At 43.3% G+C, this 144179-nt stretch overlaps 1 protein-coding gene across 5 annotated transcripts; it reads left to right on the top strand.

The window, feature by feature from the left end:
- The first annotated feature begins 82353 nt into the window (after positions 1-82353).
- On the top strand, positions 82354-142126 carry XDH (xanthine dehydrogenase). Of its 5 annotated transcripts, none has more exons than XM_082852213.1 (36): positions 82354-82484; positions 87506-87563; positions 90427-90523; positions 91833-91941; positions 95155-95281; positions 96233-96294; positions 99562-99630; positions 99949-100035; positions 101079-101220; positions 103424-103516; positions 104101-104252; positions 105503-105596; positions 107215-107324; positions 109438-109622; positions 111070-111244; positions 112637-112717; positions 114563-114732; positions 116588-116711; positions 118384-118503; positions 118983-119079; positions 120061-120185; positions 121176-121309; positions 121724-121811; positions 123068-123154; positions 128315-128506; positions 128685-128830; positions 129621-129702; positions 130211-130306; positions 130943-131071; positions 131661-131735; positions 133985-134037; positions 135841-135955; positions 136603-136668; positions 138126-138314; positions 139617-139793; positions 141405-142126. In XM_082852213.1, exons 1-36 carry the CDS (start codon positions 82443-82445, stop codon positions 141453-141455), a joined length of 3999 nt encoding a protein of 1332 aa, XP_082708339.1. In that variant the 5' UTR covers positions 82354-82442; the 3' UTR covers positions 141456-142126. The 5 variants fall into 5 exon arrangements, with proteins under 5 accessions (XP_082708339.1, XP_082708337.1, XP_082708338.1 ...); XM_082852211.1 differs by having other exon boundaries at positions 112634-112717; XM_082852212.1 differs by having other exon boundaries at positions 99946-100035.
- Positions 142127-144179: the final 2053 nt, after the last annotated feature.

Below are 144179 nucleotides of genomic sequence, written 5' to 3'. Positions count from 1 at the left end.
CTTATAATTTTCTGCATACAGGTCTTTTGTCTCCTTAGGTAGGTTTATTCCTAGATATTTTATTCTTTTTGTTGCAATGGTAAATGGGAGTGTTTTCTTGATTTCAGTTTCAGATTTTTCATCATTAGTATATAGGAATGCCAGAGATTTCTGTGCATTAATTTTGTATCCTGCTACTTTACGAAATTCATTGATTAGCTCTAGTAGTTTTCTGGTAGCATCTTTAGGATTCTCTATGTATAGTATCATGTCATCTGCAAACAGTGACAGCTTTACTTCTTCTTTTCCAATTCGGATTCCTTTTCTTCTCTGATTGCTGTGGCTAAGACTTCCAAAACTATGTTGAATAAGAGTGGTGAGAGTGGGCAACCTTGTCTTGTTCCTGATCTTAGTGGAAATGCTTTCAGTTTTTCACCATTGAGGACGATGTTGGCTGTGAGCTTTCATATATGGTCTTTATTATGTTGAGGAAAGTTCCCTCTATGCCTGCTTTCTGCAGGGTTTTTATCATAAATGGGTGTTGAATTTTTTTAAAAGCTTTCTCTGCATCTATTGAGATGATCATATGGTTTTTCTCCTTCAATTTGTTAATACGGTTTATCACATTGATAGATTTGCATATACTGAAGAATCCTTGCATTCCTGGAATAAACCCCACTTGATCATGTATGATCCATTTAATGTGCTGCTGGATTCTGTTTGCTAGTATTTTGTTGAGGATTTTTGCATCTATATTCATCAGTGATATTGGCCTGTAGTTTTCTTTCTTTGTGACGTCCTTGTCTGGTTTTCGTATCAAGGTGATGGTGGCCTCGTAGAAGGAATTTGGGAGTGTTCCTCCCTCTGCTATATTTTGGAAGAGTTTGAGAAGGATAGGTGTTAGCTCTTCTCTAAATGTTTGATAGAATTCGCCTGTGAAGCCATCTGGTCCTGGGCTTTTGTTTGTTGGAAGATTTTAAATCACAGTTTCAATTTCAGTGCTTGTGATTGGTCTGTTCATATTTTCTATTTCTTCCTGATTCAGTCTTGGCAGATTGTGCATTTCTAAGAATTTGTCCATTTCTTCCGGGTTGTCCATTTTATTGGCATAGAGTTGCTTGTAGTAATCTCTCATGATCTTTTGTATTTCTGCAGTGTCAGTTGTTACTTCTCCTGTTTCATTTCTAATTCTATTGATTTGAGTCTTCTCCCTTTTTTTCTTGATGAGTCTGGCTAATGGTTTACCAATTTTGTTTATCTTCTCAAAGAACCAGCTTTTGTTTTATTGATCTTTGCTATTGTTTCCTTCATTTCTTTTTCATTTATTTCTGATCTGATTTTTATGATTTCTTTCCTTCTGCTAGCTTTAGGTTTTTTTTGTTCCTCTTTCTCTAATTGCTTGAGGTGCAAGGTTAGGTTTTTTATTCGAGATGTTTCCTGCTTCTTAAGGTGGGCTTTTATTGTTATAAACTTCCCCCTTACAACTGCTTTTGCTGCATCCCATAGGTTTTGGGTGGTTGTGTCTCCATTGTCATTTGTTTCTAGGTATTTTTTAATTTCCTCTTTGATTTCTTCAGTGATCACTTCGTTATTAAGTAGTGTATTGTTTAGCCTCCATGTGTTTGTATTTTTTCCAGATCTTTCCTGTAATTGATATCTAGTCTTATGGCGTTGTGGTCGGAAAAGATACTTGATACAATTTCAATTTTCTTATATTTACCAAGGCTTGATTTGTGACCCAAGGTATGATCTATCCTGGAGAATGTTCCATGAGCACCTGAGAAAAATGTGTATTCTGTTGTTTTTGGATGGAGTGTCCTATAAATATCAATTAAGTCCATCTTGTTTAATGTATCATTTAAAGCTTGTGTTTCCTTATTTATTTTCATTTTGGATGATCTGCCCATTGGTGAAAGTGGGGTGTTAAAGTCCCCTACTATGAATGTGTTGCTGTATATTTCCCCTTTTATGGCTGTTAGTATTTGCCTTATGTATTGAGGTGCTCCTATGTTGGGTGCATAAATATTTACAATTGTTATATCTTCTTCTTGGTTTGATCCCTTGATCATTATGTAGTGTCCTTCTTTGTCTCTTCTAATAGTCTTTATTTTAAAGTCTATTTTGTCTGATATGAGAATTGCTACTCCAGCTTTCTTTTGATTTCCATTTGCATGGAGTATCTTTTTCCATCCCCTTACTTTCAGTCTGTATGTGTCTCTAGGTCTGAAGTGTGTCTCTTGTAGACAGCATATATAAGGGTCTTGTTTCTGTATCCATTCAGCCAATCCGTGTCTTTTGGTGGGAGCATTTATTCCATTTACATTTAAGGTAATTATCGATATGTATGTTCCTATTCCCATTTTCTTAATTGTTTTGGGTTTGTTATTGTAGGTCTTTTCCTTCTCTTGTGTTTCTTGCCTAGAGAAGTTCCTTTAGCAGTTGTTGTAGAGCTGGTTTGGTGGTTCTGAACTCTCTCAGCTTTTGCTTGTCTGTAAAGGTTTTAATGTCTCCATCAAATCTGAATGAGCTCCTTGCTGGGTAGAGTAATCTTGGTTGCAGGTTTTTCTCCTTCATCACTTTAAATATGTCCTGCCAGTCCCTTCTGGCTTGCAGAGTTTCTGCTGCAAGATCAGCTGTTAACCTTATGGGGATTCCCTTGTGTGTTATTTGGTTTTTTTTCCTTGCTGCTTTTAATATGTTTTCTTTGTATTTAATTTTTGACAGTTTGATTAATATGTGTCTTGGCGTGTTTCTCCTTGGATTTATCCTGTATGGGCCTCTCTGTGCTTCCTGGACTTGATTAAATATTTCCTCTCCCATATTAGGGAAGTTTTCAACTATAATCTCCTCAAATATTTTCTCAGTCCCTTTGTTTTTCTCTTTTTCTTCTGGAACCCCTATAATTCGAATGTTGGTGCATTTAATGTTGTCCCAGAGGTCTCTGAGACTGTCCTCAGTTCTTTTCACTCTTTTTTCTTTATTCTGCTCTGCAGTAGTTATTTCCACTATTTTATCTTCCAGTTCACTTATCCGTTCTTCTGCCTCAGTTATTCTGCTATTGATCCCATCTGAGTATTTTTCATTGCATTTATTGTGTTGTTCATCATTGTTTGTTTCATCTTTAGTTCTTCTAGGTCCTTGTTAAATGTTTCTTGCATTTTTTCTATTGTATTTCCAAGATTTTGCATCATTTTACTATCATTATTCTGAATTCTTTTACAAGTAGACTATTTCCTCTTCATTTGTTAGGTCTGGTGGGTTTTTATCTTGCTCCTTCATCTGCTGTGTGTTTTTCTGTCTTCTCATTTTGCTTATCTTACTGTGTTTGGGGTCTCGTTTTTGCAGGCTGCACGTTTGTAGTTCCCGTTGTTTTTGGTGTCTGTCCCCAGTGGGTAAGGTTGGTTCAGTGGGTTGTGTAGGCTTCCTGGTGGAGGGGACTAGTGCCTGTATTCTGGGGGATGAGCTGGATCTTGTCTTTCTGGTGGGCAGGTCCATGTCTGGTGGTGTGTTTTGGGGTGTCTGTGGACTTATTATGATTTTAGGCAGCCTCTCTGCTAATGGGTGGGGTTGTGTTCCTGTCTTGCTAGTTGTTTTGCATAGGATGTCCAGCACTGTAGCTTGCTGGCCGTTGAGTGAAGCTGGGTGCTGGTGTTGAGATGGAGATCTCTGGGAGATTTTCGCCATTTGACATTATGTGGAGGTGGGAGGTCTGTTGTGGACCAGTGTCCTGAAGTTGGCTCTCCCACCTCAGAGGCACAGCACTGACTCCTGGCTGTAGCACCAAGAGCCTTTCATCCACATGGCTCAGAATAAAAGGGAGAAAAAGTAGAAAGAAAAAATTAGTAGAAGTGGAAAGAAAGAAAGAAAGGGAGGGAGGGAGGAAGGAAGGAAGGAAAAAAAGAGAGAAAGAAGATAAAGTAAAATATAAAGTTATTAAAATAAAAAATAATTATTAAGAGAAAAAAAGAAAAACAATTAAAAACAACAACAACAAAAATGTACAGATAGAACCCTAGGACAAATGGTGGAAGCAAAGCTATACGGACAAAATCTCACACAGAAGCATACACATACACACTCACAGAAAAAGGAAAAGGGGAAAAAAATCATAAATCTTGCTCTCAAAGTCCACCTCCTTAATTTGGGATGATTCTTTGTCTATTCATGTATTCCACAGATGCAGGGTACATCAAGTTGATTGTGGAGCTTTAATCCGCTGCTTCTGAGGCTGCTGGGAGAGATTTCCCTTTCTCTTCTTTGTTCTCACAGCTCCCAGGGGCTCAGCTTTGGATTTGGCCCCGCCTCTGCATGTAGGTCGCCGGAGGGCGTCTCTTCTTCGCTCAGACAGGATGGGGTTAAAGGAGCTGCTGGTTGCGAGGAGGGAGGGGCACGGAGTGTGGGGCGAACCTGCGGCGGCAGAGGCCGGCATGACGTTGCACCAGCCGGTGGCGCGCCGCGCGTTCTCCTGTGTAAGTTGTCCGTGATTCCTGGGACCCTGGCAGTGGCGGGCTGCACAGGCTCCCCGGAAGCGGGGTGTGGATAGTGACCTGTGCTCGCTTACACGCTTCTTGGTGGCGGCAGCAGCAGCCTTAGCGTCTCATGCCCGTCTCTGGGGTCCGCGCTTTTAGCCGCGGCTCGCGCCCGTCTCTGGAGCTCCTTTAAGCAGCGCTCTTAATCCCCTCCCCTCGCGCACCAGGAAACAAAGAGGGAAGAAAAAGTCTCTTGCCTCTTTGGCAGCTCCAGACTTTTCCCCGGACTCCCTCCCGGCCAGCCGTGGCGCACTAACCCCCTGCAGACTGTGTTCACGCCGCCAACCCCAGTCCTCTCCCGGCGCTCCGACCAAAGCCCGGGCCTCAGTTCCCAGCCTCCGCCCGCCCTGGCGGGTGAGCAGACAAGACTCTCAGGCTGGTGAGTGCCGGTCGGCCCTGATTTCTGTGCGGGGACCTCTCCGCTTTGCCCTCTGCACCCCTGCTGCTGTGCTCTCCTCCGCGGCTCCGAAGCTTCCCCCCTCCGCCACCCGCAGTCTTCACCCGCGAAGGGGCTTCCTAGTGTGTGGAAACATTTCCTCCTTCACAGCTCCCTCCCACTGGTGCAGGTCCCGTCCCTCTTCTTTTGTTTCTGTTTATTCTTTTTTCTTTTGCCCTACCCAGGTATGTGGGGGGTTTATTGCCTTTTGGGAGGTCTAAGGTCTTCTGCCAGCGTTCAGTAGGTGTTCTGTAGGAGTTGTTCCATGTGTAGATGTATTTCTGGTGTGTCTATGGGGAGGAAGTTGATCTCTGCGTCTTACTCTTCCGCCATCTTCCCGGAACCTCTGCCATGCTGTTTTTGTCCACATGGTGACTTTGTTGTAAAAGTGAGCATGAGTTTGGGGAATGAGAATTAATTCTTAGGTAGCTGTTCGTTTAACTGAGCTGACCGTTTGCCAACTCCCAGGATCCCCCAAGATGAGCCACAGTGGCCAGCACAGGTTCTCCAGGGAGCTACACAGAGGAAAAGCTCCAGGAAATAACACTGTATTATTGCAGTTTTTCCCTCAAATACGTGGTGAGCTGGCTGACTACTCAGCTTCAGAATGGGTTAACACTGACATCAAAAGCAGGTAAGGGGGTCTTTTGATCCCTTGTCCTAGGACATTCCCTATTCTCAGTCTCCCCAGTGAGGAAAGTTTAAGACATGTAAAGTCAAGGAAAAGCCCATTAAAGGCTAAAGGAGGAAGAGGTTTTCCTGCTAAGGTCTGGTTCAGAGGTCACCTAAGTCAGTTTATTTGTGCCTTCTTACTTCGTGTCCAAATTTCCCAGCAGGTCAGAGGACAGAGTAAGGGGTTTCCAAACAAGAGGAAACAACAGAGTGATCTTACCAGCCTAAACCACTCACAAGACAATGAATACTAAACCCAAGAGAGATGCGTAGAAATAGAAGGATGGTATCCAAGACTGGTGAACATGTGACCAACCATTTACACCCTGCTGACACAGATTCGCATAGGATACAGCTATATATGCAGATTCACCTATAGTTTCGTGCGTATCATTAATTTATTATTTTTAATGACTATTATTTTATGGTATGAATATACTGCAATTTATTTTTCTTATTTCACTTATTGATGGACATGGGGGTTGTTTCCATTTTTGGCTATTGTGAAAAAAGCTGCTATTAGGAAAAGACCTTTTGTGGACATATATTTGCATTTCTCCTAGCTATATACATGGAAGTGGAATGTTTGGATAAGATGGGTGTATGTTTATCTTTATTAGAAACTACCAAAGAGTTTGGACCATTTTACACTCACACAATGAGTTTTAATTGTTTAAATTTAATTTAATGGGAGTTTTAATTGCTCCACATCATCATAGCACTACTTTCTCAAATCTTTTTAATAGTAGCCATTCCAGTGGGTTAGAAGTGGTATCTCATAGTATTTAAAAAATAAAAGCTTATGACAGTATATTTACACACAATAAAATATAGTTTTAAGTATACAGCCAATGAGTTTTGAAAATTTATGCACCTATATAACTATCACCACAACCAAGATATATATATGTGTGTGTGTATATATACTGATATACATATACATGTATATGTATGTTTCCATCATTCTAGTACCCCTTTCTAGTCAGTAATGATCCCACTCTTACCTCAACTTCAGATAACCACAGAAGCGTTTTTGTCACTATTGATTAGTTTGTTTTTTCTAAAATTTCATATGAATAGAATCATAAAGTATTTACTCTTTTTCAATCAGCATGATGTTCTTGAGTTATAGCCATACTGTTGTGTATATCAATAGTTTTTTCTTAACTGAGTAACATTTTATTGAATGAATGCACCATAGTGCATTCACTTGTTGATGGACATTTGGATTGTTTCCAGATTTTGGCTACTATAAATAAAGCTGATACTATCTTATTTTGAAGGTACAGATATTAAGGTAAGCATGCAATAGAGTTGGGGAGAAACAACTAGGCTACTGGAATAGAATGTGGACCTTGAAACAAATAAATTCACAATGATGATGATGGTGATGATGATGGTGGTGGTGATGATGAGTGTTTTTTATATATTTATTTATTTACTTATATTTATATATATAAATAAAATCAGAAATGGCAGTTCCTATAAATGGGGGAAAGATGAGCTCTTTATATACTTTTCTGGGATAATTGACTAATTGTTCATTTGGGAGAATAATTAGCTTCCTAACTCACTTCATACAAAAAAAATTACAGATAGATTAAAGGTCTAAATGTGTGAAAAGTACTTTTTAAAAAAATATAAAAGGATATATTTATGAATTTGAAATAGAAAAAAAATTATTTTAAAAAATCACCAAAAAATAGTGCAAGAAAGAAAACAATTGATAACATCTTAACTTTTTAAAAAACCCCCGTAACTTCTGTGGAATAAAGATACCATAGAGAAGGTAAAAAGATAAACCATAGCCTGAAAAAATATTAGCAATAAATAAATCCAATAAGGAACAGTAATCAAGAATGTATACAAAACTTTCACAAATTAATAATCCTCCAATGGCAAAGAACTTGAATAGGCAATTCATGGAGGAAGAAATCTGAAATGACAATTAACATATGATTAGAAGTTCAACTTCATGACTGATCAGGGAAAAACAAACAGAAATGAGATATTTTGTACCCATCAAATTTCCCAAAATTAAAAAATCTTTCAATACTAAATTGTTGGCAGGGATGTGGAGAAACGGAAACTTCCGTACATTCCTGTTGAGAGTGAAACTGGGACAGTTGCTTTGAAGAGCAATTTGCAATACTTGGTAAGGTCACTTTGCTTACATTACAATTCGACAATTCTACTTTTAGGCATGTGCCCTATAGCTGCACTCTGTTACAGTAATCTCTAGCCACATGTAGCTATTTGAGCACTTGAAAAATTAAGATGTAATATAAGTGTAAAATAAGCATCAGACTGAAAAGACTTAGTATAAGAAAAAGAATGTGTAGTATCTGATTCATAATTTTATATTGATTATTTATTGGAATGATAATACTTTGGATATATTGGTTAAATAAAATATAGTATTAAAATTAAAATTCAACCTATTAGTTTTAATTTTTAAAATGTGGCTACTGGAATATTTTAAATTACATGTGTGTGTTGCATTATATTTCTACTAGACAGCGCTGGTCTAGGGAAACTCTCACACATCTACTCAAGAAGACATGTACAAGAACGCTTATAGCAGCATCGTTTGCAGTCACAAATTTAGAAACAACCTCTATGTTAATCAATAGGGCTATGAATAATTTGTCCCCATGAAATGAAATTCTATACAGAATTAAAATAAATAAATTAGAGTTACATATGTAAGCAAGGAGAAAACTCAGAAACATGTGTTATGGAATATTATGCAGAGTACATTAAGCAAAAAATACAGGTTATAGAATATTATATAAACTGTTATACCATTCATTTAATGTTTTAGGAGCTCCACAGAAAAATAACAAATGTTGTTTATGAATATACATATACAGTGAAAGTATAAAAACACAGGAATGATACAAACCAATTTCAGAATAATTATTGCCTCTGGGAATGGAAGGAGGAAAATGAGATTAGGAAGAGTTATATTAGAGACTTCAACTGTATTATTAATGTTTTATTTTCTTAAACAGATTGGGAGGAAAAATGGCAAATTGTTAGAATTTGTTAAAAGTTGTCATTGGGTACATAGATTAATCTTGTGCGTTATTCTCTATGGTTTTCTCTATGTTAAAAATCATGAATCATAAAAAGTAAATGAGAAAACTATATTGTGTGAGACAGTTTTTGAAAAGACTAAATTTCAGAGACTTGGTGAAGATATTGCAAAGTAATAAAAGTACAGGGAAGGGGGTTCTATTTACACCCATGAACTGGAAATACAGTAGCTTCATGTAGTGGCAAATGGTAAACCTTTGGAGAAAGACCACCCAGGTTCAAATCCTAACTGGGCTGTTTTTAAACTATGTAACCTTGGGCAATGTGGTTAAATTTTCATGTTTGTAAAGCAAGGATCACAATATTTGCCCTGCAGGGTTGTTATGAGGGTCAAAGTGACATACACATCAAGAGTCTGGCACGGTAGACAGTCTATAAACTGTAGGCTCGTGTACATTAGTGCAGATTTTCATTCCCTCCCTTTTTGTCTGAGACCTTCCATGTACCTCCTGCTTTTCCCCCAACTTTAAAGCAGGGAGAAGCGGAACTCTGCTCAAATAAGAATAACACCATAAGCACATGTGACTGTGTCCCTGAAAAAAGTGAAAGGCTACTAACATAATGAATATACCTACAGTAAGTCCCATGCATACGGACGAGTTCCATTTGGAGAGCACGTTCTAAGTCCAATTTGTTCTTAAGTCCAACAAAGTTAGCCTAGGTACCCAACTAACACAATCGGCTATATAGTACTGTACTGTAATATATTTATAATACTTTTCACAAATAATACATAAAAAACAAACAAACAAAAAATAAAACATTTTAAATCTTACAGTACAGTACCTTGAAAAGTACAGTGGTACAGTACAACAGCTAGCATACAAGGGCATGTTCGCATCTTTGAAAGCTGGCAACTTGAAGGTTCGTATGTAGAGGACTTACTGTATTTTTGGCAGAATGGAATTTAGTCAAAGCTTTGTTGTGTAATGGGATTAACACTTGCCTAACTGATCTCACACAGTAGCTATGAAAACGAATTGTGATGACCAGGAAAGCCCTCTCTGAATGCTGACAGATTCTTGCCTCTTCTGCAGCAGTCGATTTGTGGGACTTGTTCTCATTTTGACAGGTTTGAAGTGGAAAACACACAGCCATGGGGGCCTCTGAAACCAAGAACTGGAACTGCAGAGATATTAGATGCTTCTTATCAGGATGACCTTCACCTAATTCCCAATGAGTGACAACTAGCTGTCAGGACTGAAAATTATCTTTAATGCCATTGTCTCATGTGTTCCCCACAGATATGCAAAAATGAAGTAAGATAATCCTAAGGGATACATTCTACTTATGGGGGTGCTCCAAGGATAGACAAAATTTCCAGAGTTCCTTTCTGTCAGTCAGTCCACACATACATTTATCCACTCAGAAATTCATCCTTCCATCTGACGCACAGACAAACCTGGCACAGTGTGAGAGGGACCACACGGGGTGTGAATACCAACAGGTGGGGTCAGTGGGTCCATCTTTCAGTCTGTTCACCACATTCACTAAGGTCACCACTAAGGACCTCTTACTGGCCCAGAACAGCAGACATTTAACTATCCTTTTCAAGTACTATGGACTGCATGTTTGTGTCCTTCCAAAATTCATATTTTGAAGCCCCAATCCCCATTGTGATAATATTAGGAGGTGGGACCTTTGGGAGGTAAATATATCGTGAGGATGGCGCCCTCATGATGGAATTAGTGCCCTTATAAGAAGAGACGTGAGAGAGCTTGCTTCCTCTCTCTCTCTCTGCCGTATGAAGACATAATCAGGAAGAGTGTTCTCACCAGGAACTGAATTGGTTGGCACTTTAATCTTGGACTTCCTAGTCTCCAGAACTGTGAGAAATACATTTCTGTTGTTTAAGCCACCAAGACTATGACATTTTTGTTACAGAAGCTCAAACTGAGTAAGATACCAAATAAGGGATTCTACCCCATGTATGATTTCTCTCACCTGACCATTCCCTCCTTAGCCCCCTCTTCTCTCTTGATGTTTGTCCCCTGCCTTGGTTTTCTTTCCACTTCTTGGGTGGTTAATTCTCAGTCTCCATTCCTCCTCCTCCTGCTTCCTAAGTCTTGGTGGGCTCCCAGGAAAATGCCCTCAGGTCCCTAATTTCCTCTCCCAAACTCGGTGGCCCCAAACTCAACCCATAATCTTCCTTTCATACCTTGTCTTCCTGTGGTCACCATCAGTTACTGGTCTGGGACCTCAACTGCTCCCCAACATCAGGGGTCTCTGCAAAGTCAGAGTGATTGGCTGAATCAGAGGTTGCAAATTATGGAGCCTCAGGAATATTTTGTTTGTTTAAACTAAATAGTGTTTACAATAATGTGTTTACAAAAATCCAGATTTTCATTTACCCTTTAAACCTGAATTTCCACATGACAACAATAAGTGGGAGCTGATTGGCAGCTACCCCCTTTATTCTAAGTACACACTGTCCAATATGCTGTGCAGTTTGTCATGGTCCCCACTACTGCCTATTGATCTCCAGCAAGATACCTGACATGTTTTGCTTTTTTAAAATTATTATTACTTGCACAGACCTCGTAGTAAGTTGTGTCATAGATTTGTGTGGAAACATGATGGTGCTTTTGCAGAATTTTTCACTGCATGTGCAAAGAATATAGATACTATTGCAGTAGTATAGGAAATGTGGGGTTTACCATTGCTCCAGCTCAACCTCTAAATGAAGGAAAATGAAGCCAGGTTTCCTATGAATGAAGACTTGTTCCTTTTAGTATCTGTGGTAGCTGCTGTCTGCCCTGTTTTTTTAAATTATGTTGTTCATTAAACATGGCAAATAAGCTGTGTGTTAGAGCATACTTAGTCCAAAGACTGTAGTTAAGATCCCACCTGAGCTCAATGAACGAGCCACTCAAGTTTGCTCAGTGATTTCTGCTCTCTTAGTTGGACCCACTTATTTGAGTTGCTTGGGTTGTTGCTGAATACAGCTCTCCAGGTCATCTGTTTTGATAAGAGCTGTGTCATTTTTTTACACCACAGGTTTATTCCAGTGGGTGTGGAGTCAAGTGCCCAGGAAGTGGGGCAGTCGCTCACACTTTTTGGAGATGTAGCTCCTTCCTGAGCTGTGCTTTCAGGTAAGAGATTGTGCCAGGCTTTGGAAACACTGGGTTAGGGGTTAGTAGCCTCAGCTCCATGTAACAGGGTTTTCCAGGGCCCACACCTGAGCCCGAACAACTGTTTCTTTATAAATGGAACAGAAAATGATGCTTTTGAAAACTCCAAACAATAATTTGTTACATTATTAAATCAGGGATAAGTAACATGTAGGAATAGATTATAAACAAAGAAAACTGCTACTAAGTGGTAGATGGTCTGTTTAATCTGCTTCAGTCCCCTGATAACATTTTGCGGGTGTAATCAGGGTTCTGCTGTGCTAAACTGAGCCACAAATCACCTTATCTGCCTGCAGTTTGCTGTTTGTATTTACAATCGTATTTTTTCCACATATAAAGATCTTCAGGAACCTAATTTTTTCAGGGCCCTCCAGCAGTATATATACTGCTCTCCCATTTCCTGTCATAAAACGGGGGAAACATTTTAGGAATAGGTTTATTTGAGAGGGTGTGCCTATAATAGCTTTTTCTCTTTTTCACTATACTAAGCTATATTATATAAATAAAAATATGGTGTGAGCCAAATACATTCGTATTTCAACAAAATAGAGTTTCTCGGCAGGCATTGAGATTTAAGTATCCTATCAAATGAAATCAACTCCACATTGACTTTCCCTCTCTGAGCCACCATATTTCTGAGATCTTACTACTTTTGGCAACAGAAGAAACTGGTCATTTTTACCGTAATTCAGGTTGAACAGGTTGGGGAGTAAAACCTGGTCTCCTCAAATCAAGTGAAGCCAAAGAATGAAGTGAGTCTCAAATGGCACCATTTGCTGCTTTAACCTGGGAGTCTTACTTCCCATCATTAAAAGTAGGGTTTGAGAATGTGAAAGCAACTTGGCCATCTGCTTCAATTTCCTTTTTATCTTGGCAGATCTCCTCTGGCTGAGTGTATACAAAGTTGACTCAATTCAAGAAGAAAGCAGGATAAAAAAAGAAGAAAGGGAGAGTAAGTAGATATTGGGGGAAGGGAGTGGGAAAGGAAACCTTTATTGAGAACTGACTATAGCCAGGCATTTTGTGTATTTTATCCTATTTAATGTCATAAAACCCTGATAAGTAGGTATTATGTCCATAATATTGATGAAAGATGTGAGATTTGAAAGACTGGCTAACTACCAAACCTGTATTCTTTCTGTTACTACCTGGAGGATAATAAAAAGTGAGAAGGATTATGACCCATTCACTTAGGGGATATGTTGAGAAGATGGTGCAAGAGAGGTGTGGAGCTCAAAAGGCTAATGTGAGGATGAAAGACTAAGAAGTATCATTTTATTTTAAAGGCTGAGAATCAAATACAGGGAGATTTGGCAAACCTCCTGATGCCTAGGCTTACTTTTTGATGGTTTGGGAGTGTTTGGAAGAATTTTATGGTTCCTTGACTTAGCCTCAGGTGAATGGTGAGCAATGGAGAACACAGTATGTTCTATCCATTAAGGTGCTCAAGTGGACAGGTGCCAGACATGAGCAAACTTAAGTGTTAAAAGAATGACTCTGATTGCTTTTTGGAGAATAGACAATAAGGACTCAAATATTAAACAAAACAAACCAGCCAGGGGTTAGGGCAGTTGTCTAGGGGAGATAGGGTGGTGGCAAGAACCAGAGTGGTAGTGATGGAGAGAGTGAGGAGTGCTTGGATTTACATTATATTTTAAAGGTAGAGCCAATATCATGGCTGATGGATTGGATGTAATGTGTGAGACAAATAGAGAAGTTAAGGATAATGCTAAGGTTTATGGTTTTTTTGACCTGAGCAACTGATTGAAACTGTGATGGGGGACTATCTGAGGAGAAACATTTTTAAAAAGGTGGAAGAGGAATTGAGTCCAGTTTAGGGTAGAATAACTTTGATATATCTAGTAGTTATTCAAGTGAAATTATTGGGAAGACAGTTGGATGCACACTTCTGAAGATACTGTATATGAGTTGGATATCAGGGCTGGAGGTATATACAGAAATATATGGCATTTAAATCCATGAGATTGGGTGTGATCACTATGGGCATGAGTGTAGAGGGGTCAGAGAAGAGGTCTGTGGATCAAGGGCACTCTGGCTTTTGTTGTAAAAATTGCCACTGAGCCATCTTGGAGCTATCCAGAACTTTTCTCTCTTATAAACTCCACATCGAATTCATCAACAAATCCATGTTCTAACCACTGCCACAGCTATCACCCCAATCACAGCTGCCGAGATCACTCCCCTTGATGATTACAGTAGCTTTCTAGCCTTATTATGGCAGCTGGAGCAGACTAATACAGATGGTAGTGACTTTTGTAGTGCCTGATCTCTGGGTGACAGAACCTCTCCCCAACTCTCCCCACTTTGGTTCTCTAGTCCTTTTTAACACTTTTAAGCAATATCTCCTGCATTAAATACCTTTGAGCTGAAAATACCTAAGGTGATTTCCACTTTTTTCTGAATAAATCCTGATGGACACAATATTTGCTACCAAGGATGATGGCATTCATATTGGATCAAACTGCATCTATTGATATAGATACAATTGCCAGAGATTTTGAAAACTCTGTGTTATCGTGAGCCACTGGAGTGATTGCTATCAGCTTGCTTGTTAAGTTGACTGAAACCTGGACTCAACAGTGGCCTAATTCAATGAATCTGAGGTGCTATAACTTCTTTGGTGAAACAGAAAGGAAGAAATCCTAAAGCTTAGGGAGAAGAAAGCTGGAATACATTTTTCAGGTGTGAACCTCCTATATTCCACTGTGTCTCTAGGAAGACCCAAAGCATTTAGAAACGCATTGATGAGGGAAACACCATAATTTTGTAAAGCTCTGTACTGTCTGTCTCTTGCTACCTGGGCATGAAAGTGATAGATGCCACTTTACAATACACCCCCAGAGTGGCTGAGACCAAGTGCCAGCACTTAACTGCCTGAGACAACATGGGCCTAGGTCCTGAAATGGTCAGTAGGGATGGGACAGCAATGTGAATATTGTGACCCATTGTGACAATTCGATCTGTGTCCTTAGGACTGATAGATGGGCATTCAACGAAAGTAATAAATATAATCAGAAACATTTGAGACCTGGACACAGATCTTGTAGAACTGTGTGCTCTCACCCTGATCCCATACTCAAGCCAGTTCAGTGACTTGTAGCCTCTTGAATGAAGAAGGGACTGAGTGTCCTTGAGGAAGGAGCCCGTGACAGGACCAGAGTTATAGAGTGTAAATATTCCTCCAAGATTTCCCCCAAAGGACCTGCATCCATATAGCATGATGATAGTGAATTGAGGAAAGAAAAATAACAATATCTTTAGGAATTGTAGACAATAATTTGGAATGAATGTTAATCCCTGGGGACCTGAAATGCATCCGTAGTCTGCCAGAGTGGGGGCCTGTGGAGGTTGGGTGATAAGCAGAGTTTTAGTCTAAATTGACCTCACAGTGGGTCTAGAAAGTCTGAATTTACCTCAGGTTATTTCCTAAGTTCCCAAATGCATGATTGGAATAGACACACTGGTAAGTGGCAGAATCACCAAGTTCATTCCCTCACTTATGGGCTGAGGGTTATTAAAGTAGGGAGATCCAAGCAGAAGATGCTAGGGCTTCCTCTCCCTACTAATCCCTGGGTGAACTGCAGTTGTTGGTACTACCATTAAAGGCTGGAAAGATGCAGAAATGATGATTCCTTCCATATCCTTACTTAATTTTCCTGTTGGTCTGGCCATAAGGCAGATGCATCTTGGAGAATGACTGTACATTTTTGGAAAGTTAATCAGATGTAATTCCAATTGTAGCAGCAATACAGCTGGAGTAGGTGCCATGGAAGACTGAGCCACCCATCATCAAACTTGCTTATGTTTTAGAACCATTTCTACTCAGTTACAGCTTGGTGTCATGCATGCCCAATGCTATAAACTGGGATTCAGATAATACCCAGCTCACATGTAAAAGAATGAAATTAGAACACTCCCTAAAACCATACACAAAAATAAACTCAAAATGGATTAAAGACCTAAATGTAAGGCCACAAACTATAAAACTCTTAGAGGAAAACATAGGCAGAACAGTCTATGACATAAATCACAGCAAGATCCTTTTTGACCCACCTCCTAGAGAAATGGAAATAAGAGCAAAAAAATAAACAAATGGGACCTAATGAGACTTAAAAGCTTTTTCACATCAAAGGAAACCATAAACAAGATGAAAGATAATTCTTCCTGAGAGGTTGAACCAAGATGGTGGCGTAGAAGGATGTGATTTCACTCCCTCTTGTGAGAACACCAGAATCACAACTAGCTGCTGGACAATCATCAACAGGAAGACACTGGAACTCCCCAAAAATATACCCCACATCCAAAGACAAAGGGGAAGCCACAATGAGATGGTAGGAAGGGTGCAACACAGCAAAAACAAATCCCATAACTGCTGGGTGGGTGACTCACAGACTGGAGAACACTTATACCACAGAAATCAACCCATTAGAGTGAAGGTTCTGAGCCCCACATCAGGCTTCCCAACCTGGGGGTCTGGCAACAGGAGAAGGAATTCCTAGAGAATCAGACTTTGAAGACTAGAGTGGTTTGATTGCAGGACTTCAACAGGACTGGGGGAAACGGAGACTCCGCTCCTGGAGGGCACACACAAAGTAGTGTGTGCATCGGGACCCAGGGGAAAGAGCAGTGAACCCAGGGGAGACTGAACCAGACCTACCTGCTAGTGTTGGAGGGTCTCCTGCAGAGGCAGGGGGTGGCTGTGGCTCACCGTGGGGACAAGGGCACTGGCAGCAGAAGTTCTGGGAAGTACTCCTTGGCATGAGCCCTCCCAGAGTCTGCCATTAGCCCCAACAAAGAGCCCAGGTAGGCTCCAGTGTTGGGTTGCCTCAGGCCAAACAACCAACAGGGAGGGAACCCAGCCCCACCCATCAGCAGTCAAGCAGATTAAAGTTTTCCTGAGCTCTGCCCACCAGAGCAACAGTCAGCTCTACCCACCACCAGTCCCACCCATCAGGAAACCTGCACAAGCCTCTTAGATAGCCTCATCCACCAGAGGACAGACAGAAGAAGCAAGAAGAACTACAAACCTGCAGCCTGTGGAACAAAAACAACATTCACAGAAATATAGACAAGATGAAAATGCAGAGGGCTATATACCAGATGAAGGAACAAGCTAAAACCCCAGAAAAACAACTAAATAAAGTAGAGATAGGCAACCTTCCAGAAAGGAATTCAGAATAATGATAGTGACGATGATCCAAGACCTCGGAAAAACAATAGAAGAAAAGATGGAGAAGATGCAAGAAATGTTTAACAAAGACCTAGAAGAATTAAAAAACAAACAAACAGAGATGAACAATAAAATACCTGAAATGAAAACTACACTAGAAGGAATCAATAGCAGAATAACTGAGGTAGAAGAACAGATAAGTGACCTGGAAGACAGAATGGTGGCATTCACTGCTGCAGAACAGAATAAAGAAAAAAGAATGAAAAGAAATGAAGACAGCCTAAGAGAATTCTGGGACAACATTAAATGCAACAACATTAGCATTATAGGGGAGCCAGAAGGAGAAGAGTGAGTGAAAGGACCTGAGAAAATATTTGAAGAGATTATAGTCGAAAACTTCCCTAACATGGGAAGGGAAATAGGCACCCAAGTACAGGAAGCACAGCGAGTTCCATACAGGATAAACCCGAGGAGAAATACACTGAGACACATAGTAATCAAATTGGTAAAAATTAAAGACAAAGAAAAATTATTGAAAGCAGCAAGGGAAAAATAACAAATAACATACAAGGGAACTCCCATAAGGTTAAAAGCTGATTTCTCAGCAGAACTCTACAAGCCAGAGGGAGTGGCATGATACACTTAAAGTGATGAAAGAGAAGAACCTACAAACCAAGATTACTCTACCGGGCAAGCATCTCATTCCGATTCGATGGAGAAATCAAAAGCTTTACAGGCAAGCAAAAACTAAGAGAATTCACCACCACCAAACCAGCTCTACAACAAGTGGTAAAGGAACTTCTCTAAGTGAGAAACACAAGAGAAGAAAAGGACCTACAAAAACAAACCCAAAACAATTAAGAAAATGGTCATAGGAGCATACATATTGATAATTACCTTAAACGTGAATGGAATAGTGCTCCAACCAAAAGACACAGGCTTGCTGAATGGATACAAAAACAAGACCCATATATAATCTGTCTACAAAAGACCCACTTCAGACCTAGGAATACATATAGACTGAAAGTGAGGGGATGGAAAAAGATATTCCATGCAAATGCAAATCAAAAGAAAGCTGGAGTAGCAATACTCATAACAGATAAAATAGACTTTAAAATAAAGAATGTTACAAGAGACAAGGAAGGACACTACATAATGATCAAGGGGTCAATCCAGGGGGAAGATATAACAATTATAAATATAGATGCACCCAACATAGGAGCACCTCAATGCATAAGGCAACTGCTAACAGCTGTAAAAGAGGAAATCGACAGTAACACAATAATAGTGGAGGACTTTTAACACCTCACTTACACCAATGGACAGATCATCCAAAATGAAAATAAATAAGGAAACAGAAGCTTTAAGTGACACAATAGACCAGATAGATTTAATTGATATTTATAGGACATTCTATCCAAAAACAGCAGATTACACTTTCTTCTAACTGCGCCCAGAACATTCTCTAGGATTGATCACATCTTCAGTCACAAAATAGCCTCAGTAAATTTAAGAAAAGTGAAATCATATCAAGCATCTTTTCTGACCACAATGCTATGAGATTAGAAATGAATTACAGGGGAAAAAAACGTAAAAAACACAAACACATGGAGGCTAAACACTACGTTACTAAATAATCAAGAGATCACTACAGAAATCAAAGAGGAAATCAAAAAATACCTAGAGACAAATGACAATGAAAGCATGACAATCCAAAACCTATGGGATGCAGCAAAAGCACTTCTAACGGGAAGTTTATAGCTGTACAAGACTATCTCAAGAAACAAGAAACATCTCAAATAAATAATCTAACCTTACACCTAAAGGAACTAGAGAAAGAAGAACAAACAAAAACCAAAGTTAGCAGAAGGAAAGAAATCATGAAGATCAGAGCAGAAATAAATGATATAGAAACAAAGAAAACAATAGCAAAGATCAATAAAACTAAAAGCTGGTTCTTTGAGAAGATAAACAAAATTGATAAACAATTAGCCAGGCTTATCAAGAAAAAGAGGGAGAGGACTCAAATCAATAAAATTAGAAATGAAAAAGAAGTTACAACAGACACCACAGAAATACAAAGCATCCTAAGAGACTACTACAAGCAATTCTATGCCAATAAATGGAAAACTTGAAAGGAATGGAGAAATTCTGGGCCTCCCTGGTGGCGCAGTTGTTGAGAGTCCACCTGCTGTTGCAGGGGACATGGGTTTGTGCCCCGGTCCGGGAAGATCCCACATGCCACAGAGTAGCTGGGCCTGTGAGCCATGGCCGCTGAGCCTGTGCATCTGGAGCCTGTGCTCCGCAATATGAGAGGCCACAACAGTGAGAGGCCTGCGTACCGCAAAAACAAAAAAAAAACAAAAAAAAACAAAGGAGAAATTCTTAGAAAGGTATAACCTTCCAAGACTGAATCAAGAAGAAATAGGAAAATATGAACAGACCAATCACAAGTAATGAAATTGAAACTGCGATTAAAAATCTTCCAACAAACAAAAGTCCAGGGCCAGATGGCTTCACAGGTAAATTCTATCATACATTTAGAGAAGCGCTAACACCCAGTCTTCTCAAACTTTTACAAAAAATTGGGGAGGAAGGAATACTCCCAAACTCATTCTATGAGGCCACCATCACCCTGACACCAAAACCAGACAAAGCTACTATAAAAAAAGAAAATTACAGACCAATATCATTGATGAATATGGATGCAAAAATCCTCAACAAAATACTAGCAAACAGAATCCAACAACACATTAAAAGGATCATACACCATGATCAAGTGGGAATTATCCCAGGGATGCAAGGATTCTTCAATATATACAAATCAATCAATGTGATACACCATATTAACAAATTGAAGAAGAAAACCCATATGATCATCTCAATAGATGCAGAAAAAGCTTTTGACAAAATTCAACACCCATTTATGATTAAAAACTCTCCAGAAAGTGGGCAGAGAGGAACCTACCTCAACGTAATAAAGACCATATACGACAAACCCACAGGCAACATCATTCTCAATGGTGAAAAACTGAAAGCATTTCCTCTAAGATCAGGAACAAGACAAGGATGTCCACTCTCACCGCTATTATTCAACATAGTTTTGGAAGTCGTAGCCACGGCAATAAGAGAAGAAAAAGATATAAAAGGAATACAAATTGGAAAAGAAGAAGTAAAACTGTTATTGTTTGCAGATGACATAATACTATGCCTAGAGATTCCTAAAGGTGCCACCAGAAAACTACTAGAGCTAATCAATGAGTTTGGTAAAGTTGCAGGATACAAAATTAATGCACAGAAATCTCTTCCATTCCTATACACTAATGATGAAATATCTGAAAGAGAAATTAAGGAAACACTCCCATTTACCATTGCAACAAAAAGAATAGAATACCTAGGAATAAACCTGCCTAGGGAGACAAAAGACCTGTATGCAGAAAACCATAAAATACTGATGAAAGTAATTAAATATAATACCAACAGATGGAGAGATGTACCATGTTCTTGGATTGGAAGAATCAATATTGTGAAAATGACTATACTACCCAAAGCAATCTACAGATTCAATGCAATCCCTATCAAAATACCAATGGCATTTTTTACAGAACTAGAACAAAAACTCTTAAAATTTGTATGGAGACACAAAACACCCCGAATAGCCAAGACAGTCTTGAGGGAAAAAAACGAAGCTGGAGGAATCAGACTCCCTGACTTCAGACTATACTACGAAGCTACAGTAATCAACACAATATGGTACTGGCACAAAAACAGAAACATAGATCAATGGAACAAGATAGAAAGCCCAGAGATAAACCCACGCACCTATGGTCAACTAATCTATGACAAAGGAGGCAAGAATTTACAATGGAGAAAAGACAGTCTCTTCAATAAGTGGTGCTGGGAAAACTGGACGGCTACATGTAAAAGAGTGAAAATAGAACACTCCCTAACACCATACACAAAAATAAACTCAAAATGGATTAGAGACCTAAATGTAAGACTGGACACTATAAAACTCTTAGAGGAAAACGTAGGAAGAGCACTCTTTGACATAAATCACAGCAAGATCTTTTTTGATCCACCTCCTGGGGTAATGGAAATAAAAACAAAAATAAACACATGCGACCTAATGAAACTTGAAAGCTTTTGCACAGCAAAGGAAGCCATAAAGAAGATGAAAAGACAACCGGCAGAATGGGAGAAAATATTTGCAAACGAATCAACAGACAAAGTATTAATCTCCAAAATATATAAACAGGTCATGCAGCTCAATATTAAAAAAACAAACAACCCAATCCAAAAATGGGCAGAAGACCTAAATAGACATTTCTCCAAAGAAGATATACAGATTGCCAAGAAGTGTGTGAAAAGCTGCTCAACATCACTAATCAGTAGAGAAATGCAAATGAAAACTACCATGAGATATCACCTCACACCAGTCAGAATTGGCTTCATCAGAAAATCTACAAACAACAAATGCTGGAGCGGGTGTGGAGAAAAGGGAACCCTCTTGCACTGGTGGTGGGAATGTAAACTGATACAGCCACTATGGAGAACAGTATGGAGGTTCCTAAAAACAGTAAAAATAGAACTACCATATGACCCAGAAATCCCACTTCTGGGCATATATCCTGAGAAAACCATACTTCAAAAAGAGTCATGCACCACAGTGTTCATTGCTGCTCTATTTACAATAGCCAGGACATGGAAGCAACCTAAGTGTTCATTAACAGATGGATGGATAAAGAAGATGTGGCACATATATACAATGGAATATTACTCGCCATAAAAAGAAACAAAATTGAGTTATTTGTAGTGAGGTGAATGGACCTAGAGACCGTCATACAGAGTGAAGTATGTCAGAAAGAGAAAAACCAATACTGTATACTAACACACACACACACACACACACACACACACACACACATATATGGAATCTAAAAAAAAAATGGTTTGAAGAACCTAGGGGCAGGACAGGAATAAAGATGCAGACATAGAAAATGGACTTGAGGACACAGGGAGGGGGAAGGGTAAGCTGGGACGTAGTTAGAGCGTGGCATGGACATATATACACTACTAAATGTAAAATAGCTAGTGGGAAGCAGCCACATAGCACAGGGCGATCAGCTTGTTGCTTTGTGTCCACCTAGAGGGGTTGGATAGGGAGGGTGGGAGGGAGAGGAAAGAGGGAGGAGCTATGGGGATGTATGTATATGTATAGCTGATTCACTTTGTTATATAGCAGAAACAAACACACCATTGTAAAGCAATTATACTCCAATAAAGATGTTAAAAAAAATAAAAAGCTAATACCCAGCTCATAATGAATAGCCATGATGGAATTGTACCTTGAGCTCCATGGTCAGGCATTCAGTCTCAACTAGGGCTCAGTAGTAAGCCAGAAGCTGTTTCTCAAAGGCGAATAGACATTTGAAGAGGAGGACATGGCTTTGCTTCAAAACCTTAGGGTTCTGTACCTCTACTGGGGCTGGACAGAAATTCCATTCAGTATCCTTACCTGCTGCAGACACTGTGATCATTGCAGGATCTTCTGGGTTACCAGGCCCAAGTGGCCAAGCAACTTTCATTAATCGGACTAATTGCAGAGGCTTCTCTTGCTGTTGGCTGAATTTGAATGAGGCAGCCTTGTGGGTTTCTCAATGAGTCACAGTAACTAATGCAATTAAATGTGGCATATGTGTAGCATGACCTTCCATTCCAATCTGCCCAGGCCAGTCCCAGTTGATTCTAAAAGATAAAATCTCAACCACCACAGCGTCTTTAATGTTTTATTCTCTTGGATGCTTTTACTTTTATATAGATCTTCACCATTTTACTCTGCTGGTAAAATACTTTGACTCTTTTATAGAGCTTCAGTACTTTACTCCCTTGGACAAATGTCATAGACCTTTATAGATGTTTATTATTTATTGGGCAAATACATGTCTTCTTTTGAATGTTTGCTATCAGCACCCATTTCAAATAGCTTATTTGGAAATTATCTAATTTATGATGGCAAAATCTAATCCCACCCTCCTGCTGAGGTCTTATCTCCCCTTTCTGGGGCCTCCTCCTCTGTTGACCTCAAGGAAATTCTCAGAGGATTCTTGGATTATATTTATGTAGGAAGGAACCATGAATGTGTTAAGGGTGTGGTAGTTAATGCCCCAAGCTGGTAAAAACTCACCACCTTTTTTCCTGCAGACAGTTTTTACAAATACGAGTCTTATTTTTTAACATCTTTATTGGAGTATAATTGCTTTACAATGGTGTGTTAGTTTCTGCTTTATAACAAAGTGAGTCAGTTATACACATACATATGTTCCCATATCTCCTCTCTCTTGTGTCTCCCTCCCTCCCACCCTCCCTATCCCACCCATCCAGGTGGTCACAAAGCACAGAGCTGATCTCCCTGTGCTATGCGGCTGCTTCCCACTAGCTATCTATTTTGCGTTTGGTAGTGTATACGAGTCTTATTTTTAAATTTGAAGTCTGAAGATTATCTGTAACAGTTGCTACCTGCCATTCCCATGCAAATGCTTTTCTAAGCCTACATGGAAAGTCTTGGTTAGGAAATTAAATTTTGTTTTTTTTTTTTGCACTTTGCCAAATGATTGTACTTTAGGCCTTGGGAAAAAATGCTTTGCATTTCAGGTTAAATATAAAAGCCTGTAACCATCAGTGACTCAGAACAGTAGAGTAGATCTGTAAATAACAGCCTTTCTGTTTAGGAAAAATAGTGCTTTCTCTCTGCAGGTGTAGAAAAGTCCCATGTCAGATGTGTAAGGCATCATTTTATACATGCATTAAGAATGCTGGTTTATAGTACTTTTAATAAGAAAATGAAAAGAAGTGTTCATAATGTAAAGGTTTATTTAAAGTGTAGCTGAGTTCCTTCATTACAAACATTACTCCTAAAAGCATGCTTACCATATCCTTCAAATTTTACTATATATATGTTTATCCACAAACTTTCAAGAGAATCTTTAAATATTACATTTCCCATTTTTAAGACAGATTATTTTGTGGATTGAAAAACAGTTATCTTTTTCGTAGCTCTGTTCAGAAAGCATTTCCTTTAGTTTTCCCCTCAATTTCTCAGTAAGTCATATTGTCACAGTATCACTGACACTGACATAGACTGATGAGTACTTTCTTTTTTTTTAAATAGTGTCATTCGTTTATTTATATATTTATTTTTTAGCATCTTTATTGGAGTATAATTGCTTCACAATGTTGTGCTAGTTTCTGCTGGTCAACAAAGTGAATCAGACATATGCAAACATATATCCCCATATCCCTTCCCTCTTGCGTCTCCCTCCCACCCTCCCTAGCTCACCCTTCTAGGTGGTCACAAAGCACTGAGCTGATCTCCCTGTGCTATGTGGCTGCTTCCCACTACCTATCTATTTCATATTTGGTAGTGTGTATGTCACTGCTACTCTCTCACTTCATCACAGCTTACCCTTCCCTCTCTCCATGTCCTCAAGTCCACTCTCTACATCTGCATCTATATTCCTGTCCTGCCCATAGGTTCATCAGAACCATTTTTTTTTTTTTTTAGTTTCCATATATATATGTTAGCATACGGTATTTGTTTTCCTCTTTCTGACTTACTTCACTCTGTATGACAGACTCTGGGTCCACCCACCTCACTACAAATAACTCAATTTCGTTTCTTTTTATGGCTGAGTAATATTCCATTGTATATATGGACCACATCTTCTTTATCCATTCACCTGTCGATGGATACTTAGGTTGTTTCCATGTCTTGGCTATTGTAAATAGTGCTGCTATGAACATTGTGGTACATGACTCTTTTTGAATTATGATTTTCCCAGGGTGTATGCCCAGCAGTGGGATTCTGGGTCATATGGTAGTTCTATATTTAGTGTTTTAAGGAACCTCCATACTGTTCTCCATAATGGCTGTATCAGTTTACATTCCCACCACCAGTGCAAGAGGGTTCCCTTTTCTCCACACCCTCTCCAGCATTTGTTGTTTGTAAATTTTCTGATAAAGCCCATTCTAACTGGTGTGAGGTGATATCTCATTGTAGTTTCGATTTGCATTTCTCTAATAATTAGTGATGTTGAGCAGCTGTTCATGTGCTTCTTGGCCATCTATATGTCTTCTCTGGAGAAATGTCTATTTAGGTCTTCTGCCCATTTTTGGATTGGGTTGTTTGTTTTTTTAATATTGAGCTGCATGAGCTGCTTTTAAATTTTGGAGATTAATCCTTTGTCAGTTGCTTCATTTGCAAATATTTTCTCCCATTCTGAGGGTTGTCTTTTGGTCTTGTTTATGGTTTCCTTTGCTGTGCAAAAGCTTTGAAGTTTTATTAGGTCGCATTTGTTTATTTTTGTTTTTATTTCCATTTCTCTAGGAGGTGGGCCAAAAAGGATCTTGCTGTGATGTATGTCATAGAGTGTCCTGCCTATGTTTTCCTCTAAGAGTTTGATAGTTTCTGGCCTTACATTTAGGTCTTTAATCCATTTTGAGCTTATTTTTGTGTATGGTATTAGGGAGTGATCTAATTTCATACTTTTACATGTACCTGTCCAGTTTCCCCAGCACCACTTATTGAAGAGGCTGTCCTTTCTCCACTGTACATTCCTGCCTCCTTTATCAAAGATAAGGTGACCATATGTGCGTGGGTTTATCTCTGGGCTTTCTATCCTGTTCCATTGATCTATATTTCTGTTTTTGTGCCGGTACCATACTGTCTTGATTACTGTAGCTTTGTAGTATAGTCTGAAGTCAGTGAGTCTGATTCCTCCATCTCCGTTTTTCTTTCTCAATATTGTTTTGTCTATTTGGGGTTTTTTATGTTTCCATACAAATTGTGAAATGTTTTTCTAGTTCTGTGAAAAATGCCAGTGGTAGTTTGATAAGGATTGCACTGAATCTGTAGATTGCTTTGGGTAGTATAGTCATTTTCACAATGTTGATTCTTCCAATCTAAGTAGTTGGTATAGCTCTCCATCTGTTTGTATCATCTTTAATTTCTTTCATCAGTGTCTTATAGTTTTCTGCATGCAGGTCTTTTGTCTCCTTAGATAGGATTATTCCTAGGTATTTTATTCTTTTTGTTGCAATGGTAAATGGGAGTGTTTCCCTAATTTCTCTTTCAGATTTTTCATCATTAGTGTATAGGAATGGAAGAGATTTCTGTGCATTAATTTTGTATCCTGCAACTCTACCAAATTCATTGATTAGTTTTCTGGTAGCATCTTTAGGATTCTCTATGTACAGTATCATGTCATCTGTAAACAGTGACAGTTTTAATTCTTCTTTTCTCATTTGGATTCCTTTTATTTCTTTTTCTTCTCTGATTGCTGTGGCTAAAACTTCCAAAACTATGTTGAATAAGAGTGGTGAGAGTGGGCAACCTTGTCTTGTTCTTGATCTTAGAGGAAATGCTTTCAGTTTTTCACCATTGAGAACAATGTTTGCTGTGGGTTTGTCATATATGCCCTTTATTATGTTGAAGTAGTTTCCCTCTGTGCCTACTTTCTAGAGAGTTTTTTATTGTAAATCAGTGTTGAATTTTTTTTTTTTTCGGTAGATGGGCCTCTCACTGCTGTGGCCTCTCCCGTTGCGGAGCACAGGCTCTGGATGCACAGGCTCAGCAGCCATGACTCACAGGCCCAGCCGCTCTGCGTCACGTGGGATCTTCCCAGACTGGGGCACGAACCCGTGTCCCCTGCATCGGCAGGCGGACTCTCAACCACTGCGCCACCAGGGAAGCCCAGAATTTTTTCAAAAGCTTTTTCTGCATCTATCAAGTTTATCATATGTTTTTTATCCTTCAGTTTGTTAATATGGTGTATCACGATTGATTTGCGTATAATGAAGAATCTTGCATTCCTGAGATAAACCCGACTTGATGATGGTTTATGATACTTTTAATGTGCTGTTGGATTCTGTTTGCTAGTATTTTGTTGAGGATTTTGCATCTATGTTCATCAGTGATATTGGCCTGTAGTTTTCTTTCTTTGTGACATCTTTGTCTGGTTTTGGTATCAGGGTGATGGTGGCCTCATAGAATGAGTTTGGGAGTGTTCCTCCCTCTGCTATATTTTGGAAGAGTTTGAGAAGGATAGGTGTTAGCTCTTCTCTAAACGTTTGATTGAATTCACCTGTGAAGCCATCTGGTCCTGGACTTTTGTTTGTTGGAAGATTTTTAATCACAATTTCAATTTCAGTGCTTGTGTTTGGTCTGTTTATATTTTGTTTTTCTTCCTAGTTCAGTCCTGGAAGGTGGCGCTTTTCTAAGAATTTGTCCATTTCTTCCAGCTTGTCCATTTTATTGGTATATAGCTGCTTGTAGTAATCTCTCATGCTCCTTTGTATTTCCAGACTCAGTTGTTACTTCTCCTTTTTCATTTCTAATTCTGTTGATTTGAATCTTCTATTTTCTTTTCTTGTTGAGTCTGGCTAATGGTTTATTAATTTTGTTTATCTTCTCAGAGAACCAGCTTTTAGTTTTATTGATCTTTGCTACTGTTTCTTTCATTTCTTTTTCATTTATTTCTGATCTGATGTTTATGATTTCTTTCCTTCTGCTAACTTTGGGGTTTTTTTGTTCTTCTTTCTCCAGTTGCTTTCGGTGTAAGTTTAGCTAGTTTATTTGAGATTTTTCTTGTTTCTTGAGGTAGGCTTGTATTGCTGTAAACCTCCCTCTTAGGACTGCTTCTGCTGCATCCCATAGGTTTTGGGTTGTTGTGTTTTCATTGCCATTTGTGTCTGGGTATTGTTTGATTTCCTCTGATTTCTTCAGTGATCTCTTGGTTATTTATTAGCGTATATTTTAGTTTCCATGTGTTTGTATTTTTTATAGTTTTTTTCCTGTAATTGATATCTAGTGTCATAGCATTGTGGTCAGAAAAGATACTTGATATGATTTCAATTTTGTTAAATTTACCAAGACGCAGTTTGTGACCCAAGATATGGTCTATCCTGGAGAATGTTCCATGAGCACTTGAGAAGAAAGTGTCTTCTGGTGCTTTTGGATGGAATGTCACATAAATATCAATTAATTCCACCTTGTTTAATATGTCATTTAAAGCTTGTGTTTCTTTATTTTATTTTCATTGTGGATGATCTGTCCATTGGTAAAAGTGTGGTATTAAAGCCCCCTACTATGATTGTGTTACTGTCGATTTCCCCTTTTATGGCTGTTAGCATTTGCCTTATGTATTGAGGTGCTCTATGTTGGGTGCATAAATACTTACAATTGTTATATCTTCTTCTTGGTTTGATCCCTTGATGATTATGTCATGTCCTCTTCGTCTCTTGTAATAGTCTTCATTTTAAAGTCTATTTTGTCTGATATGAGAATTGCTACCCCAGCTTGCTTTTGACTTTAATTTGCATGGAATATCTTTTTCCATCCCCTCACTTTCAGTTTGTATGTGTCCCTAGGTCTGAAGTGGGTCTCTTGTAGACAGCATATATATGGGTTTTGGTTTTGTATCCATTTAGCTAGTCTATGTCTTTTGTTTGTAGCATTTATTCCTTTTACATTTAAGTAATTATCAATATGTATTTTCCTGTTACCATTTTCTAATTGTTTTGGGTTTGTTATTGTAGGTCTTTTCCTTCTCTTGTGTTTCCTGTCCAGAGGAGTTCGTTTAGCATTTGTTGTAAAGCTGGTTTTGTGGTGCTGTATTCTCTTAACTTTTGATTGTCTGTAAAGATTTTAATTTCTCCGTCATATCTGAATGAGATCCTTGCTGAGTAGAGTAATCTTTTTTTTTTTTTTTTTTAGTATGCGGGCCTCTCACTGCTGTGGCCTCTCCCATTGTGGAGCACAGGCTACGGACGCACAGGCTCAGCGGCCATGGCTCACGGGCCCAGCTGCTCCGCGGCATGTGGGATTCTCCTGGACCATGGCACGAACCTGTGTCCCCTGCATTGGCAGGCGGACTGTCAACCACTGTGCCACCAGGGAAGCCGGATAGAGTAATCTTGGTTGTAGGTTTTTCCCTTTCATCACTTTAAATATGTCCTGCCACTCCCTTCTGGCTTGCAGAGTTTCTGCTGAAAGATCAGCTGTTAACCTTATGGGAATTCCCTTGTAATTAGTTGTTGCTTTACCCTTGCTGCTTTTAATATTTTTTTCTTTGTATTTAATTTTTGATAGTTTGATTAATATGTGTCTTGGCATGTTTTTCTTTGGGTCTATCCTATATGGGAGCCTCTGCACTTCTGGACTTGATTGACTGTTTCCTTTCCCATGTTAGGTAAGTTTTCAACTATAATCTCTTTAAATATTTTATCAGACCCTTTCTTTTTCTCCTCTTCTTCTGGAACCCCTGTGATTCGAATGTTGGTGCGTTTAGTGTTGTCCCAGAGTCTCTGAGACTGTCCTCAGTTCTTTTCATTGTTTTTTCTTTATTCTGCTCCCCGGCAGTTATTTCCACCATTTTATCTCCCAGCTCACTTATCCGTTCTTCTGCCTCAGTAATTGTGCTGTTGATTCTTTCTAGAGTACTTTTAATTTCAGTTATTGTGTTGTTCATCACTGTTTGTTTGCTCTTTAGTCCTTCTAGATCCTTATTAAATGTTTCTTTTATTTTCTCCTTTCTGTTTCCAAGATTTTGGATCATCTTTACTATCATTACTCTGAATTCTTTTTGAGGTAGGTTGCCTATTTCATCTTCATTTATTTGGTCTTGTAGGTTTTTACCTTGCTCCTTCATCTGTAACATATTTTTTTGTTTTTTTTTTTTTGTTGTTTGTTTGTTTTGCTGGGTGGGGCTGCATTCCTGTCTTACTGGTTGTTTGGCCTGAGGCGTGCAGCACTGTAGTTTGAAGCTAGTTGGATAGAGCCTGGTGTTGGTGCTGAGGTTAGGACCTCCAGGAGGCTTCACTCCAATTAATATTCCCTGGGGTCTGAGATTCTCTGTTAGTCCAGTGGTTTGGACTCAGAGCTCCCACCACAGGAACTCAGGCCTGACCTCCAGCCTGGGAACCAAGATCCCACAAGTTGGTGGCTTGGGGTTCCTCCTGTCCCTTTTGGTGTCCATGGTCCCTGGTCCCCCACTGGTGCCTGGTAGGTGCCCTAGTTGTGCAGAGACAGGAATTCTGCATCCTCCTAGTCAGCCATCTTGTCTCCGCCCTCTGCCAAGTACTTTCTTCCTTCAGTTTCTGACGTATCAGTTGCCCTGTCTGTATAGAGGCTGCTCTTATGCCATACTGTCTCCTCGAATGTGCATCCACTGTGTGCAAGCAACTACGCTAAGTCCTGTAAGAGCTACCAAATAATGAGATCCTACCAGGTGCTAGGCTTCGAGCCATCAGGCAGGCTGGCTCCTGAATGGTCAGCACACTCTGTGCTGGTAGTTGCCAAGTCCGGAATTCTGCACCTGGAGAAATTTTTCGGTCAATGGGGCAGCCGCAGGGAGGTGAATGGGGGAGGAAGTTAATTTTAAGGATCCAGTTTGAGGGCATTTTTATTAAGGTTAAGTAATGGGAGCATACACTGGCCCCCACTCTATTGCCATTTTCCCCATGGTTAGAATAAAAGATGTAGATGTGGACGCTGGAGAAGAGTTATGATGAAAGAAGAGAAGGAATCTGGGGGTGGTGGACATTTGTAGGCAGAAAAAGTGACAGAGAAAGGGTTGGGAGGAAAAGCAGCTGAGGCTAAACCATCCTGTTCCTTTTCCACCTGCAGAACAGGACACTTCAGAGGATCTCAAATGATCTGTTTTGAGGGTAACACACCACCTACATTTGGCAGGAAACCAGACCCTGGCTAGGTGGTTGTGGGCCTGTCCTACTTGCTGTCCTATGTGGAAAATTGATTCTCCCATCTCTGTGAAACCTGGCATTGCTGGCTCTTGCTCTCATTTCCAACACTGGACTCTCAGCCTCCTGAAAAACACCCTCTCCACCTCTGGTGTCCAGTCCATTCAGTTACCCTGTAATTTTCATCTCTTTCTCCCTCTCCTCTTCTGCTTCTACTCAGTGCTGTATGAAGAGGTAACTGTGACTTTGGGGACCTCTTGAGTGTCTCCCTCTGTCTCTGCTCCAGGGGTCCTGGGGGCCAAAGCTGAGTCACATTCTTCCTCCTTAACCAAAGCCAGCACCATGCTGAGCCACATCAGTGCCTGGGCCCAAAGGAAAAACGTGCACCCCTATAAATAGGTCTTTACCACTCTTTTAATTTTTTTTTTCCTGGAACATTCAAGAAGTTGAACCAATATTGAAAAATTAACCTCTCTGTGCCTCAGTTCACTCATCTGTAAAATGGGAGTTAATTAGAGTCCCTGTCTCATAGCGTTGCTGTGAGGTTAAAGGCCTCTGGCTGACTGAGGCTGCTGCCTTTCTGCAATTCACTCGTAAGGCGCTGGAGAGGCAGTGATGAGCTGACCGGGTGCAGCTCTACTCTCCTGGAGCTGACAGTCTGGGAGGGAAGAGATAATTAAGCAATAACAGAGTAACTCATGGGGTAAATGGCTTCATTTTTCTGACAGAGAACAAGCCTCCACAAGCCCTCTGGGGTCAGAAAACTCAGAAAATCTACTTCACTGTCTTTCTCATCTATCTTTCTTCAGTAGATCCTGATACTGCAGTGAGCAGATCTTTGTAGAAAAGCTTAGGGCTGTGCTGTAAAGTTTTACAGGGTGGGGCTGCTGGTGGTGGTGGCAGGAAACCAGGCACTGTGTCATGGGTTCTGCTCTCTTGCTTCCCTGTTTTATCCTGAGCAAGAGGTTAGTTTCCTTGCCAGGTCTATGATATATTGGGTGGTGGAGTTCCATGTGAGGGGGGTTCTTAACTCTCCTCTTCCCATTTCTTGCTGCCCTTTCCCTTAATCCCTTTTACACGACACTTGCACACACCCTGCATATATACATACCTTTGCCATAAGACATGCCACATTTCCCTAGAGAAGTAGTCAAGCCTAAGTTCTCATCAGCCCCCTCTGGGTCTTGAAAAGTCCTAGTCTCAGGTGGTCCCTGTGTGTTTGCAGCTTTTCCGTTTCCTTCAGTCATGGCTGTTTCAAGGAGGGGGCTTGTAGCTACATCATTCCAACCTCTGCCTCCATCTTCACATGACAGTATTCTCGGTCTCTCTGTCTTTTCTTCGGTCTCTTATAAGAACATTTGTCATTAGATTTAAGGCCCATATGAATAATCCAGGATGATCTCATCTCGAGATTCTTCACTTAATTATGTGTGCAAATATCTTTTTTTTCCCAAATAAGTTCACATTCACAGGTTCCAAGGGTTAGAATGTAGACATATCTTTTGCGGGGGTGGGAGGATGCCATTCAAACCACTATGTACACAATTATTTCTTACCAGGATCAGTGCAATAGCTTTTTTACTGGTCTCCATGTTTTAATTTTTGTATTTCCCTAAACACACACACAGAATTTATTTTAGAATAAAATGTAACTTCTTACCATGGCCCACAGAGTAGGTAAATCTAATCTCTGACCTCATTTATCAGATACTACTGATATTATCCAGGCTAGTAGGTGACCCTCAGACAGAGAAAAACAGGGGCCAATCAGATTCTCATGAGCATGTGAGGTCAGCCATTCTAAGGAGAAGTATGTAAATAACACACACACAAAGCTGAAATCAGTATGTACATTTCACGGAGGAGAGAGGGAACAGGCAGGGAGTGAGATGGCTGGGAACACTTCCAGGGGTTGGGACTCAGAAGGAGGTGGGCAGAGTAGACATCAGAGGGCGAAGTCAGAGACACACGTATGGGGTTTAGCCTTAGGTGGGTGAGTCCATGAAGAGGCACAGCATTGTTACAGCTACTGAGGTCAGTCTATTCATTCCTCCTCTGCATCCCTGGGTCCTGCACAAGTGTAGTACCACCAAGGGGCAAGACACCATTAGAGGGTGGTAACTGAACTGCAGCAGTCATCTTGTGTTCAGGGAATAAAGCCTTCGCAAAAGCGAATTATCCAGATATGTGAATATCACAGTGGTGGAGTAAAAAGAATATGAATTAGACACCTGCTTTTAAGTTCCAGTTCTTCCACTTACTAGACTTGTTTAAGTTACTTTCCCTTTTTGGAAAATTCATCTGTAAAACGGGCATAAAAGCATCTGTGCTGGATGCTGTGGATTGGGTCACCCAGTCTCCATTTTAGCACTTCTCCCTGGAGAGGCTGGAAGACTAAAAACTACATTTCTCAGATTTCTCAGTTCAAAATATGAATTTGATTTTACCAATTTGATACACTTGTATGATTTTTAGAAAGTTAGAGGTAAAAAGAGGCCATTATCTGGGGAAAAAAAATTGTAGAAACACATGACATCCCTACAGATGGTTCCAGGGTCAAGTCTCCAGTTTCCTGGGGATAGAGAAAGAGTGGTAGTGTCCACAGCTTCTTGGTATGACTTCTAATCCTGATCACAGATTGGGCTGTCCATTCTCCAATTCTCTGAGCATGAGAAGTAGTTGGCAGGGCAGTGGCTTTTTGCTTCTATAGCTACAGTGACAGTCTCAGAGGAATAGCTCCCGTGGTGGATCCGTTCTCCATTTCTGGGGATTATTCCAAGAGGACCAGTCTGGAACCTGATCCTTAAGCCCTTCTGATGATTTTGAAAAAGGCCTAATCTTAGGAACCAAATCCTTTCTTGCTTAAAATTCTCAAAGTAGTTTTCTATTTCCTGAATTGGAGAAAGGGACCCTTAGAAAGGCATGAGGGGTGTTGCCTGGGAAAGACCAGTTCAGCATGAAGAAGACTCACAATATACTATGGTATTTACCTTGCAGAGTACACTTGAGGTGCAGGTCTGGCCTTTGGCTTACCGTCTTAGGACCTGATGTATTAGGATTGATGGGGCTTGGACACTGACTCATGCTAACAAATCTCTCAAGATGAGAATTTATGAAATCAGAATGCTGATTTAGTCATTTATAATGAGAAAGGCACTGCCAAGAAGACCAGATGCAAGTTTTAGCCTGACTAGAAGCTCTGTCAATTGTGGTCAAGCCACATGGGAATTTAAATTATCAAAGGCTGCTCAGTGAACAAGCTATAGAAACAAAGAAAGAGCCACACGGAGATGGAGTTGCCTCCTGTGCCAGACTAACCATGGGTCTCGGGCACCTGGACGGTGTGTGGAGGGGACTCTCCAAAATGGTGTCCCTGAGGTCCTCCTTTCCATGCTTTTAAGGCAGACCAGAATTCCTTCCGATTCTAAACATCACAAATCCTAAGACCTAGGAGGAATTCTGCTCCTTAGGTAATGCCTAAGAATATCTCTATTCTGTTTCATAATTAGTGGATTCTCAGTTTTACATCTCATAAGATAAACTTACTTCTCCAATTTCCAAGGTCTTAGAGAAAAACTACCCAAAGCACATACTTGTCAAGGTTGTTGTGAGGATTAAATTAAGTAAAATCAGTGTATGTATTCAAAATACTTACCGTAATATCTGGCATATAGCTGCATATTTAATACAATTAATTTTCTTTTTATGATCCTTTTTTCCTCTCCCAGATTTGAGCATAACTTTAATAATATTAAACATCTTAATATAAATCTTTGGAGAGTACATTGTTTACTTATCTGCCTTCCTAAAGAAAGGATACCAAACTTAACTTGGCTTTTTCTTATTGACTTTTGGTTATCAGTATAAACAGCCATTACTTTTAATGTAATGATACTTTCTGGGGGTTCATTTGGATATAGATTAACTTGTTTCGAAGTCAGATGGCTCTCCTTTCCTTTGTTTTTCTTGTTCCATGTCTCCTACTTAGGATTTATAGTCTCCTCCTTTAGAGATAATTGGTACTTTGTTACTTCTAGGTACTGCCAATTTGCCTGTCTTTATCAACCATGACCTACCTGTAGGTTACACATCAGGTACTAAGCCTTGTCAGAATTGCTTATCAAATAAGAACTGTCAAAGCTCTGAGTGAGCATCTAAGCATTGCCTATGGGTTCTAGGCAGATGAGAGAAATTCTAGGTGGAGAAGAAGCAGTAAGTTTGAGAGCTCTAGACAGGATGAATACAGGGAGGCCAACCAGAAAGTACATGCAGGTGTCATAAGTCAGTCCAAAAGCATCCTGAAATCAAGAGGTCAGTGCTAACAAGTATAGCTGAAGTCCTATTGGAGCAGAGGCTGTTTTCTCTCTGCTGCTGCATACTGCCTGCCAGTCAGGTGGAATTTATCATAAATATGAAAGAACTGCAGAAAGCAGGGAGAGGAGCCCAGATGAGTCAGTAAGAAAAGTCTTTTGGAAATTACCCTGTGGGATTTTAATCCTACAGCTTCCACCAAAAGAATAGAATGTCTCTTTGTAATTTCCAGACTTGGTTTTTGGAACTGCACCTCTTCTTCTTCAAGTCACCCTTATGTATTTTGAAGACATGAATATTAGCACTTCTCCCGGCATCTTAACTTTGCCTTGGGTACAGAGGTGAAGGCCTTCAATCAGCAGCCCTTAGAAGTCCATGCTCAGTGAGAAAATGTAACTGGGCTTCCAAGAGGGGGCTAGGAAGTGTTGACACAGAGACAATGTTAGCTCAAGTCCGTGTGCCTGAAGCACAGTGAGGCCAAACAAACCGAAACGTTGGACTTTGGAGCAGAGAAAGTTTTATTGCAGGGCCACACAAGGAGACAGGTGGCTCATGCCCTAAAAATCCTTGAGCTCCCCGAACGATTTTGGCAAAGCATTTTTAAAAGCCAGGTGAGGGATGGGGGTCACAGGGTACGTGATCAGCTCGTGCACAAGTCTCTGATTGGCTGATGGTGAGGGAACAGGGTAATGTCACAGGGGTTAACATTATTAGTCCTTAGGCTCCAGGAGGTGTGGGGGCTATGTTCTCAGGGTCGTTATGTAGTTAACATCTTCCACTTGGGAGGAGGGTTCACATCTGTAGAACAACTCAGGAAATGTGCATCAAATACTGTTATCTAGGTACTTCAGAGAGGAGCTAAGGCAGAGGATATGGGGGAAGAGCCTGTCCTGGGAAGGCCCCATAGGGTCCTACTCCCTTACAATTGGACTTGGAGGTGCAGGCAGGCAAGGGGGAGATTGCAATGTAAACATAGATTGCACCTCTCTAGGCAATCTGCCAGCAAAAGACTCAACCAGGACTTTGCCTTAATTTCTGTCTAACTCCCAGTATCTTTAGAAAAATATGTAAGATCTGAGCAAAGGTCAGTTATCATCAGGAAGAGTAGGCTTAATATTGATTAATGAAGAGTAAACTCAGACTCTCAGAGAAAGGATTATATTTAGCAAAACATCTTGATAAGCTATGTTTTGACATGAAAGAGTAGCCCTCAAAGAATTTTCTGGACTGGCTGGCATCAATCAAAGAAGACAAAACCATTTCTGCAAAAATCATGAAAGCAGAATTTTGAATGTCCACGGGCAACCTAAGAAGGAAAAAGGTGAGGACAGACCCGTCCCCTTTATTTTCCTCCTTCCACCAAAGGCACAAGGAATAATCAAAGGGAAAGGGAGAGGGGGTATTGGGGAGAGGACTTAGCAAGATGCACACAGCTGAGGAGAGGCATGCAGAGGTTCTGTATCCAACCTTGGGGAATTTGTAGGGGCTGCGACCTCCATGTCTGTGTCCCAAGATCCTTAATAAAACCTTTCTCTTCATAACTGCTTATGTGGTGTTGCTTTGGAAAAACAAGGGAAAGGGACTGAGCTCTAGGTTTGGGTTGCTGCAAGATGGAGACGAAAAAGCACTCCACGAGGGAAGATGGCAGAGAGTACGAGAATTCTGTGAAAGGAGGAGGTGGATTAAGCAGTTGAAGCCAAATCTGGCCTCTGTACCCCAACACCGAATTAAATCTCGGAGACAGAGTTTTGGGTAAAGTAGAAAAGAATAGCTTTGTTGCTTTGCCAGGCCAAGGCGGGACACAGTGGGCAGATGCCCTCAAAACTGTGTGTCTCAACCTGGAGGGGGTAGTGAGGAGTTTTATAGTAATGGTTCAAAGAGGGTGTGATCAGCTCATGGACATTCTTGTGATTGGTTGGTGGTGAGGTAAGTGGGAGTCAACATCATTAACCTTCAGGTTCCAACCGGTCTGGGCAGCATACCATTAATTTCTCCCACATGGTGGGGGTTTCAGTATCTGCAAAACATCTCAAAGATATTGTTATGTGTGTCCCTTGACGGGGGGGAAAAAGGACCCTGCCCCAAGGCTGCACTATTGTTTCTTTTGACTGTTCCTCCCTTGTCTCCACATACCCTCCCTTCCTTAATTAGCAACTGTTTGAACCTGCCCCTTGGAACTCAGGGAAGGTCATGGAAGCTGAATGAAGCCTATTTCCTGTAATCAAGAAATGGGAGAGACAGAAAGGCTTTTGCACCCAGGAGCCCCACAGGGTCCTGCTCAGTATCACAATGACTGGAATATATAACTCACTAAGAATTTCCAGTGATCATGGTGGAAGGAGAGTGCTGTGTGTTCGTACTATGCAGGATCAAGTTCAACCCATTTTTATTTAAATCTCAAAGGACTGGCAATCTGGGTGGGATCGAGAGCACAGGGCACCCAGAGTCAGTGCAGCCAGGAGCTACAAGGTTTGGCTTAAAGAAGAGGAGGGTGTCAAGTACAAGACAGCATAAGTAGACCCTTGTGTCCTGCCTTTGGAACAGATAGTTCAACTTCTTACAGTTCCCCTTGACCTCTTGGAAGATGTTAATAACTTAACTTTCCAGAAGCCAGACAGGGAAGCTTTTCTTCTAGTACTTCCTAGACTTGTTTCCTCCCGCACTATGTTGTCTGACTGGCCAACACGGTTTTCTGCTAATTCCTAAAATAATCCCTGAACTTTCTTCCCATTGTGTTAATACACAGCAGGAGATCATACTGACTCATGCTTCTCAGGCTTTAAAAAGCCCATAGCACCAAATAGTACTTCCTCTTTGTTCTCTAAGTCTTAAAAGACCTTTGATGGAGATCAGTAAAATTCTGTCCCACTAAATATGTTAACTGCAGGGTTTTAACTACTTGATGAAAGGCCCTTTCCCTTGAGAAGAAAATATCTTCTTCCAATTAGAAACAACTGATCCTCAAGGATAAGTCACACAGCTCACTGCCTGGCGCCCACGTGAGGCTTCTCAGGACTCGCGTTTGGGTTTGAAGTCACTTTGTATAAGGGACTTCTCGTCATGGAAGGGGACAAAGCTGAGTGGAGGAGTAGGAACATGAGCTCTCTGGAAGGTTCTATGCTGCTGCCAAATGCTTCCACTGAAAGAGTGGAACAGAGTGTCTGTGAGACATTTTGACACCAGATTACCCAAAGCTTTTAAGAGCCTTAGTCAGGGCCAGAAACCCTTACTCATGAGGAAGGATCTTGTGTGTGAAAGGAATGTTCTGGCCTAAGTTTTTTCAACTTCATAAATAGAACCAGAGTGAAATCTGAGGTAAATAAAACTTAATGAGTTATAGCAGTGTTGTTCACAATAGCCGAAAGGCAGAAGTAGCCTAAGTGCCCATCGACAGATGCATGGATAAACAAATGTAGTATTGTTTGGCCTTAAAAAGGAAGGAGGCTCTGATACAGGCTACAACATGGATGAAACTTGAAGACATTATGCTAAGTGAAATAGCCAGTCACAAACATGCTGCATGATTCCACATGTATGAGGCACCTAGAGTAGTCACATTCACAGATACAGAAAGTAGAGTGGTGGTTGCCAGCATCTCGGGGGAGGGGAGAATGAGAAGCTATTATTTAATGGGTGCAGAGTTTCAGTATGAAAAGATGAAAATAGATCTGGAGATGGAGGTTGGTGATGGTTGCACAACTATGTGAGTATACTTAATGCCACTGAACTATATATTTAAAAATGGTTACAGTGGTAAAAATGATAAAATTTATGTTACGTATATTCTACCACAATAAAAAAAAGTTTAGTGAGAAAGATATTGTGCTGTTTGCAAAATTTTGCATTTCTTTAAATCATATTTTTCCACGTGTGTTCCATGAAAGCACTCATGAGAAAAAGATTCTGTTGTTTGAATCAGCTAGGGAACTCTCCATACACAAAGCACATTAAGTACAGAAAAGTCGCTGACAAGACCTGCATTGAAATTTTTAAAGCTTTGTTTAAGCCAGCTTTTCACATATGTATTTGACCCCAGAACACCTTTTTCTCAGAGATCCCTTAAATACCTGTTAGAACTGGTATTCCATAAAACATCAGCTTGGAAAGCACAATTTATTTATTTTTTAAATATTATTTATTTTTTTCATACAGCAGGTTATTATTAGTTATCCATTTTATACATATTATTGTATACATGTCAATCCCAATCTCCCAAATGATCACACCACCCCCCACCTCCCCACCGCTTTCCCCCTTTGGTGTCCATACGTTTGTCCTCTACATCTGTGTCTCAATTTCTGCCCTGCAAACCAGTCCATCTGTACCATTTTTCTGGATTTCACATATATGCGTTAATGTACGATATTTGTTTTTCTCTATCTGACTTACTTCACTCTGTATGACAGTCTCTGGATTCATCCACATCTCTACAAATGAGCCAATTTCGTTCCTTTTTATGGCTGAGTAATATTCCATTGTATATATGTACCACATCTTCTTTATCCATTTGTCTGTCGATGTGCATTTAGGTTGTTTCCATGACGTGGCTATTGTAAATGGTGCTGCAGTGAATATTGGTGTGCAGGTGTCTTTTTTAATTATGGTTTTCTCTGGGTATATGCCCAGTAGTAGGATTGTGGGGTCATATGGTAATGCTATTTTTAGTGTTTTAAGGAACCTCCATACTGTTCTCCATTAGTGGCTATATCAGTTTACATGCCCACCGACAGTGCAAGAGGGTTCCCTTTTCTCCACACCCTCTCTAGCATTTGTTGTTTGTAAATTTTCTGATGATGCCAATTCTAACTGGTGAGAGGTGATACCTCATTGTAGTTTTGATTTGCATTTCTCTAATAATTAGTGATGGTGAAAAGCTTTTCATGTGCCTCTTGGCCATCTGTATGTCTTCTTTGGAGAAACGTCTATTTAGGTCTTCTGCCCATTTTTGGATTGGCTTGTTTGTTTTTTTAATATTGAGCTGCATGAGCAGTTTATGTATTTTGGAGATTAATCCTTTGTCCGTGAATTCATTTGCAAATATTTTCTCCCATTCTGAGGGTTGTCTTTTCATCTTGTTTGTAGTTTCCTTTGCTTTGCAAAAGATTTTAAGTTTCCTTAGGTCCCATTTTTTAATTTTTTTCCATTTCTCTAGGAGGTGGAACAAAAAGGATCTTGCTGTGATTTATGTCAAAAGGTGTTCTTCCTATGTTTTCCTCTAAGAGTTTTATAGTGTCCAGTCTTATATTTAGGTCTCTAATCCATTTTAGGTTTATTTTTGTGTATGGTGTTAGGAAGTGTTTTAATTTCATTCTTTTAGATGTAGCTGTCTGGTTTTCCCAGCACCACTTGTTGAAGAGACTGTCTTTTCTCCATTGTATATCCTTGCCTCCTTTGCCATAGATTAGTTGACCATAGGTGTGTGGGTTTATCTCTGGGCTTTTATCCTGTTCCACTGATCTTTATTTCTGTTTTTGTGCTAGTACCATACTGTCTTGATTACTGTAGCTTAGTAGTATAGTCTGATGTCAGGGAGCCTGATGCCTCCAGCTCCGTTTTTTGCCCTCAAGACTGCTTTGGAAATTCAGAGTCTTTTGTGTCTCCATGCAAATTTTAAGAATTTTTGTTCTAGTTCTGAAAAAATGCCATTGGCAATTTAATAGAGATTGCATTGAATCTGTAGATGGCTTTGGGTAGTTTAGTTATTTTCAAAATATTGATTCTTCCAATCCAAGAACATGGTATATCTCTCCATCTGTTTGTATCATCTTTAATGTCTTTCGTCAGTGTCTTATACTTTTCTGCATATACTTTTCTGCATCTTTTGTCTCCCTAGGTAGGTTTATTCACAGATATTTTATTCCTTTTGTTGCAATGGTAAATGGGAGTGTTTCCTTAATTTCACTTTCAGATTTTTCATCATTAGTGTATAGGAATGCAAGAGATTTCTGAACATTAATTCTATATCCTGCTACTCTACCAAATTCATTGATTAGCTCTAGTATTTTTCTGGTAGCATCTTTAGGATTCTCTATGTATAATATCATGTCTTATTCAAACAGTGACAGCTTTACTTCTTTTTTTTCCAAATTGGATTCCTTTCATTTATTTTTCTTCTCTGATTGCTGTGGCTAAAACTTCCAAAACTATGTTGAATAATAGTGGTGAGAGTGGGCATCATTGTCTTATTCCTGAACTTGGAGGAAATGCATTCAATTTTTCACCATTGAGAAAAATGTTGCCTGTGGGTTTGTCGTATATGGTCTTTATTATGTTGAGGTAGGTTCCCTCTAGGCCCACTTTCTGGAGAGTTTTAATCATAAATGGGTGTTAAATTTTGTGAAAAGCTTTTTCTGCATCTATTGAGATTATCATACGGTTTTTATCCTTCAGGTTGTTAATATGGTGTATCACACTGATTGATTTGTGTATAATGAAGAATCCTTACATTCCTGGGATAAACCTTACTTGATCATGGTGTATGATCCTTTTAATGTGCTGTTGCATTCTGTTTGTTAGTATTGTGTTGAGGATTTTTACATCTATGTTTATCAGTGGTATTGGTCTGTAGTTTTCTTATTTTGTGACATCTTTGTCTGGTTTTGGTATCAGGGTGATGGAGACGTCATAGAATGAGTTTGGGAGTGTTCCTTCCTCTGCAATCTTTTGGAAGAGTTTGAGAAGGATGGGTGTTAACTCTTCTCTAAACGTACAATAGAATTCACCTGTGAAGCCATCTGATCCTGGACTTTTGTTTGTTGGAAGATTTTTTTTTTTTTTCGGTATGCGGGCCTCTCACTGTTGTGGCCTCTCCCTCTGCAGAGCACAGGCTCCGGATGCGCAGGCTCAGCAGCCATGGCTCACATGCCCAGCCGCTCCGTGGCATGTGGGATCCTCCCAGACCAGGGCACGAACCCATGTCCCCTGAATTGGCAGGCGGGCTCTCAACCACTGCACCACCAGGGAAGCCCTGTTGGAAGATTTTTAATCACAGTTCCAATTTCATTACTTGTGATTGGTCTGTTCATATTTTCTATTTCTTTCTGGTTCAGTGTTGGAAGGTTACACATTTCTAAGAATTTTCCATATCTTCCAGGTTGTCCATTTTATTGGCATAGAGTTGCTTGTAGTAGTCACTTAGAATGCTTTGTATTTCTGCGGTGTCATAACTTCTCCTTTTTCATTTCTAATTTTATTGATTTGAGTCCTCTCTTTTTTTTGATGAGTCTGGCTAATGGTTTATCAATTTTGTTTATCTTCTCAAAGAACCAGCTTTTAGTTTTATTTATCTTTGCTATTGTTTTCATTGTTTCTATTTCATTTATTTCTGCTCTGATCTTATTGTTTCTTTCCTTCTGCTAACTTTGGATTTCATTTGTTCTTCATTCTCTAGTTCCTTTAAGTGTAAGGTTAGATTGTTTATTTGAGATTTTTTTGTTGCTTGAGGTAGGCTTGCATTGCTGTAAACTTCCCTCTTAGAAGTGCTTTTGGTGCATCCCATAGGTTTGGATCATCATGTTTTCATTGTCATTTGTCTCTAGGTATGTTTTTATTTCCTCTATGACTTCTTCAGTGATCTCTTGGTTATTTAGAACGTATTGTTTAGCCTCCATGTGTTTGTGTTTTTTACATTTTTCCCCCTGTAATTCATTTCTAATCTCATAGCATTGTGGTCAGAAACGATACTTGATATGATTTCACTTTTCTTAAATTTACTGAGGCTTGATTTGTGACCCAAGATGTGATCTGTCCTGGAGAATGTTCCATACGCACTTGAGAAGAAAGTGTAATCTGCTGGTTTGGGATGTAATGTCCTATAAATATCAATTAAATCTGTCTGGTCTATTTTGTCATTTAAAGCTTGTGTTTCCGTATTAATTTTTTGTTTGGATCATCTGTCCATTGGTGTAGTGAGTTGTTAATGTCCTCCACTATTTTTGTGTTACTGTTGATTTCCTCTTTTATAACTGTTAGCAGTTGCCTTATGTATTGAGGTGCTCCTATGTTGGGTTCATATGTATTTATAATTGTTATATCTTCTCCTTGGATTGATCCCTTGATCATTATGTAGTGTCCTTCCTTGTCTCTTGTAACATTTTTTATTTTAAAGTCTATTTTATCTGATACGAATATTGCTACTCTAGCTTTCTTTTGATTTGCATTTGCGTGGAATATCTTTTTCCATCCCCTCACTTTCAGTCTGTATGTGTCCCTAGGTCTGAAGTGGGTCTCTTGTTGACAGCATATATATGGGTCTTGTTTTTGTATCCATTCAGTGAGCCTGTGCTTTTTGGTCGTAGCATTTAATCCATTCACGTTTAAGGTAATATCGATATGTATGTTCCTATTACCATTTTCTTAATTGCTTTGGGTTTGTTTTTGTACATCCTTTTCTTCTCTTGTGTTTCCCACTTAGAGAAGTTCCTTTAGTATTTGTTGTAGAGCTGGTTTGGTGGTGCTGAATCCTCTTTGCTTTTGCTTGTCTATAAAGCTTTTGATTTCACCATCAAATCTTAATGAGATTCTTGCTGGCTAAAGTAATCTTGGTTGTAGGTTCTTACCTTTCATCACTTTAAATATATCATGCCACTCCCATCTGGCTTGTAGAGTTTCTGCTGAGAAATCAGCTGTTAACCTTATGGGAGTTTTCTTGTATGTTATTTGTCGTTTTCCCTTGCTGCTTTCAATAATTTTTCTTTGTCTTTAATTTTTGCCAATTTGAGAAGTACGTGTCTCAAATTGTGTATGTATTGTGTAGTATGTATCTCTGCGTGTTTCTCCTTGTGTTTATCCAGTATGGGACTCTCTGGGCTTCCTGGGCTTGGGTGGCTATTTCCTTTCCCATGTTAGGGAAGTTTTCCACTATAATCTCTTCAAATATTTTCTCAGGTCCTTTCACTCTCTCTTCTTCTTCTGGATCTCCTATAATGCTAATATGGTTGCATTGAATGTTGTCCCAGAATTCTCTTAGGCTGTCTTCATTTCTTTTCATTCTTTTTTCTTTATTCTGTTCCACAGCAGTGAATTCCACCATTCTGTCTTCCAGGTCTCTTACCCGTTCTTCTGCCTCAGTTATTCTGCTATTGATTCTTTCTAGTGTAGTTTTCATTTCAGTTATTGTATTGTTCATCTCTGATTGTTTGTTCTTTAATTCTTCTAGGTCTTTGTTAAACATTTCTTGCATCTTCTCGATCTTTGCTTCCATTCTTTCTCTGAGGTCCTGGATCATCTTCACTATCATTATTCTGAATTCTTTTTCTGGAACATTGCCTATCCCCACTTCATTTAGTTGTTTTCCTGTGGTTTTATCTTGTTCCTTCATCTGGTACATAGCGCTCTGCCTTTTCATCTTGTCTATATTTCTGTGAATGTTGTTTTTGTTCCACAGGCTGCAGGATTGTAGTTCTTCTTGCTTCTGTTCTCTACCCTCTGGTGGATGAGGCTATGAAAGAGGCTTGTGTATGCTTCCTGATGGGAGGGACTGGTGGTGGGTAGAGCTGGGTGTTGCTCTGGTGAGCAGAGGTCAGTAACACTTTAATCTGCTTGTCTGCTCATGGGTGGGGCTGGGTTCCCTCCCTGCTGGTTGTTTGGCCTGAGCAACCCAACTCTGGAGCCTACCTGGGCTCTTTGTTGGGGCTAATGGCAAGTCTGGGAGGGCTCACACCAAGGAGTACTTCCCAGAACTTCTGTTGCCAGTGTCCTTGTCCTCACTGTGAGCCACAGCCACCCCAGATCTCTGCAGGAGACCCTCCAACACTAGCATGTAGGTCTGGTTCAGTCTCCTATGGGGTCACTGCTCCTTTCCCTGGGTCCCGATGCACACACTACTTTGTGTGTGCCCTCCAGGAATGGAGTCTCTGTTTCCCCCAGTCCTGTTGAAGTCCTGCAATCAAACCACTCTAGCCTTCAAAGTCTGATTCTCTAGGATTTCCCTCCTCCTGTTGCTGGACCCCCAGGTTGGGAAGCCAGATGTGGGGCTCAGTACCTTCACTCTAGTGAGTGGACTTCTGTGGTATAAGTGTTCTCCAGTTTGTGAGTCACCCACCCAGCCATTATGGGATTTTATTTTATTTTATTTTTATTTATTTATTTATGTATTTTGCATTACGCGGGCCTCTCACTGTTGTGGCCTGTCCTGTTGCAGAGCACAGGCTCCAGACGCACAGGCTCAGCGGCCATGGCCCACAGGCCCAGCTGCTCTGTGGCATGTGGGATCTTCCCGGACCGGGGCACGAACCTGTGTCCCCTGCATCGGCAGGCGGACTCTCAACCACTACGCCACCAGGGAAGCCCCTGATTTTATTTTGTTTGCACCCCTCCTACCCTCTCATTGGGGCCTCTTTGTCTTTGGATGTGGGGTGTCTTTTTTTTGAGTTCCAGTGTCTTCCTGTCGATGATTGTTCAGCAGTTAGTTGTGATTCTGGTGCTCTGACAAGAGGGAGTGAGAGCACGTCCTTCTACTCTTCCATCTTGAACCAATCCCAAAATAAGTTGAGTTTTGGAAAGCACAATTTAAATCTTCCTCCAACCTGTAGAGGGGATGTGTCTGGAAAGTAATGGATTGTTTTCTTTGGAAACTGAGTTCTTTATAAATACATCTGGTGGACTTTGTGATTAGCAGTTAGAGATTAATTTGTTATGTTTTGTTAGTTCAGTAAAGAGACCATAAATAAAAAGCTCTCAGTGGATATGTCCTCTGACCCACCTACTGGAAAACTAGTAGGATTTTTGGATTTTGCCAATAATGGAGGCAACCTCTGTCACTCCGATGGTAGCTACCTGGATTGCAGGCATGTGATTTGCAAATATAATAAAAATCAGTCAGTTGACCGTAACTGTCCCACAACCAACATTTTTTTTTTAATCTGCCAAGGGTTTCCCTTTGCCCTGATTGATGTAAGTGGTCATTAAGCCTGTATGGATGGAGAACCTAATGAAAGACATGATCTTGCTTTTGCAGTTACTATTTTATGCTTGGATTTTGACCTACATCTCCATCCAGGAACATTATTTCACAGTGTATCTCATGCCCACAAATCAACATTTTGGGCAGATTATTTCCACATTCTGGATTTCATATTACCCATCTTTAAAATAAAGAGCTTGGATTAGATTGCAAAAGTTCCTTCCTGTTTAAAAAAATGCCTTTTTTTCCAGATAAAAGGGAGTCATTTTCCCTTTCCTTGCAAGTCAACATTTCTGTCTTTACCTCATGAAGATTTGAGGTCTAGATACATCCTGTTTTATAAGCATTTGCAATTTGCATACAATATATTTTATATTTCATACCTACCAAACGCTTTTCTTAACAGTTCTGTTGTTCTGACACATTTATTGCCATGTTTTTGACTAATTGTTCTTACAAAAGTTGGAAAGTATGAAACTACAGCTATTTTAGAAAAGAACAGAACATTTAAAGTGAAACAAAGCAAAGTTTTAGAAACACCTGCAGACATTCACAGAAAGATAGACAAGATGAAAAGACAGAGGGCTATGTACCAGATGAAGGAACAAGATAAAATCCCAGAAAAACAACTAAATGAAATGGGGATAGGCAACCTTCCAGAAAAAGAATTCAGAATAATGATAGTGAAGATGATCCAGGACCTCGGAAAAAGAATGGAGGCAAAGATCGAGAAGATGCAAGAAATGTTTAACAAAGACCTAAAAGAATTAAAAAACAAACAAACAGAGATGAACAATACAATAACTGAAATGAAAAGTACACTAGAAGGAATCAATAGCAGAATAACTGAGGCAGAAGAACGGGTAAGAGACCTGGAAGACAGAATGGTGGACTTCACTCCTGCGGAACAGAATTAAAAAAAAGAATGAAAAGAAATGAAGACAGCCTAAGAGACCTCTGGGACAACATTAAACGCAAAAACATTCACATTATAGGGGTCCCAGAGGAGAATAGAGAAAGGACCCGAGAAAATATTTGAAGAGATTATAGTCGAAAACTTCCCTAACATGGGAGAGGAAATAGCCACCCAAGTACAGGAAGCACAGTGAGTAACATACAGGATAAACCCAAGGAGAAACACGCTGAGACACATAGTAATCAAATTGGCAAAAATTAAAGACAAAGAAAAATTATTGAAAGCAGCAAGGGAAAAATGACAAATAACATACAAGGGAACTCCCATAAGGTTAACAGCTGATTTCTCAGCAGAAACTCTACAAGCTAGAAGGCAGTGGCATGATATACGTAAAGTGATTAAAGGGAAGGACCTAAAAACATGACTACACTACCCGGAAAGATCTCATTCAGATTCGATGGAGAAATCAAAACTTTACAGAAAAGCAAAAGTGAAGAGAATTCAGCACCACCAAACCAGCTCTACAACAAATACTAAAGGAACTTCTCTAAGTGGGAAACACAAGGGAAGAAAAGGATGTACAAAAACAAACCCAAATCAATTAAGAAAATGGTCATAGGAACATACATATTGATAATTACCTTAAAGGTGAGTGGAATAATGCTCCAACCAAAAGACACAGGCTTGCTGAATGGATACAAAAACAAAACCCATATATATGCTCTCTACAAGAGACCCACTTCAGACCTAGGGACACATACAGACTGAAAGTGAGGGAATGGAAAAAGATATTCCACGCAAATGCAAATCAAAAGAAAGCTGGAGTAGCAATACTCATATCAGATAAAATATACTTTAAAAGAAAGAATGTTACATGAGGCAAGGAAGTACACTACATAATGATCAAGGGATCAATCCAAGGAGAAGATATAACAATTATAAATATAGATGCACCCAACATAGGGGCACCTCAATACATAAGGCAACTGCTAACAGCTGTAAAAGAGGAAATCGACAGTGACACAATAATAATGGGGGACTGTAACACTGCACTTACACCAATGGACAGATGGTCCAAAATGAAAATAAATAAGGCAACAGAAGCTTTAAATGACACAATAGACCAGATAGATTTAATTGATATTTATAGGACATTCCATCCCCAAACAGCAGATTACACTTTCTTCTCAAGTGCGCATGGAACATTCTCCAGGATAGATCACAACTTGTTTCACAAATCAAGCCTCAGTAAATTTAAGAAAAGTGAAATCATATCAAGTATCTTTTCTGACCACAATGCTATGAGTTTAGAAATGAATTACAGGGGAAAAAACGTAAAAAACACAAACACATGGAGGCTAAACAATACGTTACTAAATAACCAAGAGATCACTACAGAAATCAAAGAGGAAATCAAAAAATACCTAGAGACAAATGACAATAAATACACGACAATCCAAAACCTATGGGATGCAGCAAAAGCAGTTCTAAGAGGGAAGTTTATAGCTATACAAGCCTACCTCAGGAAACAAGAAAAATCTCAAATAAACGATCTAACCTTACACCTAAAGGAACTAGAGAAAGAAGAACAAACAACATCCAAAGTTAGCAGAAGGAAAGAACTCATAAAGATCAGAGCAGAAATAAATGAAATAGGAACAAAGAAAAGAATAGCAAAGATCAATAGAACTAAAAGCTGGTTCTTTGAGAAGATAAACAAAATTGATAAACCATTAGCCAGAATCATCAGGAAAAAGAAGGAGAGGACTCAAATCAATAAAATTAGAAATGAAAAAGGAGAAGTTACAACAGACACCACAGAAATACAAAGCATCCTAAGAAACTACTACAAGCAACTGCATGCCAATAAAATGGACAACCTGGAAGAAATGGACAAATTCTTAGAATGGTATAACCTTCCAAGACTGAACCAGGAAGAAATAGAAAATATGAACAGACCAATCACAAGTAATGAAATTGAAACTGTGATTAAAAATCTTCCAACAAATGAAAATCCAGGATTATATGGCTTCACAGGTGAATTCTATCAAACATGTACAGAAGAGCTAACACCCATCCTTCTCAAACTCTTCCAAAAAACTGCAGAGGAAGGAACACTCCCAAACTCATTCTGTGAGGCCACCATCACCCTGACACCAAAACCAGACAAGGATACTACAAAAAAAGAAAATTACAGACCAATATCACTGATGAATATAGATGCAAAAATCCTCAAAAAAATACTAGCAAACAGAATCCAACAACACATTAAAAAGGATCATACATCATGATCAAGTGGGATTTATCCCAAGCATGCAAGCATTCTTCAATATACACAAATTAATCAATGTGATACGCCATATTGAGAAATTGAAGAATAAAAGCATATGATTATCTCAATAGATGTAGAAAAAGCTTTTAACAATATTCAACACCGAATTATGATAAAAACTCTCCAGAAAGTGCGCATAGAGGGAACATACCTCAACATAATAAAGGCCATATATGACAAACCCACAGCAAACATCATTCTCAGTGGTGAAAAACTGAAAGCATTTCCACTAAGATCAGGAAAAAGACAAGGATGTCCACTCTCACCACTATTATTCAACATAGTATTGGAAGTCCTAGCCATGGCAGTCAGAGAAGAAAAAGAAATAAAAGGAATACGAACTTGAAAAGAAGAAGTAAAACTGTCATTGTTTGCAGGTGACATGATAGTATACATAGAGAAACCTAAGAATGCCACCAGAAAACTACTAGAGCTAATCAATGAATTTGGTAAAGTTTCAGGATACAAAATTAATGCACAGAAATCTCTTCCATTCCTATACACTAATGATGAAATATCTGAAAGAGAAATTAAGGAAACACTCCCATTTACTACTGCAACAAAAAGCATAAAATACCTAGGAATAAACCTACCTAGGGAGACAAAAGACCTGTATGCAGAAAACTTTAAGACAGTGATGAAAGCAATTAAAGATGATACCAACAGATGGAGAGATATACCATGTTCTTGGATTGGAAGAATCAATATTGTGAAAATGACTATACTACCCAAAGCAATCTACAGATTCAGTGCAATCCCTATCAAATTGCCAATGGCATTTTCTATGGAACTAGAACAAAAAATCTTAAAATTTGTATGGAGACACAAAAGACCCCGAAGAGCCAAAGCAGTCTTGAGGGAAAAAAACGGAGCTGGAGAAATCAGACTCCCTGACTTCAGACTACACTACGAAGCTACAGTAATCAAGGCAATATGGTACTCACACAAAAACAGAAACATAGATCAATGGAACAAGATGGAAAGCCCAGAGATAAACCCACGCACCTATGGTCAACTAATCTATGACAAAGGAGGCAAGGATATACAATGGACAAAAGACAGTCTCTTCAATAAGTGGTTCAGGGAAAACTGGACAGCGACATGTAAAAGAATGAAATTAGAACACTCCCTAACATCATACACAAAAATAAACTCAAAATGGATTAGAGACCTAAATGTAAGACTGGACACTATAAAATTCTTAGAGGAGAACATAGGAAGAGCACTCTTTGACATAAATCACAGCAAGATCTTTTTTGATCCACCTCCTAGAGTAATGGAAATAAAAATATAAATAAACAGATGGGACCTAATGAAACTCAAAAGCTTTTGCACAGCAAAGGAAACCATAAACAAGACCAAAAGACAACCCTCAGAATGGGAGAAAATATTTGCAAACGAATCAACGGACAAAAGATTATTCTCCAAAATATATAAGCAGCTCACGCAGCTCAATATTAAAGAAACAAACAACCCAATTCAAAAATGGGCAGAAGACCTAATAGTCATTTCTCCAAAGAAAACATACAGAAGGCGAAGAAGCACATGAAAAGCTTTTCACCATCACTAATTATTAGAGAAATGCAAATCAAAACTATGAGATATCACCTCACACCAGTTAGAAGGGCATCATCAGAAAATCTACGAACAACAAATGCTGGAGATGGTGTGGAGAAAAGGGGACCCTCTTGCACTGTTCGTGGGAATGTAAATTGATACAGCCACTATGGAGAACAGTATGGAGTTTCCTTAAAAAACTAAAAATAGAATTACCATATGACCCTGCAATCCCACTAGTGGGTATATACCCAGAGAAAACAATAATTCAAAAAGACACATGTGGGCTTCCCTGTTGGTGCAGTGGTTGGGAGTCCGCCTGCCGATGCAGGGGACGCGGGTTCGTGCCCCGATCCGGGAAGATCCCACATGCCTCGGAGCGGCTAGGCCCGTGAGCCATGGCCGCTGGGCCTGCATGTCTGGAGCCTGTGCTCCACAACAGGAGAGGCCACAACAGTGAGAGGCCTGCGTACCGCAAAAAAAAAAAAAAAAAAAGACACATGCACCCCAATGTTCATTGCAGCACTCATTACAATAGCCAGGTCATGGTAGCAACCTAAATGCCCATCAACAGAGAAATGGATAAAGAAGATGTGGTACATATATACAATGGAATATTACTCAGCCATAAAAAGGAATGAAACTGGGCCATTTGTTGAGACGTGGATGGATCTAGAGACTTTCATACAGAGTGAAGTAAGTCAGAAAGAGAAAAACAAATATCGTATATTAACACATGTATGTGGAATATAGAATAATGGTACAGATGAACCAGTTTGCAGGGCAGAAGTTGAGACACAGATATAGAGAGCAAACGTATGGACACCAAGGGGATAAAGCTGCGGGGCAGTGGGGATGGTGGTGTGATGAATTGAGCAATTTGGGTTGACATGTATACACTGATGTGTATAAAATTGATTACTAATAAGAACCTGCTGTATAAAAATATAAATAAAATAAAATTTAAAAATTAAAAAAATATCACGTGACTGTGGTCACAGGAGAAATGGGAAATCCTCAGATGCTTGAAATGAAGGGGTAACTGGAAAAAAGCAGTGAACTTTGGAAGCTGATGAGCACCTTTCCAGAGAGATTAGTAGTCCTGGAAGCCTTGCTTGGAGATTTTTCTTTTAACACCAAAACGTTGGGCTGGGCCCTTCAGCAACTGAAACTGATACCACTACATAAATTTGAAACCTTTAAAAGATTTGCATGGTGGTCCAGTGGGTAAGACTCTGCAATCCCTGTGCAGGGGGCCCAGGTTCATTACCTGGGCAGGAAACTAGATCCCACATGCCGCAACTAAAGATTCCACATGCCACAACGAAGATCCTGTGTGCTGCAATTAAGACCCAATGCAGCCAAATAAATAAATACTAAAAAAAAATAAAAGATTTGCCTCCTAAGTAAAAGGGCAGAGTACAAAAAGTCAAAAACCCAAACCCATGCATCAGCACTAAGAGAAGATAAGAAAAATAAATAAATAAATAAAAAAAATAACACCTATAAATGGCAACGTTCAAGGACAGCCATTATAAGAACTGAAATGGAGTGTAAATCTTCCAAACCAGAAAAGAGAAAGAAATTGAATAAGAAAATAAATATGTCACAGGGCTTCCCTGGTGGCGTAGTGGTTAAGAATCCGCCTGCCAATGCAGGGGACACGGGTTCAAGCCCTGGTCTGGGAAGATCCCACATGCCGCAGAGCAACTAAGCCCGTGCACCACAACTACTAAGCCTTTGCTCTAGAGCCTGTGAGCCACAACTATTGAGCTCGTGTGATGCAACTACTGAAGCCCACATGTCTAGAGCCCATGCTCTGCAACAAGAGAAGCCACCACAATGAGAAGCCAGCGTACCACAACTAAGAATAGCCCCCTCTCGCCACCATTAGAGAAAGCCCGCGCACAGCAATGAAGAGCCAACACAGCCAAAAATAAATAAATAAAAAGAAAGAAGATAAATATGCCACAAATTCAATATTTTTAAAAAAGAAAAGAGAAAAAAATCCTACAAAAGATAACACAAAGTAAAATGGTAGGAAGAAGCCCAAACATTTAATCAACAAAATGTAAATGACGTAACTATGTTAGTTGAAGTAGGCTTAGAAGGATTTTGAGAACAGTAATACAGAATTCAGCCATGTGCTTTTACAAAAGAGGTACCGAAACCTTACAGACCTGGGAAGGCTAAAAGTAAAAAGAATAGAAAAAGATGAAACACATAACTCCTAAACAAAAGAAAGCTGGTGAAAAGGTATTAATTTCAGATAAAATGGACTTTAAGAAAACATCTTTAGGAGCAATGTAGTTTCTACATAATATTTTGAAACCTTTAACACTAGAAAGATGCTTCAACATAGTTTCAAAAACAAAGTAAAAACTGATAAAATTACCTAGAATTACCAAGAGGAATAGGAGAATTCAGCATCAGAATGAACTATTTCAATAAAAAATGTGCAATTATTGGGAGGTGAAACAGACAGATGTTAGGGTTGTGGTGAGGGTTAACCCATAAGGTGTATCATTTCACATATAAAATTTTGGCTGAGCGCCTGTTTAGTGTGAGGGCACTATTCTAGACTTTGGGTTAGAGGCATGACACACAGATGTGGTCCCTGATCTTGAGTCAGAGTCCAGGACCTGGGGGAGTGCGGAGAAGGTGGCCAGGACACCCCCTCTCCACGGTATGAGATTTGGAGGTATAGTTCACATACTTGGGACTTAGGTCTTCTTTGGGTCTCGTCTGTAGCACTTAGGAACCACACGTATTGGGACAGTAGTTTAATCTCAATCTGTATATAAAATGGGATGCAGTGCGCCCCTCCAAGTGTAGGTGGGTAACATGACATAAGGTATTTGAAAGTCTTAGCAGGATGCTTGGCATAAGTTCTCAGTAATTGATAGCATTTACTATAACTCATTATTTTTCAAAAAGTTCTGAATCAGCAGTTGCTGCTGAACCTGATGATAAAGTTTTAATAACACGCTGTTTGAAAGCAGTGGTACTTTGTGGATGAATATCAGATGGATGAATCTATTTTCCCACAAATCCTAGTTTTCCAGTTTTTTATTCTTTTTATCTAACTTTATAGTTCTGCATATTTGAGGCCCACAGTAGGCAAACCTGAATGCTATGTTTGCTTTTGGCAGTTCTTAGTGTGCTTAGAATTTTAGAGTCAGTGTAATGCAATGTGTCTTTCTTAGCATCCTGGTCAGAATGGTCAATGTCTCATGGCCATGCCTAGACCGTCTAACATGATATTTGCATAAAACTCAGAATCTGAAACCATTAACTCTTTAAAAAAATTCTTTCGTCAGTGGTTTCCTATTTATATGAGCTGCCATTTCATTTTAAGAGATTGGCACCAAATGTGGCAAGGATCCACAACAGAACAGGTCCCAGTGCATTTCTGCTATCTGTCATTTTTTAAATACATCAATAGATATTTACTAAATTCTTCTTAGATGACAGACACTTTTCTATGTCAGGCATAGCAGAGAGCACAATCATGAATAAGTCATGATTCCTACTCTGGAGGGTCTCACTGTTTAGTGGGAGAAATAAGACAGATTAAAAAAAATTACTCTCCCTAAGATCAGGAAAAAGGCAAGGATGTCTACTCTCACCACTTCTACACAACACTGGTCTGGAGATAATAACCAGTGTAATAGGCAAAAATTTAAAAAGAGAAATAACATAAATAATGGAGATGAATAATTAAAACTCTTTATTCTCAGACAACTAAAAGCTTCTTTGTATTTTGTCACAGTCTTTGTTTTAAAGTCTAGTTCATCTGATACAAATATTGCTACCTCAGCTTTCATTTCATTTCCATTTGCATGAAATACCTTTTCCCATCTCCTCACTTTCAGTCTCTGTGTGTCCAGATCTGAAGTGAGTCTCTTACAGGCAGCATGTACATAGGTCTTGTTTTTGTATCCTTTTGGCCACTCTACATCTTCGATTGGAACATTTAGTCCACCTATATTTAAAGTAATTATTGATAGGTATGCAATATTGCCATCTTGTAATTGTTTTGAGGTTGTTTTATAGTTCTTTCTTGTTCGTTTTTTCTTCTTTTTCTCTCTTCCCTTGTGATTTAATGACTATCTTTAGTATTATGTTTGGATTCCTTTCTTTTTGTGTGTGTGTGTGTGTGTATCTATTGCAGATTTTTGGCTTGTGGTTACTATAAGGTTTATATATAGCAGTCTCTCTCTCTTCCCATTTATATATATATACTTATATATATATATGTATATATGATTATTTTAAGTTGATGACTTCAAGTTCAAATGCATTTTAACAGCCTTGAATTTTTACCACCCCCGAACGTTTAATGTTTTTGACATCATATTTTACATCTTTTTGTTTTGTGTATCCCTTAACTACTTATTGTAGATGTAGATGATTGTACTACTTTTGTCTTTTATCCTTCCTACCAGCTTTATAAATGGTTGATCTACTACCTTTACTCTATGTTTGCCTTACCAGTGAGACTTTCGTTTTGTAATTTTTGTATTTCTAGTGTGGTGTTTCTTTTCTGCTTAGAGAAGTCCCTTTAACATGTCTTGTAAAGCTGGTTTCTTGTTGCTGAACTCTTTTAGCTTTTGCTTGTCTGTAAAACTCTTGGTCTCTTCTTCAAATCTGAATGATGGCCTTGCTGGGTAGAGTATTCTTGGTTGTAGGTTTTTTCCTTTCTTCACTTTAAATATATTGTGCCACTCTTTTCTGGCCTGTAGGGTTTCTGATGAAACTTAAGCCGATAGTCTTATGGGAGTTCCCTTGTAGGTAATTAGTTACTTTTCCCTTTCTGCTTTTAGTATTCTCTCTTTATCTTTTGTCTCTGCCATATTAACTACAGTGTGTCTTGGTGTGATCCTGTTTGGTTTGATCTTGTTTTGGACTCTCTGTGCCTCCTAGACCTGTTGCCTTTTTCTTTTCTCAGGTTACAGAAGTTTTCAGCTATTATGTCTTCAAATATGTTCACTGTCCCTTTCTCTCTTCTCTTTCTGGGACTCCTATGATGCAAATGTTAGTATGCTTGATATTGTACCAGAGGTACCGTAAACTGTCCTCGTTTAAAAAAATGTTTTTTGCTGTTCAGCTTGAGTAATTTCCACTACTCTGACTTCCAATTTACTGATCTGCTCCTTTGCATCATCTAATCTACTCTTGACTTCTTTAATGTATTTTTAATTTTAGTTATGGTATTCTTCAGCTCTGTTTGGTTACTCTTTATATTTTCTAATTCTGTTAGAAACTTCTAACTTCTTACTGTGCTCATCCATTCAACTCCCGAGTTCTTTGAGAATCTTTATAATCGTTACCTTTATAATCATTATCTTTATAATCATTACTTTATTGGTAGATTGCTTATTTCCACTTCACTTGGTTCTCCTTCTGGGGCTTTATCTTGTTCCTTCATTTGGAACATATTCCTCTGTTGCCTCATTTTGTCTAACTATGTGTTTTTATTTCTCTATATTAGGTGGGTCACTTATGTTTCCTGATCTTAGAGAAGTGGCCTTGTGTAGGAGATGTCCTATGGGGACCTGCAACACACTCCTCTGTGGTCATCAAAGTTATATGCTCTAGGGCTGTGCTCTGTGTGGGTTGTGTGGGCCTTTTATTATAACGGGTTGACTGCTGTGGATACACTGGAAGGCATGGTTGGCCCCCAGCCCAGTTGGTTGCTAGGCCCTGCCTAATTCAGAGGCTGCCAGCTACTGGTGGCCAGGACCAGTTCCTGGCATAGCTGGTTACAAGGCCTGAGGAGTCCCATCTTGGTGCTGGCCCACTAGCAGGAGGGTCCAGGTATTTAGGTAGCTGCTTGCAGTACTGGGGTTTCCAGGGCTCATGCCCACCCACTGGGTGGCAGAGCCAAGTCCTGGGGCCAGGGCTGGCCCACTGGTGGCTGGCTGAAAGGCCTAGAATGTTCTGGAGCTGGTGTCTGCCTGCTGATGGGTTGGTGGGGTCAGGGCCCAGGGGGTCCAGGAACTATCACTGGCCCACTTGTGGGTAGAGCTGGGTCCTGGGGTTTCTGGCTGCAGGGTCCTGGAGGTCCTAGAGCTGGTTTTGGCCTGCTCTTGGGTGGGTCTGTGTCCCAACAGTGGATAGCTCAGCCCTGAGGGCCCCAGGGCTAGTGCTGGCCCAGTGGTGGGTGGAGCTGGGTTCTGGTCCCTCTGATGGGTGGGGCCATGTCCTGGGGTGGTTGGGGAGCTAATGGGGGTCCATGGTGGCCAGGCTCCTGGTGGGTAGGGCTGTGTTCCCCTGCAGCCAGTAGCTCATCCTGGGGTGTCCCAGGACTGGTGCTGACTGGCTGGTGGATGGGTCTGGGTCCCAAGGCTAATAAACTAGAGAGGGGATTCCAAAATGGTGCTTACCAGCACTAGTGTCCTCCTGGTAAGATGAACTCCCCAAAATGGCTGCCTCCAGTGTCTGTGTACCCAGGGTGAGTCCCAGTTGCCTCCTGCCTCTCCTCTCTGGGAGGCTCTTCGAGATCAGCAAGTGGGTCTGACCCAGGCTCCTTTCAAATTACTACTTCTGCTCTGGGTCTCAGCGTGTGTGAGATTTTGTGTGCATCCTTTAAGAGTAGAGTCTCTGTTTCCTATAGCCCTCTGGTTTTCTGCAAAGCAAGCCCCTCTGGCCTTTAAAGCCAAATATTTGGGGGGCTCATATTCCCAGGGCAGGAGCCCTGGGCTGGGGAGTCCAACGTGGGGCTCTGACTCCTCACTCCTTGGGGAGAATCTCTGAAACTGTGATTATCCTCCCATTTGTGGGTCACACACCAGGGGGTGTGGGTCTTGACAATACTGCATCTCCCCGCAACTCCTACCCATTTTGTTGTGGTTCCTTCTTTATATCTTAAGTTATAGAAGATCTTTTGTGCTAGTCTTCAGGTCATTTATATTCATAGTTGTTCTGTAAATAGTTGTGATTTTGGTGTGACTTTGTTAGGAGATGAGCTCAGGGTCTTCCTACTCTGCCATCTTGGCCACTCTCTCCCATGTATTAACTTTTTAAGAACCCCAAAGTAGAGGATAATACAGAAGCTCTACCTGTTTCTCCCTACTACTAAATCCAAACACCTGGTGGCATTACCACCCAGTTTTCTTCCTCTTCTGTGTCTGGGAAGAAGTGTCCCTTCCCTTCCTCTGCAAAGCTAGGTTCCCCATTTGTGCTCTGGATCCCACCCCTTTTTTTTTCCCTTATGAGGCTCTTCGTTCCTTTATTAGGGATTCTGCCTCCACCTCTCTTTAACCCTTCACTCTCCATTGGATCCACCCAATAAATATTCAACATTTATATACTATCCTTGTTATCCTCATCTCCTCCAAGTATTGCCCCAATTTTCTGCTTCCTTACTTAACTACATTTCATTCAAGAGCTGTCTGTGTCATGTCCTCACCTCTTATTAATCCTTCAGTGTATTCATTTTCAGCTTCTGCACCCTCCACTCTATAGAAACCCATTTTCCTAGGTCACTACATGGTGCCAAAGCCAGCGGTGATTTCTCTGTCCTTGTTTTACTGGACCTTTTTGTGGCATTCTAAGCTGTTGGCCACTTCTTCTTTCTTGAAATATACGCTTCCTCTCTTGGCTTCCATGGCACAATACTACCCTGGTTTTCTCCTAACTCCCTGGTCTTCTCAGACTTCTTTGCCAGCACCCCTGTTCTTCCTCCCCTCATCTGAACTCTAATACTTTGAGCTCTTCAGGGAGCAGTCCATGGACCTCTTCTCTTCTCCCTTTAAATCCTCATCCCATCCATTCCCATGACTTTTGACATTACTTTATATACTCTGACCCTTAAATGAGTATCTGTATCCCAGACTTTTCTTCTGGGCCTCAGACTCTTATATTTAATGACTTATTTGATATTTCTAATATCAAATGAAATGGCTCACAGGAATCTCAAAATTAACACGTACCAAAGAAACTTTTCATTCCCCTATTCCTGGCCCTTCATCATTCTTCATCTGGGTAAATTTCATTCAGGCAAAACCAGCTCTATCTTTCCTGCTACCTTTCCTCATTCACTGCTCCTCTTCTCCCAACACGCATTCTAATTCATCACAAACTGCTATTGATTCTATATCTAAATCAACAGTCTTGGAATCATTACGGATATGTCCATATCCATCTCCAGAGGGCTCCCTCAGGCCACCACCATCTTTTGTTTGATTCCTGCCTAACCTCCAACCTGGTTTTACTGTTTCAACTCTTGCCCCACTTCAATCCACTCTCCCTGTAGCAGTAAAAATGATTTATAAATGGGTGTAGGATAATGTCTCACACTTACACATAAATTACACCCACCCCCCATGATGGAAAACTGTCAATGGCTTATTTCAGTTAAAACACAATAAAACCCTTACCATGGTCTCAAGGCCCTCCATGATCTGTCTTCTCACTAACCTCCCCTTGAACTGCTTTTCCACACTCACTACACTGATTTCCCTCCTCCCATCCGTACTTCAAGTAACCAATCCCTTTTTCCATCTCAGGGAGTTTTTACAACCTGTGTGCTCTGCCTAGAACATTCTTTCCACCATTCTTTGCCTGGCTAACTCAGTCAACACTCAGTTTTCTCATCACTTCCTCAGTATGGCCTTCTGTCTGCTTTTCTGTCCCTGACAGCCCAGTGTTTTCCATTGTAACAGCCCAATTTGTAAGTATATATTTATTTGTGTGTTTATTGGTTTAATTTCAGTTCTTTTCTAAATATATTTAATCTCTGTGAGGGTAGAGACCAGGCCAGTTTTGTTTGCCACTATACATCATTGGGTTCAGTTCCTGGTCCATAGTAGATACTCAATAAGTATTTGTTGAGTGAATTTATTGTTGAATATAATATACATAATGATAAGTTCTCCAACTCTAGGTCAGGATCAGTTGTCTGTTTTTCTGTTTAACTGTCCCTACTCCCTTAATCTCTAGTACAGGCAGGATGTACCATTTCTTCCTACAAAGTTCTGTTTTAAAGCCCTCTGTATTTGCATTTACAATGCTACTAATGTCACGTGAATGAGAAATAAATCACTGTTCCTATAAATTATTGAGATTTGGGGGGCTGCTCATTGCCACCATTTAACCCGAACTGCACTGACTGATGGACTCACTTCCTTGAAGTTAGATGTAACCAGTGTTACTAGTTCTGCCAAGAAAATGTGGGCAGAAGTCACATGTATTACGTGTATCACTTGGTCACATCTCCCCAGGCTTCAGAAGTCATACTTCTGGGTCCAAATGCAGTGGGGCAGTAAGGAATCAGGAACAAAATGCAGAGGTTAGGTATTTATGACTTGGTAAAGAGAGAATGAGATTGCCTGGAAGATCTTTCACATCTAATATAAGTGAGCCTTGACTCTCTCATCCAAATCCTTACTTCTGCCTTTGGGCCACCCAGCATTTTCTTGGATAGAAACAGAGCTAAGCGTCCTGAAGTCCTGGATGTCAGAGACTTAGTCCCATCTCTGCTCGGCTCCCCACACGTGAAGTGAAGGGACGTTGTGTACTTACTGCAGCCGTGTGGCCTAAGGCAGGCTCTCAGGAGGGGTTCATTCTCCTCATGCCTCCTGGTGGTTGCCGGTGTGTCCCAGTGTGAGATTCAGGAACTCTCCCCTAGGAAGTGCCTAGTTGATATCACCAGTTTATTGACAGATGCATCTGGCTGGTAGGTTCTTGGGAGAGTGGCTAAAATACAGTATAAAATACTGCCAAGCTCCAACTTCTGCTTCAGGAAACATTTCCTGAATACCTGCTCTAGTCCTGGAAATTAACAAACACTTCTCCTTGCAACCACCAGATAAGGAAAGTGTTATCTCCATTAGACAGACGGGGATGTTGGTTCAGAGACCATAGGGATCTTATCCACGGGTGCAGAGCTAGTGAGTGAAGAACAAAGGATTTGAACACAAATATTTGAATTTCTCTTTCTCTGTCTCTCTCTGTCTCTGCCTCTCTCTGTATGTTAGTGATGTTGTACATACAACTGAATGTACAACTAGGCTCTTAACATTCCCTTCTCTAAATCTCATCCCTGGAATCTTTTTCTTGAAAGCTCTTCCTACTGGCCTGGTGTTAAAGCACATTTTTCAGTCTCCTGGAAATTATTGCTTTGTGACAAAAATTAGTTCATAGAAGAGCCCAGAGGGGCAAGCCTTGGGAATCAAAATAGTAACACCTTCTTTCCTGATTCCTGTTGGTTACTCCAGTACCAGCTGTGCTGGGCTGATGTAGGGATTCATAGAGCTCCCAGCTGGAGCCACTGGCCCGAGACAGTCCTCTCTGGGTTACTTCATACATCTGAGCCATCACTGTTGTCCAACTGAATACAGTAACATAATCCAGAAGAAAAGACCAGCTGTGGGGTCCATCACCCCAGAACACTTCTCAGAACTAATTGTGGGCTTCCCAAATTGGAGGGCATGCCATAATTAAGGGGATCTGCTGGGGTAGCCACAGGCACCCACAGCTCAGACAGTGCCTCCCATCCCTCCCACCTGCTGCTGCCATACCTGTCCTCAAGGTGGTCTACCAGCTCTTGAAGGTGACTAATTATTATGTGGTGGCTCTGCTGGGCATTTCAGGCCTGTGGTCACTTGGGCCTTCAGAGAATTCCTGGTGGGAATTTGAATGTCATGTCTGTGTTATGTTAATCTTTGTACAGAACAGTGTCTTCCCACCCTCTTCCCTGACATTTCCCTTCCTTTCAGTGGGTGCTGGTAGGAGAGGGCTGGATCTCCAGGCCCTTACTGAAGGAGAAGGCAGGTACTAGGTGTATGAAAGTGGATGCAAAGTTGGGCTCTTTAATTTAGGTAGTGTCAATTACCGCTTCTTGGAGTTTATATCTGCTTACATAGCCTATTCTTTTATTTGAAGCAAAATTTATTTTTTTTATTCATTTATTTTTTAAATTTATTTTTTATTGAAGTATAATTGAATCACCATGTTGTGTTAACTACTGCTGTACAGCAAAGTGACTCAGTTGTACATATATATACATTCTTTTTTATATTCTTTGCCATTATGGTTTATCACAGGATATTGAATACAGTTCCCTGTGCTATAGAGTAAAACCTTGTTGTTTATCCATTCTATATATACCAGTTTTCATCTGCTAATCCCAAAGCTCCCAATCCAACCCTCTCCCACCCTCCTCCCCCTTGGCAACCACCAGTCTATTCTCTGTGTCCCTGAGTCTGTTTCTGTTTCATAGATGGGTTCATTTGTGTCATATTTTAGATTCCACATGTAAGTGATATCACATACCCTAGTCTTACACTCTGGAAAACTCGCCTTTACTGACGGGTGCTGGGCCTTAACTTATTCCTCATCTCATCTACAAAGTCCAGTACAGCACTATGCTGCTTCCTACACAATATAAAACTGAATAACATCTTCCCCCCCCCATGCCCAAACAGAAAGTGACTGAATGTGAGAGGGCACAGAGGGAACCTGGGGAGACCTTCTGGAGGAAAGGAGAGGCTCTGCTCTGACAGCCCAGCAGGGCAGTTGTTCCTTTCCAGAAGTGAAGTAAGAAGAGATTGTTTTAGCTTTCCAGGGATTTTTGTAGGGTAGGAGCAGTCAAGCCTGTGGTCTACCCCTTCCAGTCAGAGCTGACCCGGTTGGGTGCAATTAGGTTTATATCATACCACTGGAAACCGTGAGGCCATGGGAGTGGGCAGATGTTTCTGGCTCATCCTCTCTCTTCCTGGGGTTGGCTTTCTTTGAGCTACTTCCTGGTTTCCTTCCTCGTCCTCTGCCCAAACCAGTTTCCCCACTTTTCCTTTCTCACTTTCCTTATAATCTTTACTTGTCCATTTCTGGACCACTTCCATCCCTTTAGCAAACACTGTTTCCAAACTCCTTTCAAAATGTTTCTTATAAGAGAGCACCCAGCATTGCCCATGACAGATTTCCAGACCATGAGTAACTCCCATCTGACCTGCTGTTTTCTGGAAAGTCCTATTTCACTTAAGCTAGCATTTCTGGTGACTGGGGTTTACTTAAGCCAAACCCACTTCCCAATCCCTGGATTTTCATTGTTGGTTGTTGCTATTTTGTTTTATAAATGTTGAGGGTTTCCTCCCTGACTCCTTATTTGTCCAAATCCAATGTTGATTAGATCTCTGCACTGGTCAGTTACCAGGGTCTACATGAGCTTGTCAGTCATAAGAACAAGGGGGGTGCTCAAGTCGTAATCTTGGGGATCCAGTAGAGAGGAAGGAGCACTGAAACTGGAATTAAAACCTGGGGTTCAAGTTCAAACTCCGCTGTTCACTCACTCTCAGATCTATTTCTTCAGATGAAGATGGGGCTTATAACATTATGTAATACTTATGAGGATACCATGAATTGATGTACATGAAAGAGCTGTAGTGCTGTACAAACCGTAGGGCATGAAGATGAGTGCAGAGAAGTATCACGATAAGAATAAGTGTGAGATTAAGATGATTTTTCTCTCTGGATGGGAGGGAAGCAGACTTAGGTAAAACATGTTAGAAGAATCAGTGCCTTTCCCTCAGCCCTTTATAGCTGAGCAGAGGTCATTGAACAAGTACTGATTGACCACTACTAGGGATACAAAAAAAGTAACATCTAGTCTCTGTGTTTTATGCCGTACTAGAGGTAGACATAAAATACACTGGAAATAGATGAGAGAGCAATGAATTTTCCTAGGTGTGGTTGTGTGTGGAAGTCTGAGGCTATGGCCTTTGGGGAGCTGATTGCATTTAAGCTGAGCTTTCAAGGGTTTCATTATGGGGAGAAATGGGGAAAAGGGGTTCTAAGCTGAGGGAGTAAACTGGGAAAAGGCATTGAGGTTTGGTGGTGAGTTTAGGGATTGGGGAATAGCCTATTGGCCAAAAGATGGGTTCTGTGGGCTGGGTCCAGATGGGTCCTAATGGCACAACCCTGTATGCTAAGGCGAAGCGGTCTGTGCTGTGGACTCTTGGTCCTTCTCACTGCGCTTGGAATCTTTCTGTTTGCATTGGTTTGAGTTTTAGGAGAGGTTTTCACTTAAAGCTGTGAGTCTTTGCCACTGCTCACCTACTTTCCCTCCTCTTTAATATTTATACAAGCTGTTGGAAGTGCACCACTTTCCAGACTCACTTCCAGTATTTGCAGGGAGAGGGTACAAATGGAAGCCCATTTGCTATATGTTTACATATTTAAAAGTTGTAAACCAACTTAACAAATGTTAAATCAAGAGGTTGTATGCTCCTCGCTTGACAAATGCACCTTCATAATCACCCTGAAGACTAGGTTTTAATTTATAGTGTACGGACTCTCCAGCGAACTGCTCTTCCCAGCATCATAGTGCATCTCCCCTTTCCACCTTGACTTCCCGTCCTCAACTCTATCCCACCCTGTGATGGTCTTCTCTCAGGCAGATGAGTGGATAAGGCAGCTCACAAATCCAAGCTATGCCCACTGTCCCCAGGAGTCACCCTCTGGGGACCTCAGGTTGTACATATCAGGAGCCAAGGGTGGTCGTACTAAGAGCACAGCTCTCCTCTGCGGGAATAGACCAAGGAAAATGGCCAGATTGGGTCTTGAAGTGAGCTGGCGCCATTTTGGGGTATGCTATAAAAGGGGGAGTGATATAGGCTATGAGTGGTTACTTTCTTAGGCCTAAAGGACCTCTCAGCCCATGGGGAGGGGAATAACCACAGGAAAAATGGAGAAGCGTCCTTTAAAAGGCAGTCCCAGGGCAGGGCCACATCTTGCTTGGGCCTCAGGGTGGGGCTGTGATGAGCAACTCCTATCCTTGGTGAGTCCTACTTTCAGGGTTACTGGGCTGACTTTGTAGGCGCACCCAACCTTGCCGGCAGGAAGACTTCTTGTCACCTCCATCCCCCAATAGATCTTTTAAGGGAGTCAACTCTATGCATTGGTGGACAAGAGTCTGACAACATATTTCACAATGCCATACAATGTTATGACTATTTCAGAGGCTTACTAAAGAGAGGATTACTCAAGGATATTCTATATTAGGAAATACTGGTCCAAGCAGTTATCTGAAAATGATAAGCATAAAATAAACTAAAGCACTTCTATCATCTGATATTATTTTCTTTTCCTTAACACTCTGGCTACACTGATGTTGCACAAGAGTTGGGAGTGTCCTGATAGCAATGCACAACTTGCTCAGAGATGAGTGAGGCTCAGAGGACATGAATATAGAGCACCGTTGCACACTTGAGCAGGCCATGCCATTGGAAAGAAGGATGCAAAACAAAAGTCCAAGTATTATCCCACACCATAATACCCTAGTATGACAGAGCTGCGAGAATACGTGGAGTTTATAGATGGGAAAGGGTCTTGCCGACAGAGCTGCGAGGATACGTGGAGTTTATAGACGGGAAAGGGTCTTGCCGACAGAGCTGCGAGGATACGTGGAGTTTATAGACGGGAAAGGGTCTTGCCGGAAGTGTCAAGGAGGAACAGATCCTTGGTTGCCCCTGAGTCTCTTGTCTCTTAGACTGAGACTCTTTCCATGGCTTCATCTCAATACAATGTTTGGTTGCCAGAATTTTCTAGATCAGTTGAATGAGGGCTCTGTTTCATAACAAAGGAATGGGAAGCTAGAAGAGTTTGCCTTGGAAGAAGATATTCTCTTTCTTATTTGGAACAAGTTCACGAACTCTGCTCACAGACCCACCATTGAGCCACTCTGACTTAGCCTCCAGGCAAGGTGCTTCACGCATTTCCTGGGAGCTGCTACTTCCCTGGTACCCACACATGGCTACTGGGGCTGTGTGATTCAGTCACAAGATCCTTGTCACCGTAGTTCCTACTTCCATATGAGCTTCTCAGAATAATGGTGATAATTAGATACAGGTGATGAATAGGGGACATTTAATATCACTGATAGCGATCAAGACTGAAAAATTATAGTTGCCAGGTCACTAAGGACTGTTAGCTATTCTGGTCTGGCTACTCACCTGGTTCTAGAAGAGGTCCGAGAATCACAGAGGTAGGAAATTAGATTAAGAGGCCATGGAGTGGTCCCTGAGGTAACTTCGTCATCCTTGGGAACCACTCTATTTTTTCTCCCTTTGGGTGTTCTGTCTTCCTTCTTGTCTCATTATGTCCTAAATCTATCAGGCCCACAAGTATCATCTATGGGAGGTTAAAACCTTTCCCATCCAGATTCATGTTCCCTTCATGCTCCAGGAAGCTACCAAACCACCAAAGGGTACTGTTTTCCAGAAGCTTCCTTGTTCTCCTAGAGAAAAATGGCCAAGTCCAAGTGTCGGGTAGACCCTGCAAGAATGCTCCTGGCTTTGCCCTTCTCTGCACATCCTGGGCCTGGGCTTCTGGAGGAGTGGTGACAGTAGTCACATGTCCTATTTCATCTGCTTCTCTCCTGGTAGAGTGAGGCTGGGACCTGGGACCTTTTTCTTGGCCCCCAGGGAGTCAATTGTCAGATGGGTGACAGCTAAGATTGCACTGACTTCGTACTGTTTCTTCCTGTCTGTTTCTTCTCTCTCCCTAGAACTTTTTTACACTTTACATTTACTTTGGGATTATAGAATCCCTTAAGATTCTTGTAGTCTGACATCTTGTAGTCTGACAATTTCTGTTCACTGGGTGATCTCTGTCTATGAAGCACTTTATGGGAACTGTAAGAGTAAAGACAGAGGTGTAAACTATCTCCGTGTATTTTCAGAAGACAGACCTGAACGGCCCTAAGCCTGCTTCTGCCATACTGCACACCATTCTCCTTGTTGTTTCATCCCCTACTCTACTCCTCTGATTCTCTCAAGGTCGAAGTTTCTCACTGCTGATACCTCTTCAGTGTTAAGTGAGACCTTTATCAATGAAGCAGTTTCTCCCCTGCCTCCAGCCCCTATAATAGGTGGTGTTGAGCTAGGAAAGCCTAGTCTCTGCTCTCTTTTGATTTCAGAAGATTCTAGAATCAGAGGAACTTGGGTTCAAATCCTGGTTCCCCCTTACCAGCCATGTGAATTACATAACCTCTCTGAGTCCAGACAGCTTTTTCATATAGAAAAGAAGAAATGATATCTATCTTGTAGGGATATTGTAGAAAGTAAATGAGATCCATATAGAATGCCTAATTTAGGACTTGGCATATATTAGTGGCTTCGTAAATCTTTGTCCTCTTCAAAATGTCTCCTACTAGGGAAGTGATTTAACTTTGACCAGTAGACTAGCCTTAGGACTGGAGGCCTTCCATTGCAGCATTTATAGCAAGGACTATATACTCTCCTAAACGACCTTAAGGTTACTTGCTAGATCAGTGAGGAGATGTGGTTGTCTTAATTTCTCCAGTTGTCACAAAATGTACTAAAATAAAGGTAACAGTATAAGAAATCTCCTTAAATCACTCAATGAGAATTGCTCAGCGTGCTGTGACGTGGATGCAGCATTATAGCTCATGAGATTACAATTCACGCTTCAGAAAAATGGCAAATATTATGCCATGAAACTTTGGGATTACCCACAAATGGCTAAAATCTCAAATATTAATCCACAAATGCCAAGGATCAACTAGCTTTCAAGACTCTGGAGAGAAGGGTAGACTTCTTCCAAAAGTTCAAGAAAGGATGGAAGGGAAGGTCCCATCAGCAGTGGACAGCATTGGCCAGGCATGGATAAGACCACCAGGAAGGACTCGTGCAGAAGGGAAGACTCTATGCAGAAGGTTGCTCCAGTTTCCTTTTCCTCTCCTTGAGCACTGGGAAAACTGAACTTAGTCTAGAGAACAGGTCTGAGGTGGCCAGCTTGCTCTCTGTCCCTGATTGCTTTGGGGACTGTGCTCCCTTTTTGGGCTTTATGCCTTGGGTTGTAAACAGTAGTTTAATGGATTTTTTTTAAAGCAGGAGAGATGGTGTTCCTTCTTTTTTAAAAGAAACACAAAGCAAATAGCATCATTAGCAACACTATGTTCCTGTGGAGAGTTCTGGTTCAAGGACAGATTTAGAATGGGAGCAGCAGGTGATCCTCCTATACACTCTTGCACCCTGACTTGACTTCCCAGAGGCTACTGTATTAAAACTAGGGAGGCAGCCCTGGGAGCTCTGAAGGAAGCTCTCAAGTTTTCAGATCATAACTATTAAAAAAATATCAGTATATATACGGGACTCCCCCTGGTGGTGCAGTGGTTAAGAATCCACCTGCCAATGCAGGGGACACGGGTTTGAGCCCTGGTCCGGGAAGATCCCACATGTCGCGCAGCAGCTAAGCCCGTGCACCACAACTACTGAGCCTGCACTCTAGAGCCTGCGAGCCACAACTACTGAGCCTGCATGCCACAACTACTGAAGCCCGCGTGCCTAGAGCCCATGCTCTGCAACAAGAGAAGCCACCGCAATGAGAAGCCCGCGCACCGCAACGAAGAGTAGCCCCTGCTCGCCGCAACTAGAGAAAGCCTGTGCACAGTAACAAAGACCCAATGCAACCAAAAATAAATAAATAAATATATTTATTAAAAATCACTATATAAGCCTGAAATCTGCATCTTTGCTTTGGGGAGTGGTGATATTTAGGAGGGAAGGTAATGTTCTGAAATGTTCAGTTTCTGAAATGTTGGCTCAGAAATCATGGGTTACCTATAAGGTAAAATGAGGGTGTTCTTTAAGCCTCTTTGACCCTCCCAAAGCCTGTCATAGTGCCTGAGACAGGGCAGAGTCCTATTAAAGTTGATAAATGAATGGGTGTGTGAATATTGCCTTGTGTAGAGGTTCCTCTGAGCCCATCCTTAAAACAGAATGTGAGGATGGGGACACTAAAGGCCAAGGATCTGGGAAGGAGACCAAAATAGTCTTCTTCTCAGGGGCCCACAATCCTTGGTGGCCATCATTTACACATGCAGCTTTGCACATGGGTCAAGCCAGACATCTGAGCCATGCTCCCTTGTCTTTAACTAAAACCAGGTCCCCTCATTGCTCTAATTCATTCGTTTGTTCATTCAGTATTCAATAAATATTTATTTCTTTCTTTTTAATCATTTGCTCCATTTACATGAAAGAGACAGATTTGAGCTTATTTATAGAGAATTTGATGACTCTTGGGACTAACAAAAGACTACAAAGAAGAAATTTCAAAATACTTCTTGAATTAATGTTGTGTTCATCATGCCCAGGCAGTGTTTTGCACTGACGAAAACACACATTAACACGTCTGTCTTTGGGGAACTTATTGTATTAGTGAATGTAATCCTAGATGTTGTAACAGACAAACCCAGAAATCTCAGTGGGTAAATACAATACAAGTTGATTTCTTGCTCCTAAAAAGTCAAATAAGCAATAAGGTAGGGGAGGAGAATGCTCAGATCATTGTAATATTTATTTAAGGACTTTGGCTGACTTGAAGCTCTGTTATACTTAGTGTGAGGCTTCCAAGATTACGCTGGACGTAGACATTAGCGATCAGAGCGTGGGAGAGAAAATGGCAATCTGGAGATTGTTAACATCACTTTCACCCATATTTCATTAACCAGAACGCAATAATATAGCTTTATCCACATGTAAGGGGACTGGGAAATGTCGCACCTGGCTGGTAATTGTTTCCCAGCAGAAACTCTCTATTAGAAGAGGAGGGCATGAATATTTGGTTGGCAGGTAGACACATCTGCCACACTTACCTTCTATTAGGTTCAGGTAGATAGACAATACACATTTAAGTGAGTACATTATATAGTATTTCAGATGATAATAAGAAAAATAAATCAGGGGAGAGGAATAGGGCTGCAAACAGTTGTGAAAATAGTTTTCCCTAATGGTACACATTCAGCCATATTGCCTACAGATTGTATGTGAGTTGATCCTTTGAATGAGCAAAGTAGTAAGGACTCTCCTTCCTGAGTTGTGCTGGAGCAGCTCAGATTGGAAAGAGAGACTTTACTTGTTATCCAGACAAGCCCACATTGTCATCATCACAATGATGATGAGATTATAGAGTTTATTGAAAGGTATTATTGGAAAACATAATATGTGCAGACAGATAAAGTGGGTTTAAATTTGCTTCTGGGCCTTTATACTTTTTGAGCTTTTTGTCAGCAGTATTGACCCAGGCAGAAGTTCGGGTGCTTTTAGTTTTGACTCTGTATCCACTTTTGGATAATACCACCTTGTTGATTCTAAAAGGATCTACTTTGCAGATGTACATAGAAAATCAAGGGTTGATTTTCTCAGTAGTAATAGAGTAATGTGGCCTTTCTGCTGAGGAATACCAGCTGGTTACCTAATATCAATGACAGAAGTTTAGTTGGAAAGAAGCTGGTGAGGGACTTTAAATGGTTCTAAGAATGTATGGAGTGATGGGAGAGAGTTCCATATTTGGCAAAAGGCAGAGGCTTAGACGTTTCTGAAAACTCAGTTCATTCCTTGCATTGTGGGCTTAATTCATTGGGCATTTATTGATCCTTTTTATATACCTGGCCCTATGCTGGGCACCAACAATATAGTAGTAAACGGTTCTGCTCCTGATCTCAGGGGCTCACCATCCAGGCCTGAGAGAAAGACTTCAACAACCAGAAGGCTGAATTTCAGCTGGACTGAGAGGACCCATGAGTGCTATGCTAAAAATCTTGGGGTTTATGCTTCCTAGTTAGTGAAGAAGTATCAAAGAGATGCTTTCTCTGCTGGGTAGTGGGTGACAGGTGTAGAAACCGGTACTTGCTTACTGTGAGACAGTTGGCAACTCAGCTTATCGGACCACCATTTTCTTTGTCTGGAGAGGGAAGATAATAACTTCCCTGCTCATCTTGCAGGGCTTTTATAAGGATGAAAACAAATCACATTGTGTGAAAGAAATGCTATTCAGTTGTTAAGAACTATTATTAGGACTGGTTAATAAACTAGACATCTGGGAGAACAAGGGAGGACTTAGGTGCTGGGCAGTGATGCTCTGAGAATATAGCGACATCTTTCATCTAGAATGGGCGTATGTAGGAGGGAAACCAGTCTTAGCTAAAAAAACAAAAACCCCAACAACTTAGTAAAAAATAATCTAAACAATGGAATATTTTGAAAGAAAAGTGATTTTTTTTCAAGTAAAGTTTGTTGTAAGTGAAGGAAGTGAACAGGGGATGCCTGTCAGACACAGAAACGATGCACATCTGGATTCAAAGAGAGGGAGTGAGCAGACCAGAGGCACTGCTGCACAGGCAGGTTTAGGGCTGGCAGTGAGACTTCTGAAGGGAGCTGGGGATCTGCCAGGGCACAAGCTACCAGAGAATCAACTCAGAAGCAGCAAAGGCTCTACAGCTGTCGACCCAGCCCAGCCTAAGCCTTCAGAGAACACGCCAAAGCTTTCCTGAATAGCTCTTCCTCTTTTGCAGGGAGTACTTGGCCCCAAGGGGGCTCACTCTTCCAGAAATAATGACTTGGCTCTTGGCAGCATTTTCTCTCTTCTTATCTTTTATGATTTCCTAACAATGTTGTTCCAAGAGGAAGAGGTCTGTGTCCAGGAGGCCTCAGGGTTTATCTGACCTTTCTGTGGACTTTGGGACCTCATGTGCCAATGCAGTGCATATTATAAACCAAGCGGTCCTTAGGGAAATGAAGGAAATTAATGTCATGTAAGTTATAGTTGGCCTATTTCAAGACCACGAAATCCCATTATTCAGCCCAAATATGAGACTGCATCCCAACGTTGAAAGCATATACAGAAGGTCTTCAGCTTGGGGAAGACCTAATTTACAGCACCTTGAAAAACTGCAGAGAAAGACATGGTCACAAATATTCTTCTGAATTAGAAGTAATCATACTAAGTTAAAGTATCAATATGTCAGAGTTTTGTTAGATCTCAGTTTTATAGAAACTAGTTATTACAGACATAAAATCTGAATGACAACATAAGCCCTTATTGAAATGTTCCATAATAACAGTGGAATTTCTTCTCCAGATAAGAGAAGGAGGCTAATGATTGGCTGAGTGGGAAGTAAATCAATCCTTACAATCAGTTCTCTGTATCCATTGGTTTCAACTCCACAGATTCAACCAACCAAGGACAGGACATTTGATCCATGATTGGTTGAATCCGCATATGCTAAACTGTGATTAGGGATATGAAGAGCCGACTGTATTCATTGTACTCTAGCCATTTTACATAAGAGACTTGAGAATCTGTGGATTTTGGTATCTGGAACCAATCCACCACGAATACTTTGGGACAAAAGTGTATGTTGAGTATTTACTATGGGCAAAACATCTAACCTCTGCCTCATTTAATTCTCACTAGTGTGGATTCCTACACAGCTGGTATAGTTAGCCCCATTTCGTAGATAAGGATATTGAAGCCAAGAGACTGATTTTTGCCAAAGGTCACACAGAACTGGTGGAGCTAATATTCAAGTTGTCTACCTAACCCCAAACCTGAGCTCTTTACTCAGCCTTCCCCCTTTACCTTGAGAGTGTCCTGGTGCTTTGGTTAGAGACTGGCTAGGAGGAAGTGGAGGTCTTGTAAAGCTGGGTAGATCAGTGAATAGGGGAAATGCCTCTCCACCACAGAGGTGTGGGCACTGTTGGGAGAATTGACCCATTATAAAACACCTACCCAAGCTTCACTCCTCTACCTCTCCCAAACTCCTTCCTTCTTATTCCTTTTAAGGCAGGATTTCTCCATTGACAGTTTGGACCAGATAATTTTTGTTTATAGGAGGCTGTTCTATGCATTGTAAGGTGTTTAGTAGCATCCTTGGCCTCTATCAATTAAATACCAGTAGGAACTTTCCCCAGTCATGTCAATAAAACTGATGGAAGAAATGTTCACATATTGAGGTATGGGGAAGTAATTCTGGCTTATATATGATTTAACTTAAACTTTATGCTAACTAGAACAGCCTGTTTTGTGACCTGTTAAACTACATTATACATATGCTTTAACCATTAAAGAAAAGAGTGCACTGACCAGAAGTAAAAATGTCTATTTTAAAGATAAAGATTAAATGCCTCCATTCCTGAGACACCAGTGCTAGTACACTTCAGTGACAAGGATCCTTTCCCAGGCGCCAAGGCTGTGCTGACTTTTGGTGTACATGCTGATCTGTCATCTTTGAAATCTTGAAATAATGTACTCTTGTCATGTTTGATGTTCTTTGTTCTGACAGGACATAAAACTGTGCTGAAAACCATGCTTCTCAGGATCAGTTCCTCAAAGCAATCTGAGAGTCTGAGGCAGTAGTCCTCAGTTTAACTCCAATAAAGCTCTCTTCTATTTGTATGGTAGATTGATTATTGATGATTTCTTTGACGTTACTTTGTGTAGTCAACAAGTTATCAGAAAAACCCACCTGAGGTCCCCTGGAGTCTACTCTGGACTCAGTGCCTAGCACAGACCCCTTGAGTCCCCACTGCCCTGGCTTCACAGAATTCTTCTGGTGCTTTGGTGAGTTCTTCCTGATATATGGACCTCTTTATGTTAAGTTTGACGTTCCTGTGACTATTATTCAAATTGTCATCTTAAGCCTTGAAGTTTTATTGTGGAACTGGTACAATTCCTAGGTAGAAAGGACCTAGGAGGAATCCCTAGGCAGGAAAAGCCTAGAAGAAATTTTTGTTATATTTCCTAGGTGAAAAGGACCTAGGGAGAATTCCTAAGCAAGAAAAGCCCAGAAGAAACTTTGGAGTGCTTTCCTAGGCAGGGACCTAGAGGTGATATCTTACCCAGGAACCTAGAGGGAATTCCTAGGCAGGAAAAACCTAGAAGGAAATTTAGAGTTAAAAGTTTTGGCTGACCTCTTTTTCAAATTTGGCTTAAATTGGAAAGATTTGTATGTATATATTATGAAAAAGCTGTTCGAGAGCAAAATGAGAGACTGAGTCCATTCAGCTCTCAAAAGAAGGGACACTAGTTCCTTCCAGACCAGAGGCATTCTCAGGCAACTGACAACCTAGAGGAAGTGTCTGAGAAATGATCGTCATAACGAGTAGTGGTCCCACGGGGAACCCCATCATGACACTTTATGTAGTTTATAGCTGTCCTGGGGATGCACGTAAGAATTTGTCATTCAGTGCTCTGAACCCGCACAGTGGTTTTAGACAGCTGGCTGGAGAAACCGAGACACAAAAGAGCTGAACTGACTTGAGGGCAACACCTTGATGAGCTAAGCTCACAAGTAGCACACTTCTTTTTTTTTTTTTAAGTTTCAGTTAAAGTTAAAAATTTCTGCCAAGCCAAAACCTCCGTTACTCTACTTTCCCTTGTCCTATAAAAAGCCTGATCCTACTTCGATGCCGGAATCATCTGGTCTTCCAGCAGCCTCGATGCTCACCAGCTGAATAAAGCCTTTAACAAATTTTATTCTGTCATGCAAGTCATTTTGTTTTGACAACTAACATATTCACTGTAGACTTTCATTTATCTTTTCTCTTTAGAGTCATATTTTCTTCTTTTTATTCATTTCTGCTGTTTCATTCTGATTTATAAAAAACTTTTATTCTTCCTTGCCGTCCTCTGCATTTTTTACTTGAATATTTTTTAGATTTTATTTTGCAAATTATACATATTATTCTTTTTATTTTTTTATGCAGTTTTAATATTTTAACAAGCATTCTAACTTGAAATATAGAGTTTGTCAACACCCCTAATAATACAAAGATTTAGAGCTTTGTAGTTGCAATCACTTAAAAAAATTTGCATTACTAATTTATTATTTATATTTATGTTGTTTTGCTTAAACCCACAATTAGATATCAGTGTTGGTGTTTTTGTTATTATTGTTAAATAAAATTAATGATTGCTTGTATTGTGTTTTTTTTCATGACATATTTTCTAATATTTCAAATTTCCATCCAGTTAATCCTTCTTTCTTCCTTCCTTCCTTCCTTCCTTCCTTCCTTCCTTCCTTCCTTCCTTCCTTCCTTCCTTCCTTTCTTCCTTTCTTTCTTTCTTTCTTTCTTTCTTTCTTTCTTTCTTTCTTTCTTTCTTGTGAGTTGTATAATAGAAAACTGAAATTAGTCACATTTATTGATAACAGTAGAGTCTATCATAAAACCATAATTGTGAGTTACTGAAATAGGGGGGAAATTGAGACCATTGGAGTACACAAAGTCTAGAAATTTAGATGCCAGTATGTTGGAGAAATCATCTAAATGAGTTATAAAAATCACCAAGAATTACAACTGGGATAGCACTGGAAAAAGTGACAATAATCTAGTTGCTAAGACATTCAAGGAAAAATGACCAGAGTATGGCAGATGAATATTACAAGGAAAGGTAGCAGTCGGTATAACCTAATGTACTGTCATAGCATTCTTTTTTTTTTTTAAAACATCTTTATTGGAGTATAATTGTTTTACAAGGCTGTGTTAGCTTCTGCTGTATAACAAAGTGAATCAGCTATATGTATACATATATCCCCATATCCCCTGCCCCTTGCACCTCCCTCCCACCCTCCCTATCCCACCCCTCTAGGTGGTCACAAAGCACCGAGCTGACCTCCCTGTGATATGCAGCTGCTTCCCACTAGCTATTTATTTTACATTTGGTAGTGTATATATGTCAATGCTACTCTATCACTTCGTCCCAGCTTACCTGTCCCCATACTCATGTCCTCAAGTCCATTCTCTACATCTGTGTCTTTATTCCTGTCCTGCCCCTAGGTTCATCAGAACCAATTTTTTTTTTTAGATTCCATATATATGTGTCAGCATACGGTATTTGTTTTTCTCTTTCTGACTTACTTCACTCTGTATGACAGACTCTATGTCCATCCACCTCACTACAAATAACTCAGTTTCGTTTCTTTTTCTGGCTGAGTAGTATTCCATTGTATATATGTGCCATATCTTCTTTATCCACTCATCTGTGGATCGGCACCTAGGCTGCTTCCATGTCCTGGCTATTGTAAATGGCGCTGCAATGAACAGCGTCATGGTACATGACTCTTTTTGAATTATGGTTTTCTCAGGGTATATGCCCAGTAGTGGGATTGCTGGGTTATATGGTGAGGAAACACAAGCTTTAAATGACACATTAAACAATTTGAACTTAATTGATATTTGTAGGACAATCCATTCAAAAACAACAGAATATGCTTCTCAAGTGCTCATGGAACATTCTGCAGGATAGATCATATCTTGGGTCACAAATCAAGCCTTGGTAAATTTAAGAAAATTGAAATCATATCAAGTATCTTTTCCGACCACAATGCTATATGAGACTAGGTATCAATTACAGGAAAAAAAAAACTGTAAAAAATACAAACACAAGCAGTGGTTGGGAGTCCGCCTGCCAACGCAGGGGAGGTGTGTTCGTGCCCCAGTCCGGGAAGATCCCACATGCCGCGGAGCGGCTGGGCCCGTGAGCCATGGCCGCTGAGCCTGCACGTCCAGAGCCTGTGCTCCGCAAAGGGAGAGGCCACAACAGTGAGAGGCCCGTGTACCGCCAAAAAAAAAAGTGATTTTGTCCTGAATCTGGTTATTTCTAAATGGGAAAGAAAATAAGAGACAAATTTGGATATAGAAAGTTGTGGGAGGTTTGTGGAAAAGGCACCCTGAGAAAAGTGGTGATCAGGACTGGCTGAGATTGAATTTAAAGGTAAGCTGCTGCAAAACTAGCATTTGGTTCTCTCCCTGTTAGGAGGACAAAGTTTTCTTGGAATATTGATCTGTTTTGATAACGGATTGTAAAACTTTCTTTACATTTTAAGCAATCTGTTGTCTTTCTGTATTTGCCTTTGAAATATTTTATTGTCACTTTGGCTAAGTGAATGACTAAACATTTTTTTCACAGTGACTTATTTGACTGTTTTAAAAACCTTTTTGATATCTTTGAAAAACTTTCCCAAACTCAAATTCTAAATGAAGTCTTTTGGTTTAGAACTAACTTTGAGATATTTTTCTTTCCTTATAAAAAGAGAGATATTAAATTAATTAGGCATGTTGTCATGGGAAGCACTGTCAATAAATAAAATATTCAGCTTTCTTTATGTAACAATAAAAAGTAATATTCAGCTTTCTTTAAGTAGTGTCCATACATATGGATACTACATATGCATTATAAGTGTTCCAGACACTTATATGCATTGTAAGTGTGCCAGAAATTATGTGAAATTCCTGGAAGTCTTATATGTCCTGACATAAAATGTTATCTGTCATCAAAATTGGGACTCACACTAAAGGGACTGAACTCAAGTATAAGGGAAATGCCCAGCAGACTTTCATGCCAAGGCAACAACAACAGAATCTGTAAAGATTATGGCATGTATAAAGTCCATTCTACTTCTGCAAAAAATTAACCCCTCATTGTCAGACTTTTGCCATCCTGATGTCCTTGTAACGTGGCAACAGTCTGCTCCTAAATCAGAGGAATTGAGATGTGTAAGGAATAGCTGTAAATTAAATAGTTGGGTCTTGGGAAACCCAAGATGACTGCTTGGCTCTTCCTGGATCCCTGGCAAACTCCATTTTTCATTTGATGGGTTAAAGCCTTCCCTTACTGCAAGGCTGGTGCCCTCACAATGACAATGAAACTGTTAGAAAATGTTTTCTACTTGGGGTATACCTTCCACAGTCTCCAGTGATCAATGCACCCACTTTCCTGTGTAAATTGTAGGAGCCTTAACAAAAACCTTGCAAACTTCTTGAAATTATCACTGACACTATTGCCTTCAATCATCAGGCAAGATCAGCAGAACTAAAGGAAATATTGGACTCAAGAAGAATAAGAATTAGTTATATGGGATTGAATGAACTGATAAATATAATGGTAATTTTAGTGATTTTTTTTTGTCTGAACTATTACTGGCCTTTCATCTTTATTTTCCAGATATAAGGAAACATTTCCCCTAAGCTAATTATGACTTACACCAATTTGGTAAATTATACCTTTGTAATCAGAGTTAAAACCTTTACCTTTTCTCCCTTCCTGATCCCGCCAGAATTTGGAAACTCTTAATTAGTGAGTATTCTTATTTTCATGGCAATGCAATTATTTGCATGAGTTCAATAAGAATTTGTTCTCCTTATAACAAGACGCAGTTGGAAACACTGGCAATATTACTATGGCTTTGACCGAAATGTCACATTTGGGAATATACATAAAATAAAGTATGGCTAGATAGTTTTAAAGAACTAAGGTAGACTTTATGGAACCATATAGCCCCTTGAAAAAACAAGCTGGTACCTTACTTACCGGGTTCCCAGCAACCTTACCAGGTGATTAAGGAGGGCCACTTCCTGGCACTTGCAGGAACCTCAAGATATTTTGGATCTTGAGAAGAGAGAAATCCTACCAAACCTGTAGGTATTACAGGCAGAATCTGATGGCAAGTCCTTGGCATGACTTTCCTGGCCTTAAGAAGCCTGTTGAAAGTCCCATTTGGATTCCTTATGAAAAGGTCCAACGAAGTCAAACTTCAAGGAGTCCATATGATCAATTACACTTATGTTAATAGTCAGGCCAAGTTTATTGAAACCAGACTTATTTTGTAAACAGATTAGTCTTAATTTGGCTATATTTTGTAGAGATATGGATAATTTTAGAGGGAAAAAATTGTTTCATTAATATACCTTCATGTATATTAAGTTCTCATGATGTTAATTATCATTGAGGTTTGATATTTATTGCTTAAGACTCATTTCCTAGATGGCTCCTTGTTTCTATGTTACATTATTGTGAAGTTTCACTGAATTATTTAGGAGACATTCTAAGCTTGGTTCTGAAGCTTACCTCAATAATCTATCTTTGGATAAAGATCAGATGCCCCATAACCTGCAATGTGTACAATCTCTGCAGGAGATTATGCACATTGGAAAAGAAATCAAACAAAAGATTCTTTGAAGCCATGTTGTAAAATAATGATACCTGATAATACCTTATCAGGTATTATCTACTAATCCATGTGCTCTCAAATTAAAGGGCATAGACTCATGGATTCACATCTCTCATTTAAAAAAGTCCCCTCCACCCAAGTGAACTTTAACACCTATTCCTGACCTGGCTTTCACTGACTGAGGCAAGTACCATCAAGCCAAGATGAGAAGAAGACATCAGTGGTAGACAACGGACCCAAGAATCTGGACCAAGCCTGTAAGACTCACTCTATCAGTTCAATTGAACTGTTTACCAAATGTTTATCTCTCTATCAAATTGAAAATTATTGTTTTATTTCTAGCTATGCTTTTGCACCAATGTTCAGGATGAAAAGAACATTGTGTAGTAAAGTTGTCACAGTGTATAGTTACTGAGGGCAATTTAACACATTGTTGGATCTGTCATCAAATTCCTCAGTGAATACAAGACTGATTTAGGCCCCTCTTAATACCTGGCACTGACTTTTCTGATGTTCCAAACATTACCACTCATCTAGAATGACCTCTCTCTGGCCTAACATTTCAGGTTCAAATTCTTCAACATATTAATGTGTCCATCCCTTGTCTGATACTGTCCTCAGTCTTTAGAGACCAGATACAACATACTCTAGGACTGCTTCACTTCGTTCCTTACTTAATTAACAGATGCCTTAAAGAGAAAAACACGAGTAAATTATGCCAGCTACTCTTAAATGTCAAATGCCATACAGATAGCTTTTGGAAAAACTGCAAGAAAAATGATCCGTGGTTTAATATTATGTTAAGAAAACTTCCAATTAACAAGGCTATCATTGAGACTGCTTGTGCTCCCCCAGGTTTTATCTTTGCATGTGGTATTAGAATTGACCCACTTTCCCAAAGATGGGCGCATAAATGTCTTAATAGCTGGCAAATAGAATCATTATGTTTACTGGTACATTATGCTACCCCATTGTTTCTATATAAGGCAATAGATGAACCTCCTTTCTCTGTTCATTACAGAGTCAAGAGATCCATTTTAGCAGGATACCAAGACACCTGGTGGGGAAGTCTTTTGGGAATCTCGATTCGTAGTGCAGGAGTATATGTAAGCAGAGAGATGATCAGAAATCTATCAGTCACCATTGGTCAAATAGCTGAGGACACTGCAAAAAGCACTGCAGCACAACAGACATCCCTAAACTCCTCAGCCCAAGTAGTATTTGATAACAAGTTTGCCTTAGATTTTCTGCTGGCTTAACAAGAGTTGCTGTGCTATTGCTCACATTACTTGTTGCACTTGTATCAACACCTGTGGAAAAGTAGGCATACACTTAGAAAAAAAATTCCCAAAAGGCAAAAAGGCTAAAAGATGTATGGGAAACTAACCCTTTAAATAATCTCTTTGGTTAGCTTCCCTCAGTGATAGGCCTTTTTTCCCCTGATTTGCTTTATAGGTGACTGTCACTGTTGTAGTACGTATTATTATTCTTTTCCTAGCTCTCAAGGGACTCATGACATGTATCACTGTTTGCTCTAAGTTGACTGCCCCAAACACAAGTATAAAGTTTGTGCAACAATTTGATATAATTGATAATATACCGTGTTTATCCATCATCATATACCTCTGTGTTTACTTTGGTTGATTAATTAATTACTCCCCAATGAGAATAATTAGGCAACTCTTTTCCTAGAAAAAAGAAAGAGAGAGGAAGTCCTAGCACCGAGGGACATGTTGGACAGGCAGCAACCACTCTGGCATCAAGGGACAAATACTTTGGTCATCACTGCTTTCTTTTGAAAGATTTTATTCAATCAAAAGAAATGATGGAAGAAATTTTCACATATTGGGGTATGGGGGAAGTCATTCTGGCATATACATGATTTCACTTTATGCTAACTAGAACAGCCTGTTTTGTGACCTATTAAATATACGTTGTACACCTGCTTTAACTGATAAAGAAAAGGCTGCATTGACCAGAAGTAAAACTGTCCATTTTAAAGATAAGTAGTAAATGCCTCCCTTCCTGGGACACCGGTGCTGGTACTCCTTTCATGATAAGTCTCCTTTCCCAGGTGCCAGGGCTTTACTGATCTGTCAGTAAATGTGCTGTGTATGTGCTGATCTGTCTTTTTTGAAACCATGAAGGGATGTACTCTTGTCATGTTAGATGCTCTTTTTTCCGACAAGATATAAAACTGTTCTGAAAACCATGTTTCTCTGGAACTATCGGAGACACTGTCTCCTGGAGTGTAGTCCTCAGTTTGGCTCAAATAAAACTCTCTTCTATTATTATTATTATTAATTGATTATTGATGATTTCTGTCAACAAGACATATCCCCAGACATTGCCAGAAAGGCTCCTGGGATGAAGATCCCCCTTCCCCAGTTAAGAACCGCTGTTTTATGCTGACCAATCATCTTAGTTTGCCTTGGACTGAAGGATTTGCCAGGGATTTAGTATTAAAACCAAGACAGTTGGGGACAAATTGGGATGATTAGCCACCCTACGAGTGGAATTTCATCTCCTGCTTAAATAAAGTCTGTGTGGAGAGCGGCATCGTGTTGATAACATGGTGGCTGTCCTGGCAGTCTTCAGTTTCTCTAGATTATTTCTGTACCAAGCACATCTGCCCAATACTGCTTTCTTCCCCACTCATATCTTTCAAGGGGTGTAGGGGAAGTGACCTACTTCACAGAGGCTAGCCTCGTAGAAGACCAGAGAGAATGCTGGTGTGTGTGTGTGCGCGCGCGCGCGCGCGCGCGCGCGCGAGAGAGAGAGAGAGAGAGAGAGAGAGAGAGAGAGAGAGAGAGAGAGAGAGAGAGAGAGAGAGAGAGAGAGAGAGAGAGAGAGTTGGGAGGGGCAGTTGGCCGCTGGACTTTAGAGCTCATGGGTGCTGCCTGGGTGGGTGATATGCATGGGTGTTTATACCAGGAGTTAATGGAGACTGGATGGGGGAAGGTTTTCAGCTCTGTGTTAATTTGGCCTATGCCTATGAGATATGCACATTTTATTTGGTACAGTATTTTGAAATATTTTTATGAGTTATTCTGACAATTTAATCAAGGGTGTTTCCCTGAGAGAAACAAAAGGAAAACCTCAAAAGTGGTTTGTTATCAGGATTATTTTTGCTGTGCTTTTGAGAATACATTTGCAATAGTAATAAAAATTTTGGTTGTTTGCTTATTTACGAAGCACTTCCAAAAATACATCATTTGTCACTCAGCCTTTTGCTCTTGATGTCATTCATTTGCCCATTTACAGGATGAAAATAAGTGCGTTCTGAAAGTGATAAGAGACCTGCTGAGGTCAAATGCAAGATTTTGCGTCTGAATAACTGGACTCTGCCTCTTACGACTCCAGACCCCTCCAAGCTCTGGGAGAATGAGTCCTGCATGTAAGTGCCGAGTCTGGGTTGCTGTAAACCTAAATGGTAAAATGACAAGTGTAGACGTGGAGGGTGTGAATCACCTCTATTGCCGTGACTGTCACTATGACCATGGCCCTTCCGCCTTCTCCGTCTTCAAGTGGGAGGATGAAGCAGGTTCTGTGAGGGTGGTTCCTAAGACCCACAGTCTTCTGGCACCAGCATCCTCCTTGCTGATATCTGCCTGTGTCTTCCTCTGTGCTCTTCGACACAGGTGTTGGGGGTGTGATTTGCTGTGTGTGATTGCATTTTCCTTGATTATGTAAACGGGTGTCTTTTGCCAAGAACTCCCCATGCCCCGAAGCTCTGAGCTTGGTCCCTCCCATCGGCTGACTTCATTTCATTTTTTTGGGAGGCGTATTTTTCAAGTTGCAGAGCAGTAATAACTGGCAGTGCCTCTTGGGCATAAGGTACCTGGAGTTCAGGGACCCCCAACCCGTGACAATGACAGCAGATGAGTTGGTTTTCTTTGTGAATGGCAAAAAGGTAAGCAGAAGCTGACCCTTTCTCTGGTTTCCCTGATCCCCGGGAGGGATGTGTGTCCTCCGGAAAAGACCTGTTCTTGTTCTCTCTCTTTGGGTTCTCCCTTATTTGTTCGCCTTCTCTCTTTCTCTCTCTTCCTTCAAAGCTGTTGCTGCATTTGGGGTAACACTGGGGAAAGAAGACCTTCTCAGGGTTAGAACACAGCCAAGATACTCACAGGGTAAAGCAGTGATGGGGAGGGAAGCGAGAAGAAAGGCGTCTGTGAGTTCACCCGTGCTCCTTGCCACCTCTTCGCGGTAATAGAGACACTGGCAGGAAGCTGAGAAAGGTGGGCAGGGTTCTAGGTGAGATTGGAGGTCACCTCCATTTCTGTGTTTAATCAAATGTATCCTAAGGCTTTTGTTGCTTTCTTTACTGAGAAAAGGAGTAGGAATGTGTTTTCTTGCTAATCTCAGGGTATAAGATGTACACAGCTTTTTTTTTTTTTTTTCTTGCGGTACACGGGCCTCTCACCTCCGCGGCATGTGGGATCCTCCTGGACCGGGGCACGAACCCGCGTCCCCTGCATCGGCAGGCGGACTCCCAACCACTGCACCACCAGGGAAGCCCTCAGATGTACATAGCTTTGATTCTGATATTTCATCTGTGTAAATGTAACAGCTAAGTTGTGTGAGGACATCTACTGACATCTTGTGGCAAGCCACAATTTTTATTTCTTAAAGGGCACGCTTTTCTCCCCCCCCACACACTTAGTTATACATATAAATATTGCAAACCTCTTACTTTGATAAAAATTGCTCGCTTGGATTAACTTCATTGCTGCACAGGGACCTAGGGAAGGTGGGGATGGTAGGGCAGAGGGCGGTCTTATGATAAGGGTACCAGTCCTTGCAGCACCGGAAGGGTGAGAATCTTTGCGGATCTTAATGCAGGTGCAGGGAGAAGAGGGGGCGAGCACATCACATTGTCTCCACTGTCCACTTGCTCTCCCTACACGGGTGTTGAGGTGCTTGCATCTGCTTCAGCTCCCTTGTTGGAAAGGAAAGCGACAGTGAAAGGGTAGCCTTGGCTGCACATTGTGAATGGCCGTGTGCACAGCATGAGTGATGATTATACCCCATCGTCAGAGCAATTTTATTTGTTTTGCATCATTGGCAATTTTGAGTTGAGAAACTGGGTGACTTTGGAGGCAATTTTCAAGAACTAAAATGCATCTAGTGCTTAAATTGTCAGGATATATTTGGGTGAGTAGCAGGGGAATTCCATGAGCCGCCACAATGTCAGTGCTCCCAGGACTGTTGGATTCAGTTTGAGTGGTATCACTGGGTGGCCCTGGGAACTGGGGTCAGCTGTGCTCTTCCAGGTGCAGAGCTGTCTCTCTGTGCCGACTTCTTTTCAGGATTGGTCTCTGGTAGCAAACTAAGAGGCAGGGCAAATCTTCCTTGTTGGTGGCTCTTAGACTTGCGGTCGAGAATTCCAACGACTTTGTCACATTCAGCAATTGCATTGTAGAGATTTAAGAAACAGTCGTTGAATTGGCTTTCTCGATCCATTACTTACACAGTGGCATCTTCATGGCATTTTTCTAAGCAATTTTTATATTGGGTGAGCAAACGGATTCAGTGACTTCCAAGGCACAGTCTCACTCTAAGGTTTGATTATTTATTAAGCCATCAGTTCACGTGTGATGGTACAAGCTTCTGTTCTTCTTTGGGGACGGTTTGCTATGATGCACCGGATCTAGAAGCGAGCATCTCAAGGTGAATCTGGTTTGGTGAAAATTGTTTCCCCATGTATTTTATTTTCACCTTAGGAAAGCAATTTAAAATTTGTAGATAGTATCATTACATCAAACCCTACTATCTCTTTTTTTTTTTTTTTTTTTTTTGCGGTACGCAGGCCTCTCACTGTGGCGGCCTCTCCCGTTGCGGAGCACAGGCTCCGGACGCGCAGGCTCAGTGGCCATGGCTCACGGGCCCAGCCGCTCCGCGGCACATGGGATCTTCCTGGACCGGGGCACGAACCCGTGTCCCCTGCATCTGCAGGCGGACTCCCAACCACTGCGCCACCAGGGAAGCCCAAACCCTACTATCTCTTGAAGCTTCTACTACTACAGGTTTCTGTGATGAATATCAGTGCTTTTAATTTTATAAACACGCAGACTTTTGAGAATCTGCTGGAAAGGTGGTGAGGCAATGCAAGGAGGGATGAGCTGAAAGCAGCCCTATAAAAACTAGACCAAGCGAGAGAATTCCCAGTCAAATAAAGACAGCTGTAAGTTTCTTCGTAATTCTATTCCCAAGATATTCTAGATCTTTTGTTACCAGATATTGTGCAAGGAGGTTACCAAAGAAGCTGTTGGTACTTAGTGACTCACTCTTAAATATGAGCTTCCTACTCTCCCTGTTTCAGACCACTGTCCAGGATTCTGTCTTCACTCACTGTGGTCCTGGAGAGGGTGTAAGATGTCAATGATCAAATACCTCGAGGGCCTTCTGTGGTGGTGACAGGTCTTGGTGACGATGGTTTCCACATCTGATCTAGAGTCAGAGTCGAAGGGAAAGAGCTGCCCAGGATTTTGGTATCACCATAGTGACCATCCTCTTGGAGGACAGGATTCTTGTTTTTCTGAACAGTCACTCTCTGGTTAGTGGAGATGGTGGCCCCTAGAGGAGTCTGGGAAGATTCGGCATGTAGGGTGCAGTTGAAGGTGTCCAGGAGTGACCCCCACGAGAAGCAGCAGTCAGTGATGAGGCAACAGTCATTCACTCACCCACCCACCTACCCATGTCGTCAACATTTACAAGCTCCTCTGAGGCCTGAGCCTATGGGACACATATGTACTGGAGGAATACAATCTCTAAGACCAGGCAGTTACCATTCAGGAGTTTATGAACTAGTTGGCAAAGTGGACTGTGATTAGGTAAGGTGCCATATTCCAAAATGTATTTCAAAGAAAAGTATCCCCACCAGATACTCTTCTTAGATATTCCCAGACCACTTTGTATAGTGTTGGCACATAGTAGGTGCCCAATGAATGTGGACAGAATGAATGGATGAATATTAAAACCCTGAGAAACCCTCCACTAAAGAAACTTATTTTTCAGACTTTGTACTTTAAAGGTATTTTAAATTTACAAGGAATTCAAGGAAGGTTGGACCACTTGTGGCTGGGGTGATAAGGAAGTGTTTGGGGTCTTCTGATAAGTCAAGATGCAGGTGAAAGAGGAATGGAATGGCCAAAGGCACAGGAGTTAGAAGGTTTAAGTTGTATTTTCACTGGAGTATGAAGACCAGCTTGGCAGGGAAGCAGGAGGGGAACAGGCTGAAAATGAAGACTGGGGACACATTGAAAAGGGTCTTGAAAGACAGCCTAAGGAACTTGGATGCTACCTTGAATATGTGGGAGGTCACTGAAGGCACTGAGCAGAGAACTGATGGGATGTGATAAAAGGAGAGCAGCAGGGCAGGAGGAAGGGGAGGCAGGAGCCTCTTGGTAAGCTAAGAGGATCTTATTGCCATCTTTGAGAAAGGTAATAAAGACTTTTATTTTGTGCATTTATGATTTAATTTCCAAGAGAAAAGAAACAACTCCTTGTGTAAAATTTATAACCAGGAAAATTTGAACAAGCTGTACCTGTGGGGTGTAATCATAAAAGAAAATTAATTTTATCTTCCACTTTCCTTTCAACTTTATTCAAGGGTAAATTTTGGTAGTTTCATGACTTTCTGGATTACTCTTAGCGAACAAAAAATCCTATGGGCAATTATAAGTTGCCAAACACAGTTTCATTTCAGGACAGAGAGGAGAGGGTAGTGAGAAAGTTCTTATTTATTAGGTGCTGGTGTAGGATGGCTTCCCGCTGCTGGGAACCTTCAACTGCAAGTCTTATGACATGGTGTAGGGGGCTGTTTTCTCAGTCTGGCTGTTCTCCCTCAGCCTCCAGTTTTGGGAGGTCCACTCCATACAGATTCTGATGGAGGTCCCATCACCTCCTGTAGTCAGTCTTCCAGGAATGATTTAAACACCTCCAAGCAAGTTCTCTCTCTCACATATGGCCTGTGCTGGGTCCATGGCACAATAATTTCACATCCTTTGCTCTTCCAAACTCTGGAAGTGTACACCAATCCTTACACTACAATTCTTCCTCAGCTTGTCTGGTAACACTTTTTCTATCTTTTAGCTAAGCCAGACCACCATATGCCCTGCAGCATGTGAGCTTTACATGTAGGGCTATAGAAGCCCCTCATGAAGTTGGAGGTGTGAGGCAGATTCCTCCTCCTCCTACTTTAGGAAGATGTGAGAATCATAGTGCAGGTCTCTCTAAAGAAACTCTTATCACACATTCTCTCCCCTTGATCATCCCAATCACCCGGACCCTTTTAGGCTTGATGATGCATGAGGAGAAGTGAAACAGGTTTTCATAGATTTCCTTTGATGATTTGCATCTGAAACTAGCACCACACCTCATGGACAAACTTTCTGCCTTATTGAACATTCTGTTTGTGGGCCTTTGGTTTGAGAGTTCTTCTCCATTTCTAACCTGTGTTAGTGCTATTGACTGTGATGACCCAATGCATACCACACTCTGTTATGAGCACAGGCCAGCAGACTGGCCGTCCACCGCCTGAGAGTCCACCCTCCAGGATGCAAAGCCAGAGGTCTGCATGCCACCGCTCCCAGCTGTCCCTGGCGTTCACAAATGTGCTCCAGCAGCTGGAAATGAAATGACTTGTTCAATTTGAAGGGAACTTTGCCTTGGTCAGCCCAGCACGGCCGGCGCCGTACCTAAGTGCTCTGTGGTGGGTCCAGAGCTGAGCACTAATGCAGAATTTTACAATTGCAGCATGTCCGCAGGTACACGATTTGGCTTGCAGCTGATATGCTCATCTTATAGAATTAAGAAAAACACCTTCGTTTTCATGATATATGTAGCACATCTCCATTAACTCTACAAATTCTTGGGTGAGACGATGACTAAGTATACCTCTGATATAGTTTTCTTTGGTGTTTGCTTTTATAGGTGGTGGAGAAAAATGCAGATCCAGAAACAAGCCTTTTGGCCTACCTGAGAAGAAAATGTATCCTGACTTTGGAGCAGGGGTGAGGGAGAGGGGGCACTTGGGGACTCGTTCTCTGGGCCTTACCCCATTTGCTATGACTGGTCTGGAGGCCGTGAAGTGCAGAGGAAAGAGCACTGGGTTAGGGCTCTGGACCCCTGTGTCTTAGTTGCAGCTCTGCCACTTGCCAGCTGTGTGACCTTGGGAAGTCATTTGAGGCTGGTGCGTCTGAAATTCTCAGCTGCCGAGTAAGAATATGGTTCTTGATGTTCTTCAAGTCTCCTGCATTTAAGTTTCTACCCTGGGCCTGTAAAACAAGCAGCTCCAAGAGACCCTCCTTAGCTCTGGCAAGCTTCGTGGTCATTCCCCTCCCCCCACCCCCAGGAGGAGCAGAGCCTGCCTCAGCAGACCTTTGTTAATACCTAAATGGGCTTCCCAGGCAGGGTTTCTAGCTCTGCGAAGGTGGAGAGAAAGTCAGGGGAAGGGGTATTTTTTGGGGAAAATGCTGCCTGAGGTGGGAATCGTGTAGAGGCACCATCCACTGTGGGAATGGCAGGCACTGGGAAGCGTGGGGTGGGGGACTCCTGAGCAGGGTTGGGGTACTGCTCTGCTCCCAAGATCCCCCATCCCTTTTGTTCTTTCCTAGTAGGAAAGTATTCTGAGGCCCTGGAACAATACCAGCAGTAAAGCTAGAATAGGAGCTAACATTAATGGGCACTGACTACATATGGGTGGAGTTCAAGGTGATTTATGTAGGCTATCTCACTGATTCACAGCGATCCCTTTAACAGAGGAGGAAGCGAGGCTGGATGTGTTAAGGGATACACCTCCCCCTCGTGTGTTCTGGGCAAATGCTGGCAGACCTGGACTGAAGCCGGGAGCCATGCTCTGAACTTCCCACCCACACTGGAAACTCTCTAGGGGTCTGTTGTAGAATGATACTCATCCTGACCTCTGTCTATAAACCCTTGTGGCTCCCAGAGGCAGGGACGTCTGGTGGCTCCTTGCAGTGACATACTTTGGAACAACAAAGGATCGTTTCAGCACCCTCAGAAGCCAGCCTGGAATCCATGGCCTTGCCTCTGGTTCTTTCACCTCCTATCAGATAGTGGCTGGCTCTAGTGTACTTTGTCCTGGATTTTTGACCTGGTGGGGGCAGGTCTGGAGGTTCACAGCACATGGACCTGATGGCGTTTTTTGTAGACCTGGAGTCACTCAGTGGGATCAGGGGACTGCGTGGGACTCCATTTCCAGCCCATCTACCTGGGTGGTCTGGAAAGAGAGGCTCACTCTTAGAGATTTTTGACATCAATTTTAGATTTCTAGCACAGTTTTGAAGACGTGACAGCCTCAGAAATTCCTGATCATAGCAGTTGGCTGGTTTAAAGGCCAAATCTCAAATGAACTCCACACCTGAAAGTTGGCATGTAAATATGAAGTCCTGGTGGCTTCCTGCTGCCTGTGTTGAGAGTTGATCTGTGGGAGTTCCAGGCAAGAGAGAAGACACTAGCCTTGACTTCTACCCTGGCTTCCAGAAGGATGCCCAGGCTAGCAGAAGACCTCTAGACTACTTTGGGCTGCTTCCATTCGTCCTCACGTGCCCCTAGAGTGGTCTAAACTGCTGATCTCATATGTCCAGACTAGTGAAGAGAATAACTCGAGATCTAGAGATCCCTCCCCAGCTGTGCTTTAAAAGAAGCAGCAGCATGGTGGGGGAGGAGTCAGATGGCCGTGTTCCCTAACACTCAAGGTGACACAAGTGGCTGTCACCTTGCAGGGCGCACATTACATCTTGGGTCTCAGTCTTCCTCCCTTCGTTCCTTCGTTCCTTCATTCCTTCCTTCCTTTCCTTCTTTCTTTCTCTCTTTCCCTCTCTCTCTCTCTTTCTCTCTCTCTGTCTTCCTTCCTCCCTCCCTCCCTCCCTCTCTCTCTCTTTCTTTCTTTCACCAATTCCTGCCCTACCTGCTAACCACATTATTATGAAGATCAAGCGGGCCCATGGGTATAGCTGCTTTCCAAGTAGAAGATGCTTTATCATTGTTAGTTATTAATTTTATCTTGAAATTAGGGTAGTGACCAGGGATAATAGCCTCAGGTCCTTCCATCTTCAGTAGGAAGATAGATGGCCTGGAGGCCTGTGGGCCTGAGGGAAAAGCAGCGATGGAGCCTGTGTGTCCCCGGGAAAGAGGCCACCATAACTGCTGTTCTCCAGAATAGCCTATTAGTTAGGCACTTTTCAAGCGCAAAGTATCGGAGATTTTGTTTCCACCAATATATAAGAGGTGGCTCCAATATTGGTTTCTGACCTCAAAAATATCTTCATTTTAATTTCCATTCACATATCCTATGGGATGGATATTCAGAAGCCCCTGGTCCAGCCTTAATTTTGGTCCCTGGACCTCATCAATCCAGAAGGTTTGGCAGGAGGATGAGGGAAGCCGAACTCAGCAAGTCCCATGCTGGCTTGAATGGCTTCCTTGCATGACCAGCTGGGGTGATGTGAGGGCTGGCCCACATACTCAGTCTTTGAGGTGCCTGATTTACCTGCCCAGTGAGACCACAGGGTTGGGGGACTGTTAAGACCACACCTAGAAGACCTTGATCCCCAGAAAATCTCCAGGATTAGAGAGCAGTGGAACTCCAGTCCCAGGGGTTGACACATGGGTGCTGGTGCCTTTCCTTTTGTGTACAATGGAATTGGCCTCATTCCCTGATCCCGTCTGAGTGGGAGGCCGTGTGGGTCTGCTGCCTCCCGGGTTGAGGGGCCTGAGCCTGCGTGTGGACGAATGGCTCTTCACTTGAAGCTCAGTCCAGGCATTTCCCAGCAGCCCAACAAAGACTTTTTTTTCTCTGAGTTCATATTCTTTAACCCTTGACTATCTAGTGGGGCTGAGAGGGACAAAGCTGGGCTGCGGAGAAGGCGGCTGTGGGGCCTGCACGGTGATGCTTTCCAAGTATGATCGTCTCCAGGACAAGATCATGTATCCTTTGCCTGCTGGCTGATGGCCTTTGAGGACCGTGATGCAGGGGTCAGCTTTTGAGTGAGTGTGCGTGTGCGCACATACATGTAAGCCCCTGTATTTCTAAGTAGACTTTGGTCATGAAGAGGGACATTATAGAATGATGTCTTAGGAAGTATCTTCCTGGCTTATAAATATATATGGACAAGATTCTGAACTGCTGAAAATAATCATCTTTTTAAAATTCAGACTTATATCACATCCCATGAAATCCTTCAGTAGGCCTCCATTGCCCCCAAATTAAAGTCCAATCTTTTTGTTCAACATGTGAGGTCCTTCAGTTTTCCCCATCTTTCCTCTCCAGTTTTCTTTCTCTTCACGGGTCCAGCACTCTGTTCATGCAGAAACAATTGTGAACTACCAATGCTCCATGCCCATTCATTTCTTGGTCTTTGCAGAAGCTGTTTCCCGTCTTGAATGTCCTTTTCTCAAGGACTTCTCTACCTGGCTATCTCTTACTAGCACTTTAGGACTGGGCAAAATATCACCTCCTCTAGGAAGCCTTCCTTGACCTCCCAAGACTGGGTTAGGTGCCCCTTGTCTCTGCTGGTGCCATGGTGCCCTGTGCATAGCCCTCCTGAAACACTTACCGTAAAATATTTAAATTTCATCTTCACACTGGCTTCTGTTTTCCTGAGTTGAAGGCAGTCTATTAGAGGACAGAGATTCCATCTTATTCACCTTTATTTCCTCAGCCCTCGGCAGGGTGCCTGGCACTTGGTTGGCCTTCAGTAACTGATGTTGTCTGTATGAGTGAATGAGCGATGAATAAAGGGATAGATGTGGGGAAGCTATTTCTAAGGGGTTGGTGTCCCATGCCACCTGGGGATTTCCCCTCCCTCTCCCCACAGAGGAGTGGGAGAAATGGAGGTGAGTGAAAGCAGAGAAGCAAAAGTGACAGGAGGTTCTGAAATTGAAGTGGCTAAGGACGGGCCCTGCAGAGAGAGGAGCACACTTTGGGCCTGGAAACTGCCAGAAGCTTCCTCTTGACTCAGCCTCCAGTGTCAGGCTAAGAGGCAGCTGAAAGTGACCCTGGCTCCCGTGCTCCAGCTCAGAGGCCTAGGGTGCACCGGTGTGTGACTCCACAGGACGCCGGAGGGGCTCGAGCGCAGAGTCTTGGGTAGAGAGGTGAGGACACCTGTAGAAAAGACAAGAACATACTATAGAGTGAAGCGAAGTGACACAGGCATCACAGATCTCCCAGACCCTGCACCCAGGCCTGCTCTGATGACCTGAGTGGTCGATGGAATGACCTTAATTTGGGTTCCAGTCACTTTTCTGCCAATGCCTGCCTGGCCCCCATTTGCTCCTTGCACCATGTTGCCGTGACAACTGTGGAAGGAATCGGAAGTACCAAGACGAGGCTGCATCCTGTGCAGGTAACCAGAGGCTCGACCAAGGCTGCAGACTTGCTCTGGGTCTTTGGGCTGAGTGTCACTTCCCGGGCCAAGGTGGCATTCCGGCCCAGCCACCTCCCCAGATCCTCGTGGAGGTGAGGGGGTGGCTGTGAGGCAGGAAGTGGAGGCACCCGAGCCTGGAGCTCCCTCCTGTGTCTGGGTGGATGGTGACATTGCATGCCCCATGGGAACCAAGAGGTCAACTGGATCTGGCGGCTGTAAGTCCAGCTGTGTCAGAGCTGGAGGAGGAGGGGCAGGGGGACTTCCTCACCTTGTGCCCGAGCGTGCTTAGGAAGCCCCCTTGCCGTCTCAGACTGAAGATTCCAAATGCTCTGCGCCCCTTGATAAAAAGCCCACCTACTCCCTGCTCCCTCCAGTGGTAATTTCATTGCACCTCTCACCTTTCACCCATGGATCCTATAGACATGGGCTCATTAAAATGGAGGTTAGCAAGGGCTGAGTCAGAGAACAGAGACACATGGGTGTCTGACCAGTGCTTTCTCCCTGATGGTACCAGGCACCTGAGGATGAAGCGAAATTGGGAACACTTTGGGGAAGAGTGGGCAGTAGTCTGAGGGGTTTGTGGAGAGAGAAAGGTTGCTCGTAGACAAGGTGGATTGGAGCCCATGTGGGAGCAGAGCACAGTGGGAAGGAAAAGCCACTGTTCCTGGTGCTTACATTCAGGGAAACTGAGGCAGGAGGTCCTTAGGAGATTGCATCATGGAAGGTGCCTGAGCCAGGCCCTTTTCTTAATCTTCCCTTGACTGTGTCATTCAGATCCTGTCACCCTTGTGCCCCTTATGTGAGTCTGGAGTCAGGATCGCTGGTTATATAATTAGCAAACTAATTATACTATTATATATTATAATTATACTATACAAACTAATTATATATTAGCAAACTACGTATAATTAGCAAACTAATTATACTCCCTGGAGGGAGCATCTTGGGCCAGTCATGTGGGGTCAGAGCGCGGTGGGGTGGTATTGCTTCACTGCCATGTCTTTGCTTCCTAGGCAGGAAAAGGGCAGATTACTAAACTTGTCCAACCTGCAGCGGATGTGAGAAGATTAATGAGGGCTTGTACTTTTCTTTGAAACATAGATGAAAGAAAGAATGAACCGTTTAAACACAGGGATCATATCCATACAATGAAGTGAAAACCCTCTCTTTCCAATGGAATAGATCCTTATTCCTGATGTACTTCTTTTGGCTCCAGATAAGCTGTAGATTCCACTTCCTCTTGTCCATTTCTGTTTTTCTCTTGGCTTCTACGACACCACACTTCCCTCATTTTCCTCCTACCTCCATGCTTGCACCATGTACAGCTCTTCCTCGGCTCAGTGCCTAATTGCTGCAGCACCCTGGGCTCTGGCCTGGGCCCCATCTCTTCTCCGCCTTCACACTCTCCTGAGGTGAGTTTAATGCCATCTACATGTGAATGCATCATCTTTGTATCTTCAGTTTCGACCTCTCCTCAGAGACCAGACTCCTCTTTCCAGCTGCCTACTTAAATCGCTAGATGGATGTCTAATCTCAAACTTAACAAAACCCTATTTTCCCCCCAACTTCTTTCTTCCCTGGTCTTCCTCCATCTGAGTCAGTGGCAAAAGCATCCACCCAATTGCTCAAGATAAAAATCTAGGAGTCACCTATGATTCTTTCTCTGATACACCACACCCAATCCATCCAGAAGTAGTAACTACTCTACCTCCAAACTTTACAATGAAATCTTCATTTTTTTCCTGTTTCCCCCATTAATGTTTGGTTCAAGTCACTATCCCCTCTTGCCTAGGCCACTTTAGTGTCCTGTTCCCCTGTTTCTTCTCTTGCCCCTACAGCTATTCCCTGCCCAGCAGCTAGAGTGATTCTTTAAAAACGCAAATTCGATCATATCAAGCCCTGCTGAAATTCCCCTTAAAGCCCTCTCATCATCACACCCAGAATAACCATCCGGATCCCTAACCCTGGTTTATGAAGAGCTGCACGGACTGGCTGCTGCCTGTTCCCCCAGCTGACATCCCTTGTCCCAGGATTCCATCCACCCTGGCCTTTCAGCAGCTCTAGCGCATCAGACTTTCGCACTGTCTGTGCTCAGAGCCTTTGCACTCGCTGTTCCCTCTGCCTGGGATACACCCTTCCCTGCTCCAAATTACGTCATTAAGTTCAACTGGAAGGTCACTTTTTCAGAGTGGCTTTTCTAACCACTCCAAATAGCCACTAGTCAGTCTGGGTCATGTCCTCTTGTACTAATTCTCTACAGAGCACTGACCTCCACCTCAAATTTTCTTCTTTGTTTTTGTCAGTATCTCCCCTACTAGGATATGAGCTTCGTGAGACCAGGAACCTCATCTCTTCTTTACTCTCTGTCCCCAGTGCCTTTACCGCTCCTGGTACATAATAGTTTCTCAGTAAATATCTGTCAAATGAATGACTAGCCATGCTAGGCACTGGGGATACAACATTCTAGCAATTTTACTTAATGTAAGTTCCAAGAGAGATTCCCAGAGATTAAAAAATAGTGTAGATGAGGAGAATCTCCTTGTAATAAAAATCTTGCAGGTTTGAATGAAAATTCTGTGACATTCAATGCTTTTAGTGAATTCTATATCACACATTTCCCAATTCTTAAGTCCCCACCCGTTGGACTTCAAGGATTGCCTTCACATAAGAATACAGCAGCATTCTAATTTGGAATAAAATGCATTCATTTGGTTGATTTTGGATTGTGGGGTAGTGTAGTTAGAAGAACCTGACACAGCTCTAGCATTCACTATGTGTGATCTTGCATACATGTCTTAAATCTCTGAGCCGGCTTCCTCCTCTCTCTGTTGAAGGGAATGAAGGGTGAGAAGCCCCTCTGGCTATAACAGTCGTTGTTCTTTGAGGGGGCTGTCCTATTAATAACTCCTATGGGTTGACGCCTTCCTCTATGCCAGGGATGATGTTAAGAGTTTTACGTGAATGATCTCACTGAATCCTCTAAGTGCTAGGATGGTCCTAAACATATAGACAAGGCTTAGTGAGGCTTGGTAACTGGCCAAGGTCACAGCTGGGAAGTGGCAGCACTACGATTTGACTTCACGCGGTCTGCTACCCTACGCTGCCTGTCGACATGGGCTGGCTCCAGCTGAGTCGCGAGGGAGCCTGGGAGGGTTCTGCAACACAGGTGTCTACGTCATCTGCCCCTTTTAGGAGAGAATCGCCAAAAGCCACGGCTCCCAGTGTGGGTTCTGCACCCCCGGCATCGTCATGAGCATGTACACGCTGCTTCGGAACCAGCCCGAGCCCACTGTTGAGGAGATCGAGGATGCCTTCCAGGGTATGGGCCTTGAGGCAGGGCCTGGGAGGTGGAGTGGCAAGTGGGGCTCTGAGGAGGGCAGGGCAGGGCCAGAGTGGATGCCAGGCGTGGAGTAGGAGTTCCAGGCACTGCCTTTTGAGGGAAAGGCTCAGGCCATCCCACCATGTTGGTTACGATTGACTGGAAGTGGTGCTTTCTTAATTGGAAGAACACTTGGGTGGTTTGGAGACCTTCTGGGGTCTCCTGCCTTAGTGTTCATCTTCCTGAGGTGTCTTCTGCTCTCACCCCGTGCTAGGATGGGGTAGCCATGAGTGGCCGGCGTGGGAGGAGATCGTCTGGGAAACTGCACAGAAGCTAATGACATGGCGTCTTCCCTTGCTGCTTCTTCAGAGCAGGGTTCTGCAGGGCAAGGGCCACCTATGAGGAAGGAGGCCATGACTCTGAGCCTTGAGCAGGGACTGGCTTCCCACTTTGCCTTCTGTGAATGGGCCCAGATGGTTGGGCCTGGTATCTGTTCCTCTGAATTGAGTAGAGAACGCTCCCCACTCATTCAATCCATTTTAATGCATCATTTATTCAGTCAGTTATATGAAGTCCTATCATATGTCAGGCACAATACAGGGTACAGGGGACACAGGGATGAAAGACACAGTCCCTCCTCTCAAGGAAGTTGTACTCTGAAGGGGAAGACAGCTTATAATGTAGTTTGATAAGCTCACTGATAAAGCTATGACTAGGCACCATGGGAGGACTTAGGAGGAGCACCTGATTCAGTCTAGGCATTCTAGCAAGGCTTCCTGGAAGAAGTGGTAGACGTTTTGAAGTCAGGGGTACAAGCAGGAGGAGGGTCATTCCAAGCAAAGAAAATAGAATATGTAAAGAGAGCATTTAACTGAGCTGGGAGCAAAGCCACAAACCCCTTAGCTGCTCCGGGGCCTGCGCTGACACTGCAGCTTTTTCCTTGGCCCACAGGAAACCTGTGCCGCTGTACAGGCTACAGACCCATCCTCCAGGGCTTCCGGACTTTCGCCAAGGTAAGTTGGGGCCCTGACACAGCAGTGGCGCTGCTCCTGAAGCAGCAACACTCAGGAATCACAGCTGGGAGGGATGCCACGGGCCTCTGGGTTACAGAGAAAAATGATCATGTGGCCAGCTGGCGGGTCCTTCTGCCGCAGGTACCTGGCAAGGGTGTTGGACTGTGCCGCTCTTATTCTGGGGGTTGGAGGGAGGTGGTGGTTCTCATCAATAGCATGGAGACTTTTCTTCCAGGGAAGGCCTGGAGAACTGGTTACTGGAAGGGACATGCTGCCTAAGAGCTAATTTCCTCCAGGGCATTCGGGCTTGGCATCCTTCCTTGGTGACTGGCATGCTCAGCCCCTGGCACAGGTGCTGAACATGGCATTTAATAACGACCCAGCCTGACTCAGCACTCGAGTCCCTCCTCCTTTCCTGTCCCCGCTGCTTTCTGCAGCTGGCACTCTGCTGGGCTTATGAAACTGCTAATTAGATCTTCAGACGGTGTGTGAACCCCTGTAGTGTTCATATTCCTCTGCGTGAGAAACCACAGCTGGGGTGCATGAGCATTGGTTACATAAACGCAGACACACACCTGTCATCCGGCAAGGAGGACGGGGGGCTGGCTTCTCCTTTCTTGGCTCAATCTCCCCAGATTCTACCTGATTTCCCAGCTGGGTCAAGTTGATCCTGACTCCAATCAAACTGTCTCGTCTCAATTTGATTCTGGGTTAAGGGGAGAGTCACAGGCTCCTGTGCCTTTCACTGACTGTTAGAGTTGGTACAGTACAAAAAGGAGTATTGTGTCCAAATAGTCCAAAAGGGTGGAGATGGAGATGGAGCCTCTAAGGATGGAAAATGCCACATCCTGGTGAATGCTGTTGATGATGAGGAACCAGGAGGTACGGATTTAAATGAAAATGATTGAAAGCTTAGATTCAGAATCTGCAGACCTGGGTTCAAATCCCATTCCATCACTTAACTGATGCATGATATTGGGCAAATTTCCTTGTTTCTAAAATGGGGATTGTAATAATACCTACCTTACAGTGCTTGTGGAAAGGACTTCTTGTAAAGCTCTTAGGACAATGCCTGGCACATCTTACATTTTTAGTAAATGGCAACATAAATTATGATGCTGGTACATTTTTTCCATTACCCATATTTGATCTTCATGTATTGCTTAGGCTTCCCTGAGAACCAGGGATTGTTAATCTTGTGCATGTACTTATTTCATAGGAGGCTTCTCAAAGAAATACAATCTGACCAGCTCTCCTAGTTTCTCCAGAGAGAAGGGCTTTTGAGTGTAGCTGACAATTATACTCCTTCTGTGGGTCAGAGTTTTATCATCATTTACACAGTTCCTGAATCTATTGTGACACCATGGGAGGAGGTGAGCTGCACCCCCTTCACTCCAGCTGCCTGGCAGTGTAGAGCAGAGTAGAGCTGGGTCCTCCAAGCAGGCAAAATGACTGGCTCACAGAATGTGCTCAGAAGCTCAGGCATGTTACTCCTTGGAGGCCCCCAAGGCCTTTATTCAGAGCCTTTTAATTGTTACCTTACACACAGTTCTAAAAAGCTCATCTATCTAGTTTTCATGGCCATAGCACACACCGGAAGAGGGTGAGAAGAGCATGCTTTAGCGAGGCAGCCTGTTCACAGCAGGAAATGACAACATTCACCTAGCAGCAAGGAAGGAAATGGGGGAACCGTAAAAATAAGCCCAGCAGTTTTAGCCTACTGAGAAAAGTGGAAATCTCTCTGGGGAAAAACCCTAGCCTTATCTAACCGCAGTAGGCCTTGAGGGCAGTGACACATTATTGTACGTTACAGTAATTTATGTCATAAACACATCAATGAATTATCAAGGAAAAAGATCTAAGTAAGAAAGCGCTGACACTTTCATTATCTGAATAATCCACCTTTGCGAAATATATCCTTCCCCACAAGGACCAGGTGAGGGAGGCTGTTGTCTCACTGTACGTAGGGCCTGGTAATTTTCCACATCACTCCTCCAAAAAGAGAGATGCGCAGAGGCCCTCTCCGTTCTGTCCAGATTCAGAGGGGAAGGGCAAGGTGGTGGTGTGGCGGTGTAAGATAGACCGAGCCACTCTGAGATCCAGTGGCAAAGCAGTGAATGCAAGAGGGGTCTGCACGCAGGGCAGCACGTGCAGGGGGGTGGAGGCAAGTCTGACAGTGCTTGCACGTTCTCAGAGGCTACACCTTCGGCCTCCTTGGCCCTCTGAGAACTTCCTCGGGGACACTGGTGGGCGGTGACTCACCCTTTGAGAAATGTCGGCATGAATGGTGTCTTCCATGATTCACGTAAGGAAGGGCTACTCCCAGCCTGCTCCCCCAGGAATGGCTGCCCTGGAAATGTGTCTAGGTCTATGCCTGGGAGTTCCCCCACTTCTGCCTCTTAGCACAACTCCACGATTCTGTAGTGTCTTCTGGGGCTCTGAGCTGAGACTCCTGCCTCCTTGGGCTAGATCAGTCAGGTGAACACACCCTTTCCCACCTTCAGTGCATTGGTTTTGGGAGGTAGCAATCTGGGCTCTATTCTGTGCTCCGCCATTGGTACCCCAAGAGGTCCTGAGCAAGTCCTTTCCCCATAGGTGATGAGTCATCAGACCTGTACATATCCTCCAGAACAGGCCTGCAGTGAGGAATAAAGAGTGAGCTTTCTGGCGAGAAGTGCCTGAGAAGGCGTGGGAAGGCCATCAGGCACACTGGCCGGGCACACCGCTGGTCCTGAACGTCTTTGGCAGCAGCCCCCCAAAGACTCCAGCCTGGGAGGCGCCCAGCCCATTCCCATAGAACTTGATGGTTTAGAAGTAGAGGCATGAGGGGCTTCCCTAGTGGTCCAGCGGTTAAGACTCTGTGCTTCCCCTGCAGGGCACAAAGGTTCGATCCCTGGTCGGGGAACGAAGGCCTCCTCAGGAAGCAGTACTGAAGAGGAATGTGGGCACAAAGAGATGATTTGATAAAATAGGACTAGCTTTTATGGAGAAATTTTCTCATAATTAAACATCCCTGCTGCTTCCAGGAGAGGTCCTGTTTGTTTATTCTCAAGTTATTTAATCTACGTTAACGAAGTGACAGTAGTTAAAGCAGAGGCCTTTCCTCTGTGCAGAGGCAAGTGGGATGGGGTGGGGTATCTGCTGTTCCTTTTGATGCTGGAATAGGTATCATACCCAGATTTCATTTGATAGTAATCATCTAGGTTCTTTAGCTTCTGTGAAAACTCTTTGCAAATATCTTTGTGTGAATGTTGGTCATCTCTCTAGGATGGTGGATGCTGTGGAGGAAATGGGAACAACCCAAACTGCTGCATGAACCAGAAGAAAGACCACAAGGTAAGTGGATCCTTTTCAACCTGGAAGGCTGAGGGCCAACCTCAGATCAAAGGAGCCAGTGGGCTCTCTCCACACTCTGGGCAGTGGTGGCTGGAAGAGGAAACGGTTACGCCCCAGTCACGAGGGTGGTGACTGTGTACATTAGCCCTGGATCCTCTGTCAAGACCTCCTTGTCCCTTCTTCCCAGGAGATACCAGCTCCTCCACCAGCCTGCTGGGGTCTGTGGATGAGCTCGCTTGGACAGAGGGCTAGGCCAGCCCTATGGGGCATTTTAAAGGAGGGGACAGTGTATCACTCATCTGTCCCCTTTTCCAGCAGGTCACTCTCTCGCCATCTTTATTCAACCCAGAGGAATTCATGCCCCTGGATCCCACCCAGGAACCCATCTTCCCCCCAGAGTTGCTGGTAGGTGATGCCCCATGAGCCCCTGGAGACCTGTTGGGTCCCACTCGTACCCACTGGGGCCTTTGTGTCCTCCTTGTCCTGTAGGTTTCAGCCTGAATTTCCCTTCCTTTCTCTGACACCCAAACGTCAAGTCCCTGTGCCACATACTCCCACAGGGACCCACACTTCTCTCCTTCTCACACGTGTCACTCTGAGGGAGTGGATCCCTTTGGCACACTGTGTACAGTAACAGGAGCTCCAGAAGTATTTGGTGACCTCCTGGCTAAATCTCATGTATAAGCCCTCAAGCAGTCCATTCTTCTTTCTGTTAGCAGTCCATTCATATACGAAACAAACAAACAAAGAGAGCTGTGTTCAAAGGACACAATCCATGGCCTGCAGCCATGTCTTAAGGACACCTCTCACGCCTACTTTCTCACCTTGATGATTCTGCTCCTTCACTCCAACATCATGACCAAAATAATAATAATAATCAAGCCACTCTCAAGGCTTCTCAAGTGCAGATTTCTCAGGGGGTGGTGAGCTCATGAAGGCTGCTTTAGGAATTCAACAGGCCAGAAAGAACGGCTTTGCAGCAGACCGCCAGCATATCTTTCTCTGTGAAACCTTGAAAAACCGTCAGTTTGATTTGGGGGTTTTCTCTCTCAGCCCCGCATCACCCCTCATGCTCTAGAGCCAACCTTCCATTGCCTTCCCTTCTGATCCGCCTCCCGTACCTCCTGGAGACAGTGACCTTCAGCAGGTCCCATAACCTTGATCCTCAGCTTCCTCCTTCACCTGTAAAAGAGGAGACTAACAGTGCCTCCTTCACTGAGATCTTCTGAAGACTAAGTGACATCATGTCTATAAAAGAGCTGCAACGTAATTCCTGCCTCGATACGTGGTGTCCTCCCTCCCTTCTCCCCTGACGTGCATTTTCCATCTGAATTCAGTATTAAACAAATCCATAGTAGAGTTGATCCCCTTGCAAACTTAAAGCAATGGCCCTGGGAATGGCAGTGGGGAGGAAGAGGCAGGCACAGTAAGAAAACTTCATTTTCCAGAGGCTGAAAGACATTCCGCAGAAGCAGCTGCGTTTTGAAGGGGAGCGTGTGACCTGGATCCAGGCCTCAGCCCTGAACGAGCTGCTGGACCTCAAAGCGCAGTACCCTGAGGCCAAGCTGGTGGTGGGGAACACGGAGATTGGTAAGGGCACGGGGTGGCCCTGGGCCAGTCTGCCCAGTTCAGCCCCTGTGGCTGTGTGTCCTCTGTGTGTCCTCTTTTGCCCTCACGTCCCCATTTCATATGTGGAGTAGTAACACCTCCTCTAAGGGTTGTCCTGAGTACTAACTGAACTCCCTGCTGACTGTTCTCCGTAAGCACTGACAGGGAGCCTGCTCTGCGCTGGGTACTCTGGGAGAGCCAGGGGTACCCAGATCACCTGGACCAGACCCCTTCCCTTCAGTGTCTCCCAGTCTAAAGGCGGAGGGAGCAACGTAGCTTACGTGTCTGGGCCAGTGCCTGATGGACACTAGGGGTTCCATAAAGGTCACTCTCTTGCCCTCCCTTTTCTGGGGGTGATGTGGTAAGGCTAGGGAGAGGAGATGTCCAAGTGTGACTGTGCTGTGTTGCCCATGAGTGTGGCCACCTGCCGTGTGGTGCCACCACCTGGGACCTGAGGCCCGCAGTACGTGAACAGGTCAAGGAGACACCAGATGTGCAGCTCTCGGGCTTGGTCCTTGAACACACAGGAGCAGAGGTGCCCAGGTCCCTGCTCGTCTCCATCCATTTATAAACCCGGCCTGGCCCGTTTCCACTTGGCTGGACCCAAGCCCAGTGGGGATCCAAGGAGAGGATGGTAGCACAGCCGAGGTCTGCCTCAGAGGAACCCTGGTTTGGGGGAACTTGACATGCTTTTAAGCAGCCAAGTCCAGCTTGTGGGGGACTCCTGGCTCTGGCTCTGGAGGGACCCCCGAGCCCTGGGTTCTGGTTGGTTCTTCAGCCACAGAGAGGGGGGCCTGGCTCAGGTCTGTGCTGGTGAAGTGCTGAGCTGGGCCACCCTTGTGAGCACAGGTGCTGTGCAGAGTCCCCTGCTGCAGTAATGTGACACATCAGGATGGCAGGGTGGCCTGTGAGACGTGCCTCAGGTGATATGACCACAATGGCTGGCCTGTGTAGCCATGACCCAAGGGCCCAGGGTCCCATGAGTTAAGGTGGAGAATGACTGGCTGGAAGAATATTTGGGGTCCTTGGGTATATGACATGTTCCTCGCCACGAGTCACACAATGTCCTGGGCTCAGTTAGATTCTAAGAGAAAGGCATTCACAAAGATATTATAAGCTCCAAGTTAGAAATAATTGCTTAAGACCACGCCACAGCTCTACCTCCTCCCTCACACGCACTCCGCACAGTGTAACCACCTACCGCCATGACGTCGGGGGAAGTGGGTCATAGAGAACCCCTTATCAAAATGAGCCACTTAGTGCCTCCATCGGCATTCTTTGCCCTACGAGCTGATGTTCAAACAGGCCAGACTCCTCAAAGCCTGTGCCTCCCTTCAGAGACCCTCAACAGCACCGGAAAGGGGCGGGGGGGGGGGTTGGTGCACAGACATTTCCTTCTTACCCTTTTCCATCTACAGCCCTGTGGGCGGGGCTGGGAGAGGTGCTGTGCTAACTGGGTCTGAGGAACAGAAGCAGGTCTGTTCGCAGAGGTTTCTTACTTGATTCACCGGAAGGACAGAAACCAGACACAGACATTCGGTCCCACCAAGCCATGCACCTTAAGAACTCAGACAGATATTGGGGACCGGGAGGCCAATTTGAAGTTTTCTCCCTCAGTCAATTTTCCTTTTTTGTCTGAATGGTAGACTTTCATATCATACTACTATTACATCCCAATTCTAATAATTGCTCCGGTACTGAAATATGCCCATTCTTAGCTGTGTAATTTGGGCAAGAAACTTAACCTCCCTGTGCCTCAGTTTCTTCATCTATAAACAGAGAAAATCACAGTATTTCATAGTGTTATTGTGAGGATTGAGTTAAAATATGTAAAGTGCTTACAAGCGTTCCTGACTTATTTTCATGCCCTTTTTCTAGTATTGTGATTAAACACGCACGCACATATGCGCACACGCACGCGCACACACCACACACACGAATTCGAGTTCATCTTATTTGAATTCCGATGGGTTTTTTTGAGAGGGAAAGACATAGCTTTCAGGCTGATTGTGCGGAAACTGCACTTACTCTCACATCTTGTCCACTGCACCCCTAATCACCCCAAGTCACCCACGGAGCATGTTACGATCGTGAATATGTCCTCCGTCCTGTGTGCGGTGGTGGGGGAAAATGCCCTGGTGATAAACAACAGACCTATAACTTGAGGCTTCTTGTTTCTCTTCAGGCATTGAGATGAAGTTTAAGAATCAGCTGTTTCCCGTGATCATCTGCCCAACCTGGATCCCTGAGCTGAATTCAGTGGAGCATGGACTGGAGGGTAAGGGAAAGTTTGCCTGAGCCCACAGAGGGGCTGGGACGCTGGAGGTGGGTCATGCGGGGGGATGGCGAGTGCCAGGAAAGACTCCTCTTCGGCTCCCGCTGCCGCCTGCGTTTTTGGGAGCCGCCCTGCATGGGGAAGGCGGGCACCCTCAGTGCCCTCCTCCTCGGATCATCCATGGTAGGGGCCAGCGGGCAAGGGGCTTGGGATTCTCCGTAGCTGTTCTCTATCCTGGCTGCATGTTAGAATCGCTCATGGAAATAGGGGGTAGGTGGGGGGAGTTTTGGGGTGCTTTTTAAAAAAAATGCCAAGACTTCACCCTCAGAGATCTGATTTTATTGAGTTGAGAACCACTGGTTTAGAGAAACGAGCACTCTGGTTGTAGGGTCAACAGGCCTGGGGTTGAGTCCTGGCTCTTTTATTAGCTGTGTGGCATTGGGCAGGTCACTTGACCTCTCTGGGCCTTAATTTCCTCATCCGTATAAGGATGTGCGTCCTGGTTTAGCCTTAGTGGGGCTGCTGTGTATGGAAGTGCTTTCCGAGCTGTGACGGGGATCACTGTCATTCCGAGCGTGTGTTCCCAGGTATCTCCTTTGGAGCCGCTTGCCCCCTGAACTCTGTGGAAAAGACCCTGCTCGATGCGGTTGCTAAGCTTCCCACCCAGAAAACAGAGGTGTTCAGAGGCGTCCTGCAGCAGCTGCGCTGGTTTGCCGGGAAGCAGGTCAAGTCTGTGGCGGTGAGTCCCTATTTAGGGGCCCAGGATGCACGTTTTCATCGCAAGGCGAGGGGCGCTAGTCTGGACTCTGCTGCAGACCCAATGGGTGTCAAACTTAAGTGCTTAGAATTGCCTGGGGTGTTTGTTGAAAATGCAGATTCCTGGGCCCCACCCTCAGAGCGTCTGACGGCAGGTCTGGAGTGGAGCCCACGGGTCAGGGTTTAACAAGCCCCACAGGTGTTTCTGATGAAGGTGGCCTGTGGGCCACCCTTGGAAGCACCCATGCTGTGACTCAGTCTTTACCCCTGAGGTTGGAGCCACCTGCCCCCCTCTTCCTGGACTTGGCCAAGGCTGCCAGCAGGTGAATGAGAGATAAGTTAGGGAGAAGCCGAAAGAGGAAGGGGGACTGCCTTTCAGAGCTGGGGAGAGAACCAGAGGTAGACCCCCTGAGAGGAGGGAGAGGCCCACCTCTTGACTGTTTGTAATAAGTCTTCAGACTAGCCCCCAAATTCTGGGTTTGCAGACGGCGTTCTCACACCTGGCGCCATTTCAGTCTCACAGTTGTCGATGGAGTTGGGAGAAAAGCTGGCCCTCCCATTCCACTGCTGTTGTTGTTTTAAATTAGAACAAAAAACAAAGCAAAACAGCCTACTACCATTCTCATCACCCTACCCCAGGCACCTGCCTCCTTTGATTACAGATAAGGAGACATAAACCCAGAAAACTCTGCTGAGTTCCCAAGCCCAGATGCAATCTACTTCTGGGAAGGATTTTTTTTTTTCCTGGAACAACTGGTTCTCTTCCTCTTTTCTAATACTAGGAGCCTTGTGTCTGATTCTCCTTACATTCTTTGCCAAGGAAGCTCAGTTAGAACACACTGTTCACCCTTAGGGCTTCCTCCTCATTTTCCTTGGTCTTTACCTTTTATTTCTCTTTTACTAAATCTCTGTGGCCTCTGTGATAAACCACATCAACCCTTTCAGAAAGAGTTTGGGTGAAATCGATCAAACAAACAATTTAAAGGGGCTGATCCCGGTTTACCAACAGGTAAATTTCAGAGCTGAGAGCCAACCCCAGGCACTGGAATCTCTTGCATGTTGCCCGAATGCCCAAGTTCTTACTGTGCTGATCCTGTGTCTCCACAGGGTTGGAGAACCTCAGGGCTCTCCCTTCAGCAGGTGTCCCCCACCTTCTGTGTGTTCGGGAGCCGGCTGTGTGAGCAGGGCTTTCCTGGGGTGGGCTCTCTCACACGCTCTCTCTGCTTGTCCTAGTGCATTGGAGGGAACATCATCACAGCCAGCCCCATCTCCGACCTCAACCCTGTGTTCATGGCCAGTGGGACCAAGCTGACCATCGTGTCCAGAGGTGAGCTGCCTCATACAGTGGTCAGGAAGGAGGGCTGGGGATGGGGTGGAGTCTCACAAGGTAGGTCACTTTCTGGAGAAGCAGAGCCCAAAGTTCAATGATGCAGCTGTCCTAAAGTTTGGATCCCTGGCAGCTGCAAAGGGAGATGTACCCAGGTTGGGGACCAGGAGAGCTGGACCATCACTTTATTAAGAATTCACAACAGGACCTGTCAGCCAGATGCCTTACTTAGTGGTGTGTGCTGGGGCCAGAGTACACTGCTCACCACAGCTGATTGCTGGGTTTTCAGAGAACCTGAGCATTTGTTAAACATGGCAGCTATTAAAACATAAACTATATAACCTTACAATGAAATAAAGTATATTTAAAAACAAAGGTAATGGACTTATATACACTACCAAATGTAAAATAGGTAGCTAGTGGGAAGCAGCCGCATAGCACAGGGAGATCAGCTCGGTGCTTTGTGACCACCTAGAGGGGTGGGATAGGGAGGGTGGGAGGGAGACGCAAGAGGGAGGAGATATGGGGATATATGTACATGTATAGCTGATTCACTTTGTTATAAAGCAGAAGCTAACACGCCATTGTCAAGCGGTTATACTCCAATAATGATGTAAAAAAACAAAACAAAGGTAATAAGTACTCAACATTCACCATTTCCCAATTATTTTATTTCACTTTACAGTTGTCTATGCCCTTGAGGTTATTTCCATTTATTATATTTGTAGAGGGAAATGCTGCATAAGGGTGTACTCCTGTCCATCTTTCCTCGTTGGAGGGTCCCCAAGACCACCTCTGGGTTTGATGACTCTTGGGAGGTCAGGGAAGCCTCACAGGACTCAGCGTAGAGTCTTACTCATGGCTATGACTTATTACAGCAGGAGGATAGAAAGCAAAATCAGCAAAGGGAAAAGATGCATGGGGCAGAGGAAACCTGGCACAAGCTTCCAGGGCCTCCTCCCAGGGGAGTCACACAGGACATGCTCAGTCTCCCCAGTAATAAGTTGAGCTGTGACAACACATGTGAAGGGTGGTCTACCAGGGACACTCGTTAGAGACTCAGCACCCAGGGCTTTTACTGGGGGCTGGTCATGGAACTCTGCCTGGCACGTGCCAGAAGTCCAGACTCCCAGGAGGAAAGTCAGGTGTTCAGCATAAACCATACGATGTGTACAAACATTTCAGGCCCAGTGAGCCGTTCTTATCAGGGAATGGTGGGAACTCTCCTGAAATCCAAGGTCCCAGAGTATAGCTAGTGGCCAACCTTGTAAGCAGGACTTTCAGAGGAGGGCAGGTCTGCTGTGTCAACTCCTTGCTACCCTCCTTCCAACATCACACTGAGCGATGTTGCTCTTTTAGCTTTACATTGGCTGTGGTAGGAGTATCTATACCACATAAACTAGCAAATGCTTTGAATCAGGGTTTTTTCTCAAAGAACTGATTGTTAAACAGTCACCAGCACACCAGTGCTTAAGGATTTCAAATGGAGCACCTTGGCCCCCGTTGTGCCAGCCACTGCCTCTGACTGTGGGCATCAGAGACCAGGATGGAGAATTCCACTGGTGGTCTGTCCTATGCTTTCCTCACATTGTTCCCTCTCTGTCTTGCCTCTGTACAGGCACCAGAAGAACGGTTCGGATGGATCACACCTTCTTCCCTGGCTACAGAAAGACCCTGCTAGGTCCAGAGGAGATACTGCTCTCCATTGAGATCCCCTACAGCAGGGAGGTGAGATGCTGTCAGAAACATCCTGAATCACCCCTACTCCTGCCAGGCTCCAGACAGGGAGACCAGAGCCTGCCTCGGGAGCCAAACTTAGCATCTCTTCACTTTAACATTGATGTTCTTGTCTCTGAACATTGCCTTTAACCAACCATATTACTCTCTGAGTAATATGGGGGCACAGGGCATAATCAATGAAATCAGAGAGGTAGATGTGTGATCCTGAGTGAGTCATTCATCTTTCTGAGCCCCAATTTCCTCAACTGTAAAATGGGCCCATGTTACTGACTGTGCAGGTTATTGCGCAGACTGAAAAGAAAGAATTCATAAGGTTCCTGGCATATATCCAGGAGCTGGTGGAGATCACCAGCTAGTGCTAGTGACATAGTTCCAAGAACACATCTAGTTGTGGAGTATCCCTGCCCCAGTTTTCGTATGATGAAGTGTGGAGTTTGCATGCTGGGTAGAGAAGCTACCTGTGAGTCAGGTCCTCACATGCTGACCTTGGGCTTGACAAGGTGCTTTTTCCCTGACCTTGCCCTGTGGTGTCTTGGATGGATTTCTGCTTCACGAGAGGGTTTTCTGGCTTGTTGGGGCAGGTCTGGGCTCCTCTGGCCACCTTGCTCTTGTTCCTTGGGGCCTGTGGTGTCTTGAGCTGGTGTGGTTTTGTCCTACACATTCCACAGTGGGCCTTTCAGAAAAGTGATCTGTGAGAGCCAGGAACCAGCTGTAAAGGAGAGTGTTAAGGGTTTACCAGAGCTTGTGCTTTAGCGAGTGTTACAAGGCGTGTTTTGCCCTTGCTGATTTTGACCTCCTTCATGAGAATACTAATTAAATTAAAGCAGTCATATCCCTGTAGTGGTTTCTTAATGATTTTCCAGCCTGTCCTTATAGACCGTTTTGAACAGGGATTCCCAGAGTTTTTGTATTTCACAGATCAGTAGATTTTTATTTTTTTTTTAATTATGAGGTGGGGAAGAGGAAACAGGCATAGCACTGCCCAGGTTTCATTTTGCCAGGTAGGGACATTAACAAAAACATTTTATAAATGAAAAGAGGTTTTAATACCCAGAATTAGGTCTTTCTCAAGAAAGAACAGCTGATGACCTGATGCTGACGCTGCATGAACCCCGGGAAAAATGTTGCCGTGGACGAGCACAGTCCTGGGAGTGAGCGGCTGGAACCTCTGCTCCAGAACTGAGTTCAAGCTCTGGGCTGATTGCCCCAGGGCCATGTCAGACATCAGAAATCTAGACAAGCTTTCTCATTAGGAGGGGTCTCCGTGGCTTCTTCAACAAAAGCCTGGGGCCATTTTGAACCTCAACAGTGGGCCTCCTTGCTTCTCCAATAAACCTTTCCTTAAACCTCCCACCTTTGACATTCATCAGAACTTGTGGTGCCAGGGTGAGTTCAGACCTCGAGCAGAACCTGAAACAGCTGGTTCTTACCTGGAAAGTAACTCACGCTCTCCTCCTATCTCCAATGACAGAGATTGGCTTGGATCTGGGGGAAATGTATGTTCAAACCACAAAGGCAGCTACTGTTTCATAGTGAGTCTTTCTTTCAGGAAACAAGATTTCTAACCACAGCCAGTAGACTGGTAGGAGACACAAGGCAGGGAGAGCATCTGCAGAAGCCACAAACACCTCCATCTGATGCTGGGTCTCAAACACCCTTTGGCATCGCACTGTACCTGCTTGAGAGGTGGTCAGGCCAGTGGAGCCTTCAGAACAGCTCTGGGGAGGCCGGGTGGACATGATACCAGCCACCAGGATGGGGAAGCCGTGGTGGGGCTGCGGCAGTCTCTCAGGAGCCTTTGTGAAAGCACCTTGCCCCCTCCTGCTCTTTGGTTGAGAGCACCCAGTTCTCCTGTGTCCCTGATTCCCCATTTTCCAGACTGATAGGCAGAAATCCTGGCCCTTTCCCAGCTTCCAGGAACATTATCTGGAACTTCTCCTGAAAGGTGGTAGTTATGTCCCGATCGTTGGCCTCTACCACCAGCTGTTGGCTGCTCTGTGATGGTCTCACCACCTCACCCCACCTTGCGTCCCTGCTTCAGGCTCACTTTGCAGTCCTTGCAAAACAAGGGAGGAAACAGGTATTTTTCTGTGATTTTCAGGGTGAGTTTTTCTCAGCATTCAAGCAAGCCTCCCGCAGAGAAGATGACGTAGCCAAGGTGACCTGTGGCATGAGAGTCCTGTTCCAGCCAGGAGCCGCGCAGGTAAAGGAGCTGGCCCTTTGCTATGGTGGAATGGCAGACAGAACGATCTCAGCCTTCAAGACCACGCAGAAACAGCTATTGAAGTAAGAGCTAACGGCAAAATAAAACTGCTCCTGGTGCTACTGATATTATCACTGCTGCTGCTACTACTGTGGCTACCAGCAGTATTACCATTGCTGCTACTACTGTTACTACTGTAGCTGCTTCTACGACTGCTACTGTGATTTCTGCTGCCACTGGTGGTATTACTATTAATCGTGTTGCTGCTGCTGTACTACTATTAGCATTGCTACTACTGTGGCTATTACTAGTACTATTACTACCTATTGCTGCAGCTACAGCTACCGTTACTATTGCTACTACTGCTGCTGCTTCTACTACTCCAATTGCTACAGCTGTGCTACTCATATTATTTCTGCTACTATTATTACTGCTGTTCTACTACTACCATTACTGTTATTCCTATTGCTATCACTACTATGACTAATATTACTATTGTGGCTACCGCCACTATTATAGCTGCTACTACTACCGCTGTCTCTTCTACTACTGATATACTATTATTGCTGTTACTCCTAGTATTACTACTACTGGGGTTACTGCTGCTGCTACTTTTAAAGATGCTACTATTAATGCTATTATTATTGCTATTACTACTACTGTTACTGCTACTACAACTATTACTATTGCAACTAGCACTGCTGCTGCCACTATTACTGCTAATAGTATCACTACTGCTGCTGCTGCTGCTTCTACTACCAGTAGTACCACTGGTGCTCTTGCTATTACTACTGGTGCTTCTCCTATTTCTGTTATTACTTCTGCTTCTACTACTATTACTATTGCTTTCACTACTACTATTACTGCTTCTGTCACTGTTAGTATTACTGTTAGTATTACTACTACTGGTATTGCTGCTGCTACTATTGCTATTGCTACTATTACTGTTACTGCTGCTCCACTATTATTATAGCAACTGCTATTACTGTGGCTACTATATGGCAGCAGTTGTACCAAGCACTTTGCTGGCACTGTCCTATGTAATCCTCACAATAACCATATGGATAGACAAAGCTTAACTTTGGAGTTTGGTTCCTTGGTTCCAATTCCTGGCTCCAGTACTTAACAGATGGGTAATATAGTCAAGTTACTTAATTTTTCCATGGCTCAGTTTTCTCGTTGGTAAAATGAGTATAAAAATTTTCCTGACTATACCTTTTAATTTAAATTGAAAACGACATTTCATATAAATCACTTGGGACATTACCTAGTACATTATAGGAACTCAATAGATTTACCTATTATTTACCTATTATTATTTTTGTGGTCTTTAAAAAATTGTATCTGTCTTTAAAAAAGAGAAAACTGAGGCTCAAGGAGGTTCAGTAACTTGCCTAAAGTCACATAACTCTAAGTATCTGAGCCACATTTTGAGCTGAGGTTCATGACTCTAAGGCCCTGTGCAAACCACCACACAATGGATTCTGAGAGCTGGCTGGGAGTGCTCTCACACAGCCTGCTCTCTGGCAGGTTCTGGAATGAGAAGCTGCTGCAGGACGTGTGTGCAGGCCTGGTGGAGGAGTTGCCCTTGTCCCCAGATGCCCCAGGTGGCATGATTGAGTTCCGGCGCACCCTCACCCTCAGCTTCTTCTTCAAGTTCTACCTGACAGTGTTGCAGAAGCTGGGCAAAGAGGCCTCAGAAGATGTGAGTTTGGGGCCTGGGCAAGGCAAAGACTTCCTGCAGCACTTGTGTTTAGGGATCTGGGAAGCTGACCGGGATAGGAGAGTGCCGTGGACCAGGTGGTACACGTTCCTCTCCTCTGGATGTCTAAGGACAGAGGAGCAGGGACCAGGGACACAGCCTAAGGAGCCACACGGAGATGGGAGCCAACTGGGTGGCTGAGAGGCAGAGCACTGGGCTGGGAGTCGGGGATGTGGGTTCTTGTCCTGGCTGTGTCATTACCTTAGGTGAGAACTTGAGTAGGTCACCACTCTTTCTATATCTTAGCTATAAAAATCTGGGGTGGGTAGACCAGATGATCCTTCCAGCAGTGTAGCTGATACAGCTGTGGTTGTGTAGTTAGAATGGGAATGTGATGTGATGAGAGCGTGAGGTGGGGCTACTACAGCCAGGGGAGATGTGCATCCAGGAGAGGATGCTAGTTGAGGTAGAGTCTAACTCCTGAGATGGGTTTGCCAGCAAGTATTTATTTTGCACCTGTTACATCATAAGATTGTACTGTGTGCACTAGGGGTGGCAGCGGGGAGCCTAGTGTGGGAGAGAACGGGATCAAAAAAGGTCAGCCTGGTGTGACAACTGAGGAGATGGAGTGGGGGGTGGGGCACAAAGGAGAGAAGGCTTCACAGCTGTGGGTGCAGCAGAGTGAGATCCCTTTTTATAAACATTTGTAATAGTTAATTTTTTCTGATTATGTAAGTAATAAATTTGTGGAAAACTTTAGAAAATACAGAAATGTATAAAGAAAAAATTAAAATTACTCTCAGATCTTAGATAAAGCCACTGCTAATATTTTTCCTTATTTCTCTCATCTTTTTTCCTATGTTTATCTGTCTGTCATCCTATTTGTCTGCTCCATGTCTCTCTCTCTTTCTATCTGTCCTTCCATCTGTCTATCTATATATCTATCATCTTCCTATCTTTTGATCTGGATATATCATTTTCTAAATAGATTTGATGTCATGCTGCATAGAGAGCTTCACGTTCCCCTTAATTTTGTTGAGATGATACTATGAGAATTTCCCCTACCACTAAATATTTCCCACAGAATTGAGGAGAAAAAGGATGACTTTTCCAGGAAGACTGAGGGAGAGGGATATTCCCAACAGAGAAAGCAACATGCATAAATGCAGGAAGGAGGGAAACTTTGGTTTGGTGTGTCAGAGGAAGTAGGGTGCAGGGGTGGGGGAAGAGAAGCTGTCAGAGCCCATGTTCGGATGTTGAGATAGATCCAGCCAGTACCAGGAGTGTAAATGAGGAGATGAGAAAGTTGTTACTTTTACCACTTGGGAACAACCAAGGATGGGACCAATGATAGAAATAGTCATGATCACCTCTGTTATCTTGTCCCCACAGAAGTGTGGTAAACTGGACCCCACCTATTCCAGCGCCACCTTACTCTTTCACAAAGACCCTCCGGCCAACATCCAGCTCTTCCAAGTGAGTACAGACTGTATGTAGCTAATATCAGTGGCCCTTGCAGGGCACCTCAGATGATGCTGACCATTGGTGAGTGACCGACTCACACTGTGTGTGGGTGCTTAAAGCTCCTTACCGTTGTACATAAATGTCTAGTGAAGGAAATGGGAATTATATCAATGTGAATGCAGCCATTTCCCCCCTTGCTCACCTAAATTTCTCTCTTGGGCTTCCTCTCATCTTCACCTGCTCCTTAAAAAGCAATTTTTCCCCATTTTGTTTTTTTCTAGTTCCTCTGCAGGGCTAATGTGCAAAGCTAGGAGTTCTATTGAGCATGTAAACTAAACAAAATTTAAAAAACCCTATTTATATCAACAGTAATTTTTTGAGAGGTATTAGTTAAAGGGTCAGCTGTAAATGTTTTGGATTTTTGTGGGCCACATAGTCTCTGCTGCAATTCCTCAACTCCATCATTGCAGCACAAAAGAAGCAAGAGGCAATACATAAATGAATGCGTGTGGCTATGCACCAATAAAACTTTATTTGTAAAACCAGGGAGTGGGGCTTCGCTGGTGGCGCAGTGGTTGAGAGTCCGCCTGCCGATGCAGGGGACGCAGGTTCGTGCCCCGGTCCGGGAAGATCCCACATGCCGCGGAGCGGCTGGGCCCGTGAGCCATGGCCTCTGGGCCTGCGCGTCTGGAGCCTGTGCTCCGCAACGGGAGAGGCCACAACAATGAGAGGCCCTTGTACCGCAAAACAAAACAAAACAAAACAAAACAAAAAAACAAAAAAAAAAAAACAGGGAGTGGGCCAGATTTGGCCCATTGTCGATGATTTGTAGACCCCTGCTCTAGATTGTAATGGTCCAAAGCATAAACTCTGGGCCTGACTGCCAGCACTTGAATCCAAACTCTGCTATCACATAACTGTGTAACCTTGGACAAGTTACTTTCTCTCGGTGCCTCTTGGGCAAGTTAATTATGCCCAGTTGCAAATGTGGCTAATGAGGGCCCCTGTTTCACAGCATGGTTTTGAGGATTCAATGGGTTAATAAAAGTGAATAGCTTAGGTAGTTCCTTGTATATAGTAAACTCTCAATAACTACTAGCCATCATTATTATTACTTTGAAAAAGCACACAAAACAGTGTTTTATTATAAACTGAATACGTTTTAGAACATTTTGAAAAATATGGAAAAACATAAGAAAATAAAAATCACCCCAAATCTCACCTCCAAGAGAAAATCATTATCATATGTTTGTATACTTCTTTCCATTTTTTCCTATGCATATATGGACATATCTGTACTATATTTATAACATTTTTCCACAGAATCTTGAATCATTACCCACACATACAATGTTGTATGTCCTGCTTTTACACTTAGCATGAGCATTCTTTCCTTCTAATTAAAATTCTTCAAAACTATCTTTTGACAGTTGTGTGTTATTCCATCCTGTGAGCATAGCATAGTTTATTTACGCAACTCTCAACAAATGGACGTTTAGGTTCCTTGTTTTGTTTGCTCCTGCATATAGTCAGCCGTCATCTGTGGATGCGGAGCCCATGGATACAGAGGGCCAACTGTACTGCCCCATTTTATATAAGGGACCTGAGCATCTGCAGATGTGGGTATCCATGGGGCGTCCTGGGCGGCTGCCCGTGGCTGACTGTATAGTGATACTGTGACCACTCTTCTCAGTGCCTTCTTACCTGCCTTCTGTTTCTTTCACCCTGTTCCCCGCCTGCCTCCTCCATTCTCACTCCTCACATTTGCTTTGGCCTGAAGCTCTCCGTGGCTCCCTGGGGCCTCTAGGGGAACAGTGTCTCTGCAGCTCAGCCTGATTGGTGGCCATGTTGTTCCAGGAGGTGCCCAAGGGTCAGTCTGAGGAGGACATGGTGGGCCGGCCCCTGCCCCACCTGGCCGCGGCCCTGCAGGCCTCTGGGGAGGCTGTGTACTGCGATGACATCCCTCGCTACGAGAACGAACTCTTCCTCCGGCTTGTCCTCAGCACCCGGGCCCATGCCAAGATCAAGTGCGTGCAGTCAAAACACTTGGGAAGGGCTTCCCTGGTGGCGCAGTGGTTGAGAGTCCGCCTGCCGATGCAGGGGACGCGGGTTCGTGCCCCGGTCCGGGAGGATCCCACATGCTGCGGAGCGGCTGGGCCCGTGAGCCATGGCCGCTGAGCCTGCGTGTCCGGAGCCTGTGCTCCGCAACGGGAGAGGCCACAACAGTGAGAGGCCCGCGTACCGCAAAAAAAAAAAAAAAAAGAAAACACTTGGGAAGGGGGGTGCAGGGAACACCTGCCAGGCCCTGGAGATGCCACGACGACAAGCCTCCTCCAGGGCCTCCCGGTCCAGAGAGGAACACAGGAACCCTTTTTAACACCAGTCTGGAGAGAAACAGGAGACGTGAGGGGCTCAGGGGTGCTGGGAGGGTGGGGGCATGACATTGGAGAGATAGGCAGGGGCCAGATCAGGAAAGCCTTGGGGTGCTGAACAGGGACACTACACTTGGCCAGAAAAGCAATGAGGAGCTGCTGAAAGGCCTTTCTTAGATCTTCACTGTGGATTTTGGGCTAAACTTCAGTGCAAATCTCAGGAGAACTTGAGTCAGCGCCAAAGGGAAGAAGGAGGCCTTAGAGTGCCTGGCGCTGACTTCCCACCCCAGCGCTTAGCAGCCGACCTCGGCTTGTGTGCTTAAGCTCTCATTTTCTCCGTAGGGTACTTTTGTGAGGATCAGTGACAGTGTCCACAAAGGGCCCAGCAGAGAACAATCACTTGTACCCATTTGTTGAACCTTGAGAGCCCAAATGGCAAGAATTTCTACCTCGATGATGATGGTGATGATAATAAAAACACTCACGTCACACAATATTTGCTGCAGCCTGGTTTAAAGCATTTTACACATGTGGCCCTATCTCTTCCTCGCCACAACCCTATAGGCAGGTCATATTATTATCCCCATGTTCCAGATGAGGAAACTGAGTGGTACAGCAAAGGCCCTAATGTGCTGAATCTGGATAGGTATTAGCTGTGATGTGGGTGTTGGAGCTCTCCAGAGTAAATGCTTTTCGGTTCTCTTGTACTTGGAGACCAAAATAGGGCATTGTACAAGGTCCATAGGGACAAACGTGTCCTATTCATCTTATATCTCCCACAGCACTCAGCACAGTGGCCTCCACGTGGGAAGCATTTAATCAGCATTTGCAAAATAGGATAGGATAGGATAGGATAGGATAGGATAGGAGGTAGAAAAGGGAAGCGTTAGGGCGGAGGAAAAACTGTCAAAAAGAAGACAAAGTTATCCAATTGGGTAATGGGTCTTTTTTTTTTTAAGATGAAAATGTTTTCCAGTTTAAGTTCATGGATCCCTGAATTCTATCAATAGACCCTTTGAGGGTATAGATCCCTGTTCTAGATGATAGTATCTATTCTCCCTATGAAGGGATGGATGGGATTGGATGAGGAACTACAAGGAGCAAGATTTATAAGATATAAAAGTATAGCTGGGCTTCCCTGGTGGCGCAGTGGTTGAGAGTTCGCCTGCCGATGCAGGGGACACGGGTTCGTGCCCCGGTCCGGGAAGATCCCACATGCCACGGAGCGGCTGGGCCCGTGAGCCATGGCCACTGAGCCTGCACATCCGGAGCCTGTGCTCTGCAATGGGAGAGGAAACAACAGTGAGAGGCCCGTGTACCGCAAAAAAAAAAAAAAAAAAGTATAGCTGAAGATATTTTAGAAATTTTCTCTATTATACAATCTTTTGGGAAAGAATTATTGATACACAGGTAGAAGCAGAGCATAGTTCATCACTGAGTCAGGTGACAGGTGACAGGTCTTCCGCTTGTTTTCCTCCCTGGCCCCTCACATTCCTCCTCCTCCTTGCAGGTCCATTGATATTTCAGAAGCTCGGAAGGTGCCAGGCTTTGTTTGCTTTCTCTCCGCTGATGATATTCCTGGGAGTAATGAAACTGGACTTTTTAATGATGACACAGTCTTTGCAAAGGATAAGGTACATCTTGGATTTTTAAAAAAAAAAAAAATGAAGTTAGTGGAATGAGTATTTAAGTTTTAATTTGTGTTTTTTCCTCCAAATCCCTGATCTTGAAAAGATTATACATTTGCACATATCACGGCCATCATCCAATTAGCCAGTATTCAGGACAATCAGTAAAGGGTTAGAATATGCCTGGTAGCACTTTTACTTTTAACTTAATGTTTATTTATTTATTTCATTGATGGCTGCAGCTTGTACATAGTATAAGACATAGTAGGATGACTCCATGCCAAAGTGGCGTTAAAAAAAGGCCTGTGACTGTATTTTAACAAACAATCAGGTTCTTAAGTGTACAATATTAAACTCCTTTATTAAAAGAAAATAAAAATACGCTAAACAAACCAAACAGAATAGGAATTACAATTACAATACCACCACTATGTGTATTGATAATTCACTTACATGAAAGTTTATCTATTGATTTCAACCATATATGGAGTTCTGCCAAAAAAAAAAAATTCCAAACATTCAAGGCAGCTGCTACAAAAACCTGTATACTCATAGGATAGTTGTCAGTCATTTTATAATTCCAGTACAGATCAAATGTTGCGAATTGGAGGTTGATAGGTGTTGCTGAAGGACAAATTCAACTTATTATTAAGCTAAAAGTGAAGGAGGGAATGAAAAACTATAACCCTGAGACACAAGGACTCTAAAAGGAGAGCATTTGATAGAAGACAAATTGCTTTACAAACTTCAAGAGCCTCTAAGACCATAACTAGCATTATGGTTAGTGAGAATCAGCCAGGTTCAACAACCACTAGGCTAACCAATTAAGTCACGAGCTTAACTGGGTCCTGAAGAGGTAATTATCAGAGACAAGACATGGTAAGTATTGGTTCCTATTGTCAGAAATCTCATCTTCCAAAGTGATGAGTTGGACAATTTTTTTGTTTATTTTTGGAAGGATGTTGGAAAAAAATTATCCCTGAAGGAGATCCATAAAGTTTCTATAGTAACTGAATTTATTAAATGAAAAGCAAACAATAATCATTAATTATTCTATAAATCTAACAACCAAAAAAACTGGTTTATAGTCATCACGTCTAAGAACCAGTATTGGGGAATGACCACTTTGGGGCATCTAGGTGAAATACAAGACATGATTGCTGCCTCTGAGAAACTTTTGGTATAAATCTGAGAAACAGAAGATAAAAGAGAGTAGAGTGGTAGAAAGAAAATAAAACTGGAAGTCAAGGGTTAAGATTTAGTCATGGTCTAGTAGTGAGGCAACTGTGATCTTGCCATCTGGGTCTCCATCTCTTAATATGAAGAACAAGGGTGTTGGGGTAGATCTGAGTTGACAGATACTTCATGGTGCCGTGCTTTCCATTCTGCTGCTCATGGCAGACATCACTAATCAATCACCACATTTTGTCCTGGGCAGCTTCTCAAGAGGCTGCCATCAGATACTAGTTATCTCCAAGTCCTATTCCAGTTCTACTGATTCTAAACACTTATGAAGAAGCACATAACCCCAAATAGTAGGATAAGAACATGAAGAGGCCTCAGGACATTCCTTAAAAAATTATGGGGGCGAGACTTCCTTTGCTTTTTTGAACAATCAGAAATAATTTGCTTCATGAGGAGCATGTTATATTCTTTAACCATCTGGCTCTGCTCCTAGGTGACTTGTGTTGGGCACGTCATTGGTGCTGTGGTCGCCGACACCCCAGAACACGCACAGAGAGCCGCCCATGGAGTGAAAGTCACCTATGAGGATCTTCCAGCCATTATCACGATTGAGGTAACTGGGGACTGGGCTGCCTGGAGAGGGGAGAGCTGCCTGTTCCTGGAGACACCTTTATTAGGATCCTCTAGAGGAGATTCAAACAGCAGGTGGAATCTGACCCGATAAGTTTTTAAATCTCCTCCAGCCTGCGATTGTGTGGTCCTGTGAATCCTTCCCCATCATGATCCTAGACTCAGTCCATAAATGGCCAAGCTGAGTTCTTCCTTCCCAGTTTCAGCTCCAGCTGGTTCCTTGAGGGATTCTTTGCTTTCCTCAAGATCCAGGGTTGTATGTCTATATCTAATGAAATAGAGAAATAGGACACCTTGGGCTACAATTGAGCTTTAAGTCTATATAAGAAACTTACAGAGATGGCTGTGTGACTTATGTGGGAAGAGAGAGGTAATAATTCCAAGAGCTTCTCTTCCCCAATCCCTTTAAGCCACCTTCCGTCCTTTAAAGCCAAGTCACTGAAGCTTCGTTTTAATCCTCAGGATGCTATAAAAAACAATTCCTTTTATGGATCTGAGCTGAAGATTGAGAAAGGAGACCTCAAGAAGGGGTTTTCGGAAGCAGATAATGTTGTTTCAGGTATGGCCGCATGATGCAGCAGTGGGAATGGGGTGGCCCTGGTTTATGAGTTAAATTTAAGAGCTGTACCTGAGCCCTGGAGCAAGGGAGTGATTTCCTGACATTTTGTAACAGAAGAGTCTCTCTGTTGTTTGTAACAAAATACTAGACAGGTGGCTGGGAAGGAACTTCAGCATCTTAATCTCTACTCTCCTGTCTCTAGACTGGACATACCTAAGTGGTTCTGGAGACATTATAATGTGTTGGATTTGGAAGACTGTCTAGGGAAGATAAGGGTCACAGATGTCTCTAACACAATATTGGAAAGCAATTATACTCCAATAAAGACTATATAAAAAAAAAAAGGGTCACAGATGTCTGACCAGTCTTGGGTCTGCCCAGCCTCTGGCTACACAGACGTCTGGTCCTCCCCATCTGCCTGAAGGCAGTCTTCACCCATCTCCAGCTAGTGCTCTCTCCTCTCCTCCCCCTTTCCCTCCCGCACTGGGAAATTAGGTCCAGAGCTCTCACCCCAGAGCAAGGCTGCCTAACGGCCCCCTTTGGGGATGGCTTTCTACATTGGTTTCTGTACATCGCTAAGTTACAGGTATGCCAGCTATCCAGCTGGACTGACAGCTTGGGGTCTGGGAGATGCTGTTTATTTTCAGCTTCTGAATCACATCTGTTAATTCCTTCTTTACTTTTTCCAAAATTTTACAATGATAGTCTAAAAAGCTTTCATTTCCGCTGGCTGCAGCAGGAAGGGAGCTTCACACCTGATGCATTTCAGTGTCGTTCTGATCTCTTTGTTAGCGTGCGGGGGTTCAGCTCCCAGATGGCTAAGACTTTGAGACCCTTTTCCATCCCAGTTGGGGAACTGAAAGGGTACCTGTGAACAGCTGGTAACTGCACAGGGCCCTGCATGAGTACATGCTCTCCTTAAGCGAACTCACCGCCTCTGCAGCATCGGGCTCACTGTGGGGAGTCTTGTTGCTTCTCCAGGCGAGTTGTACATCGGCGGCCAAGAGCATTTCTATCTGGAGACTCACTGTGCCATTGCTGTCCCGAAAGGCGAGGCAGGGGAGATGGAGCTCTTTGTGTCCACACAGAATACCATGAATACCCAGGTAGGTGTCCAGTGGGTCAACAAGGGGCCGGGGAAGAGGGAGACATGGGCTGATCCAGGAGGGCATGTGAAGGTAGTGGTTCGAAGCCAGGCCCTGTCACCAACAAGCTGGTGTCATTGAGCTTGTTATATAACTTTCTCATCTATAACATGGAGCCTGCCCAGGACGTTGTAATGATTAGATGAGTTTTAAAACTTGGATAGAGCCTAGAAAATGTTAGCTTTTATCATTCCAGTGCTGTATTGCCTTGGTCAGATCATATCTGGCCTCAGTTTCCTCATCTATTAAATGAAGGGGTTGTGCTAAGTGAGAGCCATGGGGACCACTACAGTAGCTGCAGTGGCTCAAATATTCCTCATTTCTCTATTGCGTGTAATAGGACAGTGGTTGCCAGTGTTTTGGGCAGCTGGTCTTACCCTCATGACCCACCAGTTCCTGGCCAAATGGAATGAATTTTGGCTCTGACAGTAGGCTATGAACAGCTGCTCACCCCTCTGGTTAAAAATGAGTGTCTAGGGACTTCCCTGGTGGCACAGTGGTTGAGAGTCCGCCTGCTGATGCAGGGGACACGGGTTCGTGCCCCGGTCCGGGAAGATCCCACGTGCCGCAGAGCGGCTGGGCCCGTGAGCCATGGCCGCTGAGCCTGCGCGTCCGGAGCCTGTGCTCCACAATGGGAGAGGCCACGACAGTGAGAGGCCTGCATACCGCAAAAAAAAAAAAAAAAAAACAAGAAAGCAAAACAAACAAAACAACAACAACAACAAAAAAAACAAGTGTCTGAATTCAGTGCACAGTGACTGATGTGCGCCAGACCCTGGCACCACTACCCAAGGGCTGCCCTGGGACAGGAGGGGGATTCTCGAATCAAGGAATTTCAGTGTTCATGGCAGTAATTAGGCTTCTGTGTGTCGGGTAGGCTCTGGGTCAGGCCTGAAGTAAGTCCAGGTGGCATATGCATTCACTGGGAGTATTTTGTTCTTTTGCTCACAGTCCTTTGTCGCAAAAATGTTGGGGGTTCCAGTAAACCGGATTCTGGTTCGAGTGAAGAGAATGGGAGGAGGCTTTGGAGGGAAGGAGACCCGGGGCATCGTGATGACTGTGGCTGTGGCCCTGGCTGCATACAAGTGAGTTCCCCCAGTGGGCTCTGGGAAGAGGAATAAGGCTGCCTCTGCCAGGAAGGCTTCCTGGATTCCCCCCTTTGGGAAGTAGATTCCCCTTGCTTCAAATTTTCACAGCCCTCGGTTTTTAGAACTCGTGGGCATAGGGGTGAGGGCAACATCACCTGGTTCATTGTATTCAAATGCATGTGTCCATGTCCTATCTCTCCTACCTGGCTGTGAGGACCCCAATGGCAAGGACACACTCCACACCCCATACCCCACACCTGGATGTCCCCCACCTTGTCCAGCACAGTGTCTAGAGAGCGAAACAGTCCAGTGTACCAGGTGGAGAGAGAAGGCTTCCTTGCTGTTTTTATCCCTGAGACTCACAGGGCTGGGCTGTTGTAGGGGTTTCTCACGCTCTGGTACCTCCCCCAGGACTGGCTACCCGGTGCGCTGCATGCTGGACCGTGACGAGGACATGCTGATAACTGGCGGCAGACACCCCTTCTTGGCCAGATACAAGGTTCTAGATGTCGGGGGCTGTGCCGGGTGGGCAGTGCCCTCTGCTTAGGAAACTGGGGATAAAGATTCAGGGATCCTGGGATACACTCTGACTTTTGTCATGACTGCCTGTAGAAATTCAAAGAAGGAATAACAAGGAGAGAAATTCAAATCAACCAACAGCAACATAGGAGGGTGATCCTGGGGGAGGCTGGCAGGCCACTTCCCAAGAGATGCCACGGGATGCTGTGCGTGACTTCTGTGAATTTGCTGGGGTCCAAATCTGGTTCTTGTCCACTCAGGCTCAGAAACATGATTTGTCAGCAGATCTGGGGTGAATCCATCCCACAGGATGGCCTAATGTTAATGTGTTTACAGCCTGATGTCAAAGTCAGAATGACCACTTAGTAATCTCCAATGAGAAATACAACTTTCCAGGGGCCTGGTCAGGTATAAGCTCTTAGGGTGCCTGCTTGGCCAGAACATGTATGGCTGGGCACTACCCAAGTGCCCTGTGGGACTGTCCCTTTTCTGGGCTTCTGTGGATGACTAACTACTGTTCTGACCATGCATCCTCCTCTCTATACACCAGTAGAACCTTACAGGTCCCAGTCTGGTGCTCTAAACCTGGGAGCCCTCTGTCTCCACAAGTTGGCTTTGAACATCTCCTCTTTGGCCTCTTCTGACTTTATTCCATGATTTAACTCACCAAAAGGGATTGCATTTCTCTTATTCCCAAATTTTTGTGGGCTCCAAGAAAGTAACTTGGTCTTGTGGGGTTTCAGGTTCCTTGCTCATGAAATGGCCTGTCAGGGTTTGTTTAGATAGTTTACACGAGGTTGGGGATGTGAAAGCACTTTCATGCTTGTGCAAGGTGTAACTTTTGCTGTCTTCTGGTCAAAAGCTGTGAGCGAGTCTGCAATTTCTCTCCTAGTTTCTCTTCCCAGCCCTCCCCTCCCTGACCTATCATGACCCGTGTTCTTTCTTCTACCTCCTCACTTCCGTTGGTAGAACCAGAAGCCAGGAGTAGGGAGGAAGAAGGAGGAGTGTAGGGAGAAGGAGGAGTGTAGGGAGAAGGGGTGTCCAGGGTCCATCACTGGGGAGATGTTGGTTCCTCTCTTCTTCACCTGTGAGGTCTGGTGATCTCTTAAGTTCGACTTTATTTTGTGGTGGGATGTCTTCTTCTTTCTGTTTTCTCCAGGTAGCGTAAGTGGGAGGAGATGGCTAGAGACAGACAAAGGAAGGGGACAGTTGAGAACTCACTCTCCGTTTTTTCAGGTTGGCTTCATGAAGACAGGGAAGATTGTGGCTGTGGAGGTGGATCACTACAGCAATGCCGGGAACAGCCAGGACCTCTCTCTCGGTGTATGTAGGATGTGCCCTTGCATCCGGGGTGACTGGGAGGTCACGGGTGTGCCCCATAGCATGTTTGCACATGCGGGAATAGGCCTCCTCAGTCCTTACCTGTTGTTGCAATAGCCTCCTACTTGGTCCCCACCTTCAGGTTCTCCATCCTTGGTTATTCTCTAAAGCATGGAAGTGATCATATTACTTATCTGACTAGAAACTCAACCTTCTGGTGCAGGATATTTTGCCAAGCAAGTAAAGTTAGTTACAAAACTTTATGTATAGTATGAATGCATGAATGTAATACTAATTTGTGTGTGTGTGTGTGTGTGTGTGTGTGTGTGTGTGTTTAATGATATGCATGACAAAAGTCTGATAGACCATACTCCAAACAGTGACTGGGTGGGATTAAGGGGGGATACTAACTGTCATTTTCTATATTATGCATTTCTGTGATGTTTGAATTTTAAATAATGACTTGATTTACCTTTTTAAAAATAATTTAATTGAAATATAGTTTGCATAACATAAAGTTCACCCATTTGAAGGACAGTTGACCTTTGAACAACGCAGGCATTAGGGGCACCACCCCCAACCCCACAGTCAAAAATCTGTGTTGGGCTTCCCTGGTGGCACAGTGGTTGAGAGTCCGCCTGCCGATGCAGGGGACATGGGTTCGTGCCCCAGTCTGGGAAGATCCCACATGCCGCAGAGCAGCTAGGCCCGTGAGCCATGGCCGCTGAGCCTGCGCGTCCGGAGCCTGTGCTCCGCAGGGGGAGAGGCCACAACAGTGAGAGGCCTGCGTACCGCAAAAAAAAAGAATTCTGTGTATAACTTTTGACTCGCCCAAAACTTACCTACCAATAGCCTACTGTTGACTGGAAACATAACCAATCACATAAATAGTCCAATTACACATATTTTATATGTTATATGTATTATATATGTATTTTTACAATAAAATAAGTTAGAGGAAAGGAAATGTTCTTAAGAAAATCATAAGGAGAAGAAAATACAGTACTGTACTATATTTATCGATACTGTAAATTTACATAATCTGTTTATAGGATGAACCGTCTGTCTGTAAGTACCTACATCAATATTATCTTATATGATACAAAACACTGTAGATGTTATTTGAATTACCAACACTAGACATCAACAATGAAAAGATAATGTGAAAGAGAAATTCATGTTTATTTACAGATACAGTGATTCATGCGTTGATAACGAAGAAGCAGCAGTATGATTGCTTTACGGTAGCCCAGTGTAATCAATACGATTGCTTCAGGGTAGCCTAGCCTATACACTAATGAATGAATCGTTATAAAATTTTTATGACACACAGTAATTTTTATGGCATATAGTATATGATTACAGTCATAGACATAATATAGTACTGAAAACATTGTTACATTTTTAAAAACTCACTTCCCTGTGATGATAGGCTGAGAGGCAGTTTCTCCAATTACAAGAGAGGGGCATACTGAACAGTAATATAATTCTTTGAAAGCAAAGTTATAAAACAGTAAGAAAACTAACATATTATTTTATATTTAAGATCACTTACGTTATACCTATGTAAGGATAGACTAATATCTACATATATCCTATGCATTCATGTCATACCTTTTCCTTAATTTTTTGGTATTTCTAGCCTCTTCAGTTCATCTGTGAAATTTTTCAAATTGTTGCAAATCTCCAAAATAATGTCCAATATCTTTATTGAAAAACTATGCTTATAAGTGGACCCACACAGTTAAAACCGTATTTTTCAAGGGTCAGCTGTTTTACAGTTTAACGGTTTTAGTACATTTAAGGAGTCAGGCAACCATTATTGCAATCCAGTTTTTTTAACCCTTCAATCACCTCAAAATGATCTCTTATGCCCATTTGCAGTCACTCCTGTTCCTACCCCTCAGGCCCAGACAACTGCTAATCTACTTTCTGTCTTTACAGATTTTCCTTTTGTGGCCAACTAATATAAACGGAATCATATACTATGTAGTCTTTCTTGTCTGGCTTCTTTTCTCTCAGAATAGTGTTTTTGAGGTTCACCCGTGTTTTAGCATGGATCACTCCTTCATTCCTTTTTATTGATGGAGAATATTCCATTGTATGAATAGACCATTTTTTGTTTTCCATTCACCACTTTAAGGACATTTGGGTTGCTTCCAGTCTTTAGCTTCATGGATAATGCTGCTTTGAACCTTCTCATATGACATGTATTTTTGTCATTTTGAAAATTAACCAAGTTACCTTGGTGGTACTACCTTTTAAGTTTTTTAAATCTTAATTTTATAACCATATTAGTTATATATGCATAGATTCTTGTTAAAAAAGAAGTCAAACATTTCAGGAGAAGCAGAAGTTCCCCATTATTCCCACTTTGAATGTGCTAAGGGCTTCTCTAATTGGCTCAATTAGGAAACATTATACTTCAGATCTAGTGTAGGAAACTGTTCAAAAAAGAAAACATTTCTGGTAGTCTCACCAAATATAACACTTGCTTCTTGGTGTTGTAGGAAGATCAGGTTGAAAAAGATATAGGACTTATCCCCAAAGATTTTACAAGTGTTAAAATTCAATCCAGCAAATATTTATCAAGCCCCTAGGGTGATAACATATAGAAGAATATGGCATTGTTTCTGCCCTCTAGAAGGTCACAGTATGGTGGGGGAGACAGATAATAAAAGATAAAATGAAGTACAATTGACAAAGTGCTAAGGGAAAGCAAAAATGGAATTGAGACATATAAAAATCATGTAGGATGACTAAGACTGAAAAAAATCAAAGAACCCCAAAAGCAACTTGTGGGAAAGAGGCTATAAATGGGGAAGTAAATTAAAGCCAAAATGAAACGAACAAACAAAAGCTACCATTTAGCTCATCAGAGAGATGAGTTATCACACTTTAAAGAAAGAACAGGATGCTATAAAAATGAAGCAGTCTAAGAATAAAAATGAAGCCTTGTGAATTAAAACTGTGAAAGCAGAAGGGTTGAAAGAAACTTGAGGTGCTCTCTTAAAAAAAAGAGAAAACAATGGGGAAAAATAGCAAGAAAATACAAGAAAATCTGAGGACCAGCCCAGGAGATCCAAATAATAGAAGTTTCAGAAAGAAAGAATAGAAAAAAGAGAGAGAAGGAAAACTATTAAGAAATAATTCAAGAAATTTCCCAAAACTGATGGGCATATATTTTGAGATTAAGAGAGCCCATCCAGTAACCAGCACAATAAAGGAAGATAGACTTATGCTAATTTACATTATTGTGAAATTTTAGAAACCTGAGGACAAAGGAGATTTTACAATTTTCAGGGAGGAAAAAAAACGGAACTCATTCCAAGAGTTGGAAAGGCCTTGGTTGGATTTCTCAATACTGGGGAGCTAGAATGCACTAGTAAAATGCCCTCAAAATGCTGAGGGTAAATGGGAAATGTAGTGCCAACCTAGAATTCTGTATACAGCCAAGTCATGAATTAAGGGTGAGAGTAGAATAAAGACATTTCAGACATGCAAGTTCTCAAAAGTGTACCTTTAGATATACACTTTTGGGGAAGATGTTGACGGTTGTACTCCAATCATATAAGGGTGTAAAACTAAGAAAAGGGAAGACATGGGATCTAGAAACAGGAGATTCAATGTGGAGAGAGGCAGAGGGAATCCTTGGGATGAAAGTGAGGGGAAAACCCCTGGGCGACAGCTGAACAGAAGCCTAGGGGCTGCCAATTTAAATTGAAGTTGGCCAGAAGGCTCCAGAAACAATTTCTTCAAAAAGATGAGATTAATAGAAAATCAAATGTGTTTGAACATATTGAAAGCAAATTTGTAGTAATATGTGCATAGAAAATGAAGCAAATGAAAAACGTAAAGATAATTGTTAACTCCAAGGGGGGAAATACTATCAAGAAAGAGAAGTAAACCTAGTATAGCTACATGGTTCAGCTGTAAGTGATGTTTATAGAATGATTAAATGGACAGTTGATGAGAAGAAAGTATAACTATACAAGGACGAGGCGAGATAGGAAGCTGGTGTATATGTAGAGAAAGGGGGCTGGGCGGGAACTAAATCCTCCTTTTCCATGATGGGAAAACAGTATAAAAACTCTAAAACTGAACAAGTCAAGAAGTGGCAATATAAACATTATTTAGAGACGTGGAGGACAATGTAAATAGCTGACAGAGAATAAGTGGTTGCTTCTGGGCAGTGGAGGGAAGGAAACGGAGGCAGCTGCTGGTTTGTATAACGTGGCTTATGGAAGTATTTGATTCTTTAAACTATTTGCAGTACAAGTTTAATGAGAATAAAGTCACCAATTTTTTAAAAGAGGCAAGTGATCAATTCCAACTAGAAGATCTGGGAGGGGCTCCTCCATGTGGGAGCTGAATGGGGATTTTAGCAGGTGGATATGGTGGGGAGGGGCCTTACGGGTGAGAGTAACATGCAGTCAGAAAAGAGGATCAAAAGTATATTGGGGGGACTTCCCTGGTGGCACAGTGGCTAAGAATCCGCCTGCCAATGCAGGGAATGTGGGTTTGAGCCCTGGTCTGGGAAGATCCCACATGCTGGGGAGCAACTAAACCTGTGCACCACAACTACTGAGCCTGCACTCTAGAGCCCTAGAGCCACAACTACTGAGCCCGTGTGCCACAACTACTGAAGCCCACGTGCCTTGAGCCCATGCTCTGCAACAAGAGAAGCCACCGCAATGAGAAGCCCACACACCGCAATGAAGAGTAGCCCCCACTCGCCGCAACTAGAGGAAGCCCGTGGGCAGCAATGAAGACCCAACGTAGCCAAAATAAATAAATAAATAAATTTATTTATTTAAAAAAAAGCGTATTGGAGAAAAGTCAGTAAGTGTCTTGAATTCCATGCTTAAAGATATACAGACTTTACTCTGGAGATAGTAAGTGCGACTTTGAAGCAAGTGCTTGACCTGCTATGACCTTATATTTCAGAATGAGGCATAAATTAGAAGGAGGAGACACAGAAGGCCAGGAGTGCACTAAGGAGGTTTGCAATACACCAGGAAAGAAATAATTTGGGCCTGAGGAAGAACAGTTGACTGTGGGGCTGGCAGAGGTGGGGATGCTCACAGCCCTTGAAATTCCTTTTTGGAGGAGCCAATGAAATGCATGCATCGTTCTCTCCCATTTTGGTTTCTTCTGCTTCAGATAATGGAACGAGCTCTACTCCACATGGACAACAGCTATAAAATCCCCAATGTCCGGGGCACTGGGCGGCTGTGCAAGACCAACCTGCCCTCCAACACGGCCTTCCGGGGCTTTGGGGGGCCCCAGGCATTGTTCATTGCCGAGCACTGGATGAGTGACGTCGCGGTGACCTGTGGGCTGCCTGCAGAGGAAGTAAGCGGGGAATCTGGGGGCACAAGTCAGAGGAGGTTAGCCTGCTTTGTATCTTGGACATCTCCCGTTGGGGTAGAGGATGGGCAGGCGCTGGTGAGGGGCAGGAAGTTCAACTTCCAGTTATGCCCCCCTGGTCTCTTGCCACCGACCTGGCCTCAGTGTCTCTCTCCTTGGGAAGGTACGGAGGAAGAACCTGTACAGAGAAGGGGACCTGACACACTTCAACCAGAGGCTTGAGGGTTTCAACTTGCCCAGGTGCTGGGATGAATGCCTGAAGAGCTCTCAGTATCACGTCCGGAAGAGTGAGGTTGACAAGTTCAACAAGTAAGCGCCAGGAGGGGAAGAGCCTGACGTTCTGGGGCTTCTCTGGGTTTCAGATTCTATAGCCTTCTTGCTGAATTCAAAATAAGAATAACAACTTAATAGGTAACTTAGGAGGCTGCTGTGTTTGCTAACTCATTCACAGCCATCTCTTTAAGATCCTGAAATGGTCTTCAGCCCTGGGGCTCAGGGCTCACAGCACTCAGCGTCATAGCACATCAGTGTGGTCCATCTTTATACGTTTGTCTGCCTTCTGGGCAGACGATGGTCTAGAGAACACCAGCCTGGGACTAAAAACACCATGTTATGTGCCTACCTCTGATACTAATCTATAAATGTGACCTTGGCAGTCACTCCATCTCCTTGGGTCTCAGTTTCATCATCTGTAGAGTGGGGATAATTGTGCTGGCTCTGTCTTTCTGACAGAGTTACTTGGATAACCAAGTATACAGCACAAAGAAAGTATTATCATTATCATCAGCGAGCCACGGTTCCTCCCTGGGGCGAGTAGAGTCCAAGATCACCAGAGCACTCTGACCCAATCCGAATCCTGCTCAAGACTTTCAAGGGTGGGCCCTGTTTCAGCTCCACTGGAGGATCTAGAACCCAAATTTCCGCTGTTCTCATTTTGTCTACACAATTGAAGCACAACTCAGTTATGACAGAGACTAACTGGGCAATTCCAAGGATGCTTTGTTCCAATTTTACAAAGATATTGACATAAAATATGTTCAATCTGACATGAATATAGTGGAGAAGTTGCTATGAGAATTTTTTTTTTTCTTCCCTCCAGGGAGAATTGTTGGAAAAAGAGAGGATTGTGCATAATTCCTACCAAATTTGGAATAAGCTTCACAGTTCCTTTTCTGAATCAGGTAATTGCTTTATATAATTTTGTCCATCTCCACTGCACTGGGGCCCCATTTCCCCCTCTGCTTGCAGTGTTGCAAGGGAAAGCCCATTGTCACGGGAACAGAGCTGAACAGAGGAACTCTTTGCTGTTTAAATGAAAGTTGAACTTGCGCATACCTACTTGATCTGGGGTCAATGTCTAGTTCTTATCTTCCTCCCTATAGGACTATGGACATCTGTTCTGCCTTTCTGATCCCATTTCTTCGTCAGGAGAATCAGGACAAAGACCTACCTCCCTCTCAGGATAGGTGACAGAGAGATATGAAAAAAATAAAGTAGTTTCGCAAACTACTGGAAGACTATATAATTAGACCATGAGATTTATACTGCTTTGATTTTTCTGTCTGAGGTTTCTATCCAAATTTCTACTGCTGGTTTTCTTTTTCCTGGGCTCCAGTACTTTTGGTCCCAGGCCTTAAACTGAGTTAGGATTTGCTGAATTTTCTGTTTGGTATCGTTCTCTTCCCTTAGGCAGGAGCCCTGATCCATGTGTACACAGATGGCTCTGTGCTGGTGAGCCACGGGGGCACAGAGATGGGCCAAGGCCTTCACACCAAGATGGTCCAGGTGAGCAGTCTGGAGACCATGGGCATCCGCCCCAGCACTGTGGTGTCTGCGTGAGGGAAGATGCTGTGAAAAAGAGAGCAGTGCCACATACCAGAAGCAGAGGCAGGCCTAGGCTCTGGCCCTAGCCCTGCTGCTCATTTACATGTGACCCTGGGCAAGTCTGCTCCTCCTCTTGGCCTCAGTTTCCCCATGTGTGCAAAGGGGTTGGCCAGGTGATGATTCAGGCCACTTCCATCACCAGCACTCTAGGGCTCTGTGACTGTGTGTAAGGTGTGTGTTATGTGTATTAAGGTAGCTGGCTACCCTCACGCACACGGGACTCCTCCCAGGGGCGCTGAATTAGAGTTGGCATACCTGCTTGGCTTGTGGGTACTGGCCAAACTGGATTTTTTTAAAAGCCAGGGTTAGTTTAAAAAGGCATTGTTCATCACCATGACATTTATGACTTTTTTTAATCCAACCAAACCACTCCATAAAGTGCTGCTTCAGATTCAGACAGATGTGAGAACATCCGAGTCTCAGTAGAATTATGGTTTACGAAATGATTTTCTTTTCTGTAACAGTGAATCTGAATCCCATCTTGGGGAGAAGGTAGACAAGCCCTTCCCTAGGGGGTGACGTCCTCTCTGTTCGCAGGTGGCCAGCAGAGCTCTGAAGATCCCCACCTCTAAGATCTATATCAGCGAAACAAGTACTAACACTGTGCCTAACACCTCTCCCACGGCTGCCTCTGTCAGCACCGACATCTACGGACAGGCCGTCTACGTAAGGAGCCTCAGGGGCCACCGTGCTGAGGGCCAGCCCAAGGCGGGGGGCGTGGAGAGTCCCCGGGCCGGGGGCTGGAATGACTCCTTGCAGGCTCGTGGCTGTGGCCATGCCTCTGGCTCTCTTCTCCAGGGGACACCAAGCTAAAAGAGGGGTTCAAGAACCACAACCACTTCCATCAAGGCCAGGAAGGATGAACGTGGGAGGGCAAGGGCAGCTGGAGGGAAAGCAGGGGATTCTGGGAGGACACAAGACAATGGAGCGAAATGGAAATTCGATTGTGGGGTCAGCCAGGTCAGACCACGTGCTTTGTCTGATGTCATCAAACAAAGGCGTTTGACGGGAGAAGGCACCTCCTTAGGGATCCCTCAACATCTCCCCCTCTGTCAGCCTCAGGACTGGGTCAGGAAGTGCTCTCCAAGCAAGAGCCCACGGCTTCTACCCTGGGACTCAGACATTCCCAAGAGGGTGGCAAGGCTGTCTGAGAGGCACTCTGGGCACAGCGTCGCTTGCAGGTCCTCGGGGTTTTGTTTGGGTCTGGGAATGCAGAGGACTGATGTGTCTGCCATGTGGGGCATGTGTTCTTCAGGAAGCCTGCCAGACCATCCTGCAAAGGCTGGAACCCTTCAAGAGAAAGAATCCCAGTGGCTCCTGGGAAGACTGGGTAAGTCTGAGCTGATTCAAGTCACTTTTGCAAATTAAAGCGAAGTTAAGAGCAGGGCTTTGTCCCCGACCCTGGGCAGGAATAGGAGGTCGGGATCTAGTCACGCAGGCAAAGAGAAGTTGAGGAGCTCTGTGTACTTTCACAGGACAAGTAAATGCTCAGCCGTACTGGGCCCCTCTCTACAGTGTTCATAGTTGAGGGAAGTCACTTGAGGAGAAGTTTTGATCCAGAATCTTGACAGCCCCGTGGGAACTGGGGGTTCGGCTACCCTGAGCCTCAGAAGACGGGGTGAGTGCTCCCTCCGCCTCACTGAGAAGCCTTGGTCCCTTGGGGCTGGTCCCTTGCCCCACTTGTCTGCAGTCTTGGTGAGCCTCGTTTTCTCCAAACCTCCATCTCTTGGAGGGCTGCCCCAGGAGCCTCTCCCCGTGCCCAGCTCTGGGGTCCGGAGACGCTATCTGGGAGGGGGCAGGGAAAAAGATACTGCCCACGAGTTTATATCGTCTCTGTGATTTTAAGAGTGACACAACGAGCACTCATGATAAGAATGAGCCCAGTGCTCTGATTTCTGGTTCAGAAGCCTGCATGTCAGAAACCCTCAGAGGGAGGCTGCAAGGAATTGTCTCTCAGGTGAGAGACCTCAGCTCCTCCCATGAGCAGAAATAGCCATGGTGGCCCTGCCTCACCTTCCCCTAATGTTGGAATGAAAGGACTGGATATAACAGTAACACATAAAATGTGACCACACGTGAACCAGCGCAGATAGTACAAATCTCCCTCAAGAGAGTCAAAGAAAATAAGCTATTTCTCTCTGACTCACTCACCTTACTGTGCCTCACACAACCTGCACTCCCCCGCCCACATTCATAGATACCACATGCATGTGGGTTGATTTTGGTACTTTGAATTTTAGTATGGATTTGTAAGGCACCGTAATTGTTTTTAATGATGCCTTTTCAATCCGTTGACCTGGGCTTTGTCCTCAACTATCGGCCATGTAGTCCAGTGTTCCTTATAAGCAGATAACCCCCAAAAGGCCATTATCAGAAGGGTGTGATCAGGAGATGACAGGCATCAAAGCTCTTTAGTGTTTGTACTGTACTGAAAAACAAGCCATCACTGCCACCACTATGATCTATGTATATATTTGATATCATGCACATATAGTAAGGATCCTAGAGAAATTTTTTCTCTAAACCTTAGTTTTCTCATCTGTAAAATGAAGATAATAATCTTCATAAGTGCTGACCTTATAGGATTGCACTGAATATTAAGTAAGACAGTATCTGTAAAGGACTCAATAGCATTTGATATATAGTAAAGTGCTTGGTAATTGACAATGATCATGATGCAAACTATATCAGTAACAAATTAAATCTTAGAGCTGTGGATATTGAAAGAGAGAGAGAGAGAGAGGAAGGAAGGAAGGAAGGAAAGAAGGAAGGAACGAAGGAAGGAGGGAAGGAAGGAAGGAAAGGAAGGAAGGAAGGAGGGAAGGAAGGAAGGAAGGAAGGAAAGGAAAATTTATTATGTAGTTAAAGAGATAGAATGGATGGAGAGATGGATAGCTTTATTAACAGGAAAGTATAAGTAGGAACACAAGGCTAACATGTTAAGTATCAAATGGGCAGTGTACAGAGCTGCTGTTGTAATGCCCAGATTAGGGAGTAATCGCAGGAGAAGTGGATGAAGAGGCAAGCTTGTGCTGGTTGCTGAGGGAAGAAAAGGGTTTGGACAGATATAGCAGAGGACCCACGTAAACAAAGGAGCAGACGTGTGGGGACATGAAGGATTGGGAGAGACTTGACACTTGATTTTGGCTGGAGTAGCAATGATGTGTGTGTTACATAAAGCCAGAGAGAAGACTGGGGTCCTGAATGTCAGGCATTTGGTCTGTTGCTCTGTAGGCAAGGGGGAGACGTGGAAAGCTCTAGAGGAGGGGAGTGACATGGCTAGTGTGGTGTGTTAAGATGACCCCTCTGACTTGGCTGGGCTACACGGCAGGGCGAGGAGGCGACTTGAGGCAGGAAGACCAGTTAAGAGGCTACTGCAGCGCTCCAGGCTTCAGATGACGAGGACCTAGTGCAGGGGGTACGGTGAGAAGGGGAGGTAAGGTATGCAAGTGAGAATCACTAGGAAAAAGAGTTGATCAGCTTCCAGATGAGGAAGACGAGCTTCTGAAAGCTTAGTGCTGGGCCAGCGTTTCTGGAAACCATGGTTCCCCCTTCCTGACGGCCATTTCCTCTGCTCAGGTCATGGCTGCCTACCGGGGTACAGTGAGCTTGTCTGCTACCGGGTTTTACAGGTAAGTAAGGCGCTGATGTCGCCCATCTTACAGTGTGTTGTCATCTTAACCTCTGCAGGGCCCTCCAGCACTGAACTCTGTCAGCCTATGGTCAGGAGAGAGCAGTTGCACCAAAATGTTTGTCTCTCCCATGGACCCCCACCAGCTTCAATTTAAAGATGCTCTAAAATACGTGGGCTTACCCAGCTATGCGCCGGAAGCACGAGCTGTTATATCGGAAGACCTCTGTTCTAGTTCTGGTCTTAAAGTATACTATTCCACCTGGGGGAATCACTGGTTCTCTCTGAACCTGTCTCCTCATTTATTGACATAGCGGGTCAATTACCAGCCATTCGCCCCTCAGCGTCCTCCTGCAAGAACCAGAGGCGTCTGGTGTTCCGAGTTACCCGTGTGTGTTACTTTGTGCTACGCATCAGATTTCTTTAAGGAGGCTTTCCTTCAAAATAATGAGAGGAGGATTTAGAGCACATAGTCCTGTTACAAAATGCAGAATTCAGTGGACTTAAAGTGAGTTTTAGAAAAGAGCGCGTATCTTCTGCAACTTTAAAATTCAGTAGCAGAGACCCTGTCCATCTGATTTAGAAGCTGTAAAAAGATATGATCATATCTACTGTCAGCCATAATGTTTTAGCTTTCTCTGGGAAATTTAACTAGTGCCTTTTCTTTCACAGATCAGTGGATTTGGAAAATAGTTCAATGTTTGCTTTAAAAGGTCTTGTGTGAATTTATGAATATATATAATATATATGTAACATAAATGTACATATATATACTTTTAGGGCAAAGCAATGTTTTGCCAGTGTTCCTTGGGTTATGTAATATTTGACCTACACAAACACAAACTAATGCAAATTTTCTCATAAGTTCCTATTTCATTTTTAGAGTTGATAAAACTGGGGTTATATCAGGGAACACCCAGATGAAGATAGTGAGTTCAGAGGTCAAAGAAGGTGATGATCTCCTGGGAGAAGCCTTTTCCCTCAGCCCTGTATCGGTTTTGTTTTCATGCAGATTCTGATCACATCAGCTCACATCATTATTTCTGTGGAGTGAGTAGAACAGCACAGATACAGAGTGTTATAAGCAGAGAACACACACACACACACACACACACACACACACTCGTATATGTTGACTCATGCAAAATTGGAATCTTATAAGATAGTCAGGATTGAAAAAGAAAAAAATTTATAAAAGAGCATCTGCTTTTATTAGCAACCCTTTGCTCAAATCATTTGTTGAAACTTAGAAGGGATCAGTAGATGAGGAGTAATACCAGGCAAGGTGGCTGCGTTAAGAGGCACGCAAGTTGGCACGAGGTACTGATCTTATTACCTTTCACCTCGAGAAAGGTGAGCAGCCTGTGAGCAGGTAAACTTGTATGAAAAGCTCACAAGCCGGCCCAGAAAGAACCTTTGGTTCTGAGATCTTGAATCCCTGTTCAGTAGATCATTTGGAGTGTAGCTTGTGTCCTTCATGAGCTCAGGCAGATCTGTCACCTCCATTTCTACCATGTAGAGGCCAGCATGCTGGGAGCCTCCACTGCTCAGCTCTACAGAATGATTCATATAAAGGCCATTGGCAAAGTAGAGCCAGAGGCAAGGGACAAAATGCTCCGGAGTGCCTGGGTTTCATGAACAGGTTCAAAATGTTCAAAACTCATGGACTTTTTTGAAGAACATCTGAATAAAAAATAAAACCTTTAGCGTCTCAAGATTTTAGGGGACAAGCTATCTGTGTGTGTATGAGTGGGGGGCATCTTCTTCTTAATACATGTGCAGTATTTTCTCTTTTCTCCCCCAGGACACCCAACCTTGGCTACAGCTTTGAGACAAACTCAGGGAATGCTTTCCACTACTTCACCTATGGGGTGGCTTGCTCTGAAGTGGAAATTGACTGCTTAACAGGGGATCATAAGGTAAGAAGTTTGCAAAACTTTAGTACTAAAGGAAAAAGAGAAACGTCTGAAATTGCAATACAAAGAGCCGATAGGAATGAACTTTCTGGTTGGGAAAATAATGTGTTAAATCATGCTTCCTATAAAGGACCAGAGAGTAAATATTTTAGGTTTTCTGGGCCACAGAGACTCTGCCTCAATTATTTCACTCTGTCTTGTAGCGTGGAAACAGACATGAACGTGTGTAAACAGATGCTCATGGATATGTTCCCATAAAATGTAATTTATGCACACTGAACGTGAATTTCGTATAGTTTTCATGTGTCACAACATATTCTTTTTATTTTTGTCACTCATTTAAAAATGTGAAAACCATTTTTAGCTCACAGGCCGTAGAAAAACAGGGGACAGGCTGGGTTCAGCCTGTGGAATGTAATTTGTGAACCCCTTCCTTACACGATCGACCCAGACACAGACAGGTTCAAAGCCTCAGGAACCTGGGGACCTGCCCTTCCTACTCAAGCTCCTGCCTGGGTGCGCCTGGAGTGCTCTGCTTGTGAAAGTACTACTCAGTTTGGCACTTAATAACCTAAGGGCCACCAAGACCCCTCTATCATTCCACACATCCCTTTCTTTTCAAACTGCTTTTATTTTGCTCTCTGCACTAGAACCTCCGCACAGACATCGTCATGGATGTTGGCTCCAGTCTGAACCCTGCCATCGACATTGGACAGGTAAGACTCCTGGGGCGTCAGAGTGGTGACAGACTTGGCCACTGATGTGCCCCACCACCTCCTAGGGTCCCCAGCCACAGCATCTTGTCCACTGTCATTTTTAAGCAGGTCTGAGCACGGTACCAAGTGAGTCTCCCTGAGTGGGATTTAGGTAGATGAGAGCCCACCCAACTCTCGGGGCGGAAGACAAATCCACGTGGTTAAACTTGGAAAGGGCACTCATACATCAGAAAACAAGATGATGTGTGGTGGGAACACTGGGTGAGCACACACTCAAACGCATGCATACATGCACACACACGCACACACATGCATAGTCTGAGCCGGAGCATGGGGGAGTGGAGATTGAGTCTGGGATCAATGTGCAGGTCGTGGGGTCTCAGGTCAGAGGCATCTTCTCCCTCCTCATTCCTCTTCCACCGAGGACAGCTCTTGTACCCTAGGAAGTAAATGCTACCAAGCGCGGGGTGGTGGAGGGTCCTGGGAGCAAAAGAAATGGGTTCCAGCAAGAGGAATAAAGGGGTGGCTGGAAGAAAATCACTTTTGGAAAACATGAGAGTATTAAGCAGAGCAGCAGAACAGAAAAAGACAGAGGGAGGAATCGAGAACTGAGGTATTGAACATCCGGCAGAAAATGTGCATTGTTTCTCAAAACTGGACAGTTACTGAGTATAGAGAAACTTAGTCATAAATCTGTTTATTAACTCCCTGAACAATTGTGGTGAGGAACCCCTGCTACAGGCAGGCACAGGGCTCAGCACGGCAGACACAGATGCTCAGCACCTGGTCTCCCCCAAACACACTTGCTTAGCTACGATGGTGCCACATATCACGATTCTGAGCAGTGAGGCTGGGAGAGCAGACGTGTGGGCCAGCAGAGCATGGCAGTGCCCTTTAAGAGATCTGTAAGCTACAGCAGAGGCGCTCTTCTCCCAGAGGGCAGGCAGGGCTGGGAGTTCAGAAAGCCTCAATTCTACTGTCCAGGAAAGTCCTCCTCTCTTGTGGGGCTCCCGCAAAGTGCATGGTCCCACTCAGCACAGAGGAGGGGCGTGGGCCCCTGCGGCACACTCAGCCAGCATCAGCCCACGAGCTTGCCTCTCAGCTCGGGGTCGCCATTTCTCCCCTGGCAACGTGGAAGGAACATCTCCATCTGCCCTGCGGCAGGTTCTAATGGGAAATTACGCCTACAGCTGCGTGTCCCTCCTGGAATGGCCGACAAGTTCTGAAACTGATTTCAACGTCAGTGCCTTTGCTCTGCCTACACAGATGCCTGGCAAAGGCCCAGATCAGTTATCCTGGGCTGGGGCGGGAGCCAGGGAAGCAGTGGGGGGCTCTTTTCAGCTTCTTTCCAGGCTCCCCTGCAGGTGGGGCTTGGTGCCCGCTCTGGGAAGCAACACCTGTCTTTGGGTGAGGGCGGCGGGAAGGCAGGGTAGCCACGGTCTCTGTCTGCCCTGTAGGTGGAAGGGGCATTTGTCCAGGGCCTGGGCCTCTTCACCCTGGAGGAGCTACACTACTCCCCTGAGGGGAGCCTGCACACCCGTGGCCCCAGCACCTACAAGATCCCTGCATTCGGCAGTATCCCCACTGAGTTCAGAGTGTCCCTGCTCCGTGACTGTCCCAACAAGAAGGCCATCTATGCATCCAAGGTACTGTTGCCCTGGGTCTGTGCTACCTTCCAGTCTACACTGCAGGAAACCACGGGTGGTGATGAGGGGCTCCAGCCACCCGCCATGTTGGGGGGCTCGTGTGGAAGAGAGAGGAGAACCTGACACGAGCCTTGGTGAGGACGATGGAGGGGTGGGCAGTCCTGCCTGGGAACATAGGGAACTGGGTCAAGGATGACACCACCTCTGTGTGGTCCAAGCCAGCTCTTGTGGGTACACTCAGAGGGATTCCTTAGTTCAGTCCTGTAGGTGGAATCCTGACCTACACCCCCGTCTCAGGTGTGCATCCCCAGTGCTTGATCTTAGAGATGATCTCACAGGTCCAGCACCCATGTTGTCTCATGAGAATCAGCCTGTTCACTGCACACGGGGCAGCGCCTCTGTGCACACACTTTCACCTCCTTCAGTGTCCACCACTAGACCTTAAGTCTTGATCAGCACTCCTGGATGGTTAAAACCATCCTTTATTTCCTCCATGCTCTGAATAAGTATGAAGAAATGGTTGAAAATCAATCAAGCTGATTGATACAGTTGTTGATCTAGGAAGGAAGACAGATAATTACTTGTAACCAATGAGACACAGCCCTTTGCTCATCTCACGGTTTACTTTACTGTGGGAGGGCCTGGGATACTTTGTGATCTTGCCATTGGCTCTTACACTTCACTGCACATCAGATCACCGGGTGTTGGAGCTCATGATAAAAATGCAGCTCCACTGGGCTCACCTTTAGAAATTTTGATTCAGTGGGTCTGCGGTACAGCCCTGGAACCTGCATTTTTAGCAAGTGTCCCTAGTGATTCTGATACAGGCAGTCTGTGACCTATGCTTTGGGGGATAAAACAACCTCTGCTAGAAAATAGTTTCATTCCTATTTGTCACGATGCCTCTATTTCAGCAAATTGTGAGAATAATTATGCTGCCTGTAAGAGCTGGTGACAGAGCTGCAGGTGGACCATTCCCCTAGGCTTATTGCTGTGAGGAAAGGGTCAGATTTCTTTTTGTCTGTAAAATATAGTTACTTAATATAACTTTCAACGGTCCATCGTATTTGCACGGTGTCACCAGAGAAAATCACATAGTAAGAGTTAAAAGAAATATACCCACAAGGTTGAGTCATTTACTGCACTGATTGTTCTCAGCCTCTGATTAATTTTGACCGTTCCTCCTGTCTTGCTCGATGTAGCCACTAGTGCTGGCTGGGCTCCCCGACATCCCCAGCCCTGCAGATGTGGAAGCTGGGCCCTCCCCTGACTCCCCACCTACACTCTGCTCTGTCCACTCAGGCTGTTGGGGAGCCGCCCCTCTTTCTGGGCGCCTCCATCTTCTTCGCCATCAAGGATGCCGTCCGCGCAGCTCGGGCTCAGCACACAGATAATAATACGAAGGAGCTTTTCCGGCTAGACAGCCCCGCCACCCCGGAGAAGATCCGTAATGCCTGCGTGGACAAGTTCACCACCCTGGTATGATGCCCCTTCAGTCTGGGGAGGCGGGGCATAGGTTGGGGAAGGTTCTGTTGCAGAGAGAGGGGTGAGACAGTAGGCTCTCTCTCAACTGGGAAGCTTTGGGTCCACGCCCGCCCTCTGCTATGCAGTTGAGGTACCTCCTCCAACCTGCTGGAAAATAACAAGAAACCCCTTAAAGCTGCAGCTTGCAGCTAGGCCTCCTGAGAGGAAGGAGGGCTGTTTGATGCACATTTATCACCCACAGATTTCATTGTTTTCCATAACGATGAGGGTGATGGATAAAACTCCAGAAGAGCCTCATCTTTTGTGTCCATCACTGGCATTTTTGAGACCCTTCTTTGTTAAACACACTGTGTGAGGTACTAAGGAAATGGAGAGAAAAAGAAGAATTAATGAATGAATGAGATGGACCACATATGTTCTGTGATTACCCTGTGCCATGCTGATACTGGGGACACATAAGTGCCCTTGAAGAATTTGCAGCCTTTTAGGAAACCAGATGATTGCACTACGTGGTGATCGGTCACTACCTTGGAGGCGTGTGTAGCAGTGAACTCCATGGTCGCTGGAATCATTTTGGGGAAGCCCCTATGTGATACTTGTGGAGACAATGCCTGGCAAAAGGAGACTGTGCCAGGACAGTTTCATCCACTGGTGGAGCCTCAGAAGCAGCCCAGTCTCTGAGTTGGGCTGAAGTCGTCCCTGCATACACAGGATTCTCCAATTGCCTTTGCAGCCTCTATTGAGTTAGCAGAACTGGATTCTTCCTGATACCCAAGTTGGATTTCCTCTTGGATATTTGATAGGAAATTTGATAGGCCTTTTGGGTTTCAAGATGAAGTGGGTACTCATGAACCCAGAGTTCCTGGGATGGGAAGGGTACAGGAGAAGCCCCGGGGGCAGGCAAATCTGCCATCAGTACTGAGGGTGAGGAAGGAAGATGGGTCCCCAGTCAGGCTGACCTTTAGGTTTTCCAGTAGATTTAGCTTCAGGGTGAGGACCACACAGCCCATGCGCAGGGCTCCCAGGCAGTGAGATGCCCACACCTGTGCAGCAACCTTCCCATAGCCCAGAACCTCCCCACCGTGGCCCCAGTGCTGACAGTTACCCAAACCCCATTCTCAGAGGGCAGAGGTGCTGCACGGCTCCCAGGAAGCGCACACAGATTGCAAAGTTAGCTCCTTGTATATAATCTGATGCAGAACTCAATGGTTTGATGAGCTCCTCCTCTGAGGCCCTAGACCTAAAGCAAAGTTTCAGACCTAAGCCCCTTTGTGATGCCACAACACCCAGGTGATTTTAAATCCCTGCAGTGGATTTGCATGAGCAACTGATCCAGGAGCCAAGTGTGCTTTTGAAGGACTGTGTCACATGACAAAGGGCCCCTTCTCTAGTTGGTCATCCCTGGATCTCCAGAGCCTGCCACAGTGCTTACCACATGGAACGTGCTTAATAAAAATAAACGAATGACTAGGAAATTAAGGGGTCCTGCCCTGGGGGCACTCCCAACATCTGGGACTGCAGAGTGGTGTCTGGTCTTGGAATGGTGGTTGGCACTGGTGAGCTATGTGAAGACCCTGCAATAAGTTCTCTATTGTTCCTTCCTAGTGTGTCACTGATGTACCAGAAAATTGTAAACCCTGGTCTGTGAAGGTCTGAAGAAAAAGCCCCATTGGAGTCTTCTTATCCTACACTGGGGATTCCATGGAAGATGGCACTTGCTCTGCAGAACATGAATTTATAAAACCTGCAGGATGACAACGGTGTGATTCACCAGGACGGTGTTTGGAAGAACACTGAATGCATTGGAAGATTTTGATCAAAAATATGATTTATAAACACAATGATAAGCAAATTCAGAAATGTTAGGCCCAAGTGGCTAATAGGCGATTAGCATCATTTCATGTCTGTTGTAATCACGTTATTTGAAATAGATTTAGGAAGTGTTTGTGCTATGTCCCAACTCACTGGACAGCCTGTATAACCTCAAGTGTTGACAACATCTGTTCTTCAAAGAGGATTTCCACAAACCTCCAGAAACGTAAACCAAAGTAACTAAATCTGTGAGCCTTCCTCAGAAAGCTTTTCCTTCAAACCAGTGAGCGTCATATTATAACCTCATATCCACACTCAGATTTGCAATGGGACAGTGGGGTGAGATTCAAACCTCTAAGCACTTCATTGGAGAGAATAAAGAATGAAACAAATTCAAGGTTAATTGGATTTAATCATCTTAAGCTGCGTAAAGTAAGATTATTCTATAACACCAAAAGCCAACAAACCCAGTTATTGAGTACCTACAATGCATTAGCTTCTTCCTCTTTGTGCATTAAAAAGCCAACAAACCCAGTTATTGAGTACCTACAATGCATTAGCTTCTTCCTCTTTGTGCATTAAAAAAAGATCAGGTTTAAAAATCTTCAACTGAAGCCAGTAGTTCCCATCTACAAATGAGGCTACTCAAATCAAGATAGGCCAGAGAAAAAACAGTCAAGGAGCCTGGGTTCTCATCCCAGCCATGTCTCTAATTATCTTTGTGACCTTAGGCTGTCACTTCCCTTTTCTGTGCTTCATTTTACTGCAAAATGAAAGGATTGGACTGGAATAATCTCTTAAGGTCTTCTCTGGATCTAAACGTCTATAAATATATGACCTAAAAACTCCAGTTACATAAGGGAACTGCAGCGCTCAGAGACTTGGTTCCCTTACTGTGATGTGCTATCTGGGCTTCATGAACTTGACTTAAATCCCCCCAAGTGTCTGAGGTTGGAAAAGAGAATAGGAGAAAGGCAAGCATCCCCTCTGCTTGTTCTGACGGGTGATTTCATCACCACCTGGTGCTAGGTGGACAGTGTGACCTTGTCATGTGCCTTCACTGTATAAAATATCCAACATTCTGCGGGATGGGATCCACGGTTCTGGCCACAGGAGAAGGAGAGTGTAAACCACGCAGCTGAGCCCAGTGCTTGATGTCACCAATAAATGAAACCGTCAGCTGGTTGGCATGTGAGAAATTTCATCATCATAATCACACCAGATGCTGACATCTGCCATATATTAGCCAACCTTCATTGCTAGAGAATGCACACACCAAACACTCACATGTATACACACACACACACACACACACACACACACACACACACACACACTTTCTTACAAAATTCCTTTCTTCAGAATATTCTAGACTTTTACAGCATGATTAAAACTGAAGAGCTTTAGAAATAAAACCGGTATTTGCACTGAGATCCACACAGGTCCGTTTCATTGATTTTCTGGAATGTTCTAGGACATGGCCTGAAACTGAGATGTGTCTGTCAGCTGTTAGTAGTCTATCAGGGCTGAACAATGACTGAATTCCCTCTGAGCTTAGGAACAGAGGCAAGGCAGGGTGGTCGTGAAAATCAAACAGGCAAGTGCTTTGTGAGCTGTAAGTCACCGTGCTATTCCGAGGTGTTGCCTTCCTCAGACACCTGGCCTTGCCTTGTCTTATCTGTAAACTGCTTCAACTCTGTAAAGTGAGGGTCCTTGGGCTTGGTGTTGCACAGGGGATGCCAGCACTGACTGCAGTATCTCACTGCAACCTGCAGAGGGCAGTGGAAGACTGGACATGAGACCATAGTCTCCAGCTGGCCCAGCAGCATTGCGTCTGCTGCAGGTTAGTTACCGGGGAGCTGATTTTACTGCCTCAGGATAGACCAGGTGTCTTCAAAGGTCTCTTCAAGAGCCGGATTTGAAGCTGATTTAGCGTTTCAGACTGAAGAAATCTCCTCAAAGGAGCTCTCAGAAGACGTGGGTCAGCTGTGGGAGTCTGAACTCCTGGTGAATGGCTGGCAGGGGAAGGCAGGTCTTACTTTCTCAGCATCTACAACTTGCCAGGTGCCAATTTTCATGTTTTACATACGGGGTCTCATTTAATCATCCCAGTGGCCTTAAGAGGTAGTACTTTAATGTCTGTAACGACATGAAGAAGAAACCCTACCCACAGCCGTGCAGTAAACGGGCGTTTACTCCTGGAAAACAAGCTGCGACTGAGCCATGGAGGCAGGGAAACCTGGCGTATACCGGGAGTCCATCTGCCTGTCAGAGTGGACCCGTGCTACTCAGGCTCCCAGAGGTTGGAGGAGGCCCCTGATGGCCTATCTGTTCGCCTGTGTGCAGGTTAGGACTCTCACAGGGGCACGGCCAAGCCGTGGACTGTGGTCAGAAGGCAGTGATGAGCTTCAACCTACTGCAGCTAAAAGGTGGCTGGGGAGCCAGGACGGGGAGGATAGGATGGATGGAGGTCGTAGGAGGAACCGTGGGCAAGGGATAAGGACAGAAATAGTCCTAGCTGATGGATTTACGACTGGGAACATCCCAGGGCCCACGGTATTTTTATCT

Source organism: Leucopleurus acutus (genome assembly GCF_964270905.1).
Source record: "Leucopleurus acutus genome assembly, chromosome: 12".
Taxonomy (NCBI): domain Eukaryota; kingdom Metazoa; phylum Chordata; class Mammalia; order Artiodactyla; family Delphinidae; genus Leucopleurus; species Leucopleurus acutus.
This window is presented reverse-complemented; position numbering and strand designations above follow the sequence as displayed.

Excerpts from the sequence above, each read along its gene's own strand:
- XDH (XM_082852210.1), top strand. The coding sequence starts at position 82,443 with ATGACAGCAGATGAGTTGGTTTTCTTTGTGAATGGCAAAAAG. Across the intron at positions 99,631-99,945 it reads ACCAGAAGAAAGACCACAAG|CAGGTCACTCTCTCGCCATC; the intron begins GTAAGTGGATCC and ends CCCCTTTTCCAG. Across the intron at positions 116,712-118,383 it reads CAGTCTTTGCAAAGGATAAG|GTGACTTGTGTTGGGCACGT; the intron begins GTACATCTTGGA and ends CTCTGCTCCTAG.